This window comes from Musa acuminata, chromosome BXJ2-6 (assembly GCF_036884655.1).
Source record: "Musa acuminata AAA Group cultivar baxijiao chromosome BXJ2-6, Cavendish_Baxijiao_AAA, whole genome shotgun sequence".
In the NCBI taxonomy this organism is placed as follows: Eukaryota; Viridiplantae; Streptophyta; class Magnoliopsida; order Zingiberales; family Musaceae; genus Musa; species Musa acuminata.
Window position 1 is genome coordinate 19992817 of NC_088343.1, and position 142184 is coordinate 20135000.

At 38.2% G+C, this 142184-nt stretch overlaps 2 protein-coding genes, 2 long non-coding RNA genes and 1 pseudogene across 11 annotated transcripts in view; 2 read left to right on the forward strand and 3 right to left on the reverse strand.

Moving 5' to 3' along the window:
- Positions 1–21036: 21036 nt before the first annotated feature.
- On the forward strand, positions 21037–25073 carry LOC135615188 (pumilio homolog 24-like). 4 transcript variants are annotated; one of them, XR_010487897.1, is made up of 4 exons: positions 21037–21365; positions 23703–23938; positions 24045–24731; positions 24816–25073. XR_010487897.1 is itself a non-coding variant. In XM_065113358.1 (4 exons), exons 2-4 carry the CDS (start codon positions 23751–23753, stop codon positions 24872–24874), a joined length of 291 nt encoding a protein of 96 aa, XP_064969430.1. In that variant the 5' UTR covers positions 21039–21365; positions 23703–23750; the 3' UTR covers positions 24875–25073. The 4 variants fall into 4 exon arrangements, 1 of the variants encoding a protein (XP_064969430.1); XR_010487898.1 differs by having other exon boundaries at positions 24048–24731; XR_010487899.1 differs by having other exon boundaries at positions 21038–21365; positions 23703–24198; positions 24688–24731.
- A 6990-nt stretch (positions 25074–32063) lies between these two features.
- Positions 32064–100368, reverse strand: LOC135615189 (pumilio homolog 24-like; annotated as a pseudogene).
- A 62-nt stretch (positions 100369–100430) lies between these two features.
- LOC135615190 (uncharacterized) lies at positions 100431–106628 on the reverse strand. Its single transcript, XR_010487900.1, has 4 exons — positions 106344–106628; positions 104207–105759; positions 103315–103368; positions 100431–102074 (listed from the first exon to the last, which is right to left on the reverse strand). It is a non-coding gene; the product is annotated as an uncharacterized LOC135615190 (long non-coding RNA).
- A 21611-nt stretch (positions 106629–128239) lies between these two features.
- Positions 128240–138369, forward strand: LOC135615191 (uncharacterized). 2 transcript variants are annotated; one of them, XR_010487903.1, is made up of 2 exons: positions 128240–128585; positions 137672–138369. It is a non-coding gene; the product is annotated as an uncharacterized LOC135615191 (long non-coding RNA). The 2 variants fall into 2 exon arrangements; XR_010487904.1 differs by having other exon boundaries at positions 128240–132531; positions 137672–138132.
- Positions 137694–142184, reverse strand: part of LOC103988676 (transcription factor bHLH128-like) — a 6244-nt gene continuing 1753 nt past the window's right edge. The window contains exons 2-7 of one of the 4 annotated variants that reach the window (XR_010487901.1): positions 140503–140834; positions 139958–140089; positions 139738–139807; positions 139610–139675; positions 139233–139301; positions 137694–138006 (exon numbers count right to left, since the gene is read on the reverse strand). Coding sequence is in view for 2 of the 4 variants with exons in the window: in XM_009407281.3 (XP_009405556.2) it covers positions 137962–138006; positions 139233–139301; positions 139610–139675; positions 139958–140089; positions 140503–140834 (644 nt within the window). In the remaining 2 variants the exon portion in view is untranslated. Of the gene's footprint in view, positions 138007–138411; positions 139065–139232; positions 139302–139609; positions 139676–139737; positions 139808–139957; positions 140090–140502; positions 140835–142184 lie in introns of those variants that run through there. The other 3 variants (XR_010487902.1, XM_009407281.3, XM_018827227.2) reach the window with 3 other exon arrangements.

A 142184-nucleotide genomic window follows, 5' to 3' on the forward strand; every position in this document is an offset into this window, starting at 1 on the left:
CCAATGACGTGCCGGGCAACAGAATGTCAATTTGCGTTATAATAATTGTCTAGATCGGAGTAGAGTGTTTGCTTGTGTGTGCAGGATTAACTACGATAACCAGAAAACACAAAGCGAGAATACCGGAGTCAAGTTCGATGGACGTTTAAGAGTCCGAAGAATCGTCGGAGATGCTGCCAAAACCAACCGAGAAGAAATCGGGAACCTGTCGGAATTTTCGGAAGTTCGCCGAAGAGATCGTCGGAGGTTCACGGAGATCACCGAGAAGGCTCGGCTACTCATTAAAGTCATCACAAGTTCGGGAGCTTGCTAGAAGCCCGTCAGCAGAAAGTTCGTCGGAAAGCTCGCCAGAACAAGACTCGACGTTCGCGGTTGAAAATTTGCTTAGGATGTGTTTTGGTTATGTAGTCCACTTGTAATTAGGATTAGGATTAAGAGATAATCCTATATCCTGGTTAGGGGCCAACTGGGCCCAAAGTCAGAGTTGGTTTAGGCTAAAAATTAAGCTAAACCAGCGAAATAGAGAGCCAAGATTGAAGCCCAACTAGTGGCTGAAAACACTGTAGTCGAGCTGAAAACACTGTAGGCGGTGGCACCGCCTAGCTGGGCGGTGGCACCGCCCAGCACCCGAGCCCTGGGCGGTGGCACCGCTTGGCTGGGCGGTGGCACCTCCAACAGCGGGAAACCCAAAGAGAATTCAAATTTTGAAGCCCAAATTTGAATCCTCTTGAGGCCTATAAATACCCCTCAAATCTCAGCTGAGAGAATAACTTTTTGAGCAGCAAGTGTTTGAGAGAAAAGCCTTAGAAAAGTGTTATCTTGTCTTGTTTTCAATTTGCTAGTGTTCACCTCCTTCTTTCTTGTTGAAAATCTGTAAGAGAGTGAACCGCTTGTAAAAGTTGTAAGAGGGGTATTCACCCTTCACTTTCAAGAGATTTGCTAGTGGAAGGTGGAAGCCTCATCGAAGAGGGGCCTCGCAAGTGGATGTAGGTCACTTGACCGAACCACTTTAAAAACGGCGTAATCTCTGGTTTGCATTTCTTATTGTCATTTACATTACTGTAAATCTTCTTACTTGCTTTGTTTCATTATTACCTTTGCTGCGCAACTTTAAGAATACGCTTTCAAGTTAAGCTTTTCAAGTTCCGTTCTTATCGTACGAAAAATTTGTCGAAATCAACGTTTTAATCCGCTGCACTAATTCACCCCCCCCCCCTCTTAGTGCCACTCCGATCCTAACAATTGGTATCAGAGTCACGGTTTTCTACTTTGGTTTAACACCCAAATAGAAATGATTCCTTATGGCTTTCAAGAGGGTCACTCTCTCATTCGTCCTCCCTTTTTCAATGGGACGGACTACACTTGTTGGAAAACTCGAATGAGAGTTTTCTTACTTTCTTTGGATTTGAATTTATGGGACATAGTCGAAAATGGATTTGAAATGTCTTCTCTCCCAATGAACTATTGGAATAATTTGGAGAAGAAGATGTTTTCTTTAAATGCAAAGGCTATGAATGCCTTATATTGTGCACTTGACAAAAGTGAATTTAATCGCGTTTCGATGTGTGACTCGGCTTTTGATATTTGGAGAACTCTAGAGGTCACTCATGAAGGCACTAGCCGAGTGAAAGAGTCCAAAATCAATATTCTTGTGCATTCTTACGAACTTTTCCGGATGAAACCAAGTGAGTCCATCGGAGACATGTACACCCGGTTCACGGATGTCATCAATGGACTCAAAGCTCTTGGTAAAAGTTTTTCTAATTTTGAACTAGTCACTAAAATCTTAAGATCCCTTCCAAAAAGTTGGGATCCAAAAGTTACGGCCATTCAAGAGGCCAAGGACCTTAAAACATTCCCTCTCGAAGAACTTATTGGGTTTCTAATGACCTACGAAATGAACAATGTGACAAAAAAGAAACTCGAGAACAACCTTCCAAATGATAGGAAGGATTTGGGACATAGAACACATGAAGACCACTCGAGCATAAGCTCAAGTGATGGTGAACTTAAACTACTAATGAAACAAAAATTAAAAAGCAAAAAGAATGGAACTACTTGCTTTGAACGCAAGAAGAACAAAAGTTGGGATGAATTGAGCTCTTCCGAAGACGAGGAGAAAATCAAGAAAGGCGAGGTGGCAAACTATGCCTCACCCTCTTTCAACAATGAGGTAATCAAAATCCCACTAATTTATTTCGATATTACATAATACTTTCTTGAGTTATTTTTAATTTAGTTTAGGATTAATTTTCTTAAAAATTGCATGTGTTATGTTAATGCAGTAAAATGTTAAATATAAATCTAATGCTTATACACCTAGTAAGATTAATCTTATATATGTGCTTGAGAAGTAAGAATTTGTATTTTGACGATTTCCATATTGATTTTCAATGACGATGCATGACTTTTGAATGGAAGGCTTGATGATTTTTTTATGAACCTTATCTTTGGTTTTCAAACATGATGTATAGTTTTGACATAAGAACAAAAATTTGAAGCATGCTAATATAAAGTCAATCATATAAAGTAAAACTAAAGAAATTTTAAATATCTATAAGAATCATTCAAAATTATGTTCAATAAGACCTTACTTGATGTTGTAATGAAACCATTGAAAGTTTTGATGCTATGATTTGATGATTTTATGCATGAGATTGTAAAGTTATACATGATGATTTTTATGATTTATTGGTCTTGATGGTTTTTATGATAAAATTCATTTTTCGATCCTAAATGTTGATGCACATTTTTATCTAGCATAAATGACATGAATTTAAATAACTAAAAAGAGAAAAGCATTGTTCTTGAAAATTATTTTTCTCTATCTTGTTGATTTATATGAATCCCTTGAAAATGATTTTGGTTTGATGATTTGAATTAGAAATGAGTTATATCAAAATCATGATATTGATTTGACAAAATTGAATGAGTTGAAAACAAATAATGATTTTTCTCTTGAATACAACTTGTAATATTTTTACATATATATTTTCATCTTGATTTCTCGATATTCGATACATGAAATTTTTCCATGAATCAAAATTCTTTCATGATGTCATTCTTCTTGGTATTCACTAAAAATGATACATTCAAATTAACCTACTCTACTTGACATCTTGATAATTTATGACTTGAATATCATGTATAATATGCTCATAATGATGATTGAGTTATGTATGAAAAATGGAAGATATAGTTTTGAAATTTTGCATGTTCGAATTTGAAAATATTTGATATGCATGAAAATATTAAACATTTTGAAACCATGTTTTAGTGTTATGCTTAATGATCATGCTTAATAAATTTCGAAATTATGGATGATGAATCTTTTACGATTTATGGATCATTGATTTTTACCATAATGAAAGTACCTTATTGATTTTTGTTGTAATAAATCTTACTCTTTCGGTTTTAAACATGATAAATGTTTTTATTTGGTATAAATGAAACAAAATCATATGTTTTGAAATAATCGAAAAGAGGATAACATTCTTGAAAATTATTTTGCTCAATCTTATTGATTTTGATGAATCCATTTGTATCATTTTTGTGAATCTCATGGATTTTGATAATGATTTTGATGATTTAAATTTGAATAATTTTTTATTGAAATCATGATCTTGATCTCTTGAAATTCATAACATGAAATCCTTTGTGAATCAACATTTTCTTTTCTATTTAAAAGAAGATTTGTCGAAATGTTTCATAATCTTTTAGTATTCATAATCTTGACAATTATGTATTGAAACTTTATGTAAACTAAGAATGTTCATCATGATTCTCTCTTTGAATATTTAAAGAGGAGAATTTTCTAGATGGTTCATGATTTTGATGATTGAATATTTGATATGCATGAATTGAGACCTTGCTCTCCTACCACTCTTTTTGCTATTCACCAAAAGGAAGACTAATTCTAATAAACCATGATATGCTATATGAATTTTATTGTATTCATGAAGTAAGATCTCATCACTAATTTTTGTTTATATTCCTTCATGTGATGATATGAATGTATGAAACACTTATGATATGATTTGTTATACAATTCCATGTATTCGTGAAATATTAATCTCATCACCCAATTAATTCCTCTTGATACTCCTAATGTGATGAAGTGAAATTATGCATGAAATACAAATGGGGATAAGTTTTTTGGTAGGATATAATTTGACAAATTGATACCATCATGATATGAAACATTGATGATTTGCAATGATATATGCAATACTTGTGCTTTCTAATTATGATGTGATGTATTACATATGATGTAAATCATGATTTAAAATACTATGAGTTGTCGCTAAAATTATGTATTATAAATATTGATTTAATGTTTTGTATCATGAATACTCTAAATGATGAATATTTGGTATCATGATCAAAATGTTGACAAATAGTTAAAAATTTTAGTATCATGTATGATATCCTTATAATGTTGATCGATTTATTCAATATCATGCATGAATGAATATAAGGTTTTTGAAAATGTGCATATTCTAATTTGAAAATATGATGATGCACAATTAAGATTGATACTTACCTTTGTCATAATTGATGTAATGGGTCTTCCCTTCTTTTTGACAATGACAAAGGGGGAGATAGCTTGCTTGCACAAGTCAAGAAGATGCAAAAACTTGATTGCTTGCTTGCCTATCTTAAGTAGCAAAGATTGCTAACTTGCTTATTTCAAGAAGCAAAAGTTGTCTTCTTGAACATCATTATCTTGCCCATCTCAATAAGCAAGACTTGCAACCTGCACATTGCAATAGGAAGTAAGAATCGATAGCTTACACACTTCAACAAGAAAGCTATCTTGTATTTGCTTTTGAAATTTTTACTAGCTTGTATGTTACAAAACTTGCTCACTTTTTCAAATACTTTGCTAGCTTGCACTTTGTAAAGGAAGCAAAAATAACACTTCTCAAAAGAGAAGAAAAACTTACTGTCTTGAACATCTTTAATATGCTAGCTAGCATGATGTACAATTTGCTATTTTGAATATTACAAAGAAATACTATCATGCACATTGCAAAGAAAAGCAAAGTGTAATCATGCACAAGAAGCAAGTGTTGAATTGCCATGATTGAACTTAAGAATCTTGCTATACTTTTGTGCTTATATGTTGTGATGAAAATCTCGCTTTATGTTGCAAAAACTTGCATATCTTTTAAAATAGCTAGAGCTACTTCTCCTTTTTGTTGATGACATAGGGGGAGAAGTATATTGATGACTTCATGCATTGAATTAAATATTTTATATTTGCATGATAGTTTAAATGTTTTTCATAACATGTGATGAATGTTACTTGGATTTGGGATAATCCAAGTGTTCTATCAATGGCATATTGATAGGGGGAGTTTAGTTAAACTCCGGGGAGTTAAGGTTAACTCCGTTAGTCATCAATTAGTTGTCATCATCAAAAAGGGGGAGATTGTTGAATCTCGGATTTTGATGATGAAACTAATTGATTGTGTTTAAATGTTTGACTACATTTTGAGTGATACAGGTCTACTCGATCAGGATTAGACAATTAACGCAGGAGGAATTGACGTTGCGTCGGAGGAGATCACGTCAGGATATTGGATGGCAGAAGGCTTCGGGCGTCGGGCATCGGGCCAAGGAGAGCGAAATTGCGCCAAGGATATCGGGGTTGCGGAGGTCAACCGTCGATTGGGCAACAAGCCGCAAGAGAGGACGATGCACCGAAGAATCGGATGAAGCGCCAACCAATGACGTGCCGAGCAACAGAATATCAATTTGCATTATAATAATTGTCTAGATCGGAGTAGAGTGTTTGCTTGTGTGTGCAGGATTAACTACGATAACCAGAAAACACAAAGCGAGAATACCGGAGTCAAGTTCGATGGACGTTTAAGAGTCCGAAGAATCGTCGGAGATGCTGCCAAAACCAACCGAGAAGAAATCGGGAACCTGTCGGAATTTTCGGAAGTTCGCCGAAGAGATCGTCAGAGGTTCATGGAGATCACCGAGAAGGCTCGGCTACTCATTAAAGTCATCACAAGTTCGGGAGCTTGCTAGAAGCCCGTCAGCAGAAAGTTCGTCGGAAAGCTCGCCAGAACAAGACTCGACGTTCGCGGTTGAAAATTTGCTTAGGATGTGTTTTGGTTATGTAGTCCACTTGTAATTAGGATTAGGATTAAGAGATAATCCTATATCCTAGTTAGGGGCCAACTGGGCCCAAAGTCAGAGTTGGTTTAGGCTAAAAATTAAGCTAAACCAACGAACTAGAGAGCCAAGATTGAAGCCCAACTAGTGGCTGAAAACACTGTAGTCGGGCTGAAAACACTGTAGGCGGTGGCACCGCCTAGCTGGGCGGTGGCACCGCCCAGCACCCGAGCCCTGGGCGGTGGCACCGCTTGGCTGGGCGGTGGCACCTCCAACAGCGGGAACCCAAAGAGAATTCAAATTTTGAAGCCCAAATTTGAATCCTCTTGAGGCCTATAAATACCCCTCAAATCTCAGCTGAGAGAACAACTTTTTGAGCAGTAAGTGTTTGAGAGAAAAGCCTTAGAAAAGTGTTAGCTTGTCTTGTTTTCAATTTGCTAGTGTTCACCTCCTTCTTTCTTGTTGAAAATCTGTAAGAGAGTGAACCGCTTGTAAAAGTTGTAAGAGGGGTATTCACCCTTCACTTTCAAGAGATTTGCTAGTGGAAGGTGGAAGCCTCATCGAAGAGGGGCCTCGCAAGTGGATGTAGGTCACTTGACCGAACCACTTTAAAAACGGAGTAATCTCTGGTTTGCATTTCTTATTGTCATTTACATTACTGCAAATCTTCTTACTTGCTTTGTTTCATCATTATCTTTGCTGCGCAACTTTAAGAATACGCTTTCAAGTTAAGCTTTTCAAGTTCCGTTCTTATCGTACGAAAAATTTGTCGAAATCAACGTTTTAATCCGCTGCACTAATTCACCCCCCCCCCCTCTTAGTGCCACTCCGATCCTAACATCTGTACTATAGTTTGGCGGAGGAACTTTAGGACACCCTTGGGGAAATGCACCTGGTGCAGTAGCTAATAGGGTGGCTTTAGAGGCATGTGTACAAACTCGTAATGAGGGACGTGATCTTGCTCGTGAAGGTAATGAAATTATCCGTGAAGCTAGCAAATGGAGCCCTGAACTAGCTGCTGCTTGTGAAGTATGGAAAGAGATCAAATTCGAATTCGAACCAGTAGATAAGCTAGATAAAGAGAAAAAGTAAGTGTGCATAATTCAGTAATTCCTGTTTGTTCTCCTAATTGATTGCAATTAAAGTCGGCCCAATCTTTTCCAAGTTATATTCAAGAGAAAAATCATCATTCATTTTCAATTCATTTAATTTGTCAAATCAACATTTCTTGGGTATGCATGATATCAAAATATGATTTCAAATCTTCAACATAGAACATGCATAAATTCAAAAATCGAAAGGAGAAGGGAAGAATTCAAAGGTACAAAGATTTCAACCATCTCATAAACAAATGAAGGATCAAGTCATGAATCCAAAATTCCATGAATCATTTTGACAAATCTCCTTTTAAATAATCAAAATGATCATCAAAGGAAATCTCATATTATTCCAAGAAATCAAGATCATGATTTTGATAAAACTCATTTCAAATTCAAATCATCAAAATCATTTTTATGGTTCACAAAATTTATAACATAAGTAGATTCATGATTTCATTGATAATATATTTTCCCTTTTTTAAGTGTTTCATTTTAAGTGATTGATTTCATGTTAGCATGCTTTTTTATTTATGTCAAATAAAAACATGCATCAACGTTGAGGATCGAAAAATGAATTTCGTTATAAAACTATCAAAACCAATAAATCACAAAAATTATCATATATAACTTTAAAATCTCATGCATAAAATTATGGTATCAAAATATTTAATATTTTCATTACATCATTATGCAGTACTTCAAATCAAACATGATTTTATTTAATCAAAATCGAGAAATTACAATGGAAATCAACATGATACACATTATTACTTCTTAACCACATATAGCATGATTTCATATTTTTAATCAAAATTATTTTGTTTGTTTATCATAAAATATATATTTTTTATTATCATTTTCGAAATTACTAGCATGATCATATTCTTGCATTTTTAATTTTTTTTAAACATGTAATTTTCAAGAAAAATAATTATTCTAAACAAAAAATGAAATACATAATGGAAACATCAAGTAATTTCAAAATAAATTAAGGGGGTTTCGATTACCTCATCGTTGAATGCCGTTAAGACGTAGTTTGCTACCTCGCCTTTCTTGATTTTCTCCTCATCTTCGGAGGAGCTCGATTCATCCCAATTTTTATTCTTCTTCTTGCATTCAAAGCAAGTAGTTTCATTCTTTTTTTCTTTAATTTTTGTTTCATTAACTTTTTAAATTTCTTAGTGAGTTTGGGTTCACCATCACTTGAGCTTATGCTCGAGTGGTCTTCAAATGTTCTATGTCCCAAATCTTTCTTGTTCTTTGGAAGGTGGTTCTTGAGTTCTTTACATGCATTGCACATCATTTCATAGGTCATCAAGGACCCTATTAGTTCTTCGAGTGGAAAATGATTCAAATCATTGGCCTCTTGTATGGCTGTTACTTTAGAGTCCCAATTTTTATTAAGAGAATGCAAAATCTTGTTTACGAGTTCAAAATCCGAAAGACATTTGCTAAGAGCTCTTAAGCCATCGACGACATCCGTAAAACGGGTGTATATGTCAACAATAGTTTCGCTTGGCTTCATTCGAAAAAGCTCGAAATCATGCATTAAAAAGTTGATTTTCGAATCTTTAACTCTAGAAGTGCCTTCGTGTGTGATTTCAAGAGTGTGCCATATGTCAAAAGCCGTTTCACACAAAGAAACCCGATTGAATTCATTTTTATCTAAGGTGCAAAACAAGGCATTCATAACCTTTGCATTTAGAGAAAACGTCTTCTTCTCCAAATCATTCCAATGGTTCATCGGAAGAGAAGACATTTTAAATCCATTTTCAATTATGTGCCATAAATCAAGATTCAATGAAAGCAAGAAAACTCTCATTCGAGTTTTCCAATAAGTGTAGTCCGTCCAATTGAAAAAGGGAGGACGAATGAGAGAGTGACCCTCTTGAAAGCCGAAAAGAGTCATTTCTCTTGGGTGTTAAACCAAGTAAGAAATAATGAGGCTCTGATACCAATTGTTAGGATCAGGGTCGGCACTAAGAGGGGGGGTGAATTAGTGCAGCAGTAAAAACTACGTCGGTTCAAAAAACCTTCATACGATAAAAATCGAACTCGAAAGTACTTAACTTAAAAGCATGTTCAGAAAGGTGTGCAGCAAAAGTATTGAGGAAGTAAAGCAAGTATGGAGGTTTGCAGTAAGGTAATTAGCAATAAGTAAATGCAAACCAGAGAAGACGACAGTTTATAGTGGTTCGGTCAATCGTGACCTACATCCACTCCTCCGATTCCTCTTCCGTCGAGGACATCAGCATCCACTAATGATCTTCCTTTACTAGGCGAAGATCAACCTCCTTCTTACACCACTCTTCTCCTTTTACTGGGTTTAGGAGACAACCCTTATAAGCACTCACTCCTCTATATAATACTTAGACTCAAAGAGGAGGATTATCACAAGAGATTACAACATCGTTTTTCTACTTTCAAACTCTCTGTGCTTGTGTGCTTTAACTAAGGATGAGAGGGGTATTTATAAGCTTCAAGTTGATTCAAACTTGGAGCCTAAAAATATCTCATCCCAGGTTCTCCTAGCACTGGCGGTACCACCGCCCAATGTTAGTCTGGCTGACATTGCCCTGGGTGGTATCACCGCCTGGGGGGCAATGCTGGGCGGTACCACCGCCTGGCACCCTGCCAGGGGCGGTACAACCTCCCATACTAGTGGTACCATCGCCTAACACAATCTCGAAAACTGTGCCACAATGATGAGACTCCTTGGGGTACTGTTTGGGCTTCTTATTGGGCCCAACATAGTTCTTACATGGGCCTAGCTGGCCCGTAATTGGGTTAGCTCAATCCAAGCCCAATTACGTGCTAACTACGATTCCTAAGACATATTCTAAGCTAAACTAAGTCCGTAAGTCTATTCTTCCGACAAGCTTCCGGCGAACTTCCCATGATCTCTCGGCAATGTTCCGGCGGACTCCCGGCAAACTCCTAGACTTACGACAATCTTCTTGGAGAGTTCCGACGATCTTCTCTAGCAAGCTCCGAGACTTCTCGGCTGGTTCCTCTAGAACTTCCGACGAACTCTCGAACTACCAACGTGATCACGTCCTTAACTCCGGGACTTCATTTTGCTTCATGTCTTGCTATCATAGTTAATCCTGCACATGTAAAATAAACTTCGATCTAGATAATTAATACTAAGTATTAATCAAGTTGTTTGGTATGTCATTGGTCTCTCGACGCTTCTTCCGATTCTTCGGCGCATTGTTCTCTCCTGCGGCCTATTGCCCAATCGACCAATTGACTCTGCAACTCCAATATCCTTGGCGCAATGTCCGCTCTTCTTGGCCCGATGCCCGAATCCAAGGCCCGAAGCCTTCTGTCGATACGTCGACCGATCCACCGGCCCGACGTCCAATCTTCTAACATGTTCCTCCGGCCCAACATGATTTTTCTTGCTTTAATTGTCTCATCCTAATCGAAGTATCCTACGTCACTCAAAACGTAGATTAAAATATAAACACAATTATCAATTGATTTCATCATCAAAATATGAGATTCAATAAGGTCGATACTATATTATTTATTAAAAAATTTAAAAATAATTTTTTTATTGTTCAAATTTATGTTGATGATATTATTTTTGGTTCTATAAATGAATCCTTATGTGAATCATTTGCCAAAAGCATGAGTCTAGAATTTAAAATAAGCTCAATGGGGGAACTAACCTTCTTTTTAGGCTTGTAAATTATACAACTTAGTAATGATATTTTTCTTAATCAAACAAAATATGCTTTAGACTTTCTAAAAAGATTTAACATGGATAGTTCAAAAGCTATCAACACTCTTATGAGTACCTCCACTAAGTTAGACATTGACGAAAGTGGAGAAAGCTTTGATCAAAAAGTTTATAGGGGTATGATAGATAGTTTACTTTACCTCACCGTAACTTGACCAGACATCATATTTAGCATAGGACTTTGTGCTAGATTTCAATCTAACCCTAAGTAATCTCATTTAAAAACTGTTAAAAGGATATTTAGATACCTAAAAGGAACTCCTAAACTAGGATTATGGTATCCTAAATCTAAGAACTTTGAATTGCTTGGCTATGCTGATGTGGATTTTGCTATATGTAGTTTAGATAGAAAAAGCACATCCAAAACATGTCAATTTTTAAGACACGCACTCGTTTCTTAGTCTTCTAAGAAACAAAAATCGGTTGCATTATCTACAACCGAAGCTGAGTACATAGTTGCAGGTGCATGTTGTGCTCAAGTTATATGGATAAAAAATACTTTAAAGGATTATGAAATTGATCTGAAAAATATACCTATAAAGTGTGATAACACTAGTGCAATATGCCTAGCAAAAAATCATATTCAACACTCTAGAACTAAACACATTGACATTAGGCATCACTTCATACGAGATCTTGCTAATAATCTTAATGTAATATTAGAGTTTATTGATACAAAACACCAATTAGCCGATATCTTTATAAAACCATTAAATAAAGAATAATTTGATTTCATTAGAAGGAAATTAGGGATGTTAAATTGTCCAAATGCATGAATATTGTTGAATTTCATTTTTGAACTTTCTCGATTTTTATCGTACAAAGTTCGCTCACTTGATTCATGAACTTATAGTATGCATTTTACGAGTTTTGTATGATGAATCATGAACTTGTGGTATATATTTTATGAGTTTTACATGATGTTTTGATATGGATCTTATGATGCGAATTTTACATGATGGTGTGTGTGCTTTGTGAGTAGTGCTCATTACCTATAGGCGGTGGCATCGCCCAGCTAGCGATAGCACCGCCCAGCTATCACATATTGTAGGCAGTAGCACCACCAGTTATCACGGGTGGCAGGTGTTGAATCTCGGATTTTGATGATGAAATCAATTGGTAAATTATTTTATCTAATCCATGTGTTGAGATAAGTATGTATGATTAATTACAATAGTAGTAAGGCATAAAGTAGATGATGGGCCGGAGTCGAAGACTTAGACGATATATCGAGAGCTCGCCAAGAGTTCATCGTGAGATCACCGGAAGCACATTGGAAGGCTCGCCGAAAGCTCGTCAGAAGATCGCCAGAAGCATGCCGGAAGACTAATCGAGAGTTGGTTGGGAGTTCGCCGGAAGCTTGCCGAAAGACTCGCCGAAAAGTTCACCAGAAGATCGCCAAGTGAAAAATCGACGAACCATGCTTGCCTTAATCGTAGTTAGAACGATAATTAGAGTTGATTTGGGAGGTAATCTCATCAACTCTGTTAGGGGCCAACTGGGCTCAGAGTTGGGCTAGTTTGGGCCGGAGTCAAGGCCCAACCAGGATGCTGAATTCTTGGTCGACGGTGGCACCCTAGGTGGCTACCGCCCAGACTGGGGCGGTGGCACCGCTGACAGTTATTACTACAAGCGGTGGTACCGCCCCTATCAAGCGGTGGTACCGCCAGAGCTCAGTCTCTATGCTTTGTCAAGCGGTGGTACCGCCAAAGCTCAGTCTCTATGCTTTGTCAAGCGGTAGTACCGCTTAGACTGAGTGGTAGTATCGTCCAGTATCATATGTCAGACGATAGTACTGCCCAGTAATGGCGGTGGTACCACTAGTATCCCGGAAATCTAGGATAAGACACTTTTTGGCTCCATTTTTAAAAACCATTGGGGCCTATAAATATCCCACTCTTTTCAGCATGAAAAGGCATTGAGGTGTGATTATAATCTTGAGTTATTGGAGTGTACAAGTGTTGTAAACAAGTGCTAGAGCTCTCCTCCTCCCTTTCTAAGTTTTGAGATAATTCAAGAGAAGTGTGAGACTTGTAAGGGTTGTCTCCTAAACCCATGAAAAGGAGAAAGCATTGTAAAAGGTGGTTGGTCTTCACCTATTGAAGGAAGGCCTTTAGTGGACGCTGGAGATCTCATCGGAGGAGGAATTCGATAGTGGATGTAGGTCACATTGACCGAACAACTCTAAATCTGGTTTGCATTTCATTTTGAGCAATTTTCTTTAACTGCAAATCATTTCATAGTAAACTGCTTCTCCTCATCTTGCTTTCACTACACTTAAGCTCTCTTACATTTTAAAGTTACTATCTTTCCGAATCGATTTCCTTCGAACATATGAAATATTTTCTAAAATCGTAAAAGTTTTCCTCTGCACTAATTCACCCCCCCTCTTAGTGCCGCTCTTGATCTTAACAATTGGTATCAGAGCAAGGTTCACTCTCGTTTGGTTTAAAACCCAAGAGAGATGGCATTTGTCGATAACCAAGAGGGTCATTCAATGACACGTCCGCCCATGTTCAATGGGACGGATTACACATATTGGAAGACTAGAATGAAGATCTTCCTAATTTCAATGGATTTTGAGCTATGGAACGTTGTCAAAAAGGGTTTTCAAAAGTCTTCTCTTCCAATGAACGATTGGAATAAGTTAGAGAAGAAGACTTTCACTCTAAATGCCAAGGCTTTGAATGTCTTGTTTTGCGCATTAGATAAAAATAAGTTTAATCGAGTATCGATTTGTGAAATGGCTTTTGATATTTGGCATACACTTGAAGTGACTCATGAAGGCACTAGCAAAGTGAAGGAGTCAAAAATTAATCTCTTAGTGCACACTTATGAGTTGTTTCGGATGAAACCGAGTCAGACCATTAGAGACATGTACACCCAATTTACGGATGTCGTCAATGGTCTAAAAGGACTTGGTAAAAGTTTCTCGGATTTTGAACTTGTTAATAAAACTTTAAGATCCCTTCCAAAGAGTTAGGACCCTAAAGTAACGGTCATTCAAGAGACCAAAGATCTAAATAATTTTTCCCTTGAAGAACTAATTAGGTCACTAATGACCTATGAAATGACTTGTAAAGCTCATGAAGAGTTTGAAGACACTCTTCCAAAGAACATGAAGGATATGGTACTAAGAACCCAAGAAGACCACTTAAAAGAAAACTCAAGTGATGAGGACCTTGATGAAGATTTGACACTTTTAACAAGAAATTTTAAAAAATTCATAAAAAAAATAAATTTAAAAATGACACTAAAAATAAATTTAAACCCAAGAAAGATCAAGTAATATGCTACGAATGTAAGAAGCCCGGACATTACAAGAGTGAATGTCCCCTAACCAAAAAGAGGCAACTAAAAAAGAAGGCTCTCAAAGCAACATGGGATGACTCAAGTGCATCCGAAGAAGATGAGCCTACCATCACCGAGCAAGTTGCTCACTATGCACTAATGACCATTGGAGATGAGATAACAAGTTCATTTGATGCAAATTTATCCTTTGACGAACTATTAAATGCTTTTCATGATCTATTTGATGAATACAAATTAATTAGTAAAAAATATAAATTGTTAAAAAGGAGCATGCTTCTATTGTTAGTGATTTCGATAGATTAATGATTGAGCATAATAGTAGTTTAACTCCTTATACGAAATGTGATGAACTAGAAATACTTAAAAAGGAAAACTTGCTACTCAAAGAAACCTTAGAAAATTTTGAAGTTGGTAGCAAGTCTTTAAACATGATCTTTGCCAATAAGGGTCACGTTCATAGGAGAAGTGAAATCAGATTTGTGAGTAGCTCTCACCAAAATCTAACCACTTTTGTTAAAGGTCTGACCTTACATGTTTCACCTCACACCAAATGCAACTTTTATTGCAAACTCGGACATATTGCCTATAAATGTCCACTTAAAAGATGTAGTCCATATAGATTGATTTGAGTTCCTAAAAGAACATCAAATGACTCAATGCAACATGATAAGATATGTAGATCGATTTTTGAGGCACCCAAGGTCAAATGGGAACCTAAAAATCATCCTTTTTTTTGTAGAAAAATGTACCATCACAAGTTAGGAGCAAGAGATGGTATCTTGATAATGGATGCTCAAGGCATATGACGAGAGATCCATCTCAATTCTCTAAGCTCACTAGCCTAGATGAAGGATATATCACCTTCGGAGACAACAACATAGGTAAAATCATTGGCAAAGGAACTATAGGTAACAAATCCAACCTTTTTATTGAAGATGTATTGTTGGTTGATGGCTTAAAGCATAATCTCTTAAGCATTAGTCAATTGTGTGATAATGGATATATTGTTAAATTTGAATCTAATGCTTGCATTATTGAAAAATCATACAAAAACACATCTATGATTGCACTAAAACATAATAACATTTGCACTATTGACATTAATGATCTTTGCAATGAAATGTTTTTTTCGGTCTTGAATGACGATGCTTGGCTTTGGCATAGGAGATTAGGTCATGCTAACATAAAATTAATCTCTCAAATTTTATCTAAAAAACTTGTGAGAGGAATTCTTCACATTAAGTTTGTTAAAGACAATGTGTGTGATGCATGTCAACTAGGAAAACAAATAAAAGGTAGTTTCAAACCAAAGAATCAAATAAATACCTCTAGACCATTGCAATTGATCTATATGGACTTGTTTGGACCAATTGCTACATCAAGCCTAGGAGGTAGCAAGTATGCCTTTGTTATTATTGATGATTATAGTAGATATACTTGGACTTACTTCTTAGCACACAAAAATGATTGCTTTAGGTATTTCTCTAAGTTTTGTAAACTTATTTAAAATGAAAAGTGCTTATGATTTCATCAATTCGAAGTGATCATGGTGGTGAATTTCAAAACCATGATTTTCAAGAATTTTGTAAATCTAATGGATATAACCACAACTTCTCTACTTCAAGAAATACTCAACAAAATGGAGTAGTAGAAAGAAAGAAGAGAAACTTACAAGAAATGTCAAGAACCATATTGAATAAACATAGCCTACCCAAGTACTTTTTGGTCGAAGCCATAAACACGGCATGCTATATCATGAATAGAGTTCTAGTATAACCCTTACTCACCAAAATTCCTTACGAGTTGTGGAACAACAAAAAATCCAATGTTTCATATTTTAAAGTTTTTGGGTGTAAGTATTTTATCTTGAATGAAAAAGATGCCTTAAAAAAATTTGATGCTAAATCTGATGAAGGAATTTTTCTTGGCTATTCTTCTATTTCTAAAACATTTCGTATCTTTAATAAAAGAACTTTAATTATAGAAGAATCTATTCATGTAGTTTTTAATGAAATTTCCGAAGTTAAAAAAAATAATTTTGATGATGATGTTAATTTTGATGCTTTGAATTTAAATAAAACCCCTTCTTCATCTAGCAACTTAGATGCATCTACTTCTAAAACATCCTTTCCCAAGGATTGGAAGTATGTGAATGCTCATTCTAAGGAGCTAATCATAGGAGACACATCTAAAGGGGTTCAAACTTGTTCCTCTCTTAAGAATTTTTGTGCAAACGCCGCTTTTCTCTCCCAAATTGAACCTAAATGCATTGATGAGACCTTGAAAGATGATTCATGGGTCATCGCAATACAAAATGAGTTAAATCAATTTGAGAGAAATGAGGTGTGGAAGCTTGTTCCTAGGCCAAATGACCATTTAGTTATTGGTACTAAATGGGTCTTTAGAAACAAGCAAGATGAATATGGTATCGTGGTTAGAAACAAGGTTAGATTAATAGCCAAAGGTTTCAACCAAGAAGAATGTATCGATTACGAAGAAACCTTCGCTCCTATGGCTCGTTTAGAAGCCATAAGGATGCTTCTTGCCTATGTTAGTAGCAATAATTTTAAATTATTTCAAATGGATGTTAAAAGTACTTTTCTTAATGGCTTTATCTCCGAAGAAGTTTATGTTGAATAATCTCCCGGATTTGAGAATGATAATTTTTTTAATCATGTGTTTGAATTGATTAAAGCTCTCTATGGATTGAAACAAGCCCTAAGGACTTGGTATGAAAGACTTAGCTCATTTCTAATTCATAATAATTTCTCTAAAGGCAAGGTCGATACTACATTATTTATTAAAAATTTTAAAAATAATTTTTTTATTGTTCAAATTTATGTTGATGACATTATTTTTTGTTCTATAAATGAATCCTTATGTGAATCATTCACGAAAAGTATGAGTCTAGAATTTGAAATGAGTCTAATGGGGGAACTAACCTTCTTTTTAGGCTTACAAATTAAACAACTTAGCAATGATATTTTTCTTAATCAAACAAAATATACTTTAGACTTGCTAAAAAGATTTAACATGGATAGTTCAAAGGCTATCAACACTCCTATGAGTATCTCCACTAAGTTAGATATTGACGAAAGTGGAGAAAGCTTTGATCAAAAAGTTTATAGGGGTATGATAGGTAGTTTGCTTTACCTCACCATAACTAGACTAGACATCATGTTTAGTATAGGACTTTGTGCTAGATTTCAATCTAACCCTAAGCAATCTCATTTAAAAGATGTTAAAAGGATATTTAGATACCTAAAAGGAACTCCTAAACTAGGATTATGGTATCCTAAATCTAAGAACTTTGAATTGCTTGGTTATGCTGATGCGGATTTTGCTGGATATAGTTTAGATAGAAAAAGCACATTCGAAATTTGTTAATTTTTAGGATACACACTTGTTTCTTGGTCTTCCAAGAAATAAAATGCGGTTGTATTATCTACAACCGAAGCTGAGTACATAGTTGTAGGTGCATGCTGTGCTCAAGTTATATGGATGAAAAACACTTTAAATGATTATGGAATTGACCTAAAAAACATACCTATAAAGTATGACAATACTAGTGCAATATGCTTGGCCAAAAATCCTATTCAACACTCTAGAACTAAACACATTGGCATTAGGCATCACTTTATACGAGATCTTATTAATAATCATAATGTAATATTAGAGTTTATTGATACAAAACATCAATTAGCCGATATCTTTACAAAACCATTAAATGAAGAATAATTTGACTTCATTAAAAGGGAATTAGGGATGTTAAACTGTCTGAATTCATGAATTTATTAAATTTTTATTTTCAGACTTTTTTTATCACTCACTTGAATCATGATCTAGTATGCGCAATGAGCCATATGCATTTTTCCATATGAGTTGTTACGATGCTTGCATACAAATTTTATAAGGTAAATCATAAAATCACAGTATACATTTTTTTTGAAGTTCTATACAAATGTTTGAGTATGGTATGCATTTTATATGATGAATCATGAACGTACAATCTTCAATACGAATATTCTCCTCCTATGATGCAAATTTTACATGATGAAGTAAATAAGGTTGTATGCTTCATAATAATAAAAATCTTGCAAAATTGGAATTACTTGTGATAGTGCCACACACCAGTGTGAGTAGGTGCTTACTGCTTGTAGGCGGTGGCACCGCCCAGCTGGCGGTAGCACCGCCGGTTATCTCGGGTGGCAGGTAGTAGCACCACCTAGCTAGCGGTGCCACTACCCACAACCTCTGCCCTATAAAAAGCAACTTAGGGCCGGCGGTAGAACCGACCCCAAGGCCTCCTAAACTCCTTCCTCACACCTCTAAACATCTCTCCACCCCTCATTCTTCTTGATCCTCCTCTAGAAACTCAAGGAAACCCTCATCTCCTTCAAATTCAAGGATCAATCTCAACCTTTCAAGAAGATTCCTGCAAAGGTAATTCTCAAACCTCTTCTCTCAATTTATTAATAGATCTTGCCTCTTATGTGTAGCTCTCTCATCATTTATGTGTTTAGTCTCATGGCTTCTAGAAGATCCTATAGGGACAAAGTGAAGAGGAGATTAGATGAAAATTATGACTCTCTACTTTTCGATTCTAATCAACATGCCCTAAAATTTCCATCAATAGAGTTTAGACATGTTCATAAGTGTAAATATGTTGATTTAGACGAATTAATTGATTTGCAACATATTCAATGGTTTGCTAATCTAGACAATCTCTCAATTCTTCAAATGAGTGAACTTATTTATCCTAGATTTGTTAGGCTATTTTACAACAATTTACATGTAGATGAAGAAAAAAGGGTATCTACCTATCTATTAGGATATCATATACCCATTACAGATAGATTAATTTGCAACATCATAGAAATTCTGGTTAAAAAAAAAAAGGTATTATTTTAGAAGACAATAGGATGATGAAACATTTGGGACTACTCACGTTAACGCCTTAGAAATAATTTTTGACAATCCTAACTTAACGATTCTTCCAAAAAGTTGTGAATATTTACTATCCTTAAAGCACCAATTCATAGGCTTTGGAATGTGTTTTTCATCAGCAACATGATATAGTTTTTTGTTCTATTGTTTTGTAGGTACTTGAAGTACTTGACAAAGAAGTACTTGAAGAATGGGGAGGCTCCCATGACAGATAATGAGAACAGTGAAGTTGGTAGCAAGAGTGTGCAGTTAGATACCGGAGGTAGAAGGATTCATTTCGCAGGAGATATGAATTGATGGTTGAGAGTGAGCTTGCTGAGGTAACACAATATTCTGCTTCAGACATGCAATGTTCCATCACAACAACTGATGCAAGTTCTTTTTGCAAGTTCTTTTTGCATTAGTAAAGTTCTTTTTGAATCTACTCCAGTCACTTAAATTGGATTGATAGGTGTTTAAATTGATTTTGATACTCGATCTATATCAGATTTTGATCTTAGTAATTTTTTATTTTATTAAACTATGTTATAGTAATTTTATTAAATGATGGCAATAGGCTATGAAAATTGAAAAAAAAAAAGACTCTTTACTTTATTGATTCTAATTTTTTGCAGATACTACATATGGTAACCATTTCTGACAAGGACGAGATTAAATTGAGTAAAAATATTTTTTTATAAAATAAAAAATAATAATAATCCCAAGTGAGGTTTACAAATAAGTGAGTGTTTGATAATCATCTTTTTGTTAATGCCTAGATTATAAATAGAAAAAGAATGACTAATTAGTTGCATAGAGTGATAGTAAGGATGATTTGTTTATAACTTTTCTAACATCACCAACAAAACATAAATAAACAATTTTAGTTTTATATTTTTTCTAAAAAATAGATTGATCGTAAATATTTATATTTACATAATTAAATTGAGTTTGAATAATATTATAAGGAGCTTACTATTTAAGGCTTCCTTATAACCATTCATAATTATTTAAAAATTAATAAAAATAATTTATTATTCATAGTTTCTCTAATTTTATTTTTACTTTCGTATTTTTTCCTTTTCTTTTCTTCCCCACAGTCTTCGCCTATGTGCTTACGATCGCAAAAGCACCTACTGCCTTGCTCTCATTACATGTTATCATCGATCGTCGACCTTAGACTACCCACGTGTCCTCGATCTTTCGTTGACGCCATCAATGTCAACTCTATTAGCTACGGAAGAGGAGGAAGCCGTTGTTGTTGATCGTTGGCACTAGCTTACTCGCTTATTATCGATTTTCTGCTGATGCTATCATCGACTTTATTGACTATGGAAGAGGAAGAAGTTGTTATCGTCGATCATCAATATTAGCTTGCCCATCAATCTTCCATTGACAACATCGTTAGCTCTGCTGACTGTGAAAGGGGGGGAAGTCACTATCGTCTATTGTTGCCCTGAGCTTGACTGTTTATTGTCAATATGTTATCGACATCGTCATTGTTGCCCTTTACTATATAAGGAGAAAGCTTAAGTCATCAATTGTGAGGCCTAACTTATCCATCCATTGTCAATGTTTTGTTGACACTTTTGTTACCAACTCTACTATTCGAGAAAGAGCAGAAAGATAAGGACATTTAAATATATTTATAAATAAATAGTTTAGATATATTAAAATAAAATTTAGATAGTAAAATAGGGATCATAAATAGTAATAAAATATTATAATCATTTCCTTGGATATGTGTTTTTGGGCCGGTTTGCTGAATCGACGGGTTGGCCCGACCCATTTGTGGATCCCTAAATTGGTCATTCAAAACCCCATCCAAAAACCCTTAGGTCGTCCTTCCATAAGTTAACCCGCGTCGGAAGAGCTCTCTCCTTCGATCGCTTATGGCGGCCGTTGGGGAGGTCAGCGGATCCAAGAAGAGGAAGCGCTTGCCCTTAGCGGCAAAGGGAGGGGGGAAGCCCAAGTTTACGTAGCTTAAGAACGCTGCTGCCAAGCCGACGAAGCTCAAAACGCATGGCTTCAAGAAGCAGTCCAAGGCATTCGAGTTAAAACCGGGAAAGCCTACCAAGGCCGGCGATGAGGCCGTTGTACAGGCGAAGAAGGAGCCTAAGACCCCAAGGGAGAGGCGCTTAGCTGCCAAGGTTTGCTCCACTGACTTCATCTACTTGCCTAATTTTGTTTAGGGCTTTTAGGTTTTTTTGTAGTACGGTTAGAAGTTTGCTGAATGATTTATTTTTTTCTCGGTCTTTGTGCTTTATAAGATTGAATCGGACTGAGTAATCTTTGTATTTAATTGATTATTTATTTGATGTACAGACTCTATTTTCTTGAATTTTTTGTAAGAGTACTGATGGACAAGATCTCCTATTCCTTAATTCGATTGGCCTGACTGAATATTCTTGGAATTCAATTGCTTTTGACATAGACCCTTCATTTGCTTGGTTCCTTTGTTGTAAGAGAAGGCTGGTAGACGAGAGAACATGTATACTTGCATATTTCAATTTCTATATGCCGCTATCTATATTTCTTTAAGATTGAGTGTAATCCCTGAAGGTTAATTGTCATGGAGATGCTTCTAATCCTTATGGGCAACATGCATTATTGCTCTACCATTTAAAATGCTAACTTTAGTTTAATTTAAATTTAAACTGTGATGTCTGAGAATGTTCCCAGATTTTTGATATCGTTTGGTTTGTCCAGGAAATGGCAGAAACAAGGAAGAAAAGAGGAAACCAAATTATAACCTTGAGAAAGTAAACTTGATTTTAACTGTACAAACATCTTCTCTTCCTCTATTACTCTCCAGCTTCTATTGAATTTCCTAATTATTACATGATTTGTTCCAACAATGTCTTATTTGAATGGTTCTTGGAATCACTTTTTGGTTGTTGTTGTTATTTTTTCTTGTGTTTTAGGTGTAAATAACCTAATCAAAACCAATAGTTTGATTCACTTATTTTGTTTGTGTCCTAGTTTCAGCAAGATTTAGTAGCCTTAATTGTTTGGTTAAATTTTGTTTACTATGTCTCGTGGCATGTGCGATGTCAGTAAGGTGATGGTTCAGGGACATGATACTGTGCCAGGGTTTTTGTCGACATATTAAATCTTTTGTGTGATAGATAAGCACTTGTTCTATACTAAGACACACATTGATGTTTGATCTACGTGTCACAGTTGATTTAGGCTTATGATGTGTAACACTTAGGTTGCACATGTGAATTATCATTGATGGCCGTCTGTTTGCATATGTGAAAGAAAATTATCATGTAAAATTTCTCACATGTGAACATGGAATGTATGGAAGTTTTCATATTCTAGAAGATATTTTCTACGGTTTTTCAGTGGGAGTATATGAAATTGTGTAAGCAGTATTGCTTTAAAAAAAATCATATGACCCGCATGATATCTATATTATAATTCTAGATTCACATCCCATCCGACAGTGAATTTGTTTGTATTTTTTTACAGAGATGTTTTGTTTTAATTTTAGTCGACATTTCTTTCTTTTAATAATATGAATTTATGTATCCCCCTGGACTATTATTTAAAATTATGCTTGGGTTGACAAGATTATAATCACTTGATATAACCCATATCATCTTCAAGCTTTCATAAGACGATATTGAAACATTATGATCTTTTTCTAAAGTGACATTCTTAATTACTTGTCTATTCTCTCTTTGATTGTTCGTCAACTATTTGAAAGAAGCATGTCTATTATAGTTAACAATACTCCCGCATGAACTGGAAACCATTTAAAATTTTTATAGCTACAGAGCAATGGCGGATCCTTGTAAGCTTTTTTATCCCAAAGCTTACGAGAACCTCTAAAATGTATTTTCAGCAAGTTCTTTCTTTGGCTGGTTTATGTGTCATTGGAGTTTTAACATGTCAATGGCCTTTTGTTCTGGATTTCTGTTTCTAGTCTCCAAATATTAGGAAGTACTTTGACTTTCACAATTTATGTTTATAGAACTATGATGGAAAAAAGCAATTAGTTTGTTGTGTTATTACTACCAAAGCTATAATTGATCAACGTTGTGATTCTTTAGGTTTTTTCTTAATTGTATTACATTATATCTGAAGGAACAATTATGACAATAATAATAAATTGATATTGGAATTGAAGTCTACAGTTTTTACCCATGAGTTCACAGCTTCGAGACAAGGTATCTGTCTCTTGTCTAGATATTGGTCTTGCGCAGGAAAGAAGAATAAATGTCCCCAAAGATATCTTGATTCTTGACATGGATGTATCCTATTTTGTATATGTTGTAAATTCTATTGTTCATTAGTGTTTCACATGGACATGCCTTGGTCTATTTTCTAGCGTCAATGCCCTATTAGGCTCTTGAAAAAAAAAATAATAAAGTGGCTTAAAAAGATCAGTTTGTTCTTTATCATTTAATCTATTACTGAAAAGGACATGATGTCTTGCAACTATATTTTCTTGTCTCATTCTGTTTCCTCGGATGCAGCTAGCTGTTGGTGGAAGTGACGGTATCTTGCAATCTTTTGCTGATAGAATGGATGCCTTGCATAAAGCAATAGCTTCTCTGGCAGCCCTGCCCAAGACAAATAAGTCACAAGAGGAGCATGTTTTGGAGAACTTCCACTCCAGTAGGCTCATCAGGAAGCTCGTCCTTGGTTTCGTAGCCACTCTATGGAAAATGGCTTTGGATGGGAAGTGCGACGTCTGGGCTCAAGGCCACAGGTAAAAAGATGCTACTAGAGGAGGAATAAATAGAGTAATTACTCAAAAAAAAAGGTGTTTGTGTACAAATATCAGTGTTCACATTGGATTATTTGGATGTCTATAGCAGTTGCAAGGTGCTTCTCGCATTCCTAGAATCATCGGTTTCAGAAGTTAAAGACTTGGCGAAGCCTGAGCTTCAGCCTTTGATGGATTGTTGTGTTCTTAAAACTCCTGAGAATAAGGAGGATGAAGGGTGTGAATGCTGATGACAAAAAAGGGTTTATCTATTAACCTTTCAACTGTTTTTGTTGTTAATATTTCCTGATTCTTGTTGAACATAATTTTTCAGTTCATTCTACTCATTCTATCTGCCCTCTTGTTGCCATGTAATTTTGATGATTATTCCCATTAACTCCTCGGTAGTGAAAATATTTTCTTGACATTCATTGGAGAAACTTCTTTATGTATATAATGATTAGTCTTTCTTTTAATATTGATCTGCAGAATGCAGTCATGTATTTGTTTTTTTTTTAATTTTTATAAAGAATAAATTTTATCCAAATGATCTTATGTCAATAAGTGAAAGAAGAAAAAGATATGATGTAACCTTACATTTTTTGTTTGCCTTGGATGATAAAACTTTCTGCAAACTTAATCCTGTCTAAGTTAATTTTAGTTTGTGAAGTGGCCATTTTGTCTATGTCATTTCCCATGATTAATACATGTTCTTATCATTCCTGATTTCTGTTGGCTCTGTTTACAAGCAGGGGCCTGGAGGCCAACAACCTTCTGCGCCTGCTGCCCAACCTGAGTAGGAGATTCTTCCTATGTACTTTTTATGAAAGCTTTTGTGGACTTTTCTGTTCATAAACTAATAGTGGTATTACTTGTTCAGGGTTCCCAAGAAAGCTAAAAAGTAGAAGGATGACGATGGTTTCTATTGTAAATCATTAGTTGCAGAATGGAAGCATCAGCAAATGGATTATTTCTTTACATTTTCAAGCTGTGAGACAATGCTAGAAGAAGAGAGAAAATAGAAGCTATGTTTCACTTATTCTAAGTTCCTTTCCGTGTTTAGCCAGTTGGATATGCTACTTTTCACTAATGGTATTACCATATTTTGAGTGCTTAGAAACATTGTGCATTCCCTTTTCGATTGATTGTCGTGATTAGTTAAACTCACAGCATATTTCATGTTGAGCGATCAGTATTCAATTTTGTTGTTAGGGTTATTATGCATGCTTTTAATGCAATACATGTATGGTGGGAATAATCAACTGTTATCAGATGTGTTCATACCGTTTTATGATATATTATTCCTCTCAGCCAATTCTTGATGCAAGGAAGCAATTTGAATTCTGATGGAATATTGATGACAGTTGTCTCTGGATGAGAATCCTAAATAGTGGTTCCCTCAAACCTTTTACTGTCAGTAAGCATTGCAAAGGCCATAACCTCGAAATAGGTTGTAGCTGGAAGATATGGTGCTCATCAGACCTTTTCTTCCTCATTTGTGCCTCTGCCTTTCCTCCGCTGCTGGTGGCGGTGGTGGGTGGTGGCTGCTGATGTCTCCTCCATCTCCGAGAACTTCAACCGCTGGCCTCGTTCTTGCCATCATCAACCTCCAGTTCAAGTGTGATTTGTGAGTCTCAAATTATTTAGGTTATCTCCTGTTTGTTGTTTTCTTGCTTCCTACAGTTTCTCTTTTAAAATCTTTTGGAAATAGGAGATGAAAAAAATTGAAAAACCTCTACTGCTTTAGCAGCTTAAAGATTGTTTTCTCACCGGTAGTGCTAGAAGCTGTATATTTGGATTATGACGTTTTATTGGTGTCTTGGGTAATTCAACCAGGAATGACAACTTTGATACGGTTTCAGGATAAATATCATCAAATAAAAGATATGTAGATTAAGGTTTCATGAAGCCTGCGCGCTTGTCATCATTGTTCACGAAAGAAGAATGCCCAGACAATAATGTTCCATCACCAACAACAGCATATGCAACCTTTCGGTCATCAGATCTGTTACTATCTCATTTTATTTTGTTTCTCCATAATTTTTATTTTCGATGATTTCATGGAAAAAAACCTCCCTTTTTTTTCGGTTTTTACAAAGGAGAAGCATTCCTTCAATTTCTCATTTGGTGCTCATTAAACCCTTTATACATACAATGTCCTTGACTTGATTTTTCATTAACTCATCCACATCTTATGGATCCGTTCATAGGGTTCTTGAATGATCTTTTTGCCACCTTAATAACAGCCACTACAAGTGTGTTTGTGAACATAGTAAATGATTCAAATAGACTCTTAAATGATTTTTACTATTTATATGTCAGATGAGAAAAGAAATACATATTATTTCTATACTTTTCTGAAATAAGAGAAAAAAAAATGATCTTGATTATTATTGAAGGTGATGATCATAATGGTAGTAGAAAAGGGTCATGGTGATGTTGAGCAGTGATGTATTTTTTATTTGCTTATCTCATTCTTCAAATTTTGTATTTTTCACATCTTTCGTAAGGGGAGATGCTGTGGTGACTGATTGGGAAAATATAGTTTTTTTTTTTTTTGGATGAATCACTGTTATGATCCCTCTCCTTTTTTTCTTTTTTTTTCTCTTGAGTGATGATGCTATAAATAAGCACTGATTGTCTTAGGACATTGAATTAATTGGTTTAATTTGTTTTGGAAAAAAGATGGTCGATGAAAATGATGGTGATCATCATGTCCAACAAATAGTTCTAATTTTATGTAAGATTATTAGATAAACCTATCCATGTGATGCCGTAAGATTATTAGAAAATAATTTCTATTTGTGAAATAAACATTTGCAACCTATAATGTCGTGTATGTTGCATATAAGAAGCTTATATTTTAATCGATGTTCAAATAATATACAATTATATATTAGTGTTGTATAAAGTAGGTACAAGTAATTCATTTATCATGGATTAATACTAAGAAATCTCATTGTATTTACTTTTTTAAAATCTAAAATATATTATATTTATCTATCAAAATATTTAAAGTTTAATATATCATTCCGTAAATTTTTAAGTGTGAATCATAGGGAAATGAAAATTTAACTTTGAGAATTCCTCGTATAGCGTTTTAATTTTAAAAAGATTTCATACACAGTGTTATTTTTTTCATAAATGATCATTTTGCCATGAGTTCTCATTACAACCATCTTTCCTTTACCTTGCACTGCCCTGATCGTGTTTACTCATGGCACGAGAGCCATCGTCGCCCTCGTAGTCCCTATCGACCTCCATCAATCTTCTCCTTATGTGCACTAAGGTGATGACTTGTGAGAATTTGTTTCTTGAATTGGTCTCGGATAAAATCTCTCAAGCTGCTAAGATCAATTTTGGAAAAGATGCAACAGATTTGGAGTCCTTACTTCCTAAAGGTATTTTACGTTTGTTGGAAGGGATTTGTGACAGTGAAGTGGCACCATGTGTCAGAAAGATATGTTCAAACCTTGGAAAGAAGGAAAGAATTAAGATGTCAGTCGCAAGTTCTCTTCAGAATATAATTACAGCATCAGAGTCTGTATGATTAGGCAGTAGCAAGCCCATAGAGAAGTGGACAGCCCCTCCTGGGACCTAGCAATTGCGTTCTGAACTGTCATTGTTCTCACCCAAGGCCATAGAATGGGAATTTCTCCATCACCATTGGCATCTTCTTGACAAGATTAGCCTAGAAGATCAAGGTAAAAATTCTGAAGAAGGGGACCAGAGCTCTTTTATGTGGGCCGGAGATTGTGTTCACCTTTTGCACACCATTTCTAATGTGTCTTTGGAATTGCCTCCTGAGCCTACTACAGAGTTGGCTTGCAACTTACTAGATCGTCTTAAAGAACTTCAGTATGAACTTAAACGAGGTAAACATCAATTGTTTTACAATGTGTTCTATCATCAAAATTATGTCAGTGATTTAAGAATTTGTTTTATTAAATCTTTAACCATAAAATTATTTTTTCAAAAAGTAAGTATTCTCTTTCTTTTGACATGAGGATCTTATATCTTCCGTTGACTTGAACTATGATTGTTTATACAAGTCAAGAATTTGTTTGCTAAATCTTTAACCACAGAACTATTTGTTCAAAAAGTAAGTATTCTCTTTCTTTTGACATAACGAGCTTATTTCTTTTGTTGAATTGAACTATGATTGTTTATATCAGGAAGACATTGAGATATTTTATCTGGATATTTTCTAGCATGAATTGCGATCACCACAATCAAGTTGTTTAAGTTAGCCACAAAAGAATTGAAGACAAGTGGTGCAGAATAATATTCCTCACTGTTGATAGCTAAAATTGCTAAAAAGAAGTGCTAAGAGTCTTTTTAATCAAAATATTTGGATTGGTTGAAGCATAATATTATTTTACATCAGTTTTTCTCAAACTGATAGTTCTTTTTGAATGTAAGACATGATGCCAAATCAATCATACTAGTCACTAGCAATAATACTTTGATTACTCATATCGAAATTGGGCTAAAACTAATATTGACTTATAAGGGTCTGATGGGTGTACTACTATTAACTTAAAAGAATTGAAAAACCTCTACTGCTTTAGCAGCTTAAAGATTGTTTTCTCACTAGTAGTGCTAGAAGCTGTATATTTGGATTATGACGTTTTATTGGTGTCTTGGGTAATTCAACCAAGAATGACAACTTTGATACGGTTTCAGGATAAATATCATCAAATAAAAGATATGTAGATTAAGGTTTCATGAAGCCTAGGTGCTTATCATCATTGTTCACTAAAGAAGAATGCCCAGACAATAATGTTTCATCATCAACAACAGCATATGCAACCTTTGGGTATTATTTATGAGTGTCTGTCATCAGATCTGTTGCTATCTCATTTTATTTTATTGCCCTGTAATTTTTGTTTTTGATGATTTCATGGAAAAAAAACCTTCCTTTTTTTTTACAAAGAAGAAGCATTCCTTCTTAAATTTTTCATTTGGTGCCCGTTCGTTAAACTGATCCGTCCATAAGTTTCTTGAATGATCTTTTTGCCACCTTAACAAAAACCATTATAAGTGTGTTTGTAAACATGGTAAATGATTCAAGTAGACTCATAAATGACTTTTACTATTTATATGTCAGATGAGAAAAGAATTTTATATTATTTCTATACATTTCTGAAATAAGAGGAAAAAAATGAACTTGATTATTATTAAAGGTGATGATCATAATGGTAGTAGATAAGGGTCATGGTGATGATGAGCAGTGATGTATTTTTTATTTGCTTACCTCATTTTTCGAATTTTGTATTTTCCATATCTTTCGTAAGGGAAAATTCTGTGGTGACTGATTGGGAAAATATGGTTATGCAATCATATTTATCTTTTTTTTTTGGATGAATCATTGGTATGATCCCTCTCCTTTTTTTTTTTTTTCTTTCTTCTGAGTGATGATGCTATAAGCACTGATTGTCTTAGGACATTCATTGAATTAATTAGGTTAATTTGTTTTGGGAAAAAGAAAAGGAGCTGTGGTCGTTGATGGAAATGATGGTGATCATCGTGTCCAACAAATAGTTCTAATTTTATGTAAGATTATTAGATAAACCTATCGATGTGATGCCTTAAGATTATTAGAAAACAATTTCTATTTATGAAATAAACATTTGCATCCTATAATGTTGTGTATTTTGCATATAAGAAACTTGTATATTAATTGATGTTCAAATAATATGCAATTATGTATTAGTGTTGTCTAAAGTAGGTACAAGTAATTCATTTATCATGGATTAATACTAAGAAATTTCATTTATTTACTTTTTTAAAATCTAAAATATATTATATTTATCTATCAAAATAAATAGACAAAATGGCTCCTTCCATAAACTAAAATTAACTTAGACAGGATTAAGTTTGCAGAAAGTTTTATCGTCCAAGGCAAACAAAAAAATGTAAGGTTACATCATATATTTTTCTTCTTTCACTTATTGACATAAGATCATTTGGATAAAAATTGATTCTTTATAAAAATTTTGAAAAAATTATAAAAAAACAAATACATGACTGCATTCTACAGATCAATATTAAAAGAAAGACTACTCATTATATACATAAAGAAGTTTCTCCAATGAATGTCAAGAAAATATTTTCACTGCCGAGGAGTTAATGGGAATAATTATCAAAATTACATGGCAACAAGAGGACAGATAGAATGAACTCAAAAACTATGTTCAACAAGAATCAGGAAATATTAACAACAAAAACAGTTGAAAGGGCAGAACAAATAACAAAGAAGACAAAAGAGCTGTATGTCATATTCTAAAGGAAAACAAGATAATAAATTTTTTGGACCTGAGCTAAACGTTCCTCCTTCCTGGCAATCTTCCTTTCTCTGCTAGCCTTGCTCTTGGCTCGTTTAGCTTCAAACTGGTCGGATAAGGTCTTCTCTCTTGCCTTCTCAGCTTTGGATTTATGAATGCTTTCCATCAGCACCCTCTTGTTCTTGAAAACATTACCTTTCACTTTCATGTATATGTCATGGTACATATGCTTGTCAATCTTCTTCGACTCACGGTACTTCCGAAGTAACCGCATGAGAACTCACATCCTGCGCAACCAAAGTACCTTAGTCGGAAGCCTTAGCTTCTCTTGTGCCCCTGTGCTTCCCTGTAATATGAAAATCATTGGTCAATAGGAAAGGTTACGAACAAAATGTATTCGAATAAGAATTATACCATATCCAGAATGTCGCCCTTTTCTCTTGGCCTTCAGTGCTCTCCTTGCACGGGATCGTGAGTGAATTTTGGTTGGCTTCCTGATAATAAAACCATCCTTAACAAGCTTTCAAATATTTTGGCCTGCATCACAGAACCATCATGTTTCATAGTAAGTGAACATGAACAGCAGTTGACAACATCAATGAAGTTTGTGTTTCAACCGATATATAAAAATTCATCCGCATAAGACTGTGAGAATATAAAGCCTCAAGTTCATTTCTCTTTTCCCGGTAGAATGATGTTTGGGCAGAGGGAAGGCAGCAACATCAAACAGAGGCATAGCAAGAACAAAAATGTCTACAGTAAAACTATCATAGTCTTCCATGTTAAATCTTCCATAATTCCTTCTCTTAGTCGCTGAATCTCCACCACAGATTGGTCCTTTGTCCTGCCAGAATTCCTTTTTCACAGCCTTAGTCTACTCATGACATTCACACACTTCACTCATGTTGCTTTAACTATTACAGTATTAATCAGCTAACAGATTACAATAATACGAATCACAAGGAGGGCAGTCTTCAAGAGCCGGTTCTATTAAACTATTACAGTTGCTTTAACTATCTTATCTTTGTATTTCTCATGTTCTTTAGTATTACGTAATCCACAGACTAACCAATCAAATCCTAAAATTTCATAGACAACGAATGAACATGTTACTATCCTACACAAAGCAATATCCAATAACCAGCATATGCTAAATGCACTGCACATCAAGTTTACAGTTGTCTCCTTGCGTCTATCCTGTTAACTCAAAAGGATATCTGGAAACTTCAAGGGTGCATATTGCATCTGGTATATAACACATCATAAAAACCAAGCACAAGTTCTTCAAAAATTAAAAATTTGTATATGAAATTTCTGACCTTTAACCAATAAAATTTATTGGATGATATTAATTTTTGATACATAAATATAATTAAATATAATATATACTATCATACAAATAATATTTTAGGTACAAAAAAAAATTATAGGATAAAATTTCATACTATGAGCTTTAATTATTTGATTGGTTATTATACAAACATATCAAAATACATGAGCTTATAGGACGAAATAGAAATTGCTATCTTTCTTCAATAGGCTGATATGTTTCTGATTTATGCAATGCTAAAGGTATGGCATCACATCGACAAGTTGATCTGATAAAAAATAATACATAAAAATAAAATCATTTGTTAGGTGTATTGATCAACATCATTACCATCATCTTTATCAATCAATACTGATCATTATCACCACTACCATTGTCATTATTACCTCAACTGTTACGATCGTTATGAATATAAATAATAATATCATGTGATTTATAAAATAACACTAGCTAGCATATATAATCATATTAGAGATTTTTTTCCTTCTCTTAGTTCGGGAAAGCACAGAAATAATCCAAAATTTTTTTCTCATCTGGCATAAATCCTAGTAAAATCAAAATACAGAAATGGATCATGACCTCAAAGTTTTCCAAGATTGTGTGTTGCTTAAGCTGGTATACATGTTGATGAAAGGTTAATAGACGAACCCTTTTTTTGTCATCGGCATTCACACCCTTCATCCTGCAGGAAGGCTTCAACCTCCTTTTTCAACCAACTTATTCTCAAGAGTTTTAAGAACACAATGATCCATCAAAGGCTGAAGCTCAGGCTTTGCCAAGTCTTTAACTTCTGAAACCGATGATTCTAGGAATGCGAGAAGCACCTTGCAACTGCTATAGACATCCAAATAATCCAATGTGAACACTGATATTTGTACACAAACACCATTTTTTTGAGTAATTACTCTATTTATTCCTCCTCTAGTAGCATCTTTTTACCTGTGTCCTTGAGCCCAGACGTCGCACTTCCCAGCCAAAGCCATTTTCCACAGAGTGGTTGCGAAACCAGGGCAATCAAGGCCGAGCTTCCTGATGAGCCTACTGGAGTGGAAGTTCTCCAAAACATGCTCCTCTTATGACTCATTTCTCTTGGGTAGGGCTACCAGAGAAGCTATTGCTTTATGCAAAGCTTCCATTTTATCAGCAAAAGATTGCAAGATACTATCACTTCCACCAACAGCTAGCTGCATCCGAGGAAACAGAATGAGACAACAAAATATAGTTACAAGACATCATATCCTTTTCAGTAATAGATTAAATGATAAAGAACAAACTGATCTTTTTTAGCCACTTTATTATTATTTTTTTTTCAAGAGCCTAATAGGGCACTGACGCTAGAAAATAGACCAAGGCATGTCCATGTGAAACACTAATGAACAACAAAATTTACAACATATACAAAATATGATACATCCATGTCAAGAATCAAGATATCTTTGGGGACATTTATTCTTCTTTCCTGCGGAACAATATCTAGACAAGAGACAGATACCTTGTCTTGAAGCCGTGAACTCATGGGTAAAAACTGTAGACTTCAATTCCAATATCAATTTATTATTATTGTCATAATTGTTCCTTCATATATAATGTAATACAATTAAGAAAAAACCTAAAGAATCACAACGTTGATCAATTATAGCTTTGGTAGTAATAACACAACAAACTAATTGCTTTTTTCCATCATAGTTCTATAAACATAAATTGTGAAAGTCAAAGTACTTCCTAATATTTGGAGACTAGAAACAGAAATCCAGAACAAAAGGCCATTGACATGTTAAAACTCCAATGACACATAAACCAGCCAAAGAAAGAACTTGCTGAAAATACATTTTAGAGGTTCTCGTAAGCTTTGGGATAAAAAAGCTTACAAGGATCCGCCATTGCTCTGTAGCTATATAAATTTTAAATGGTTTCCAGTTTATGTGGGAGTACTATTAACTATAATAGACATGCTTCTTTCAAATAGTTAACGAACAATCAAAGAAAGAATAGACAAGAAGTAATTAAGAATGTCACTTCAGGAAAAGATCACAATGTTTCAATATCGTCTTATGAAAGCTTGAAGGTGATATGGGTTATATCAAGTGATCATAATCTTGTCAACCCAAGCATAATTTTAAATAATAGTCCAGGGGGATACATAAATTCATATTATTAAAAGAAAGAAATATCGATTAAAATTAAAAATAAACATCTGTGTAAAAAAATACAAACAAATTCACTATCAGATGGGATGTGAATCTAGAATTATAATATAGATATCAAGCAGGTCATATGATTTTTTTAAAGCAATACTGCTTACACAATTTCATATACTCCCACTGAAAAACTGTAGAAAATATCTTCTAGAATATGAAAACTTCCATACATTCCATGTTCACATGTGAGAAATTTTACATGATAATTTTCTTTCACATATGCAAACAGACGGCCATCAATGATAATTCAGCATTTCAGAGGGAAGGAGTATATACACATTTATATTTTTTATACTTATATTTATCTATATAGGTATGTGTGGAACTTTCCAATGACAAATACATAGTTTCAAACTATTGCACTATATAATAGTCTCCAATTTTTGGTACATTAGACCACCACCTTTCAATAGCAATTTGGTTAATTATGTTTTTAACCAAATCAAATAGAAGATCGGCTAATGAGGGGATACATCAGGAGTTCTACAGAAATGAGAAACTAATAAAATTAATGCAGCAACTCAGAAGAAAGTGATAGAAAAAGAACACCTCATAAACTACTTCTTTGCCGAAGTTTGAACGGAGTAGCTCACCAACGTTATCAGTACAAGTTTCAAATAGTCCCTGCAGTAGAATGACCAGAAACAATGAAATCTTTTAAAACCATCAAGTGCATATTGGTTACTTTTAGTTTTTCTGAAAATAGTAGTAAAAAATCAAGTAACAGCATTTACACTCTCGTTAAAGAAAGCTTAAAGTTTAATGAGTAGCCTCTCAGCCAGCAGAAGGAAATCGTGCTTGTGTGTGTGTGTGTGAGAGAGAGAGAGAGAGAGGGAGGAAATACACTAGTAAAAGTCAATTAAAGGCACAATAGTAAAGAACTGAACAAGGAGTTCTGGAATGTCAATTAAAGGCACAATAGTAAAAGTCCCTAAAAGTTTTTGAATGGTCCCTCCACTATTTAATATTTGTAACAGAAGGTTGTGGAGTATTCTTGACATTTGATAAGGCAAGCTATCACTGTAAAACTAAAAAGGTCACAAGCTTCTAGATCAAATATGTACCAAATGACTGTAGACCATACTGGAAACCGCTGCTAACAAGAAAAGACATGACACATATGGAAAGAAGCTCACTGAGACCCCTAGACTGAGGTCACATTGGACCTTTCCAGCCTGGGTGCAATCTGAAAGACACTCAACCCACATGAAATTTAGGCTAACTTAGTTTGGCCTGCTCAACTTGCAATTGTACTTTATTTCATATGCTATTAGCAAAGAGAGCAGTTGCATGCAACCAAAAAAACCAAAGACTTCATAGTCAAGGAAAAATCAGAAAAGAATTTTCAAAAAAATCACAAAAGAGATTGGTTCCAGAAAATGGCATTCAGCGACACTGTTCGGAGTTTTGTCAAGATTAGTCATTTAAACAAACAAAAACGACAGTCCAACCATCAAGGGATGTTGGATATGATCCTATGTGACAAGAGAATCATTGCTCTGAACATTCCAATGGAATTGTTATCCAAAATATTCCAAATCTACCACAAACTTAGCTATAGACAAATCAAAGTTGCCGAACAGTGCCTCTCAATAAGTCATGTACCATTTAAACTAACCAATAACTCAAACTGAAAGAAGAAAAGATTTCTTATAATGCAATTAAGTATTGGAACTAAAAGTTGGTAGACAGCTTTCTCAGAATGATCAAGCAAACGATTTGAAAAGTTAGAAATAATGTTTATGTAAACCATTGGCACATATTATGATAACCGAAGAATTGTAGAATACATATTTAAAGCCAAAAAAATTGTAAGTCTGATCAAAATAATGTTAACAAGGGAAATGAGAATTATGACGGACAAAAGCAATGCTAGAGAGCAACATCATATTGTCAAAAGCAATGCTAGACAGTTCATACAGATGCTTATGTATTTTGAGGGTTGAGAAAAGGGTGCTTACAAGACTCCCAAGTTGATCAAGTGAAAGCTTTCTGACATGACCCTTTATGCCTTTAATAACCTTTTTTCTTTCCTGTGAAATTGAATCAAGTTATAACATTCCAAACAAAAGAAATACTCAAGTTTAGAGCATAAAGAAACTAAGCTGATTCCTGTGGTATTTTATATGCTGTGTAATCTAGAAGACCAAATCATAGATTTCCATGCCCGATCAAGAATGACAGCATATTGATAAAAGCCACTTCAATTAGTGATTAGAAGGCAAGTAGTATGTATGACTACGATAAATAAATGCAACAGATGCGACAAGTTATCATGAGAAATACCTGAGATCAATTAGGCCATGCACCATAAATCACATTGTATATAGTAAATAAGCACCTCAACTAACTGGCTGAAGGGAAGACAAAATTGAACACACAAACATTATTACACACCTTTGCGCTTGCATGCTTGACACAGAGGATATAGATCTTTTGACCATCTCTTGTGCGAATCATCCGAACAAGAAGTGGTTTTTTCACATTTTTGTTTTTAATTTTCCTCTTTTTCTGCATCTCTCGAGCTGAGAAATGAGGACTCTCCTCTGCAGAAGCTAACTCTCGCACAAGAAGAGGTAATAATTGTTGAATCACATCTGCAGTAGAGGACTTCAAATGGAAAAAATAGACACAAACTGTAAGTTTTAAAAAGCTTAAAGCTATACAACATATAGATGCAGTGGGTAAACATGACAAAGATCACCTTATCAGCAATTGTGAAAAACTCCATGAGGGCCTTGTGTATAATGGGATGATCAACAATCCCTTTTTCCAAAAGTGGCTGAATCACAGACATCATGTGTTGCAACACAGATGATTTTTGTAGTCCAAGTTTAGAAATTATATCCACCAGCCTGATATGAGATGGGGCACATCAGAAGAAAATAACATAAAAGGTCGATGGTAACAAAAAACGTTGTTGTGTTATAACACCATGTCAACTCACATAAATAACATAATCGCTATATTATATAAAAGCATAAAAAATATTGCCTTAGTGTCATGGCCTTAGCTGAAATTGCCTAAGACGTGAGGCTCCCTTGCGGCAAAGACACGAACTTAGCTTGCATTGCCTAAGTCGTGCTTCGCCCTTACGATTTGCATCCATTAAGATCAGCCCACTTGCAACCTCTCATAGGTCCCGAAGGACATGTAAAAAGAGAAAGTTGATTAGTTCGAAGAACGAGCGACGGACAAGTCCCGACGTCTCGCGAAAAGGGGAAGCTTTACAAGCAATTCAGCGAGCACCTTGCGTGCACAAGAGAAAAGAGGGAGAGGAGGAAAATAAAGACTTTAGAAGGTTGAACGAACAGCTACAAGTCTACAAACAGCTACTCACTGGGTGCTGGGCACGACAACAAGTTCCCGTCAAGGTAACGTGCGAACGTGCGAAAGAGTGTTCAACGCCCGACACTATACCGAAGCCCCATCCAGCCCTGTGCCACCCAGGTGGTTCTAGGGTGCTGAGATGGCTGACGTTTCTCGTGCAGCTGTGTGCTATAGAAATCAGCTTGTGGCACATGAAAACAGAGCTATTTTGGGGTTGTTTTGCTCGGTTCGTTGAGCGGTCGCACTATAGCACTGCAACTTGTTCGAACTTACATTTTTACAAGCAAAAGGACTTAAAACCAAGCCAAAACATGCTGCCAAGCAGCTATACATGTAGACGAGAGCGACGAATGGTTCGTTGAACGGAGTTGTTGCGGGTGCGCGACGACCGTTCGTGACATTCTCCCCCACTCAAACTGTCGACGCCCTCGTCGATGCTTTTTGATAGTTGTTGATGATTGCTTCTTCATGTCGTAGGGCGTCTTCAAGCTCCCAACTGGCTTTAGTTCGGGGAAGCTTTCGGCCCTTCACCAAGTACTCTGTCTGCTCAGCTCCAGTGGGTAGCTTTATCTTGCTGTCCGCCGGAATGGTTTTAACCCGCTTCTTGTAAGGGGCTGTGGTGGGGGGTAGCCAAGTTGGAATACTTTGGGAAGCATCTTGCAGATCCGAGTGGTAGGCTTTCAAGTTACTGGCATGAAGAACATTATGAATTTTGAACCACGCCAGTAGCTACAACTTGTAGGAGACATTGCCCACCCTGCTGTTAATTGGGAAGGGCCCTTTATACTTGCACACCAATCCTTTATATACTTTGTTCCTAAAGAATTGGAGTGATGCTGGTTGGTGACCAACACAAAATCATCGATCTTGAATTCTTGCGATCGCCTTCCCAAGTCTGTCCACTTCTTCATTCTTTTTGCCGCCTTCTCCAAGTAAGCCCGCGCAATATCTACATTTTAGTACCACTCCCTTGCAAAGTGATAGGCTGACGGACTACTCCCAGTATACCCAATTACCATGGTGTGAGGATTTGACGGTTGTTGCCCTGTAATAATCTCAAAGGGGCTCTTGTTGGACGCAGAGCTCCGTTGTAAATTGTAGGAGAATTGGGCAATGTCCAATAACTTCACCCAATCTCGTTGGTTGGCACTCATGTAGTGCCGAAGATATTGCTCTAGGAGCGAGTTTATCCTTTCAGTCTAGCCATCCATCTGGGGGTGGAGGCTTGTGGAGAAGTATAACTTTGACCCCAACAATTTGAATAGCTCGGTCCAGAATCGTCCTAGGAACCGAGCGTCTCGATCACTGATGATATTATGTGGGACTCCCCAATACTTCACCACATCCTTCATCATTAGCTTGGCCGCCTCCTCTACTAAACAGTGTAGGGGAGCAGCAATGAAAGTTGTATACTCAGAAAATCGATCGACCACCACGAGTATTGATCCGAGTCTCCCTACTACGGGCAAGCTTGATATGAAGTCCAAGGAAATGCTCTCCCACAGCCTTTCTGGTACGGACAACAGCTCCAAAAGTCCCACTGGCTTCCGTTGCTCCACCTTGTCTTGTTGGCAAGTGAGACGTTTGAACATATTCCTCTACATCAGTCCCTATCTTCGGCCAATAGAAGACCCTCTCCACGAGAGCCAAGGTTCTATGAATGCTTGGATGTCCAGCCCAAAGGGAATCGTGACACTTTCTTAAGAGTTCACATCTTAGATTGTCCACTTGAGGAACATAGACCCTATTCCCTTTGGTGTAAACGAGTCCCTCTTGGACCCGAAACCGTCGTGCCTTGCCTTCTTTAGTGAGCCGTATCAAGGCTTCTGCCTGGGGATCATTGTACAATCCATCCCTGATATTGGAAAGGAAATTAGAATGCAACTGACTTGCTTGGCCTCTGCCCTCCAATTGTATGGCATTCATATGCTCTACTTTCCGACTCAATGCATCAGCCACGACATTCGCCTTTTTGGGCTTATACTCCATTGCCATATCAAACTCAGCCGGGAAGTCCTGCCATCGTGCCTGCTTCTGGGAGAGTTTCTTCTGAGTTTGGAAATAGCTTAGAGCGTTGTTGTCTATCCTCAACACGAATCGCGATCCGAGGAGGTAGTGTCGCCAAACTCGTAGACAGTAGATCACCGCTGTCATCTCCTTCTCATGCACTGGATACCGTCGCTCGGTCTCGTTGAGCTTGCGGCTCTCGTAGGCCACCGGATAAACCTCCTGCATGAGTACTCCCCCAATAGTGATGTCTGAAGCATTTGTATGGACTTCAAAGGGATCCCCATAGTTTGACAATTTGAGCATCGGTTCTTCCAAAACGGTAGCCTTCATATCTTGGAATGCAATTTCACATTTATCTGGCACCTTCTTTAGAGTTCACCATTCCGCAACTGCTTTCACCTTCGATTTGTCCATCCGAATGGAGCCATCACCGATTTGATGCCCTAAGAATAAGATCTCAGTTTGGGCAAAGTAGCATTTCTCCCTCTTCACAAATAAAGTATTCTCCCTGAGAACCTTGAAAATTGTCCGAATGTGCTTGACATGCTCCTTGAGCGTTTGACTGTAAACAACGATATCGTCTGAGTAGACGAACGCGAACTTATCCAAATACTCCTTGAATAGCTAGTTCATGAGAGTGCAGAACGTGGCCGGAGCGTTGGTTAAGCTGAAAGGCATCACCAAGAACTCAAACGCTCCATACCTGGTTATGCAGGTAGTCTTCGCTTCGTCGCCTTCAGCAATGCGCACCTGCCAATACCTCGACTGAAGGTTGAGTTTTGAGAAATACTTAGCTTTGCCCAAATGGTCGAACAAGTCCGCGATGAGTAGGATGGGATACTTATTCTTTACCATCACTTTGTTGAGGACTCGGTAATCGATGCATAGTTGGAGGCTCCCATCTTATTTCTTCTGGAAGAGAACTGGAGCTCCGAATGGTGCTTTAGAGCTACGGATGAGACCACCGCTTAGCAGTTCACCTAACTGCTTTATGAGTTCTGCCAACTCTAGCGGGGGCATGTGGTAGGGTGGTCTCGCTGGAGGCTTTACTCCCAGCTCTAGCTCGATGTTGTGATCCATGCCTCTACGTGGCGAAAAAGTCTTCGGCAACTCGGGTGGCATAACATCAGTGAACTCTTTCAGGACATTCGCCACCATAACAAGTTCATGAATGACCTTCTCGTCGAGTGGCTCTAGCTTCATAGCAGCCACGAATGTTAACTCACCTTTTCGCACCCCTTTCTTCAGTTGTAATGCCGATATATGTTGGGGTTCCCTAGTTCCTCTTCGAGAGATGGGGACCACACAGGGGTTGTCACCTCCCATTACACATAGGGAGTTAAGGAATGACATTGGAACTAACTTGGCCGCGTGCATAAATTCCATTCCAAGAATCACTTGGAAGTCATCCAGTGGCACTGCCATCATGTTTGTGCTCCCGCACCATGTTCTGATCTTGATAGGAACTCCCTTTGCCAACCCGGAGATTTGCTTGGCCTCCGAGTTCACTGCCTTCATTCGACTTGGGCTCTTCTCCAAGATCAGCCCAAGTCGCTTTGCTTCTCGATCGGCGATAAAGTTGTGGGTAACACCCGTGTCCACCATTGCACGGGCTGTTTGGCCATTGAGCTTGATGTCTACGTACATCAGCTCACCACTTCCTGCTTTTTGTAGCCTTGTCATAGTGTTCCACCCCTCTTGACCCCGCATGGCATTCAACAAATACATTGTTCCCATCAGGGGTCCTTGTAACTCCTTGCCGTCGCTACTGAATTCAGAACTACTCGAACTAAGAGCAATAGCCTTGCCCTTGATTTGGGGGGATGGATGGTGTTAGGATCAAGAGCACAAAGAGGGGGGGGGGGGTGAATTAGTGCAGCGGAAATCTTTCGATGATTTAAAAACCAACTGCGTTCGTACGATGAAATCGTTTCCGACGTAAAACCGTTTTCGGAAACTTAACTTGAAAGCGAGTTCGTAAATGAGTGTAGCCAAAGTAATGAGGAAGTAAAGCACATATGGAGGTTTGCAGTAAGGTAAGCAGTAAGAATAAATGCAAACTAGAGAAGACAAGAGTTTATAGTGGTTCGGTCAATCGTGACGTACATCTACTCATCCGATTCCTCTTCCGTCGAGGCCACCGGCATCCACTAATGATCTTCCTTTACTAGGCGAAGATTAACCTCCTTCTTACACCCCTCTTCTCCTTTTACTGGGTTTAGGAGACAACCCTTACAAGCACTCAGTCTCCTCTCTTAAACAGAATTCTAACACTTAAGCTAGAGGAGGGAAATTCTAGAGATTGCAGCAGTGTTTTCTCTCTTTTAATCTTTCTGTGCTTGTGTTTTTTACCCAAGGATGGGAGGGCTATTTATAGGCTCCAAACCAGTTTGAATTCCGAGCTCAAAACTGTCATCTCCCGGAATTCCTGGGTCTGGCGGTTGCACCTCCTGACTGGAGCGGTTGCACCGCCTGGTAGAGCTCGAAGACTGAGCCTCTAGGCGGTGCCACCTCCTGTCAGGGGCGGTTGCACCTCCTGCCAGAGCTCGAAGACCGAGCTCAGGCGGTGCAACCTCCTGACTGGGGCGGTTCAACCACCTAGCAGAGCTCGGAGACCGAGCTCAGGCGGTGCCACCTCTTGTCAAGGGCGGTTGCACCTCCTGCCAGAGCTCGAAGACTGAGCTCAGGCGGTGCAACCTCCTGACTAGGGCGGTTGCACCACCCAGTCTCGCTTGGAGACTGCCTCCTGGGCGGTGCTACCTCTTACCCTAGCGGTGCTACCTCTTAGCACTATTTCAGGTCCGAATGGGTTGATTCATTCAGCCCAATTTGGATCTTTCAGGGGCCCAATTGTCTCAAGATTAAGTTAATGGGATCACCTCCCATTTCTAACTTAATCATTGTGCTAACTACGATTATTTTCTAAGACATTTACTGCAACTTGCTCCGGTACATCAATCGCTTTTTCCGACGAGCTTCCGGCGAACTTCCGTCGATCATCTGATGAACCCTCGGTGATGCTCCTGCGGACTTCCGGCAAACTCTTGGACTTGCGACGATCCACTTGGCGAGTTTCGACAAGCTTCTTTGGCAATCTCCTGGACTTCTCGGATTAGTTCCCGCAGAACCTCCGATGACCGTCCGAACTTTCGTCGAACTCTCGAACTCCCAACGTGATCATTGTCTTGACTCCGGCGCAACTCCTACTACATGTCTTAATTTCATTGTAGTTAATCCTGCACATGTAAAACAAAACTTTGATCGAGACAATTAATACTAAGCATTAATCACGTTGTCCGGCATGTCATTGGTCTCTCGACGCTTCGTCCGATTCTTCGACGCATCGTCCTCTCTTGCGGCCTATTGCCTAATCGGCCAGTTGTCTCCGCAACTCCGATGTCCTTGGCGCAATATCCGCTCTTCTTGGCCCGATGCCCGAATCCATGGCCCGAAGCCTTCTGTCGATATGTCGACCGATCCACCGGCCCGACGTCTAATCTTCTGACATGTTCCTCCGGCCCAACATGATTTTCCTGCTTTAATTGTCTCATCCTGATCGAAGTATCCTGCATCACTCAAAACACAGATTAAATCATAAACACATGTCAAGTAGTTTCATCATTAAAATACGAGATTCAACAATCTCCCCCTTTTTTATGATGACAACCACTTGATGACGGAGTTAACCTGAACTCCCGGAGTTTAAACAAACTCCCCCTATCAATATGCCATATTGATAGAAACTCTTGGATTCAAAAATCCAAGCAACATGTCATCATAAACGGAGTTAACCTTAACTCCCGGAGTTTAAACAAACTCCCCCTATCAATATGCTATATTGATAGAAACTCTTGGATTCAAAAATCCAAGCAACATGTTATCATAAACTTATGCATAACATTTCATGTCATCAACATACTTCTCCCCCTTTGTCATCAACAAAAAGGAGAAGTACCACAATCAAGTGTTTGTGATATATGTTCAACTCATTGAATGAAAAACATAATATACATTTTTACCATCATGCAAGTTTGCTATCATCAAATTGTAAGATATCAACATGTAAAATTGCGATGTAAGCTTTTGATATCTTAACATGATATGATACTTATAGCATCACTTCATATATTTCTCCCCCTTTGTTATCAACAAAAAGGAGAACGATATAAGCAAATTTTAAAGATAAGTGCTATGTCATAAGTAGGTTTATGTCATTTTTCTACAAAGAGTGATAGGATATAAACATCTCACAACGTAAAGATAGCTTTCATTACTTCTTCCTTTTTATTTGTTATTATCTTTTTGCATGAAGGAGGAAGGTTATTTGTGAGTTTACTTCGAATGAAGTTAAAATCGATAAGAGATTAAATCACGTTTCATTTTTACAAGGATCAAGATATGTATGTGAAACAAATCCTTGCAAGTAAAATATCTTCCTTTTATAAGAAGGAATCATCAAATATATTTCTCGAAAAATATTTTTCACATGATAAGTGCATTTGCTAGATGATTCCATATGTCAAAAATCAATGATGTGAATTAAACTTGATATGACATATGCTTGTTAAGTTCGGAAGAGAATAATATATTGAAAAAATCCAATCGTTAGGATAAAGAAAATCTGAAAATGAAATTTGACACTTTCATGCATTCGGACAAGGTTTTACTATAGATATTCAATTACAATCATGAAGGTAAAACATGCTTATTATCATAAAAATTTTTTATATTCAAGCACATAATTTCCAACATGTAATTATGGCAAGTAATTGTGTAAAATAGTTATGGCAATAAAGTGATTTGATCATTCAATCAAGAAAGTCCGAAAAATAATTTTAATACGTTCAATCATTCGGACATAGTTTTACCATAGTTTTTCAAATACAATCATTAAGATAAGACATGCTCATCATCATGGTAGTACGATAGAAAGTTTACAATATACAAGCTAGCAAAAATTTTCAACATTTTAAGACACGCAAGCTAGCAATTTTAAGATGTTCAAGAAAGCATCTCTTGCTTCCTGGATTATGCAAGTTGCAAGCTAGCAAATTTTGCTTCCTTTGTAATGTTTGAGCTCGCAATTTTACTTTCAATGCAAAGTGCAAGTTTAGTATGTTTAGCATGTTGAGATAGGCAAGATAGTGATGTTCAAGAAGACAACTTTTGCTTCTTGAAATAAGCAAGTTAGCAATCTTTGCTACGTAAGATTGGCAAGCTAGCAATCAAGTTTTTGCATTTTCTTGACTTGTGTAAGCTAGCTATCTCTTTGAGATGACCCTTTACATCAATTCAAGATAGCACATTAGCAACTCTTTCTCAAGATAGGCAAGCTTGTGATGTTCAAGATAGCAAGCTATTATCATGTCAGCTAGCAAATTAGAGATATTCAAGAAAGCAACTCTTGCATCTTGAAATATGCAAGTTGCAAGCTAGCAAATTTTTCTTTGAGATATGCACATTAGCAACTCTTTCTCCCCCTTTGTCATTGGCAAAAAGAAGGGAAGACCCTCTACATCAATTTCTAAATCATGACAAAAGTAGGTATCGATCTTATTTGTGCATCATTATATTTTCAAATTCGAACATGCACAATTTCAAAAACTTTATATTTCATTCATGCACGATACCGAATAAATCAATCGACATTATGAGCATATCATACATGATACTTAAAATTTTCACTATTTAGCAATATTTATAATACATCATTTTAGTAACAACTCATAGCATTTTAAATCATGATTCACATCATATGCAATACATCACATCATAATTAAAAAGCTCAAGTATTGCATGCATAATTACAAATCATAAATGTTTCATATCATGATGGTATCAATTTTGTCAAATTATATCCTACCATTCATGATCATAACTTTTCATTTGAATACATCAAAATTAATGAATATTTCATGTATTCATATCATCACATAAGGAATATCGAAAAGAAAATAATTGGGTGATGAGATAAATATTTCATAAAAATAGAGATATCATGTCAAAAAAATAAGACCTATTGAATTACAAAAGACATGATTTATTTTACCAAGTCTCCTTTACTTTTGTAAATGTCAAAAAGAAATGTAGGAGATCAAATGTATAGTATCTTGATTCTTGCATAAGAAATCTTAAGTTATAAATTTCGAAAAATCAAGATAAGACTTATTCAAATTAAAATCATCAAATCAAAATCTCAACATTACTTTCAAGAGATTCAAAATGGCATAGATAATTTTATTGATCTCTTAGTGAAAGAGTTGATAAGGTAGAGAAAAATAAATTTTCAAGAAAAATACTTTTCTCTTTTTAGTTGTTTCAATTCATTTGATTTTATTTCATCTATGCCAAACATGTAGCATGTTTTAAAATCGAAGGTGCAAGTTTTATTATGACAAAGATCAATGAAGCACTTTCATTACCATGAAAATCGAAAATCGCAAGATTCATCATCTATAATTATATAACCAATAAACACGATTTTTAAAATCTCATGCATAGAATAAAATCATGGTATCAAAACATCATTATATCATCAAACATGATTTCATAAGGTATTTTTAATCAGAATCATTTTGTTTATCATAAACATGTAATTTTCATAATTATTTTCAAAATTACTAGAATGATAAGTATGATTCATAGTTTTTGCATTTTTATTATTAAATTATTAAACATGCAATTTTCAAGAAGATTATTCTAAACTAAAAAAAAAGGAAAATGCATCATGAAAAGCATTATATAATTTCAAAATAGACCAAAGGCTTTTTGATTACCTCAACGTCGAAAGCCGTTAAGGCGCAGTTTATCACATAGCCTTTCTTGATTTTCTCCTCGTCTTCGGAGGAGCTCGATGCATCCCACTTTTTGTTCTTTTTCTTGCGTTCAAAGCAAGTAGTTCCATTTTTTTTTCTTTTTAATTTTTGTTTCATTTGTAGTTTAAGTTCACCATCACTTGAGCTTATGCTCGAGTGGTCTTCAAATGTTCTATGTCCCAAATCCTTCCTGTTCTTTGGAAGGTTATTTTGTTCATCATGTTCATCATGTGCATTGTGCACCATTTCATATGTCATCAACGAACCAATTAGGTCTTCAAGTGGTAAGTTGTTTAGATTTTTAGGTTCTTGTATTGCAGTTACTTTTGAATCCCACTTTCTTAGAAAGAGAACGCAAAATCTTGTTTACGAGTTCAAAATCCAAAAAACATTTGCCAAGTGCTTTTAGACTATTGACGACATTCGTAAGACGGGTGTACATGTCGCCTATAGTCTCACTTGGTTGCATTCGAAAAAGCTCAAAATCATGCAATAAAATGTTAACTTTCGAGTCTTTGACTCTACTAGTTTACTCATGCGTGATTTCAAGTGTTCGCCAAATATCAAAAGCCGTTTTGCAAGTAGAAAATCCGATTGAACTCATTTTTGTCCAAAGCGCAGAATAAGGCATTCATAGCCTTTGCGTTTAAAGAAAAATGCTTCTTCTCCAAATCCGACCATTCGTTCATCGGTTTAGAAGGAATTTCAAAACCATTTTCAACAATATTCCATAAATCCAAATTCATAGAAATCAAGAAAACTCTCATTCGAGTTTTCCAATAAGCGTACTCCAATCCGTTAAACAACGGTGGACGAACAACCGAAAAGCCCTCTTGAAAGCCATGAAGAGCCATTTCTCTCGGGTGTAAATCCGAAATGAGAAATATCGGGCTCCGATACCAATTGTTAGGATCAAGAGCACTAAGACGGGGGGGTGAATTAGTGCAGCGGAAATCTTTCGACGATTTAAAAACAAACTGCGTTTGTACGATGAAATCGTTTCCGACGTAAAACCGTTTTCGGAAACTTAACTTGAAAGCGAGTTCGTAAATGAGTGCAGCCAAAGTAATGAGGAAGTAAAGCACATATGGAGGTTTGCAGTAAGGTAAGCAGTAAGAATAAATGCAAACCAGAGAAGACGAGAGTTTATAGTGGTTCGGTCAATCGTGACCTACATCCACTCCTCTGATTCCTCTTCCGTCGAGGCCACCGACATCCACTAATGATCTTCCTTTACTAGGTGAAGATCAACCTCCTTCTTACTGTTGAATCTCGGATTTTGATGATAAAATCAATTGATGGGTTATTTGATCTAATCAATATTATTGAGTTAAGTATGCAGGATTAACTACGATAACCAGAAAACACAAAGCAAGAATACCGGAGTCAAGTTCGATGGACGTTTAAGAGTCCGAAGAATCGTCGGAGATGCTGCCAGAACCAACCGAGAAGAAATCTGGAACCTGTCGGAATTTTCGGAAGTTCACCGAAGAGATCGTCGGATGTTCACGGAGATCACCGAGAAGGCTCGGCTACTCATTAAAGTCATCACAAGTTCGGGAGCTTGATGGGAGTCCGTCGGAAGAAAGTTCGTCGGAAAGCTCGCCGAAACAAGACTCGACGTTCGCGGTTGAAAGCTTGCTTAGGATATGTTTTTTTGTTATGTAGTTCACTTGTAATTAGGATTAGGATTAAGAGATAATCCTATATCATGGTTAGGGGCCAATTGGGCCCAAGTTCGGACTAGTTTAGGGCAAGATTGAAGCCCAACTATGGGCTGAAAACACTGTAGGCGGTAGCACTGCCTGGGCTGGGCGGTGGCATTGCCCAGTGCCCGAGAGCTAGGCGGTAGCACCGCTTGGGCTGGGCGGTGGCACCGCCCAGCACTGTCAACGTTTGACAGTTACAGGCGGTGGCACCGCCACTGACAAGCGGTGGCACCGGCAGCATCAGGAACCCAAAGAGAATTCAAATTTTGGAGCCCAAATTTGAATCCTCTTGAGGCCTATAAATACCCCTCAAATCTCAGCTGAGATTACAACTTTTGAGCAGCAATTGATTGAGAGAAAGCTCTTAGAAAATGTCTTAGAAAGTCTAGTTTTCAATTTGCTAGTGTTCACCTCATTCCTTCTCGAAAATCTGTAAGAGAGTGAACCGCTTGTAAAGAGTTGTAAGAGGGGTATTTGCCCTTCCATTTCAAGAGAGTTGCTAGTGGAAGGTGGGAGCCTCATCGAAGAGGGGCCTCGCAAGTGGAGTAGGTCATTTGACCGAACCACTCTAAAATCGGCGTGATCTCTGGTTTGCATTTCATTACTGCATTTATCTTTCTGCAAACCTTTACTTTGCTAAGTTCACTGCCCTCATCTTATTACGTACGCTTTCAACGCAATTAAGATGATTTCATACGAAACATTATTTTTATCGTACGAAAGATTTTCTAAAACCGAAGTTTTAATCCACTGCACTAATTCACCCCCCCTCTTAGTGCCGCTCCGATCCTAACAATTGGTATCAGAGCAAGGTTCTCTCTCATATTTGGTTTAATACCCAAGAGAGATGGCTTACTCCGGCATGCAAGAGGGTTATTCTATCACACGTCCACCTATGTTTAATGGGTCGGATTACATGTATTAGAAGACTCGGATGAGGATCTTCCTCATTTCTATGGATTTCAAGCTTTGGACTATTGTTGAAAACGGATTTCAAAAATCTTCTCTTCCGATGAGCGAATGGAATGAATCGGAGAAGAAGGTTTTTGCTTTAAATGCAAAGGCTATGAATGCCTTGTTTTGTGCACTAGACAAAAATGAATTTAATCGTGTTTCAATTTGTGATTCGGCTTTTGATATTTGGAGAACTCTTGAGGTCACTCATGAAGGCACTAGCCGAGTGAAAGAGTCCAAAATCAACATTCTTGTGCACTCTTACGAACTTTTCCGAATGAAACCAAGTGAGTCCATCGGAGACATGTACACCCGGTTTATGGATGTCATCAATGGACTCAAAGCTCTTGGTAAAGATTTTACTAACTTTGAACTAGTAACTAAAATCTTAAGATCCCTCCCTAAAAGTTGGGATCCAAAAGTTACGGCCATTCAAGAGGCCAAAGACCTTAAAACATTCCCTCTTAAAGAACTCATTGGGTCTCTAATGACCTACGAAATGACATGTCAAGCTCATGACGAGCTCGAGAACCCCCTTCCAAAGAACAGGAAGGATATGGCACTCAAATCACAAGAAGACCACTTGAAAGGAACATCAAGTGATGAGGACAGTGATAATGACATTGCACTTTTGACTCAAAAATTCAAAAAATATTTAAGGAAGAACAAATTTAAAAATAATATAAAAAATAAATTTGAACAAAAGAAGGACCAAGTGATTTGCTATGAATGCAAAAAACCGGGACACTACAAGAACGATTGCCCTCAAGCCAAAAAGAGAACACCAAAGAAGAAGGCGCTCAAGGCAACATGGGATGATTCAAGCACATCCGAAGAAGAGGAGTCCAACACCGAGCAAGTTGCTCACTACGCCCTAATGGCCTTCGAAGAAGAGGTAACGGATTTAATTAATGCAGATTTACCTTATCATGATTTATTAAATGCCTTTTATGAGTTATTTGATGAATGTAAGACAATTAGTAGAAAATACAAATTGATAAAAAAGGAGCATGATAGTCTTACATGTGCTTTTGATAAATTAAAAACTGAATATCATGATAGTCTAGCTCCATGTGCTAAATGCCATGATTTAGAAACTCTCCAAAATGAGAATTTAGTACTTAAGGACACCTTGAAGAAATTCGAGGTCGGTAGCAAGTCCTTAAACATGATCCTTACAAATAAGGGTCACGTTCCTAAAAGGAGTGGAATCGGATTTGTGAGAAGTACTCACCAAAATCCAACCACCTTCATTAAAGGTCCTATCTTACATGTTTAACACCAAAGCAATTGCAACTTTTGTTGCAAATATGGACATATAACTTACCAATGTCCATTCAAGAAAATTAGTCCGAACAAATTGATTTGGGTTCCTAAAGGAACCATAATCAAGTCTATGCAATATGATAAACAAGTTAGATTAGTTTTTGAGGCACCCAAAAGCAAATGGGTATCTAAAAATAATTCCTTCTTGTAGAAACATACACCATCACATGCTAGGAGCAAGAGATGGTATCTTGATAGTGGATGCTCAAGGCATATGACCGGAGATCCATCCCAATTCACCAAGCTCACTAGCATGGACGAAGGCTATGTCACCTTCGGAGACAACAACAAAGGCAAAATCATTGGCAAGGGAACCATAGGTAACAAATCAAGTTTTTCCATTGATGATGTGTTACTAGTTGATGGATTAAAACATAATCTATTGAGCATTAGTCAATTATGTGATAAAGGTTATATCGTTAGATTTGAATCAAATATGTGCATTATTGAAAAACCAAATCATAACATGACTATGATTGCTTTAAAACAAAATAATGTCTACACCATCAATCTTGATGAACTAAGTAATGAAATGTGTTTCTCCGCCATAAATGATGATGCTTGGCTTTGGCATAGGAGATTAGGCCATGCAAGCATGAAAACAATATCTAAAATCTCATCTTAAGAACTAGTACGAGGGATTCCTAATATGAAGTTTATTAAGGATAAGGTATGTGATGCATGTCAACTAGGGAAACAAATAAAAACAAGCTTCAAACCAAAAAATCAAATTAGCACCACTAGACCGTTACAATTGATCCATTTGGACTTATTTGGACCAATTGATACAACAAGTCTAGGTGGAAGCAAATATGCTTTTGTGATTGTGGATGACTACTCTAGATACACTTGGACCTATTTCTTAACTCACAAAAGTGATTGTTTTAAGTATTTCTCTAAATTTTGTAAACTCACTCAAAACGAAAAAGGTTTCATGATTTCATCAATACGAAGTGATCATGGTGGCGAATTTCAAAACCATGACTTTCAAAATTTTTGTGAAGTTAATGGATACAATCATAACTTCTTCACTCCGAGAAATCCCCAACAAAATGGAGTAGTTGAAAGAAAAAATAGAAACCTACAAGAAATGGCAAGAACTATGTTAAATGAACATAGTTTACCTAAGTATTTTTGGGCCAAAGCCGTAAATACGGCTTGCTACATCATGAATAGAGTCCTAATAAGACCTTCCTTATCAAAAACTCCCTATGAATTATGGAATAACAAAAAACCAAATATTTCCTATTTTAAAGTTTTCGGTTGTAAATGCTTTATTTTAATGAAAGGGATGTCTTAGGAAAATTTGATGCAAAATCCGATGAAGGCATCTTTCTTGGTTACTCTTCCGTTTCGAAAGCTTTTCGGGTTTTTAATAAAAGAACCTTAGTAATTGAAGAGTTATTCATGTAGTTTTTAATGAAGTCTCAAATTTTAAGAAAAATGATTTTGATGATGATCTTGGTTTTGATAATTTGAATTTAAATGAACCCCCTCCTCAAAATAGCAACTTGGATGCACCTTCTTCCGAAATTTCCTTGCCTAAGGAATGGAAGTATATAGATGCTCATCCAAAGGAGCTAATTATAGGGGATACATCTAAAGGGGTTCAAACTCGTTCCTCTTTCAAGAATTTTTGTGCTAATGCCGCCTTCCTCTCTCAAATCGAACCTAAGTGCATTGACGAGACCATAAAAGATGATTTTTGGGTTATTGCAATGCAAGAGGAATTGAATCAATTTGAGAGGAATAAGGTGTGGGAGCTTGTTCCTAGACCTAGTGACAATTTAGTCATTGGTACTAAGTGGGTCTTTAGAAACAAGCAAGACGAAAATGGTATCATGGTTAGAAACAAGGTTAGATTAGTGGCCAAAGGTTTCAACCAAGAAGAAGGTATCGATTACGAAGAAACCTTCGCTTCCGTGGCTCGATTAGAAGCCATAAGGATGCTCCTTGCCTATGCTAGTAGTTATAATTTTAAACTATTTCAAATGGATGTCAAAAGTGCCTTCTTGAATGGTTTTATTTCCGAAAAAGTATATGTCGAACAACCTCCCGGATTTGAAAATACTCTTTTTCTTAATCATTTATTCAAATTGACTAAGGCTCTCTATGGCTTAAAACAAGCTCCTAGAGCTTGGTATGAAAGGCTTAGTTCCTTTCTTATTTTAAATAATTTTACCAAAGGCAAGGTTGATACTACATTGTTTATTAAACATTTTAAAAATAATTTTCTTATTGTGCAAATTTATGTTGACGATATTATTTTTGGCTCTTCGGATGAATCACTATGTGAATCATTTGCCAAATTTATGAGTCATGAATTCGAAATGAGTTTAATGGGGGAATTAACTTTCTTTTTAGGATTACAAATCAAACAACTTAAGGATGGTATATTTCTTAACCAATCTAAATATACGTTAGAATTGTTAAAACGATTTAACATGGATAATTCAAAAGCAATAAACACTCCTATGAGTACTGCGACTAAGTTAGATATGGATGAAAATAGTGAAAATTTCGATAAAAAACATATAGGGGTATGATAGGTAGTCTACTCTACCTTACCGCGACTACACCAGATATCATGTTTAGTGTAGGACTTTATGCTAGGTTTCAATCAAATCCTAAATTATCTCATCTTAAAAGTGTTAAAAGAATTTTTAGGTATCTTAAAGGAACTCCAAATTTAGGTTTATGGTATCCAAAATTCGAAAAATTTGATTTAATGGCTTATGCGGATGCCGATTTTGGCGGATGTAGGATAGATAGAAAAAGTACATCCGGAACATGCCAATTTTTAGGACATGCACTTGTTTCTTGGACTTCCAAGAAACAAAATTCAGTTGCACTATCTACGGCGGAAGCTGAGTACATTGCTGCAAGTGCATGCTGTGCACAAGTTGTTTGGATGAAAAACACATTAGAAGACTACGGAATTCACTTTAAAAATATTCCCATAAAATGTGATAATACTAGTGCCATATGTCTTACTAAAAATCCGATTCAGCATTCTAGAACTAAGCACATCGACGTTAGGCATCATTTCATACGCGATCATGTCCTTAACAATAATGTTGTTCTAGAATTCATTGACACAAAGCATCAATTAGCAGATATATTCACAAAAGCCTTGAATGAAGACCAATTTGAATTCATTAGAAGGGAATTAGGTATGTTAAATTGTCCCTAAACAATAAACTTGTTTGATTGGATTTTTCGTAAAGTTTTTGATCTTCTTTCCATCTCTCGGTGAATCTAATCATTCTCCTTCAAATTCCATATGACATGTTGTGAAATCTCGAAATCGACTTTGATGACTTGATTATGAATTTCAAGTTACTGATTTGATTTAAATAAGTTTCATCTAAATCATAATCTTGATCTTGCAAAATTGGAATCACAAATAATATCTTTTGGCATTCATGAATTGATACTTACAAATATGAAAGTATTGGCATTCATGACTTGAATTTGAGATTTTAATGAATTTAACGATTTGAATGAGTTTGTATTCGAATTATGATCTTGACTTCGTGAAATTACTACTTGAATTTTTATCCCAATCTCTCTCTTGTACATCTACAATTTCTGTTATTTATAGAAAGAAGAGATTAGATAATATGAATGCATGCTGAATTTTCCTCTAAAATGAACTCTGCGTAAATATTTTTTTTTGCATACTTAATTTTCAATGATAAAATCGTTGTATGACAAAATATGTGCTTCAAGTCTCATTTCCCTTTTTGTTGATGACAAAGGGGGAGAAAAGTGATGACTTATATCATTCTTAATAGCATGACAAAATATGAATTGCAAAATCTTTGAGAAAAGTAATCGATCGATGATTGTCTTATATGCCTTGCAAAATCCTTGAAAATATCGTAAGATTGATTGATCATATTGAATGCATGTCTAAAATGTATAATTATGAAATTCATGTTGAAAATCTTTTGTCATAGTAAAATTTGTCTCTTATCTTTCGACTTGAAAAAGATTTTCATCGAAGTTTCGCATTTACATTATACTTAATGAGAACAACGATAAGTTCTACGGTTAGAACTTATCGGTTTATGCTTGAATTCAATGGGATGGAATTCAAGTGCTTTATCTTCTCATAATATGGCATATAGATAGGGGGAGTTATGTTTAACGCCGTCATCAATTGATTGTCATCATCAAAAAGGGGGAGATTGTTGAATCTCGGATTTTGATGATAAAATCAATTGATGGGTTATTTGATCTAATCAATATTATTGAGTTAAGTATGCAGGATTAACTACGATAACCAGAAAACACAAAGCAAGAATACCGGAGTCAAGTTCGATGGACGTTTAAGAGTCCGAAGAATCGTCGGAGATGCTGCCAGAACCAACCGAGAAGAAATCGGGAACCTGTCAGAATTTTCGGAAGTTCACCGAAGAGATCGTCGGAGGTTCACGGAGATCACCGAGAAGGCTCGGCTACTCATTAAAGTCATCACAAGTTCGGGAGCTTGATGGGAGTCCGTCGGAAGAAAGTTCGTCGGAAAGCTCGCCGAAACAAGACTCGACGTTCGCGGTTGAAAGTTTGCTTAGGATATGTTTTTTTGTTATGTAGTTCACTTGTAATTAGGATTAGGATTAAGAGATAATCCTATATCCTGGTTAGGGGCCAATTGGGCCCAAGTTCGGACTAGTTTAGGGCAAGATTGAAGCCCAACTAGTGGGCTGAAAACACTGTAGTTGGGCTGAAAACACTGTAGGCGGTAGCACCGCCTGGGCTGGGCGGTGGCACCGCCCAGTGCCCGAGAGCTGGGCGGTAGCACCGCTTGGGCTGGGCGGTGGCACCGCCCAGCACTGTCAACGTTTGACAGTTATAGGCGGTGGCACCGCCATTGACAAGCGGTGGCACCGCCAGCATTGGGAACCCAAAGAGAATTCAAATTTTGGAGCCCAAATTTGAATCCTCTTGAGGCCTATAAATACCCCTCAAATCTCAGCTGAGATTACAACTTTTGAGCAGCAATTGATTGAGAGAAAGCTCTTAGAAAAGGTCTTAGAAAGTCTAGTTTTCAATTTGCTAGTGTTCACCTCATTCCTTCTCGAAAATCTGTAAGAGAGTGAACCGCTTGTAAAGAGTTGTAAGAGGGGTATTTGCCCTTCCATTTCAAGAGATTTGCTAGTGGAAGGTGGGAGCCTCATCGAAGAGGGGCCTCGCAAGTGGAGTAGGTCATTTGACCGAACCACTCTAAAATCGGTGTGATCTCTGGTTTGCATTTCATTACTGCATTTATCTTTTTGCAAACCTTTACTTTGCTAAGTTCACTGCCCTTATCTTATTACGTACGCTTTCAACGCAATTAAGACGATTTCATACGAAACATTATTTTTATCGTACGAAAGATTTTCTAAAACCAAAGTTTTAATCCACTGCACTAATTCACCCCCCCCTCTTAGTGCCGCTCCGATCCTAACACTTACACCCCTCTTCTCCTTTTACTGGGTTTAGGAGACAACCCTTACAAGCACTCACTCTCCTCTCTTAAACAGAATTCTAACACTTAAGCTAGAGGAGGGAAATTCTAGAGATTACAGTAGTGTTTTCTCTCTTTTAATCTTTCTGTACTTGTGTTTTTTACCCAAGGATGGGAGGGGTATTTATAGGCTCCAAACCAATTTGAATTCCGAGCTCAAAACTGTCATCTCCCAGAATTCTTGGGTCTGGCGGTTGCACCTCCTGATTGGAGCGGTTGCATCGCCTGGCAGAGCTCGAAGACTGAGCCTCTGGGCGGTGCCACCTCCTATCAGGGGCGGTTGCACCTCCTGCCAGAGCTCAAAGACCGAGCTCAGGCGGTGCAACCTCCTGACTGGGGCGGTTCAACCGCCTGGCAGAGCTCGGAGACCAAGCTCAAGCGGTGCCACCTCTTGTCAGGGGCAGTTGCACCTCCTGCCAGAGCTCGAAGACTGAGCTCAGGCGGTGCAACCTCCTGACTGGGGCGGTTGCACCGCCTAGTCTCGCTTGGAGACTGCCTCCTGGGCGATGCCACCTCCTACCCTGGCGGTGCTACCTCCTAGCACTATTTCAGGTCCGAATGGGTTGATCCATTCGGCCCAATTTAGGTCTTTCAAGGGCCCAATTGTCCCAAGATTAAGTTAATGGGATCACCTCCCATTTGTAACTTAATTATTGTGCTAAATACGATTATTTCCTAAGACATTTACTGCAACTTGCTCCGGTACATCAATCGCTTCTTCCGACGAGCTTCCGGCGAACTTCCATCGATCATCCGATGAACCCTCGGTGATGCTCCTGCGGACTTCCGGCAAACTCTTGGACTTGCGACGATCCACTTGGCGAGTTCCAACGAGCTTCTTTGGCAAGCTCCTGGACTTCTCGGATTAGTTCCCGCAGAACCTCCGACGGCCGTCCGAACTTCCGTCGAACTCTCGAACTCCCAACGTGATCATTGTCTTGACTCCGGCGCAACTCCTACTGCATGTCTTACTTTCATCGTAGTTAATCCTACACATGTAAAACAAAACTTCGATCGAGACAATTAATACTAAGCATTAATCACGTTGTCCGGCATGTTATTGGTCTCTCGACGCTTCGTCCGATTCTTCAGCGCATCGTCCTCTCTTGCGGCTTATTGCCCAATCGGCCAGTTGTCTCCGTAACTCCGATGTCCTTGGCGCAATATCCACTCTTCTTGGCCCGATGCCCGAATCCACGGCCCGAAGCCTTCTGTCGATATGTCGATCGATCCACCGGCCCGACGTCCAATCTTCTGACATGTTCCTCCAGCCCAACATGATTTTCCTGCTTTAATTGTCTCATCCTGATCGAAGTATCCTACATCACTCAAAACGTAGATTAAATCATAAACACATATCAAGTGGTTTCATCATCAAAATATGAGATTCAATGGATGGAAGCTATTAAAGCATTGAGTGTTTGTTTTTGTGAGCAATAGCCTTGCCCTTGTCCGTCAGGTTTCGGGGCCTTGCCTTTCGGGCTTGGCCCTTTGTGGAAACTCCTCTTCTTTTGTTCGCTCCCGAGCTCCTTCCCTCGAGAATATTTTGGAGGGCAATTGCTTGAAGATTGCCTCTTTCTTCCTGGGTCTTCAGAGGAAACGAAGTCGGTGAGCCTCTCTGCGATAGCAATTGCCCCGATCAAATCGGCGACATTCCTTCGATGTAGTTCTTGTTGCGCCAATGGCTTCAAACCATCGAGGAAGCTGAACAGCTTATCCTTCTCAGACATGTCTTGGATGTTCAACATTAACACAGAAAATTGCTTCATGTAGTCTCGGATGGAAGCATTTTGGCGGAGTTGTCTCAATTTCCTTCTTGCGACGAACTAGGTGTTCTCCATTAGGAATTGAGTTCTCAACTCTCGCTTCAAGTCCTCCCATGTGTCAACTCGACATCGACCTTATTGGATCTACTCCCGATGGGTTCGCCACCAAAGTTTTGCATCTCCGTTCAGATACATGGTCGCTATAGAAACTTTGGTTTCTTCATAATCAGGCCTCGTAGCTTGGAAGTATTGTTCCATATCGAATAGGAAATTCTCAAGCTCTTTTGCATCTTTGGCCCCTCCATAACCATGAGGCTTGGGTGCCCTCAAGTTTTGTGGCGGCACAACGCGGGTGTTGCTTCCTCCCACATTTAGTGCCCTTGTGAGAATGGACACCCTCGAAGTGAGTTCCGCCACAACTTCCTGCAGGTGTTGCACGGAGTCTTTGGTGTCATATGACAATCGGTCGACTAGGGCCTCAACCTTGTCGATCCTGGACTCTGCTTCTTCTTGCAAGCTCTCTACCCCAACAAGCCTTCGTTGGCCATGGTAGAGTTCCTCCAAGCTTGCTTCGAGAACATCCAAGCGGGTTTCCGCCGTTGTAAGTCTCTCCTTATGACTCTTTCCCAATTAGCGTTCCAGATTGTGCCTCCTCCGCTCGCGGAGAGTACCTAACTTCTTGCTCATCATGGTCGCTATCGTGCTCCTCCTGAGTGGCTCCAACATACAAGCGAATGTGCACTTGCAGCCTACCTGCGGCTGCTTGGGGCAAGGGTCCGGCTTGCCCCATCTTGCTTGATTCACCACGATGCTTTGCCATGGCGAAGTTACGATGTTCCTTCGCTGCTCGCTCAAAGTGCTTGCCCGCTTTGATACCACAATGTCACAGCCTTAGCTGGAATTGCCTAAGGCGTGAGGCACCCTTGCAGCAAAGATGCAAACTTAGCTTGCGTTGCCTAAGTCACGAGGTACCTTTGCGACAAAGACGCGAACTTAGCTTGCATTGCCTAAGTCGAGCTTCACCCTTGTGATTTGCGTCTGCAAAGATCAGCCCACTTGCAACCTCTCACAGGTCCCGAAGGACCTATAAAAAGAGAAATTTGATTAGTTCGAAGAACGAGTGATGGACAAGTCCCGACGTCTCGCGAAAAGGGGAAGGTTTACAAGCAATTCAGCAAGCACCTTGCGTGCACAAGAGAAAAGAGGGAGAGGGGGAAAACAAGGACTTTCGAAGGTTGAACGAATAGCTGTAAGTCCACAAACAGCTGCTCACCAGGTGCCGGGCGTGACAACAAGTTCCCGTCAAGGTAACATGCGAACTTGTAAAAGAGTGTTCAACGCCCGACACTATACCGAAGCCCCATCCAGCCCTGTGCCACTCGGGTGGTTCCAAGGTGCTGAGATGGCTGACGTTTTGCGTGCAATAGCGATCTACAGAAATCAGCCCGTGGCAGGTGAAAACGAAGCTATTTTGGGGCTGTTTTACTCAGTTCAGTGAGCAGTCGCACTGTAGTGCTGCAACTTGTTCGAACTTACATTTTTAAAGCAAAAGGACTTAAAACCAAACCAGAACATGCTACCAAGCAGCTATACATGTAGACGAGAGCGACGAACGGTTCATTGAATGAAGTTGTTGCGGGTGTACGACGACCGTTCATGACAGTGGGTTAACTCATGGAAGGATGACCTGAGGGTTTTTGCATGGGGTTTTGAATGGCCGATTTAGGGATCCACAAATGGGTCGGGCCGACCCGTCGATTCATCAAACCAGCCCAAAAACACATATCCAAGGAAACGATTATAATATTTTGTTACTATTTATGATCCCTATTTTACTATCTAAATTATATTTTAATATATCTAAACTATTTATTTATAAATATATTTAAATATTCTCATCTTTATGGTCTTTCTTGAATAGTAGAGTTGGTAACAATAGTGTCAACAAAACATTGGCAATGGATGGATAGGTTGGGCCTCATAATTAATGACTTAAGCTTTCTCCTCGTAGAGTAAAGGGCAACAATGACAACGTCGATGAAATATTGACGATAAACAAGCAAGCTCAGGGCGACAATAGACGATAGAGACTTCCTCCCCTTTCACAGTCGGTAGAGCCGGCGATGTTGTTAATGGAAGATTGATGGGCAAGCTAATGTTGATGATCGACGATAACAACTTCTTCCTCTTCCATAGCCAATAAAGTCGGTGATAGCATCAGCAAAAGATCGATGATAAGCGAGTAAGCTAGTGCCAACGGTCAACAACAACTGTTAGGATCGGAGCAGCACTAAGAGGGGGGGGGTGAATTAGTGTAGCGGATTAAAACTTCGATTTTAGAAAATCTTTCGTACGATAAGAACGGAATCTTGAAAAGCTTAATCTTAAAGCGTATTCTTAAATATGCGTAGCAAAAGTAATAAGGAACTAAAGCATATAAGAAGGTTTTGTTGAATCTCGTATTTTGATGATGAAACTACTTGATATATGTTTATGATTTAATCTGCGTTTTGAGTGACGCAGGATGCTTCGATCAGGATGAGACAATTAAAGCAGGAAAATCATGTTGTGCCGGAGGAACATGTCAGAAGATTGGACGTCGGGCCGGTGGATCGATCGACGTATCGACAGAAGGCTTCGGGCCGTGGACTCGGGCATCGGGCCAAGAAGAGCGGGTATTGTGCCAAGGATATCGGAGTTGCGGAGTCAACTGGCCGATTGGGCAATAGGCCGCAGGAGAGGACGATGCGCCGAAGAATCAGACGAAGCGTCGAGGGACCAATGACATGCCGGACAACTTGGTTAATTGCTTAGGATTAATTGTCTCGATCGAAGTTTTGTTTTGTTGTGCAGGATTAACTATGATAACGATGAAGACATAAAGCGAAACAAAGTGTCGGAGTCAAGCGCGAAGGATTTGTTGCGAGTTCGAGAGTTCGACGGAAGTTCGAAGATTCGTTGGGAGTTCGCGGAGCTCGCCGAGAAAGATCGGAGCTTGCCGAAGAAGCTCGTTGGAACTCGCTAAGAACAAATCGTGAAGTCTAGGAGCTTGCCGGGAGTCCGCAGAATGGTTTCCGAGAGTTCATCGGAAGACCGCCGGAAGTTTGCCGGAAGCTCGCCAAAAGAAGTCTTGACTTGCGGACTTTGTAAAAGCTTAGAAAATGTCTTTAAATTCATAGTTAGCACGTTAATTAGGGTTAGGATTAGGTGTTAATCCTATAACCCAAGTAGGGGCCAATTAGGCCCAAGTTCGGACTGGTTTGGACCAAGTTTGGAGCCAAACCAAGTGAGCTGGAATAGTGAAAGAGGTGCCACCGCCAGGGTTGGAGGTAGCACCGCCCAGGCTATGTCTTCCAGCGAGGTTGGGAGGTGCAACCGCCCCAGCCAGGAGGTGCAACCGCCAGGGCTGCGAGGCTGGGAGGTGCAACCGCCCCAGCCAAGAGGTAGCACCGCCAGAGCTCAAGTTTCGAGCTCTGCCAGGCGATGCAACCACCGAGCTCAGTCTTCGAGCTCTGGCAGAGAGGTGCATCAGCCTGAGCTCAGTCTCGAGCCCTGCCAGGTGATGCAATCACCGAGCTCAGTCTTCGAGCTCTGGCAGAGAGGTGCATCAGCCTGAGCTCAGTTTGGAGCTCTGCCAGGTGATGCAACCACCGAGCTCAGTTTCGAGCTCTGTCAGGTGATGCAATCACCAAGCTCAGTCTTCGAGCTCTGCCAGGTGATGCAATCACCGAGCTCAGTCTTCGAGCTCTGGCAGAGAGAAGCAATCGCCTGAGCTCAGTCTTCGAGCTCTGCCAGGCGGTGCCACCTCTCCAGTCAAGAGGTGCAACCGCCTGATCCCAGAATTCTGGGATTTGATCGATTTGATCGTTTTGAGCTCCAAATTTGAACTGGGTTGGGGCCTATAAATACCCCACCCATTCAGCACTGAAAAGATACAGATCCACACCGAATTCTTGATCTTTTCAGTGATTCTAAGAGCTCAAATTTGTGTAAAGTCCTAAAGTTCTCCTCCTTCTGTTCTTCAAGTCTTGAGTTGTAAAGAGAGGAGAGAAAGGATCTGTAAAGGTTGTCTCCTGAGCCTGTCAAAAGGAGAGAAACTGTAAAAGGGCAGTTAGCCTTCGCCCATTGAAGGAAGGCAGCTAGTTGACGTCGGCAACCTCGTCGGTGGAGGAAGCCAAAAGTGGAGTAGGTCAAGGCTGACCGAACCACTCTAAATCTCTGGTTTGCGTTTATTTTTGAGCACTTTATCATTACTGCAAACCTCCTCCATTACTACTGCTCTCTGCGCTTTCACGAACAAGTTCTAAGTGCTGTTCTTTCAGAATCTGCATTCAAACGTAAATCGTGTTTTCGTACGATCTTCACACTGCAGTTTACGCTTACATTCGGACTCCATTTATAACTGCAAATTGCTTTCTACGTAAAACGCTTTTCAAGGTTCAAATCTGCGTTTAGACGTAAAACTGCGTTTAGACGTAAATCTAAGTTTAGACGTAAATCTGCGTTTAGACGTAAAACTACGTTTAGACGTAAATCTGCGTTTAGACGTAAAACTGCGTTTAGACGTAAATCTGAGTTTAGACGTAAACTGCGCTTAGACGCAAAACTGCGCTTAGACGCAAACTGTGTTCAGACGCAAACTGCGCTTAGACGCAATCTGCGCTTAGACGCAAACTGCACTTAGATACAAACTGAGAATTAGCTTTTGCATCATAATAGTTTTTATTGAACGAACGCAGCTTTTGGTTTTTAATCGCTGTAAGATTTCCGCTGCACTAATTCACCCCCCCCCCTCTTAGTGCTCTCGATCCTAACAATTGGTATCAGAGCGGGGTATTTCTCATTTCGGATTTACACCCGAGAGAAATGGCTCTTCAAGAGGGCTTTTCGGTCTTTCGTCCACCGTTCTTTAACGGATTGGACTACACTTATTGGAAAACTCGAATGAGAGTTTTCTTGATTTCTCTAAATCTGGATTTATGGAATATCGTTGAAAATGGTTTTCAACTTCCCTCTAAACCGACGAACGAATGGTCGGATTTAGAGAAGAAGTATTTTTCTTTAAACGCAAAGGCTATGAATGCCTTATTTTGCGCTTTGGACAAAAATGAGTTCAATCGGGTTTCTTTGTGCGAAACGGCTTTCGATATTTGGCGCACTCTTGAAATCACGCATGAGGGAACTAGTAGAGTCAAAGACTCGAAAGTTAATATTTTACTGCATGATTTCGAGCTTTTTCATATGAAACCAAGCGAAACCATTGTTGACATGTACACCCGTTTTACGGATGTCGTCAATGGTTTAAATTCACTTGGTAAAAGCTTTTCGGATTTTGAACTCGTTAACAAAGTTTTGCGCTCACTTTCTAAAACTTGGGATTCAAAAGTAACTGCTATTCAAGAATCGAAAAACTTGAACCAATTTCCACTTGAAGAACTAATTGGTTCATTGATCACATATGAAATGACGTGCAATGCACGTGAAGAACTTGAGAACCACCTTCCAAAGAACAGGAAGGATTTGGGACATAGAACATTTGAAGACCACTCGAGCATAAGCTCAAGTGATGGTGAACTTAAACTACAAATGAAACGAAAATTAAAAAGCAAAAAGAATGGAACTACTTGCTTTAAACGCAAGAAGAAGAACAAAAATTGGGATGAATCGAGCTCCTCCGAAGATGAGAAAGTCAACAAAAGCGAGGCGACAAACTACGCCTTACCAGCCTACGACGTTGAGGTAATTAAAATGCCTTTGGTTTATTTTGAAATTACTTGATGCTTTCATGATATATTCTTTTTAGTTTAGAATTAATTTTCTTGAAAATTACATGTTTAAAAATAAAAATACAAAAATTATGATCATGCTGATAATTTGGAAAATGATAATATTGCATATTTTATGATAAACAAACAAAATGATTTTGATCATGGTTAAGAAGTAATAATGTGTATCATGTTTGATTAACATTGTTGAATGAAATCACGTTTGATTTAAAGTAATGCATAAAGATGTAATATTAAATGGTTATTAACAATTTTATGCATGTGATTTTAAGTTATCCATGATCATGAGCTTGTTTGATCTTCTTGATTTAATTTCAAAAATCTATAGCAAAAATCGTGTCTGAATATATGAAAGTGTTAATTTTATTTTCGGATTCACTTAACAATTGGTATCCCAACAATCGGATTTTCTCGTACACTTATGAAAAATATTTTTCTAAAATGGATTTGAGGAAATGATTCATGCTTATAAATTCCATCTTGAAATATGAATGATAGTGTTGTTGCTTGCAAAGATTTGTTTCACATTCATATCTCCTATGATTCATGTGCAGAAAAAGAATTTATAAATCATAATACAATGAGATTTCTTATGCAAAAATAAAGTGCTTTTGTGATTCCTTGCTAAAGAGAATAATTATTAAAATCATGATCTAGATAATTATAACATGAAGCTCTTTATAAATCAAGATCGTTCATTATGCTCCCTACATTTATCAAAAAGGAGTTCTTCAAATGAAATGCAATTCAATGAAGTGTCATATTGATATCTTGAAACTTGGAATATTTTAAAATGTGATCTTGATAAGAATGTTTCAAGTTGCTCTTTGTACTATATCTTTTCGAATGAATCATGAGCCTTGATATCATATATTTCATAATACAAGATTTCTTTGCCTTATGTCTTGAACTTTCATGCTTATCTTAATTTGGCATATAAAGACTAAGGCATGCTTAGATAAAAAAAGAATCTCTTAAAAAAATGCTTTTCCTATCTGATTGAGATTAATGATTTCATGATATTTTGTGAATCTCGAAATTAATTTTAATGACTAGATTATGAATTTCAAGTTAATGATTTGATTTGAATAAGTTTTATCTAAATCATAATCTTGATCTTGCAAAATTGAAATCACAAATAATATCTTGTGGTATTCATAAATTAATACTCACAATATGAAAGCATTGATATTCATGACTTGAATTGGATTGAAACATTGTATGCTTAAATTAATCATTCTCCTATGTTTCAAAAATTCCTTAAATGCCTTATGTGATGATTGAAAACTAACTTGCTTTATGATGAATCATGAATCATGACTTGATCTATGATGTAAATGCCTTGAAATAATTGAAATATTTAACACTTTTATGCTCTTCCCCCTACCTTCTTCTTGTTTTCAATGATAAAATGGGGAGAAGTTTTGATCATGCATGGTAGGATATAATTTGACAAAATTGATACCATCATGATATGAAACATTTATGATGTGCAATTATGCATGCAATACTTGCTTTCTAATTATGATGTGATGTATTGCATATGATGTAAATCATGATCTAAAATGCTATGAGTGCCAAGTTACACATTTTGAGAAGAAATTGCTATATTGAAACATTAATGTAATTATGAATGGTGATATGATATCATGCATGTAATACTTCAACTTATGATAATGATGCATGCAATGATAAAATATTCATGATGAAAAATTGTCTTGACATTCATAACTTGATTATTCATCCTTTGTCATGATTTTGAAATCGTTGTAAAAGGAAAAAAGAAGTACAAAACTGTATTCTCTCTTCCTTTTTTACAATGACAAAGGGGGAGATAGCTAGCTTGTACAAGTCAAGAAGATGCAAAAACTTGATTGCTTGCTTGCCTATCTTAAGTAGCAAAGATTGCTAATTTGCTCATTTCAAGAAGAAAAATTGTCTTCTTGAACATCACTATCTTGAATATCCCAGTTGAAGCAAAACTTGCAATTTGCACATTGCAATAGGAAGCAAGAATCATGAGCTTACACAAGAAAGCTATCTTGTATTTGCTTTCGAAATTTTTGCTAGCTTATATATTGTGAAACTTGTATATCGTAAAAATTGCTAGCTTGTTGGTCTAAAGAGAAGCAAAAAGTTGCTATCTCAAAAGAGGCAAAAATGCTAACTTGCGCATCTAGCAAAGTGAGCAAAATTTTCAAGAAGCAAGAGTTGCCTTCTTGAACATCTCTAATTTGCTAGCTTACATGATGTAGAACTTGCTATCTTATATGCTATAAAACTTGCATATCTAAAACTTGATAGCATGAATGTTCTAAGCATGATGTAATACTTGCTAAATCTTCTAGCTCCAAAGATTGCATGATGATAAAACTTGATATTATGATTTTCATGCAATAAGTTGAACCAATATCACAAACACTTGATTGTGATACTTCTCCTTTTTGTTGATGACAAAGGGGGAGAAGTACGTTGATGACATGACATGTGATGCATAAGTTTATGCATATGTTCATGTTGACGTGTTGCAAGTATTCATGATGAATATTGCAATGACTTGAATTCAGGTTGAATTCAAGGTTCTATCAATATGGCATATTGATAGGGGGAGTTTGTTTAAACTCCGGGAGTTAAGTTTAACTCCGTCATCAAGTGGTTGTCATCATCAAAAAGGGGGAGATTGTTGAATCTCGTATTTTGATGATGAAACTACTTGATATATGTTTATGATTTAATCTGCGTTTTGAGTGACGCAGGATGCTTCGATCAGGATGAGACAATTAAAGCAGGAAAATCATGTTGTGCCGGAGGAACATGTCAGAAGATTGGACGTCGGGCCGGTGGATCGATCGACGTATCGACAGAAGGCTTCGGGCCGTGGACTCGGGCATCGGGCCAAGAAGAGCGGGTATTGTGCCAAGGATATCGGAGTTGCGGAGTCAACTGGCCGATTGGGCAATAGGCCGCAGGAGAGGACGATGCGCCGAAGAATCAGACGAAGCGTCGAGGGACCAATGACATGCCGGACAACTTGGTTAATTGCTTAGGATTAATTGTCTCGATCGAAGTTTTGTTTTGTTGTGCAGGATTAACTATGATAACGATGAAGACATAAAGCGAAACAAAGTGTCGGAGTCAAGCGCGAAGGATTTGTTGCGAGTTCGAGAGTTCGACGGAAGTTCGAAGATTCGTTGGGAGTTCGCGGAGCTCGCCGAGAAAGATCGGAGCTTGCCGAAGAAGCTCGTTGGAACTCGCTAAGAACAAATCGTGAAGTCTAGGAGCTTGCCGGGAGTCCGCAGAATGGTTTCCGAGAGTTCATCGGAAGACCGCCGGAAGTTTGCCGGAAGCTCGCCAAAAGAAGTCTTGACTTGCGGACTTTGTAAAAGCTTAGAAAATGTCTTTAAATTCATAGTTAGCACGTTAATTAGGGTTAGGATTAGGTGTTAATCCTATAACCCAAGTAGGGGCCAATTAGGCCCAAGTTCGGACTGGTTTGGACCAAGTTTGGAGCCAAACCAAGTGAGCTGGAATAGTGAAAGAGGTGCCACCGCCAGGGTTGGAGGTAGCACCGCCCAGGCTATGTCTTCCAGCGAGGTTGGGAGGTGCAACCGCCCCAGCCAGGAGGTGCAACCGCCAGGGCTGCGAGGCTGGGAGGTGCAACCGCCCCAGCCAAGAGGTAGCACCGCCAGAGCTCAAGTTTCGAGCTCTGCCAGGCGATGCAACCACCGAGCTCAGTCTTCGAGCTCTGGCAGAGAGGTGCATCAGCCTGAGCTCAGTCTCGAGCCCTGCCAGGTGATGCAATCACCGAGCTCAGTCTTCGAGCTCTGGCAGAGAGGTGCATCAGCCTGAGCTCAGTTTGGAGCTCTGCCAGGTGATGCAACCACCGAGCTCAGTTTCGAGCTCTGTCAGGTGATGCAATCACCAAGCTCAGTCTTCGAGCTCTGCCAGGTGATGCAATCACCGAGCTCAGTCTTCGAGCTCTGGCAGAGAGAAGCAATCGCCTGAGCTCAGTCTTCGAGCTCTGCCAGGCGGTGCCACCTCTCCAGTCAAGAGGTGCAACCGCCTGATCCCAGAATTCTGGGATTTGATCGATTTGATCGTTTTGAGCTCCAAATTTGAACTGGGTTGGGGCCTATAAATACCCCACCCATTCAGCACTGAAAAGATACAGATCCACACCGAATTCTTGATCTTTTCAGTGATTCTAAGAGCTCAAATTTGTGTAAAGTCCTAAAGTTCTCCTCCTTCTGTTCTTCAAGTCTTGAGTTGTAAAGAGAGGAGAGAAAGGATCTGTAAAGGTTGTCTCCTGAGCCTGTCAAAAGGAGAGAAACTGTAAAAGGGCAGTTAGCCTTCGCCCATTGAAGGAAGGCAGCTAGTTGACGTCGGCAACCTCGTCGGTGGAGGAAGCCAAAAGTGGAGTAGGTCAAGGCTGACCGAACCACTCTAAATCTCTGGTTTGCGTTTATTTTTGAGCACTTTATCATTACTGCAAACCTCCTCCATTACTACTGCTCTCTGCGCTTTCACGAACAAGTTCTAAGTGCTGTTCTTTCAGAATCTGCATTCAAACGTAAATCGTGTTTTCGTACGATCTTCACACTGCAGTTTACGCTTACATTCGGACTCCATTTATAACTGCAAATTGCTTTCTACGTAAAACGCTTTTCAAGGTTCAAATCTGCGTTTAGACGTAAAACTGCGTTTAGACGTAAATCTAAGTTTAGACGTAAATCTGCGTTTAGACGTAAAACTACGTTTAGACGTAAATCTGCGTTTAGACGTAAAACTGCGTTTAGACGTAAATCTGAGTTTAGACGTAAACTGCGCTTAGACGCAAAACTGCGCTTAGACGCAAACTGTGTTCAGACGCAAACTGCGCTTAGACGCAATCTGCGCTTAGACGCAAACTGCACTTAGATACAAACTGAGAATTAGCTTTTGCATCATAATAGTTTTTATTGAACGAACGCAGCTTTTGGTTTTTAATCGCTGTAAGATTTCCGCTGCACTAATTCACCCCCCCCCCTCTTAGTGCTCTCGATCCTAACAGGTTTACAATAATGTAAATAGCAATAATGAAATGCAAACCAAGGATCACGCCGATTTTAGAGTGGTTCGGTCAAATGACCTACTCCACTTGCGAGGCCCCTCTTCGATGAGGCTCCCACCTTCCACTAGCAAGTCTCTTGAAATGGAAGGGTAAATACCCCTCTTACAACTCTTTACAAGCGGTTCACTCTCTTACAGATTTTCGAGAAGAGATGAGGTGAACACTAGCAAATTGAAAAGAAGACAAGCTAACACTTTTCTAAGACCTGTCTCTCAAACTCTTGCTGCTCAAAAGGTTGTATTCTCAGCTGAGAATAGAGGGGTATTTATAGGCCTCAAGAGGATTCAAATTTGGGCTCCAAATTTGAATTCTCGTGGAGTTCCCGATGCCGGCGGTGCCACCGCCTGTAAGTGGCGGTGCCACCGCCTGTCACTTGTCAAGAGCTGATAGTGCTGGGCGGTGCCACCGCCCAGCCAAGCGGTGCCACCGCCTAGCGAACAAGTGCTGGACGGTGCAACCGCCTGGCCCAGGAGGTGTCACCGCCCAGCATTCGGGTGCTGGACGGTGCCACCGCCTGGCTCTCCGGTTTGTTGGTTTAGCTTAATTTTAGCCTAAACCAAATCTGACTTTAGGCCCAGTTGGCCCCTAACCAGGATTTAGGATTATCTCTTAATCCTAATCCTAATTACAAGTAAACTACATAACCAAAACACATCCTAAGCAAGTTTTCAACCGCGAACGTCGAGTCTTGTTCCGGCGAGCTTTTCGACGAACTTTCTTCCGACGGACTCCCATCAAGCTCCCGAACTTGTGATGACTTTAACGAGTAGCTGAGCCTTCTCGGTGATCTCCGTGAACCTCTGACAATCTCTTCGGTGAACTTCCAAAAATTCCGACAGGTTCCCGATTTCTTCTCGGTTGGTTCCGGCAGCATCTCCGACGATTCTTCGGACTCTTAAACGTCCATCGAACTTGACTCCGGTATCCTTGCTTTGTGTTTTCTGGCTTATCGTAGTTAATCCTGCATACTTAACTCAATAATATGGATTAGATTAAATAACCCATCAATTGATTTTATCATCAAAATCCGAGATTCAACAACAACGACTTCCTCCTCTTCTGTAGCCAATAGAGTCGACATTGATGGCGTCAACGAAAGATCGAGGACACGTGGGTAGCCTAAGGTCGACGATCTGTCACGGACAAACTTCGAAACAGGATGTTTGATGTAATGCTTATGTATGTCCGTGTCTTTCTATTTGTTTATGCTTTGCACAACATATAGAGGGACGACCAAAGGCTTAATAATCCCATTTTAATGGGTTTGGTGGCCTCTTTAGGCTTGTAAATAAAGGTTGTGTCATGTGGACACGTGTGAGAGATTTTCGGTCTATAATGAATCATTTTGCCCCTTTGTTGTGCAACTGTTTAGAGCTTGTAGAGTTTATTTGTAATTTACATTGTCTATGAAGTGTTTCCTGGAATGTTTGCTTGTGGATCCCGAGTGAGGCGCTTTCTCTAACCCATTTTCTCTTTTGTAGGTTCTAAAGGACCATGGGAGGTTTCGGGGAGGCTGACCTTTGCGGACGGACACGCAAGGGTGCCGCACGACTTAGGCAAAACCAGTTAAGTCCATGACAGATGGTATCATAGCGGGACAAACACTCATAGAAACCCTTGACATGCAAATGTGGGGGACCTAGCGGGGCTGCGTTGAGGACAGTCGGCACGCGCGCGACCGTTTGGGGGAAAACAGGCATGGAGATGTAGGGAAAATGAGTCACTCAGAGGAGCGGGCATCTGAGAGTGGCATTCAGAGGAATGGCCAACCCTTCGCGCAAGAGGCACCACGAGGACAAGCAAGCTGGGAAGAATACGAAGCGCACAAATGTTGGGATGGCTGAGTTCGAGCTACGACTCGACGTTGACAACCATACTTGATGGTGCTCAAGGCAAGCGAGGCACTTGGTAAAGGATGAGATCATGCAAAGTGGAATGAGTTGCTCAACGACCGAAAGAGTCATGCAAAGCTCACAGAGGTGAGGGAAATTGCTAACTCGAAGAATTTGGTACTCATGCAAGGGCTTGTATGCGGACGATGGAATGTTCATGGCCATCCCAAGGCGACCGAAACTCGGCGCCGTAGAGCATTGAAACTTTCTCTTTGGCATGTGAAGGATACATCCGTAGGAGGTTGAAGTATGCAGCGAGTTCAGCATGTTGCTAGGCCTTGAGTGGTGCAGCGGGGGCTATATTGACATGGAGTCGCAATCTAGCAAGTGCGTTTGCAGGAGGTAGAACAATGCACAGTTTGTTCAGCAAATCGGAGTAGTCCAAGGGGATGGTGGTCTCCGAAACGAAGAGAGATGTTGCTCCAACGAGATAGATAACCAGGAGGGATAAGTCTCGGCTCTCCAAATGGAGAATCATGTGCGACGGACCGCACATGTTGAGGAGTACCTCAAAACACAACAACTCCACGAAGCTCAATGGACCGAGCTAGCGACGAGGAGTCATCGCATGATCTCGCTTGAGAGAATGCATTGGTGGATGCATTGCGAGATCAAATGGGGGAGCAACCCAAAGCAACACAAATGAAGGCACACTTGGAGTCAATATGAAGATTGGACTCAAGGGAGGGCTGACCCGTGGAATGGTGGGCGTGAGGGCCACCATTAACTCAATGCAAAACAAGGAGCGAAGCAACTTGGGTGTAACTTGATGAAGTACCCAAGTCATATGAAGTGAGCCGGCATAGAAGATAGAACATGGAGTGAAGGCACAGAGCTTTCCTTGGACAGAGGTCAAGAACATGAACTCTTGTAGAGGCAAGAGTAGGATTATGTTGTTCCATGGGTCCTTCATTCTGATGGAGCGGACTCATCTTGCATGGTGCCAAAGATGAAGGGAGCTTCTAGGCACATGCACCTTTTCTCGCAGAAGCATTTTACGGAGGAACTAAGGTGACTCAACTTGTTGAGGTGAAGTTGGGTTCAGAAGGCCTTGACACAGGGCAAGAGGACGCGGAGGCAGGTACTCTTGAAGAATATGCCACAATGTTGCCATTCAAGTTGCTTGAAGGAAGCGATGCGCAGCGGAGATTGTGCTGGTAGGGGTAGAGGCCCAGGATCCAAACAATGGTGCACTAATTGCAGCGAAGTCGGTGGACTTCTGGAGCTACTAGGCGATGGACTGTCCTAGAGCGGTGCTTCATCTAGGTGTGACCCAAGAGTGGGTGGATGAAGGTCGATTGCCAAAGGAGCGAACAAAATTGAAGGTGAAAGAGACCCTGTGATGTATTGGCAGAGGCCACACATGGAGGGTTCACAATTCAAGTTCATGCCACAAGGATCAGAATGCAATAGAGATGTCACTAGGAGGTGACATGGTACAGCGGATCATGGTGGAACAGTTCGTAGCAATGCGATACACACGAACCCAGCCCCGAGAGGGACTAGATCATACGGAGGTATGATTGGGAGCTACTGGAAGCTCCGCTTTGGTGAACAACATGATGACAAGAAGGGCTATGGATTCAAGGAGTGAAGGCTATAGTACCTCTGAGGCGGGTCTTCCGTGCATGCATCGAATTTTGCATCGGACGAAAGCCTTGGTCAGCAGCATATGAGGGCTGTGTTCCACCAAGGGAAAAGTTCGAATGCAAGTACCAGTGAGTCCCATGGGAGGGACTTGATCATGTAGAGGTATGATCGAAGTAGCTGGAGAGTTAGACTGCTCCAGAGCCATATTCGCTTAAGGGAGCCCGACAAGTCAGAGGATAAGGTCGAGTAAGAGAACGTTGCTACCAAGGAAGCTAAGGAGAACAGAATCAGTGCAAATCCTATAACGTGATGGCAGAGGCCATGCATGGGAGTTACAATCTGTCTTTCCAATGACCAAAGGGATCTGCTTGGAGAACACAGAGGTGTTGAAGCAGGGGGTCGAAAGGGGCAAGGAAGCGACGACGAGTCCAGAGGGACTTAGCTACCCAAAATCAAGCATTAGTTAGAATGGAGGTGGACTCGGAGGAGTGCCATAGAGATATCTATTGATTGTGAAGAAAAGGGATACAGATGCGAGGCGACATATAGTAGGGCCATGGGCATGGCAGCGCCATGGTACCGTAGAGGCGGGACTTCCGTGAAAGTCATTGTTCCCTTGCTTTCATGGAGGGAGAGTGCTTGGTTGTGAAAGGGGCCAAGGAGGTGGAGCATGCAGAGGTAATCTCCAAGTATTGAGACAAGGCTGAAGGGCACAGGCCAAGGAACTTCGTAAGACCGGTGTCAACGAGCTTATCATCAAGATAGCTAAAAGTGAAGGACTTCGGGTCGTGCAAGAGTGCCTGTCCAAGGAACGAAGTAGGCAGTACGTGGTGCTGTACCTTTGCTACTCAGTGGAGTAGGCAGCAAGGTTGATGGAGAAAACGGTACAATCCTAGAGGCGACCAAAACTACTAGAGACTTACTCCAAGTTGGGGTGAAAACTTCCGGCATTCCAGAAGTTCGATGGCATTGAGAAGGTGAATCACAATAGCTAACTCAATGCAAGGAGTGCAAACACTTCAAGTGCTTCAGAAGTGTGAGCAAAGAGCAGGCGAAGACTAGTAACCAACTCGATGCATGGAGTACAACCTCGAGGAGGCGGGCGAAGTCAAGTAACCTTTGCCTTCTTAACTCTTAAGAGAATGGGCGAAACCGAGTACCCCAACTCTCTTATCTATCCAGCAAAGGAGCTTTGCACAGGTTCAAAGACCCTTCAGAGATAATGGAAGACAATAGTTGTCAAATCCTCACTAACGGTGATCAGTGCTACTAAGAGTAGATTGTCCGCTTCTTTTCCCAACGAAATGTCAATCGAAAGCGGAAGTGATGCGAACCTGCTTGGAAGGGACAACTAAGTGAAAGAAGAGTCGATGGGCAAATTTTGTAGAGGAAGGACCCAAAACTTCAAAAGTTTGCGAGGCGATACTCGTTAAAGCTCCAACAAGCATCCACCCAGTTCAAGCAGCATGAGGCATTTGAGAGACTAACGCATAGTAAGGATGGTCTTTTCCTTCAACTGGAGGATCCGCAGGAATCAACAAGGATCAACACAACTCAGCCAACCCCACACCAGAGTCAAAGTCATTGGCGAGTTGAAACATCAAAGCAGATCAGAAGTTCGACTACTTAACTACAACAGTGGAGAGCAGGTAGGAGCCAAGAGGTGCATTGCAGCTAGAGCGGAAGATTAAAGATTCAACATAGGTGAGGAGTTGCAGTGTCTACAAAGGCTTCGACGAGGACGTCGAAGGGATGGGTGGGGGAGAATGTCACGGACAAACTTCGAAACAGGATGTTTGATGTAATGCTTATGTATGTCCATGTCTTTCTATTTGTTTATGCTTTGCACAGCATATAGAGGGACGACCAAAGGCTTAATAATCCCATTTTAATGGGTTTGGTGGCCTCTTTAGGCTTGTAAATAAAGGTTGTGTCATGTGGACACGTGTGAGAGATTTTCGGTCTATAATGGACCATTTTGCCCCTTTGTTGTGCAACTGTTTAGAGCTTGTAGAGTTTGTTTGTAATTTGCATTGTCTATGAAGTGTTTCCTAGAATGTTTGCTTGTGGATCTCGAGTGAGGCGCTTTCTCTAACCCGTTTTCTCTTTTGTAGGTCCTAAAGGACCATGGGAAGTTTCGGGGAGGCTGACCTTTGCGGACGGACACGCAAGGGTGCCGCACGACTTAGGCAAAACCAGCTAAGTCCGTGACAGATCGATGACAACATGTGATAAGAGAAAGGTAGTAGGCGCTTTTGCAATCGTAAGTATGAAGGCGAAGACTATGGGGAAGAAAAGAAAAGGAAAAATATGAAAGTAAAAGTAAAATTAAAGAAACTATGAATAATAAATTATTTTTATTAATTTTTAAATAATTATGAATGGCAATAAGGAGGCCTTAAATAGTAAGCTCCTTATAATATTATTCAAACTCAATTTAATGATGTAAATATAAATATTTACGATCGATCTATTTTTTAGAAAAAATATAAAACTAAAATCCTTTATTTGTGTTTTGTTGGTGACGTTAGAAAAATTGATAAACAAATCATCCTTGCTGTCACTCTATGCATCTAATTAGTCATTCTATTTCTATTTATAATCTAAGCATTAACAAAAAGATGATTATCAAACACTCACTTATCAATCCAATTTAAGTGACGGGAGTAGATTCAAGATATATATATATATATATATATATATATCTTTGCCCGAGAACTCATATCCTGCGCATCCAAAGTACCTTAGTCGGAAGCCAAGCTTCTCTTGTGCATCTGTGCTTCCCTGTAATATGAAAATCATTGGTCAAGAGGAAATATTATGAAAAAAATATATTCGAATAAGAATTACACGAATGTCGCCCTTTTCGATAGATATATGAAACAGTTGAGATCAAAACTCTCTCTCTCTCTCTCTAAATCTCATCATCATAAATCTGTTAAAAAATAATGAATGCCCCGGGTTTATTTGTCCCTTCCCAGATCGATGATGTTTGAGCAGGAAAAGAACAAAAATGTATATGATGAAACTTCCATAGTCTTCCATGTTAAACTCTCATGATTACATGTATTCCCTACTTATAATGACCACTAAACCTCCACGCCGTCGGACTTTTATCCTGCTAGAATTAACTTTTCACCTATTCTTGACGTTGGGGCTTTACTGATGCAAAAAGAACTTGCATCAGTCAGCTAATAGAGGTCAGTCTTCAATATGATGTTCAACTGTCAGGTTGCTTTAAGATCAAAAAAGTATTACACTTTTTGGCCAAAATCATTAACTATCTTCTCTAACTGTTTCCTTTGTCCTCTAGTACTAAGTAAGCAAAAGAATCAAATCCTCAAATATCATAGAGAATGGAAGAATATGATACCAATCTATGCAAAACAATATTAACAGTCAGCATATGCTAGATGTTGGGTGGAAACCCATAAATTCAGCCCATAGTGGGCTAGGGTAGCCCACAGCCTACACCCCCTCTTGACCTAACCCTAGATCAATATAAGGAGGGTGTGGTGGCTGCGTTTTGAGAAGACGGTGGCTGTGTTTTTGAGAAAAAAAGGGCAGTAACGTGGTAATCTTTGCAGCAGCAAAGAGGAGAAGAAAAAGACAGAAAAGAAGAGAAAGAAAGGGAAGAAGACAAGGACAACGCAGAGAGACTGTTCTCAATCATCTAGCAATGTTCTCATCTCAGGTTAGATCAAATCTACAGTAGACTCTTGTTGTGATTACTTGGGGAGGTTTTAGATATTGTGGACAATGACGTAATCTTTGTATCTCAGTTATTCTCTTGTGGTTGTTGCTAGGGTTTTGGGCAAGAGATTGAGATTTGTATATTCATCATTCTCAAAGTGGATTATCTCTAGTTTGCCCTGTGGTTTTTACCCTTCACATTGAAGTGGTTTTCCACATATATCTTGGTGTTCTGTTTGATTGTGCTTCCATTTAATTCCGCTGCGTATTATGGTTTTCTAGTATTTGTTCATATACAAAGGTTATTCCTCTTTATATCCCCATCAACTGGTATCAGAGCGGGATTTTGGTGATTTAATTTTTGTATTTGAACATGGAGGCCAGTAATATTTCTCGCATTATTAGTTTGAATGTAAATAATTGGATGATATGGAAACCAAGAATGGAAGATCTCTTGTATTGCAAAGATTTGTATGGACCTTTGCAGGGGGATAGTGCAAAACCTATAACTATGACAGATGATGAGTGGAAGAGGTTAGATCGAAAAACAGTTGGGTTTATTAGACAGTGGCTTGATGATAGTGTCTTTCACCATGTTTCTATTGAAATTTCTGCATATTCTCTTTGAAAAAAATTGGAAATTCTCTATGAAAGAAAAACAGCTGGCAACAAAGCTTTTTTTATCAGAAAACTTGTGAACCTAAAATATAGAGAGGGTGCTTCTATTGCTGAGCATTTGAATGAAATGCAGAGTATTACTAACCGGTTATCCTCTATGAAAATGTCTCTTGATGATGAGTTGCAGGCATTGTTACTTCTCAGTTCATTACTAGAAAGTTGGGAGACACTGGTGGTTTCCCTCAGTAATTTTGCACCAAATGGTATTGTCACTATGAGTCAAGTAACAAGCAATTTGTTGAATGAGGAGTTGAGAAGAAAGAGTTCAGCAACATCTCAGAATGATTCACAGACACTTATCTCAGATAACAGAGGAAGGTCAAAGTCTAGAAGCAGTTCACGTATGGGTAGGAGCAAGTCAAGATCAAGAAAAGATATTGTTTGCTATAACTATGGTGAGAAAGGACATTACAAGAACCAATGTAAGCAACCTAAGAAGAACAAGAAAAAGGAAAAAGAAGTGGAGTCTACAGAGTCAAAGGATAATACTACAGCTATAGTGCAGGGTGGTGATTATTTGATTTTGTCTCCTTCTGATGATATTTTTTCTTGTGTGTGTCAGGATCTTGAGTGGGTGATTGACACAGGTGCTTCTTATCATGCTACACCACGGAGAGAGTTTTTTGCTACATACAGGTCTGGAAACGTTGGTGTTGTCAAGATGGGCAACTATGGCACAGCAGACATCATTGGCATGGGTGATATCCATTTAAAGACCAACCTTGGCTGCAAGTTGGTGCTTAAGGATGTGAGGCGTGTGATTGACTCGAGGTTGAATTTAATTTCAGTTGGAAGACTGGATGATGAAGACTATGATAGCAGATTTCACATAGGGCAATGGAAGCTCAGTAAGGGTTCTCTTATTATAGCTAGTGGAAAGAAATGTCATACTTTGTACAGGTTGCAGGCTAAAGCTTATGGTGAGCAGTTAAATGCTACAGAGAAATACTTCAGTATGGAGTTGTGGCATAGGCGATTGGGACACATGAGCGAGAAGAGGCTGCAAGCTCTTTCCAAGAGAGAGGTATTACCAGACCTTAGAGGTATACATCTGAACCCTTGTATTGATTGTTTGGCTGGTAAACAACATAGAGTTTCATTTGCTAGTGCTGCTTTGTCTAGAAAAATGTATGCCTTAGACCGTGTTTATACAGATGTATGTGATCCTTTGAGGACAAAAACTCTTGGTGGATCTGTTGATGTTCTTGGTATAAGTGGTGCACTTTATTTTGTCACTTTTATAGATGATTTTTTCAGGAAAGTTTGGGCTTATGCTTTGAAGACCAAAGATCAGGTTATTAATGTCTTCAAAGAGTTTCATGCCAGGGTTGAAAGGGAGACAGAAAGGAAATTGAAATGCATAAGATCAGATAATGGTGGTGAGTATACAGGATTGTTTAATGACTATTGCAGGTCACATGGAATCCAACATGAGATGACAGTTCCTGGTACACCTCAGCATAATGCAATTGCAGAGAGGATGAACCGCACCATCATGAAAAAGATCGGATGTATGCTTTCATAGGCCAAGCTACCCAAAAGGTTTTAGGATGAGGCTTTAAGGACTGCAGTTGATGTGATCAACTTATCACCATGTACAGCCCTAGATGGTGATGTTGCAGAGCATGTATGGTCAGGGAAAGATGTTTCCTACAAGCATTTGAGAGTATTTGGTTGTCACGTATTTGCACATATTCCAGACAATGAGAGGTCCAAGCTAGATGGTAAGACTAAAGAATATATTTTTCTTGGTTACTCACATGATCAGTTTGGTTACAGGCTTTGGGATCCAGAAAAGCAGAAGGTGTTCAGGAGCAGAGATGTGGTCTTCTTTGAGGATCAAATCTTTGAGGATTTTAAGAAGAAGGCACCAGCCAAGACTTCTGTAGAAGGATTAGCAGATTGTGACCCAGTTACTCCTCCAGTATATCAGGGTGATGGGGGAGATGTGCAGGAAGATAGTGTAGAGCTTGATGTTGATTTACCTATAGGACATGTTGAGCAAGAAGAAGTAGGAGAGCAAGTTCCAACAGAACCTGAGAAGATCTTCTAGACAACGTCAACCTTCCAGAAGATACTCTATAGATGAGTATGTGATGCTTACTGATGCAGGTGAACCAGAGAGTTACCAGGAAGCAGTTGAAAGTGAGTAGAAAAAGAAGTGGTTAGTTGCTATGCAGGAAGAGATGGATGCTCTTCAGAAGAACCACACTTATGATTTGGTGCTTCTACTAAATGGAATGAAGGCCTTGAAGAACAAGTGGGTTTTTAGGTTGAAGACTCAAGAATATTGTTCTCAACCAAAGTACAAAGCTAGATTGGTTGTGAAAGGCTTTGGTCAAAAGAAAGGTATTGACTTTGAAGAGATTTTCTCTCCTGTTGTTAAAATGTCTTCTATCCGTGTTGCTCTTGGTATTGCTGCTAGCCAGGACTTGGAGGTTGAGTAGTTAGATATGAAGACAGCTTTCCTTCATGGTGATTTGGAGTAGGAAATTCATATGGAGCAACCAGAAGGCTTCAAAGTCAAAGGTAAAGATAATTTTGTCTGCAATTTGAAGAAGAGCTTGATGGGCTAAAGCAAGCTCCAAGACAGTGGTACAGAAAGTTTGATTCATTTATGATAGAAAATGGATACAAAAGAACGGCTTCAGATCATTGTGTGTACATCAAATGGTTTGGTGAGGATTTTATTATTCTCTTACTTTATGTTGATGACATGCTTATTATTGGGAAAGATATGTCTAAAATTGACAGGTTGAAGAAGGAACTGAGTGAGTCTTTTGCAATGAAGGACATGGGGCCAGCAAAGCAAATACTAGGCATGCAGATTTCCCGTGACAGGAAAAACAAGAAGATTTGGTTGTCACAGGAGAAATACATCAAGAAGGTATTAGAAAGGCTCAGTATGAATAATGCTAAGCCAGTTGGTTCTCCTCTTGTAGGTCACTTCAAGTTGTGTTCAGAACAAAGTCCGTCAAGTGATGAGGAGAAGGAGAAAATGCAAAAGGTTCCTTATGCTTCAGCAGTTGGAAGTTTAATGTATGCAATGGTATGTACGAGGCCGGACATCGCATATGCAGTGGGTGTTACTAGTAGATTTCTTGCAAATCCAGGCAAAGAGCACTGGGCAGAAGTGAAGTGGATTTTTAGATATCTCAGAGGGAGCTCTAAGGTTTGTTTAAGCTTTGGAGGTGGACCACCTGTGTTGACAGGTTACACAGATGTAGATATGGCAAGAAATATAGATACGAGGAAGTCTACTTCAGGTTATGTACTTACTTTTGAAGGGGGAGCTGTGTCCTGGCAATCCAGGTTACAAAGGTATATTGCTCTCTCCATCACAGAAGTAGAATATATTGCTGCTACAGAGGTATGCAAAGAAATGTTATGGATGAAAGAATTCTTACAAGAATTGGGGCTGAAACAGAAAAATTATGTGGTGCATTATGATAGCCAGAGTGCCATCCATTTGTGTAAGAACCCAATGTTTCATTCTAAGTCAAAGCATATAGATGTCAGATACCACTGAATTTGAAATGTATTTGAAGAGAAGTAGTTGCAACTTCAGAAAATTCATACAGATGACAACGGAGCAGACATATTGACGAAGACTTTACCAAAAGATAGACAGGAGATATGCCGACAGCTGGTCGGCATGGCTTCACATTGAGGAGTCATGAGACAACCTACCTTATGGGTTGAAGGGGGAGGTTGTTGGGCTGGAAGCCCACAAATTCAGCCCATAATGGGCTAGGGTAGCCCACAACCCACACCCCCTCTTGACCTAACCCTATATTAATATAAGGGGGGGTGTGGTGGCTGCGTTTTGAGAAGACGGTGGCTGCGTTTTTGGGCAAAAAAGGGCAGCAACATGGTGATCTTCGCAGCAGCAAAGAGGAGAAGAAAAAGGCAGAAAAGAAGAGAAAGAAAGGGAAGAAGACATGGACAACGCAGAGAGACTGTTCTCAATCATCTAGCAGTGTTCTCATCTCAGGTTAGATCAAATCTACAGTAGACTCTTGCTATGATTACTTGGGGAGGTTTTAGATATTGTGGACAATGACGTGATCTTTGTATTCCAGTTATTCTCTTGTGGTTGTTGCTAGGATTTTGGGCAAGAGATTGAGATTTGTATATTCATTATTCTCATAGTGGATTATCTCTAGTTTGCCCCGTGGTTTTTACCCTTCACATTGAAGTGGTTTTCCACGTATATCTTGGTGTTCTATTTGATTGTGCTTCCATTTAATTCCGCTGCGTAATATGGTTTTCTAGTATTTGTTCATATACAAAGGTTATTCCTCTTTATATCCCCATCAACTGGTATCAGAGCATTGTGTAAACAGGAAAATTTAACAAAGGGAGAGCTAATATAATTTAACGATTTAAACCTACTTCCTTTGCTTGCTGAATTTTCAGATATATTTGTGGAACCGTACAACCTACCTCTTACCCATCGGCATGATCATTGTTTAATGATTCTTCCAAGCAAATCTCCAGCAAATACTCAGCCATATCAGTATCCACATCTCCAGAAGGATGAAATAGAAATGATTATAAAAGAGATGCTCGAAACAGGAGTTATTCGGCCTAGTTGCAGCCCTTACTCTTCACTAGTGCTACTTGTACACAAGAAGGGCGGAACATGGCGAATATGCGTTGATTACCGAGCTCTCAATGGCATTACCATCAAGGATAAATACCCTATTCCAATAGTAGATAAATTGCTAGATGAAAGGGAGCATAAATCTTCACAAAGCTGGACCTTCGATCCGGGTATCATTAGATACGAGTGTGCGAAGAAGACATACCGAAAATCGCCTTTCGAACACACAACAGCCACTACAAATTTTTGCTTTCTTCAACAAAAGGTGGAATATCTTGGGCATATCATATCAGAAAAAGGTGTGACGATGGACCCCTCCAAAATAGAAGCAATAGATGAATCTTTTCTGAAGTCTTTGAGTAGCAACTTGGAGGGAGGAACCCCTATAGAGTTCCAAGGAGGCCGATCCCTTAAAGAGATCAACCCCAAGTTTAGAATCTATAAGGGTTCTAACACCTAGTATCAGAGCAACGTTCTTGGTATCTCGTTGCCCTTCCACAGCTATCCGGTGTTAGAACCCTTACAGATTCTAAACTTGGGGTTGATCTCTTTAGGGGATCGGCCTCCTTGGAACTCTATAGGGGTTCCTCCCTCCAAGTTGCTGCTCAAAGGCTGCATAAAAGATTCATCTATTGCTTCTATTTTAGAGGGGTCCATCGTCACACCTTCTTCTGATATGATATGCCCAAAATATTCCACATTTTATTGAAGAAAGCAAAAATTCGTAGTGGTCGTTGTGTGTTCGAAAGGCAGTTTTCGGTATATCTTCTTCGCACACTCGTATCTGATGATACCCGGATTGAAGGTCCAGCTTTGTGAAGATTTGTGCTCCCTTTCATCTAGCAATTCATCTACTATTGGAATAGGGTATTTATCCTTAATGATAATGCCATTGAGAGCTCGGTAATCAACGCATATTCGCCATGTTCCGTCCTTCTTGTGTACAAGTAGCACCAGTGAAGAGTAGGGGCTGCAACTAGGCCAAATATCTCCTGTTTCGAGCATCTCTTTTATAATCATTTCTATTTCATCCTTCTGGAGATATGGATACTGATATGACTGAGTATTTGCTGGAGATTTTCTTGGAAGAATCATTAAACAATGATCATGCCGATGGGTAAGAGGTAGGTTGTACGATTTCACAAATATATCTGAAAATTCAGCAAGCAAAGGAAGTAGGTTTGAATCGTTAAATTCTATTAGCTCTCCCTTTGTTTGCTGCTCAAGTTGTACTAAGAATCCGCTGCATGCTTTATGCAAAACCTTCTCCATTTATTATGTGCAAATCATCGTTACATCGCCCCCACATTTCCCGTGCAGTATCACCTGTTTTTCTTTACTGTAAAATTTCATAATTAGTTGCATAAAATTCCAAGAAACATCACATAATGTCATCAACCATTTAATTCTAAGCATGGCCTCATGATCATGAAGAGGGAGGAGGAACAAATATGTAATTATCTCTTGGTCCTGCAGCAATAGTTTCACTCGCGGGCGCCTACGATCATACTTCAAAATCCATCCGTCGATGACCTTAACGTCAAATCTGCTGTAATTTTCAATAGGTAAGGCCATATGGACAGCAACCTTACTGTTTAGGAAGTTATTAGTGCTGCCCGTGTCGATGAGAACAGTGATCGATTGTTGTTTGACAAGGCCTCCAACTTTCATCATTTGCGGGTTTGAGTAGTCGGCTAGTGCATGTACCGTAACTTCGATCATTTGTGGCTCTTCTTTTGCATCCTCTTCTCTATGTTCAAGGCTCTCTTCTGGATGTTCAATGACCTCTTCTTCTATTTGTTCAATCATCACGGCTCCACGGCTCGTCGTAATGCCAACATAACCCCTTTGCATATTGCTCCCGAAGCTCTTCTCTTATCAACCTCTTTAGTGCAGGGACTCGGTCGACAGTAGGAGGGGCTGAGGGCTTCAGTATTGTTGGTCGAGGAGCGACCCTAGTCCTCCGAGCTTCATGGTTCAATTGCTCCTCTTGATGTCGTGCGAAAGAGATGGCTGCCATAAGCGTGTAAGGTTGTCGCGCTTTAACTTCTCCTTGGATCTTTGACTTCAAGCCCTCAATGAAGGTCCCCAATAGTTATTTTTGAGACCAATCATGAGTTTGATTAGATAATCTTTCAAACCTGGTTTGGTACTCCTGAATGGTGGAGGTTTGTCGGATCTTTGCTAGTTGTCCGTCAATGTTCTCATAATCGGTTGGTCCGAAGTGGATCAGCAGTCCTTCTTTGAATTGTCGCCATGAGAGGATTCCATGAGTGTGTTTAAACCATTCAAACCATTGTATGACATCCCCTTCAAGATGTATAGCCGTAATTTTTACCATAGATGCGTCTGCGGTTTTGTGGTACTGAAAATATCGCTCCGCGCACGAGATCCAACCAATCGGGTCTCCTTCTTCCCATCTAGGGAAGTCCACCCTCATGCGTGGATAGTTGAGATCAGTAATAGTGCCTCCTCTCCCTTGGAAGTCATCTCTTTGGGATTGGTGCGATTGGGCAAAGCTCTCTCCTTGATGTGATTTCTTCGGGCTTAGTGGTCGGCCCAATCTGAGTTCGGTAAAGAGCGTCCGAATCTTATCCTCCATTCGTGTCTCGAAGGCTACGAATTTAGTATTGATTGCCTCCTCAGATGCCATAGTATATACCTCCAAATCTGTGATGTTAAGATCTTTCTTTTATTGTTGGGTTAAAGGCATGTATAGGTTGAGAGAAGTGATGGTCGAAAGAGTTGGTGGATTGGTAGATGTAGGCTGCGATTTAGGCTTGTTTTGTTGCTGTTTTGGGTGCAGTTTGAGGGTGTGGTTTGGTGGAGTTTTAAGGCTGTGGATGAAAGTTTTAGATCTATGGTAAATGGCAGCAAATGTTTGATAGAAATTAGTGGAAGTTTGCTGCAGAATTGTATTGTCTTGTAAGAGCATAATTGTTGTCGAAGAAACAGCGGTTTCTCGACAAAATTTCTACCAAAAACTTGAGAGATTTGAGGAGGGAATTGACAGCAGTATCTCAGTTTATATGACAGCAAGGATGTCTAATTTAATCAGGAAAATTTTGGCAGTAACAGCAAGAAAATTGATGCAAGTTGCGATAGCAGGATTCTCGTCGAAAAATTTCAGCGGTTTACGACGAAAATTTGTAGCAACCCAAAATCATTTTTAGAGTTCAATTCCTCAATAGATCATTCTTAGATGGAAGCCAAGATGATCTATGAAGTGTATAAGAAATTTCATTCAAAAAAGATTGCAAATAGATGGGTTAAGACAATAATTTGCGGCTGAAATTTTCTGCAGCATAGATTTTCAAGTGTAGCAGATTGGACGTAAAAGATCAGTGGTTTATATTGAGAATTTTTCGACAAAACCAAAGGGAAATCCACTGTTAGGATGTATCAAAGCTATCATAAAAATTTCATAGAGATTTGGACAGAAAAAATGTAGTATTAAGATCAAACAAACAATGCTATGCGGCTGAAATTTTACGGTGCAGATTTTCAAGTATAGCAGATTAGATGTAAAAGATCAATAGATTATATTGAGAATTTTTTAACAAAACTAAAGGGAAATCTGCTGTTATGAAGTGTCAAAGATGTCATAAAAATTTCGTAGAAATTTAGATAGGAAAAATGCAGTAACAAGATCAAACAGATTGTGCTATGCGGCTAGAATTCTGCAATATATCTTTCGTCGTAGAGATGAAAAGTTTGTGACGAAAGTTTTATGCAGCAATATAGGAACAATTTTTTTTTGGATTTTAGAATAGGGATAACTAAATTGCAGTAGTAAGGTAGGAAACCAGAACCTGTTGCAATTCATGGGAAGATCAAAGGATGATCCGCGGTGGTGGAGATGACGGCGAAATTTGGCGACGATCTTTTAAGCAATTATGGGAATTGCTTTGGGCGGTTCCAGAGGGTTGATGGATGGCTATAGAAGGGCAGCGAGATACAAAGAACACTGCTCTGATACCAGGTGTTAGAACCCTTGTAGATTCTAAACTTGGGGTTGATCTCTTTAGGGGATCGGCCTCCTTGGAACTCTATAGGGGTTCCTCCCTCCAACTTACTGCTCAAAGGCTGCAGAAAAGATTCATCTATTGCTTCTATTTTGGAGGGATCCATCGTCACACCTTCTTCTGATATGATATGCCTAAGATATTTCACCTTTTATTGAAGAAAGCAAAAATTTGTAGTGGCCGTTGTGTGTTCAAAAGGCGGTTTTCGGTATGTCTTCTTCGCACACTCGTATCTGATGATACCCAGATCGAATGTCCAGCTTTATGAAGATTTGTGCTCCCTTTCATCTAGCAATTCATCTACTATTGGAATAGGGTATTTATCCTTGATGGTAATGTTAGGACTCTAGCTTGGAGAGTCCTAATTGAGAGGGACATTCATGTAAAACTGTTAGGACTCTAGCTAGGAGAGTCCTAATTGAGAGGGACATTCTGTTAGGACTCTAGCTAGGAGAGTCCTAATTGAGAGGGGCATTCATGTAGGAGGTGTTTTCTTAGAGAAGAATTAGGAGTTGTAAGGGAATAGGAGTCTTGACTAGGATTCCTATTAGGAGTTGGTTAGAAGTAAGAGTCTTAAGTAGGAGTCCTATTAGAAGTAAGGATTTAGAAGCCCTATAAATAGCCATATATTCCTTCTCTTTTGATAAGTAATAGATGAATCTTTTCTGCAGCTTTCGAGCAGCAACTTGGAGGGAGGAACCCCTATAGAGTTCCAAGGAGGCCGATCCCCTAAAGAGATCAACCCCAAGTTTAGAATCTGCAAGGGTTCTAACACCTGGTATCAGAGCAGCGTTCTTGGCGTCTCGCTGCCCTTCCACAGCCATCCATCAACCCTCCACAACCTCCCAAAGTAATTCCCACAATTGCTTAAAAGATCATTGCCAAATTCCGCCGTCATCTCCACCACCACGGATCATCCTTTGATCTCCCCGTGAATTGCAACAGGTTCTGGTTTTCTACCTTACTGCTGATGCAATTTAGTTATCCTTATTTGAAAATCGCAAAAAAATTATTCCTATATTGCTGCATAATCTTTTCGTCATAAAGTTTTCATCTCTACGACGAAAAATACATTGCAGAATTCCAACCGTATAGCACCGTCTGTTTGATCTTGCTACTGTGTTTTTTCTGTCCAAATCTCTACGAAATTTTTATGACATCTTTGACACTTCCTAACAGAAGATTTCTCTTTGGTTTTGTCGAAAAATTCTCAATAGAAACTATTGATATTTTATGTCTAATCTGCTATACTTGAAAATCTACACTGTAAAATTTCAGCCGCATAGCACTGCTTATTTGATCTTGATACTATGTTGTTTCTGTCCAAATCTCTACGAAATTTTTATGATAGCTTTGACACTTCCCAACAGTGGATTTTCCTTTAGTTTCATCAAAAAATTCTCAATATAAACTACTGATCTTTTACGTCCAATCTGTTATACTTCAAAATCTGTGCTGCAGAAAATTTTAGCCGCATATTGTTGCCTTAACCAATCTATTTGCAATCTTTTTTGAATGAAATTTCTTATACAATTCATAGATTGTCTTGGCTTCCATCTAAGATTGATCTATTAAGAAATTCATCTCTAAAAACAATTTTATGTTGCTGCAAATTTTCGTTGTAACCTGCTGAAATTTTTCGACGAGAACTTTGCAATCGCAACTTGCACCAATTTCCTTACTGTTATACTGCCGAAATTTTCTTGATTAAATTAGACATCCTTACTGTCATATAAACTGTGATTTTTGTATCAATTCCCTCCTCAATTCTCTCAAATTTTTGGTGGAAATTATATCGAGAAACCATTGTTTCTTCGACGATAATTCTACTCTTACAAGATAGCACATACTTGCTGCAACTTCCACTGATTTCTATCAAGCCATTACTGCCATCTATCATAGATCCAAAACTTTCATCCATAGCCATAAAACTCCATCAAACCACACCCTCAAACTGCACCCAAAACAGCCACAAAACAAGCCTAAATCGTAGCCTACATCCACCGATCCACCAACCCTTTCGACCATCACTTCTCTTAACCTATACATGCCTTTAACCTGACAACAAAGGAGAGATCTTAACATCATAGATTTGGAGGCATATACTATGGTATCTAAGGATGCAATCAATGCTAAATTCGAAGCCTTGGAGGCGCGAATGGAGGATAAGATTCGGACGCTCTTTACTGAACTCAGATTGGGCCGACCACTAAGCCCAAAAAAATCATATCACGGAGAGAGCTTTGCCCAATCACACCAAGCCCGAAGATATGACTTCCAAGAGAGGGAAAGTTCTATGACCAACCCCAACTATCCATGCACGAGAGTGGACTTCCCTAGATGGGAAAAAGGAGACCCGATTGGTTGGATCTCGTGCGCGGAGCGATATTTTCGGTACCACAAAACCACGGATGCATCTATGGTGAAAATTGCAGCTATACATCTTGAAGGGGATGCTAAACAGTGGTTTGACTAGTTTGAACATACTTTTGGAGTCTTTTCATGGTGACAATTCAAAGAAGGACTGCTGATCCGCTTCAGACCAACCGATTACGAGAATATTGACGGACAACTAGCAAAGATCCGACAAACCTCCACCATTCAGGAGTACCAAACCAGGTTTGAAAGGTTATCTAATCAAACTCATGATTGGTCTCAAAAACAGCTTTTGAGGACCTTCATTGAGGGCTTGAAGCCGGAGATCCGAGGAGAAGTTAAAGCACGACAACCGTACACGCTTATGGCAGCCATCTCTTTCGCACGACATAAAGAGGAGCAATTGAACCATGAAGCTCGCAGGACTAGGGTCACTCCTCAACCAGCAAAATTAAAGCCCTCAACCCCTCCTATTGTCGATCGAGTCCCTTCACCAAAGAGGTCGACAAGAGAAGAGACACAACCGACCGACGTTATAGTACACACACTAGCTGGCTACTCAAACCCGCAAATGATGAAAGGGAGACTTCTTATGATTGAACTAATAGAAGAAGAGGTTATTGAACATTCAGAAGCAAACCTTGAACATAAAGAAGATGCGGAAGAAGAGCCACAATCGACTGACGTTACAGTACACGCACTAGCCGGCTACTCAAACCCGCAAACGATAAAAGTTGGAGGCCTTCTCAAACAACAACCGATCACTGTTCTCATCGACACGGGCAGTACTACTAAACTTTCTAAATAGTAAGCTTGCTGTTCGGATACCATTACCTATCAAGAATCGCTGCAGGTTTGATGTTAAGGCCACCGACGGATGGATTTTGAAGTATGATCGTAGGCGCCCGCAAGTGAAACTATTGCTGATCATGAGGCCTTACCAAGAGATAATTGCATATTTCTTCCTTCTCCCTCTTGATGATCATGAGGCCATGCTCAGAATTAAATGGTTGACGACATTAGGTGATATTTCTTGGAATTTTATGCAACTAATTATGAAATTTTATAGTAAAAAGAAACAGATGATACTGAACGGGAAACGTGGGAGCGACGTAACAACGATTTGCACACATCAAATGGAGAAGGTTTTGCATAAAGCATGCAGCGGCTTTTTGGTACAACTTGAGCAGCAAACTAAGGGAGAGCCATCAGAATTTGAAGATCCAAATCTACTTCCTTTGCTTGCTGAATTTTCAGATATATTTGACGAACCGCGCAACCTACCTCTTACCCGTCGGCATGATCATTGTATAACGATTCTTCCAGGCAAATCTCCAGCAAATGCTCAGCCATATCAGTATCCACATCTCCAGAAGGATGAAATAGAAAGGATTATAAAAGAGATGCTCGAAACAGGAGTTATTCGGCCATGTTGCAGCCCCTACTCTTCACCGGTGCTCCTCATACGAAAGAAGGATGGAACATGGCGATTATGTGTTGATTACCGAGCTCTCAATGGCATAACCATCAAGGATAAATATCCTATTCCAGTAGTAGATGATTTGCTAGATGAAAGGTAGCACAAATCTTCACAAAGCTGGACCTTCGATCCGGGTATTATCAAATACGAGTGTATGAAGAAGTCATACCGAAAACCACCTTTCGAACACACAACGGCCACTACGAATTTTTACTTTCTTCAACAAAAGGTGAAATATCTTGGGCATATCATATCAAAGGAAGGTGTGACGGTGGACCCCTTCAAAATTGAAGTAATGCAAAATTGGCCTACCCCGAGGAACATAAAATTGCTACATGGCTTTTTGGGTTTAATAAGCTACTATCGTAAGTTCGTGAAAAACTATGGAAAGATCAATGCACCACTTACTTCCTTACTGGAAAAAGATGTCTTCCAATGGTCGGACAGAGGCTCCACTGCCTTCGACAAACTTAAGGCAGCCATAACGACGACACCGGTGCTAGCGCTACCATATTTCTACCGACCCTTCATCATTAAGGCCGATGCATCTGGAGACAGAATGGGAGACGTTCTCATGCAAGATGGTCGACCACTCATATACATTAGCAAGACATTGTCTCCCCCCTATCAAAACATGTTAACATATGATAAGGAGATGCTCGCCATTATGCACGCAGCAACGAGGTGGAGATCGTACTTGATCAGGCGATACTTTCAAATCAAGACCGACCATAAAAGCCTAAATATCTCTTGGAGCAGAAGATATCTTCCCCCGAGCAACAAAAATGGGTAACAAAACTTCTTGGATTTGATTATAAAATAACTTACAAAAGGTGGAAAGAGAATGTTGTTGCAGATGCGCTTTCGCAGCTACTTGAGCAAGCTGAATTTTTGGTCATTTTACTTCCAACCAGCAACTTCCTTGAGGATATTAAGATGGAATAGCAGGAAGATTCAGAGACTAGTAAGATACAAAAAAAAATTAGAGGAAGCACTAAGCTCCATGGCTCATTACAATCAGGACTCAAAAGAATTATGCTATAAGGGACGCATTGTGCTTGTGACAAATTCTAATTGCATCTTCAAGAGCAAATTTTGGAAAAAGTTATTCCATATGCAGGGTACTAAATTGAAAAGGAGTACGACATATCACCCACAAACCAACAGCCAAACGGAAGTTTTAAATAGATGCTTGGAGACAGCCCAAAGCCACCCACCAAATATGACTACCCAAAGAGAACTCCAGACCCAGCCAAGTGCCATTATTGATCGACGGATCGTGACTCGATGACGACGACCCACTAATGAAGTGCTAATACAGTGGGCGAACCTACCAATGGAAGATGCCACTTGGGAGAACTATGACGACTTGAAGATCAAATTCCTAGAATTCACGAATCATCAGCCTCGAGGACAAGGCTGATTTGAAGAGGGCGGGTCTGTTAGGACTCTAGCTTGGAGAGTCCTAATTGAGAGGGACATTCATGTAAAACTGTTAGGACTCTAGCTAGGAGAGTCCTAATTGAGAGGGACATTCTATTAGGACTCTAGCTAGGAGAGTCCTAATTGAGAGGGGCATTCATGTAGGAGGTGTTTTCTTAGAGAAGAATTAGGAGTTGTAAGGGAATAGGAGTCTTGACTAGGATTCCTATTAGGAGTTGGTTAGAAGTAAGAGTCTTAAGTAGGAGTCCTATTAGAAGTAAGGATTTAGAAGCCCTATAAATAGCCATGTATTCCTTCTCTTTTGATAAGCAATAGATGAATCTTTTCTGCAGCCTTCGAGCAGCAACTTGGAGGGAGGAACCCCTATAGAGTTCCAAGGAGGCTGATCCCCTAAAGAGATCAACCCCAAGTTTAGAATCTACAAGGGTTCTAACAGGTAATGCCATTGAGAGCTCGGTAATTTATATCCTTTTGTTGATGGGGATATAAACAGGAATAACCTTTGTATATGAACAAATACTAGCAGGCCATAACACGCAACGGAATAAAATGGAACCACAATCAAACAGAACACCAAGATATACGTGGAAAACCCCTTCAATGTAAAGGGTAAAAACTACGGGGCAAACTAGAGATAATCCACTATGAGAATAATGAATATACAAGTCTCAATCTCTTGCCCAAAACCTTAGCAATAACCACAAGAGAATAACTAGGATATAAGGATCACGTCACTGCCCACAATATCTAAAACCTCCCCAAGTAATCACAGCAAGAGTCTACTATAGATTTGATCTAACTTGAGATGAGAACACTGCTAGATGATTGAGAACAGTCTCTCTGCGTTGTCCTTGTCTTCTTCCCTTTCTTTCTCTTATTTTTCTACCCTTCTTCTTCTCCTCTTTGTTGCTGCGAAGATCACCACGTTGCTACCCTTTTCTGCCCAAAAAATACAGCCACCACCCCCCCCAATCTTAATTAGGGTTAGGTTAAGAGGGGGTGTGGGCTGTGGGCTGCCCTAGCCCACTATGGGCTGAATTTGTGGGCTATCAGCTCAACAATCTCTCCCTTCAGCCCATAAGGGAGGCTGTCCCATGACTCCTCAATGTGAAGCCATGCCGACCAGCTGTCGGCATATCTCCTATCTTTCTTTTGGTAAGGTCTTCGTCAACATGTCTGCTCCGTTGTCATCTGTATGAATTTTTTGAAGCTGCAACTACTTCTCTTCAAATACATTTCGAATCCAGTAGTATCTGACATCTATATGCTTTGACTTGGAATAAAACATTGGGTTCTTACACAAATGGACAGAAAGCTTTCATAAATACTTATTCAGGGTTCCCAAGAAAGCTAAAAAGTAGAAGGATGACGATGGTTTCTATTGTAAATCATTAGTTGCAGAATGGAAGCATCAGCAAATGGATTATTTCTTTACGTTTTCAAGCTGTGAGACAATGCTAGAAGAAGAGAGAAAATAGAAGCTGTGTTTCACTTATTCTAAGTTCCTTTCCGTGTTTGCCAGTTGGATATGCTACTTTTCACTAATGGTATTACCATATTTTGAGTGCTTAGAAACATTGTGCATTCCCTTTTCGATTGATTGTCGTGATTAGTTAAACTCACAGCATATTTCATGTTGAGCGATCAGTATTCAATTTTGTTGTTAGGGTTATTATGCATGCTTTTAATGCAATACATGTATGGTGGGAATAATCAACTGTTATCAGATGTGTTCATACCATTTTATGACACATATTATTCCTCTCAGCCAATTCTTGATGCCAGGAAGCAATTTGAATTCTGATGGAATATTGATGATAGTTGTCTCTGGATGAGGATCCTAAACAGTGGTTCCCTCAAACCTTCTACTGTCAGTAAGCATTGCATAGGCCGTAACCTCGAAATAGGTTGTAGCTGGAAGATACGGTGCTCATCAGACTTTTCTTCCTCTTCTTTGCCTCTGCCTTTCCTCTGCTGCTGGTGGCGGTGGTGGGTGGTGGCTGCTGATGTCTCCTCCTCCATCTCCGAGAACCTCCAACAGCCAGCCTCGTTCTTGCCATCATCAACCCCGAGTTCAAGTGACTCGTGAGTCTCAAATTCTTTAGGTTTTCTCCTGTTTGTTGTTTTCTTGCTTCCTAAAGTTTCTCTTTTAAAATCTTCTGGAAATAGGAGATGAAAAAAATTGAAAAACCTCTACTGCTTTAGCAGATTAAAGATTGTTTTCTCACTAATAGTGCTGGAAGCTATAACTTTGGATTATGACGTTTTATTGGTGTCTTAGGTAATTCAACTAGGAATGACAACACTGATACGCTTTCAGGATAAATATCATCAGATAAAAGATATGTAGAATAAGATTTCATGAAGCCTGGGCGCTTGTCATCATTGTTCACGAAAGAAGAATTACCTAGACAATAATGTTCCATCACCAACAACAGCATATGCAACCTTTGGGTCATCAGATCTGTAGCTATCTCATTTTATTTTGTTTCTCCATAATTTTTGTTTTCGGTGATTTCATAGAAAAAAACCTCCCTTTTTTTTGGTTTTTACAATGGAGAAGCATTCCTTAAATTTCTCATTTGGTGCCCATTAAACCCTTTATACATACAATGTCCTTGACTTGATTTTCTGTCAGATGAGAAAAGAAATGTATATTATTTCTATACTTTTCTGAAATAAGAGAAAAAAAAAAGATCTGGTGATGATCATAATGGTAGTAGAAAAGGGTCATGGTGATGTTGAGTAGTGATGTATTTTTTATTTACTTACCTCATTCTTCAAATTTTATATTTTCCATATCTTTCGTAAGGGAAGATGCTGTGGTGATTGATTGGGATAATATAGTTTTTTTTTTTTTCATGAATCACTGGTATGATCCCTCTCCTTTTTTTTTTTTTCCTTTTGAGTGATGATGCTATAAATAAGCACTGATTGTCTTAGGACATTGAATTAATTTGTTTAATTTGTTTTGGAAAAAAGATGATCGATGAAAATGGTGGTAATCATCATGTCCAACAAATAATTCTAATTTTATGTAAGATTATTAGATAAACCTATCGATGTGATGCCGTAAGATTATTAGAAAATAATTTCTATTTGTGAAATAAACATTTGTATCCTATAATGTCGTGTATTTTGCATATAAGAAGCTTGTATTATAATCGATGTTCAAATAATATACAATTACGTATTAGTGTTGTAGAAAGTAGGTACAAGTAATTCATTTATCATGGATTAATACTAAGAAATCTCATTGTATTTACTTTTTTAAAATCTAAAATATATTATATTTATCTATCAAAATATTTAAAGTTTAATATATCATTCCGTAAATTTTTAAGTGTGAATCATAGGAAAATGAAAATTTAACTTTGAGAATTCCTTATATAGCATTTTAATTAAAAAAAAAATTCACACGGCTCTATTTTTTTCACAAATGATCAATTTTGCATGAGTTCTCGTTGCACCCATCATTGCCTTTACCTTGCACTGCCGTTGTGTTTACTCATTGCGTGAAGCCATCGTCGCCCTCGTAATCCCTATCGACCTCCATCAATCTTGTCCTTATGTGCACTAAGGTGATGACAAGTTGGATCGGGGCTAGTGGTATTTGCAAAAATAATGATACCTCACGCGTCCACCTTCCTTATGGGACGATCGTGAGCAAACATGACAAGAGCCGACGAGTAAGCCGACAAAGCTCGGGTTTAGGGTTAGAGTGACAATAATAAGAGCTTCATGTTATTAGCTCTCGTGTGAGGGGTCGCAATATTTTAAAATTGAGATGTGCTAGTTCTCTTTCGTAATATTTTAAAATTGAGATGTTTTATGAAAAATTCTAAAAGAAAGTTTTTTTTAAATTCATCTAATTTTTAATACGGTTAAAATGTTGTCAAGTCATTCTTTATGCATAAAGAATAATGAACAGAAAAGTCCACAAAAGCTTTCATAAAAGTTACATAGGAAGAATCTCCTACTCAGGTTGGGCAACAGGCGCTGCTGATTAATACCTGATAAGAACAGGTATTAATCATGGGAAATGACGTAGACAAAATGGCTCCTTCCACAAACTAAAATTAACTTAGACAGGATTAAGTTTGCAGAAAGTTGTCATCCAAGGCAAACAAAAAATGTAAGGTTACATCATATCTTTTTCTTCTTTCACTTATTGACATAAGATCATTTGGATAAAATTTATTCTTTATAAAATTTTTAATAAAATTATAAAAAAAAACAAATACATGACTGCATTGTGTAGATCAATATTAAAAGAAAGACTAATCATTATATACATAAAGAAGTTTCTCCAATGAATTTCAAGAAAATATTTTCACTACCGAGGAGTTAATGGGAATAATCATCAAAATTACATGGCAAAAAGAGGACAGATAGAATGAGCAGAATGAACTGAAAAATTATGTTCAACAAGAATCAGGAAATATTAACATCAAAAACAGTTGAAAGGTTAATAGATGAACCTTTTTTTGTTATCAGCATTCACACCCTTCATCCTGCACGAAGGCTTCAACCTCCTTTTTTAACCAACCTATTCTCAGAGCTTTAAGAACACAACGATCCATCAAAGGCTGAAGCTTAGGCTTCGTCAAAGTCTTTAACCTCTGAAACCGATGATTCTAGGAATACGAGAAGCACCTTTCAACTGCAATAGACATCCAAATAATCCAATGTGAACACTGATATTTGTACACAAACACCATTTTTTTGAGTAATTACTCTATTTATTCCTCCTCTAGTAGCATCCTTTTACCTGTGGCCTTGAGCCCAGACGTCGCACTTCCCATCCAAAGCCATTTTCCATAGAGTGGCTGCGAAACCAAGGCAATCAAGGACGAGCTTCCTGATGAGCCTACTGGAGTGGAAGTTCTCCAAAACATGCTCCTCTTGTGACTCATTTGTCTTGGGCAGGGCTACCAGAGAAGCTATTGCTTTATGCAAAGCTTCCATTTTATCAGCAAAAGATTGCAAGATACTGTCACTTCCACCAACAACTAGCTGCATCCGAGGAAACAGAATGAGACAACAAAATATAGTTGCAAGACATCATGTCCTTTTCAGTAATAGATTAAATGATAAAGAACAAACTGATCTTTTTAAGCCACTTTATTATTTTTTTTTTTCAAGAGCCTAATAGGGCACTAACGCTAGAAAATAGACCAAGGCATGTCCATGTGAAACACTAATGAACAACAGAATTTACAACATATACAAAATAGGATACATCCATGTCAAGATTCAAGATATCTTTGGGGACATTTATTCTTCTTTCCTGCGCAAGAACAATATCTAAACAAGAGGCTATTGTTAATGTATGACCTTGGGAAAGTCAATGTACACAGAATTGACTCTACAAGCAGAGAGATAGATACCTTGTCTTGAAACCGTGAACTCATGGGTAAAAACTGTAGACTTCAATTCCAATATCAATTTATTATTATTGTCATAATTGTTCCTTCAGATATAATGTAATACAATTAAGAAAAAACCTAAAGAATCACAACGTTGATCAATTATAGCTTTGGTAGTAATAACTCAACAAACTAATTGCTTTTTGCTATCATAGTTCTATAAACATAAATTGTGAAAGTCAAAGTACTTCCTAATATTTGGAGACTAGAAACAGTAATCTAGAACAAAAGGCCATTGGCATGTCAAAACTCCAATGACACATAAACTAGCCAAAGAAAGAACTTGCTGAAAATACATTTTAGAGGTTCTCGTAAGCTTTGGGATAAAAAAACTTACAAGGATCCGCCATTGCTCTGTAGCTATATAAATTTTAAATGGTTTCCAATTCATGCGGGAGTACTGTTAACTATAATAGACATGCTTCTTTCAAATAGTTGACGAACAACCAAAGAGAGAACAGACAAGAAGTAATTAAGAACGTCACTTCAGGAAAAGATCATAATGTTTCAATATCGTCTTATGAAAGCTTGAAGATGATATGGGTTATATCAAGTGATTATAATCTTGTCAACCTAAGCATAATTTTAAATAATAGTCCAGGGGGATACATAAATTCATATTATTAAAAGAAAGAAATGTCGATTAAAATTAAAAATAAACGTCTGTGTAAAAAAATACAAACAAATTCACTATCGGATGGGATGTGAATCTAGAATTATAATATAGATATCAAGCAGGTCATATGATTTTTTTAAAGTAATACTGTTTACACAATTTCATATACTCCCACTGAAAAACTGTAGAAAATATCTTCTAGAATATGAAAACTTCCATACATTCCATGTTCACATGTGAGAAATTTTACATGATAATTTTCTTTCACATATGCAAACAGACGGCCATCAATGATAATTCAGCATTTCAGAGGGAAGGAGTATATACACATTTATATTTTTTATACTTATATTTATCTATATAGGTATGTGTGGAACTTTCCAATGACAAATACATAGTTTCAAACTATTGCAGTATGTAATAGTCTCCAATTTTTGGTACATTAGACCACCAACTTTCAATAGCAATTTTGTTAATTATGTTTCTAACCAAATCAAATAGAAGATCGGTTAATGAGGGGATACATCAGGAGTTCTACAGAAATGAGAAACTAATAAAATTAATGCAGCAGCTCAGAAGAAAGTGACAGAAAAAGAACACCTCATAAACTACTTCTTTGCCGAAGTTTGAACGGAGTAGCTCACCAACGTTATCAGTACAAGTTTCAAATAGTCCCTGCAATAGAATGACCAGAAACAATGAAATCTTTTAAAACCATCAAGTGCATATTGCACAAAATAAAATGAACCAATTTTGTTCTTTGTTACTTTTAGTTTTTCTGAAAATAGTAGTAAAAAATCAAGTAACAGCATTTACACTCTTGTTAATGAAAGCTTAAAGTTTAATGAGTAGCCTCTCAACCAGCAGAAGGAAACCGTGCGTGTGTGTGTGTGTGTGAGAGAGAGAGAGAGAGAGAGAGAGAGAGAGAGGAAATACACTAGTAAAAGTCAATTAAAGGCACAATAGTAAAGAACTGAACAAGGAGTTCTGGAATGTCAATTAAAGGCACAATAGTAAAAGTCCCTAAAAGTTTTTGAATGGTCCTTCCACTATTTAATATTTGTAACAGAAGGCTGTGGAGTATTCTTGACATTTGATAAGGCAAGCTATCACTGTAAAACTAAAAAGGTAACAAGCTTCCAGATCAAATATGTACCAAATGACTGTAGACCATACTGGAAACCGCTGCTAACAAGAAAAGACATGACACATATGGAAAGAAGCTCACTGAGACCCCTAGACTGAGGTCACATTGGACCTTTCCAGCCTGGGTGTAATATGAAAGACACTCAACCCACATGAAATTTAGGCTAACTTAGTTTGGCCTGCTCAACTTGCAATTGTACTTTATTTCATATGCTATTAGCAAAGGGAGCAGTTGCCTGCAACCAAAAAAACCAAAGACTTCATAGTCAAGGAAAAATCAGAAAAGAATTTTCAAAAAAATCACAAAAGAGATTGGTTCCAGAAAAGGGCATTCAGCGACACTGTTCGGAGTTTTGTCAAGATTAGTCATTTAAACAAACAAAAACGACAGTCCAACAATCAAGGGATGTTGGATATGATCCTATGTGACAAGAGAATCATTGCTCTGAACATTCCAATGGAATTGTTATCCAAAATATTCCAAATCTACCACAAACTAGCTATAGACAAATCAAAGTTGCCGAATAGTGCCTCTCAATAAGTCATGTACCATTTAAACTAACCAATAACTCAAACTGAAAGAAGAAAAGATTTCTTATAATGCAATAAAGTATTGGAACTAAAAGTTGGTAGACAGCTTTCTCAGAATGATCAAGCAAACGATTTGAAAAGTTAGAAATAATGTTTATGTAAACCATTGGCACATATTATGATAACCAAAGAATTGTAGAATACATATTTAAAGCCAAAAAAATTGCAAGTCTGATCAAAATAATGTTAACAAGGGAAAAGAGAATTATGACGGACAAAAGCAATGCTAGAGAGCAACATCATATTGTCAAAAGCAATGCTAGACAGTTCATACAGATGCTTATGTATTTTGAGGGTTGAGAAAAGGGTGCTTACAAGACTCCCAAGTTGATCAAGTGAAAGCTTTCTGACATGACCCTTTATGCCTTTAATAATCTTTTTTCTTTCCTGTGAAATTGAATCAAGTTATAACATTCCAAACAAAAGAAATACTCAAGTTTAGAAAATAAAGAAACTAAGCTGATTCCTATGGTATTTTATATGCTGTGTAATCTAGAAGACCAAATCATAGATTTCCATGCCCGATCAAGAATGACAGCATATTGATAAAAGCCACTTCAATTAGTGATTAGAAGGCAAGTAGTATGTATGACTACTAGAAATAAATGCAACAGATGCGACAAGTTATCATGAGAAATACCTGAGATCAATTAGGCCATGCACCATAAATCACATTGTATATAGTAAATAAGCACCTCAACTAACTGGCTGAAGGGAAGACAAAATTGAACACACAAACATTATTACACACCTTTGCGCTTGCATGCTTGACACAGAGGATACAGATCTTGAGACCATCTCTTGTGCGAATCATCCGAACAAGAAGTGGTTCTTTCACATTTTTGTTTTTAATTTTCCTCTTTTTCTGCATCTCTGGAGCTGAGAAATGAGGACTCTCCTCTGCAGAAGCTGACTCTCTCACAAGAAGAGGTAATAATTGTTGAATAACATCTGCAGCAGAGGACTTCAAATGGAAAAAATAGACACAAACTGTAAGTTTTAAAAAGCTTAAAGCTATACAACATATAGATGCAGTGGGTAAACATGACAAAGATCACCTTATCAGCAATTGTGAAAAACTCCATGATTTACAATACCATTAGTGAGAGCCTTGTATATAATGGAATGATCAACAATCCCTTTTTCCAAAAGTGGCTGAATCACAGACATCATGTGTTGCAACACAGATGATTTTTGTAGTCCAAGTTTAGAAATTATATCCACCAGCCTTATATAAAAGACGTTGTTGTGTTATAACACCATGTCAGCTAACATAAATAACATAATCGCTATATTATATAAAAGCATAAAAAATATCGCCTTAGGGTGTTTAAGGTTGCATGATATGTTTCACCATTGGAATTTGTTTTAGAAGCCCTAAATTGGCTCAAACTATTATCTTTTGATAAGAAGATCAGATTTTTGTTAGGTAATTTGGTTAACCTCTCTGGAAGCATTCCTTCTTTATCCTATCCTATTCCGGGTCACATCAGCACATAGATCTAATGACTTAGTCTGCAGCTACCAAACATATCCCTGAAATGCTTTCATAAATCTGTTAGGTAAATACTTCTTGAATATGAGTCACATACTTCCACTATGTATCCAAATTTACAGATAATTATTGAAAAGATTGGATACTTTTTAGCCTCTTAGGATATTTCATGGTAGTATTTTGTTCGTTAATTATCATAGAGATGGATATATGATTAGATAGACTATTTACATGCCTTTTGTATAAACCATCAAATTATTGTAATATGGAACTAGTAGAATCATATTGCTCCATTTACAAGTTCTTCCTACCCTTGCTATATGCTTGAAATACAATGCCATTAAGCATTATTTTGTTTATGGATAATAGTTGTCATCATGCATCGCCTATTCTAACAACATAAACAAATATTAACCTTTGTCATGTGCAACATTATATATTACAATATTTTTATTGTAATATCATCTCCTATTTTTCAAAGGTTTGATATAGATTTATCTATATCGTGTTGTTTTGGTAATGCAAGTTGTACCATGCTTTGAATGTCCAAGGAATTCTGATTTAATTTGGTAATTATTCACTTAGTTCAACACCAAATCCGAGAGAAGTCAGGTGGTTTTTCCTAATTCCTTAGCTAATAGTTCTATTCTTTACTTTTATTAAGTATTTATTTAAGAATATCTAGCTACTGAAAATCAATAATGCATATATCGTTTGTTTAACTTTTAACAAAAAAAAAACAAAAAAGTTTCCATGCCTATCCCTAGGACACTATACTCACTTTCTACCTTATTGCCCTTCTATTGCTTCCCACTAATTAAGTTGTTGTCTATAAGTTTCAGATAAAATGAGCCCTAAATATATTACAATTCATACAAATTCTCCTGGTATAATCTCCTGATAATGAGTCAACATGCTCATCTGTTTTATCAGAACCATATTAGAGAATAAAAAAAATAAAGAAAGCAATATTAAAATACAACCGAGCAAAAATACAATCATACAGTTTTCTTCTCCATATCCGTTAGCCATAATATATCATCCTCATTGAGTACGATTCAGAATTTATATAGTCAAAGATGATTTTCATATTGCAAAAGAGGAAAGAATATGTATTCATAATCCGAAAATACAAAGATAAGTGCAGTCCAAAGAATCTCTTATGTTCCAATTACCTGTCTGAATTTGTTAAGGTCAGGTCCTTAAATAAGTGAAGCTCTGTAGAGTACATCTCCATCAAAAGGATTTACTTTTGAGACCCTTTTGCCAAATGGAATATATAGTTAATGACTACACAAAGAAACAAGATCCCAAAAAAATTTGTTAAAAAGTTATTAAAAATATAAGCAGTTATACAAAAGCTCTAAAAATCTTTTTTTAAAAAAAATAAGCCAACACATATCGGCGATAAAAAGAGAGAGTGCACAACAATCTCACCAAAAGATGTGTAACACTCAAAATGACTGTTCATTTTTTGAGGGATTTTTTGGATGGATCAAAGTAAATAAAAAGGTACAGAATAAGCAATTTTTTATTTCATAGGGGGGCTAGTGTTGGTGGTAGGTGGGGGCCATTGTTGTAAACCTAAACAATTCAGTCAAATGATCATATAATTTGCATCTACGTATAAAAGAGAATTTAGCTTAATTTACGTTAAAAATGGCATGTGTTATATGTATTCATATATAAAAGACTTGTTGAATTAAACTGAACCTGAATTATGTATATCAATAGCCTTTCCAAAGAAAAGATCGAGTTAACCACAGCAAAAAGTCATGACGATAAGTAGATAAGTTAAGCTCAAATATCATGAGCAAGGTCCATAACAAGACCATATAATAATGATAAACTATACACTTACTCATAAAAGCTTTTATCAAGTCTCATTATAAATCTAAGCAACCTCAACTCATTGGATTGGCAAGTCTTAAGGCTTTAAACCTTAGCATTCCTAGATATAGAAGAGGGGTTACAGAAGGAGGGCAAAGGAGAAGGGTTGTTTTTGACAAAATAAAAATAGAGCAATCACAAAAGCTAAAATTTGGGCAACAATTGTTAAACTAGACACATGTATAAACTCCAAATTAATAAAATTGTGGCAAGATGCCTCGATAAGAATTCCTCTAAATTACACCTCATGCAGTTACAGTATAATTAAATTTGAATTGTAAATAGCCCACAGGTCCATTTTCCATAATCAAAATTATGATTAAATAACAATATACTAGAATGCTTAAATTTTTTATACCCTACAAACATGTAGATCCAACCGAATGTCGCATAAGAGAAGTCACATATCCATGTAGAGAGGATATGAACCATTCTAGTTGTTTTCTGCTCATTGAGGAACACACAAAAGAAATCTAATTCAACAATGGAAAAGATCCACATAATTCAAGTCTAGCTTTACTATAAAACATATCCAGTTCACAAGTTATATGACATACCATGATCTAAAAGTTTCTTTACTAAATAAGCTGTATACTTTTTCCATGAAAGAGAAAGAAGATGAGGCCGAAGAGCCTAAAAACCAACATCTCTTTCTTCTTGTGTACAATATTTGACACACATCTGGTAAATAGTAAAACACCATAAAAGAACTAAATAATTTAATAATAGAATGAAAAAGCATAATATCCATCACATGCTTTGTCATATAACATTGAGAACACATAAAATTTAGAAGTTAGTTGTTCACAAGAAAAATGTCAGAAGTATGAACTTAAAATCACTTGAAGAACACGTGCCGCAACATGAGAGCCTGTAATCTCCACAAACTTCTCATTCATCTTACGTAAGAATTCACTTACAAGCCTAAAGAAATACTATCCCCATAAATAGCAGAGAGCTAATGGAGTGCAATAAAACAGTTGAGAACTTACTCCGATATCGCCTGTTTGCCTACATTGTAACATCTCATTTTTTCCCACCATGAAGCAAACTCTTGAAAAACATCAAATTCAACTCTTATTAGCAGTTTCTTTAGAAATGATTTAGAAAAAAATCTCAAGCATTACTCAAATATACACATTGTATGTCAAAAGGGGGAAAAAGATCAGAGAATAACTATATGAAAATCAAAGGGTTTGTTAAGCCATAATCTATAGTTTGAGAAAATAAAAGGTGTTGCACCAAATTACTTTACACAATAAACTTAAGCATATATGCTGATTACCGACAATGCAAACCAATATAACAAATGAGCACTACTCAAATATAAATTACCATTTTCAGGCCTTGAGGATTTGATTGGTGCTTGAATTGGAATTCTTTAGGCTCGCAATAAGTTCAGAGATAATACATGTGCATTGGTGAGCAACTTGATACCAGCGAACTAACAGCTTAAGTGTGCTACCAATGACACATGGGTTTTTCTTCTCCATTCTACGTTCTTAACTGCCATCAATATTATTCATTCTTGTTGGCAGAGCTTTCCTTACTCATCTCTCCCAGGAGACTAGTATAGTAGCTTATTAGCATTAAGTTTTCACCGACGACTGTCATGTCAATTGCGACATTTTGTGTATAGACTTACCAACCAGCAAAGACCAACTTCATTCAACAAATCCTTTCTCAATGAAAGGACAATCCTTGGTTTTCAAGACAATGTCCACTGACTTACTTCTTGGTCTTCTTCTTTTGTCCTATTCCTAAGTTTTCGGAAACATGGTTGGTTGTCTTCATTTCCATGTTATCCCTTATACCAAAAATAACTAAACCCTCAATTTCAACCTAAGTGTTGCACATCATAAGCCTAAATCAACTGTGATACGTAGATCAAACGTCAATGTGTGTCTTATTATAGAACAAGTGCTTGTCTATCACACGAGAGATTTAATATGCCGACAAAACCCCTGGGACAGCATCATGTCCCTGAACCATCACCTTGCTGACATCGCACATGCCACGAGACATAGTAAACAAAATTCAGCCAAACAATTGAGGTTACTAAATCCTGCTGAAACTAAGACACAAACAGAACAAGTGGATCAAACTATTGGTTTTGATTAGGCTATTTACACCTACAAACACGAAAAAACAACAACAACAACCAAAAAGTGATTCCAAGAACCATTCAAATAAGACATTGTTGGAACAAATCATGTAATCATTAGGCAACTCAACAAAAGCTACAGAGTAATAGAGGAAGAAAAGATGTTTGTGCAGTTAAAATCAAGCTTACTTTCTCAAGGTTGTAATTTGGTTTCCTCTTCTTCTTCCTTGTTTCAGCCATTTCCTGGACAAACCAAACGATATCAAAAATCTAGGAACATTCTCAAACATCACAGTTTAAATTCAAATTAAACTAAAGTTAGCATTTTAAATGGTAGAGCAATAATGCATGTTGCCCATGAGGATTAGAAGCCTCTCCATGACAATTAACCTTCTGGGATTACACTCCATCTTAAAGAAATATAGATAGCGGCATACATAAATTGAAGTATGCAAGTATACAGGTTCTCTCGTCTGCCAGCCTTTCTTACACTAAAGGAACCAAGCAAATGAAGGGTCTATGTCAAAGATAATTGAATTCCAAGAATATTTAGTCAAGCCAATCGAATTAAGAAATAGGAGATATCGTCCATCAATACTTTTACAAAAAGTTTAAGAAAATGGAGTCTCTACATCAAATAAATAATCAATTAAATACAAAAATTACTCAATTCGATTCAATCTTATAAAGCACAAAGATCGAGAAAATAATGAATCATTCAGCAAACTTCTAACCGTACTACAATGACCTAGAAAAAAATGAATCATGTTCCTGAACCATCACCTTGCTGACATCGCACATGTCACGAGACATAGTAAACAAAATTCAACCAAACAATTGAGGCTACTAAATCCTGCTGAAACTAGGACACAAGCAGAACAAGTGGATCAAACTATTGGTTTTGATTAGGCTATTTACACCTACAAACACGAAAAAACAACAACAACAACCAAAAAGTGATTCCAAGAATCATTCAAATAAGACATTGTTGGAACAAATCATGTAATCATTAGGCAACTCAACAGAAGCTGCAGAGTAATAGAGGAAGAGAAGATGTTTGTGCAGTTAAAATCAAGCTTACTTTCTCATGGTTGTAATTTGGTTTCCTCTTCTTATTCCTTGTTTCTGCCATTTCCTGGACAAACCAAATGATATAAAAAATCTACAAACATTCTCAAACATCACTGTTTTGTTAGGAAAAGAGTTGGCACTAAGAGGGGGTTGAATTAGTGCAGCGGTAAAAATTACATCGGTTCAAAACTTCATTGCGATTAAATCAGTTTCCGACGAAAAACCATTTCGTAAAGGTATTAACTTTGAAAGCGTACGGAAGAGTAGTGGATGTAAAGCAAGTAAAGTGGTTTACAATAAAGTATATTACACAAGAGAAACGTAAACCAGATTTTTATTGTGGTTCGGTCGTCGTGACCTACATCCACTTCGTCGATTCCTCTTCCGTCGAGACTACCAGCATCCACTATCGATCTTCTTTCAATGGGCGAAGACTGACTATCCTTTTACATCCCTTTTCTCCTTTTCACAGGTTTAGGGGACAACCTTTTACAACCCTCTTTTACAAGGTATCCCTCTCACACCTCCCTTAGAACTCTCTCTAAGCTTTGGGAGGAGGGAACTAAACTTTCCAAGGTTTACAACTTTAGAATCATAGAGTTTTGCTCAATATTTCTTACCTTTCCATGTAGGAATAGCTGGGGTATTTATAGGCCCCAAATGGATTCAAATTTGGAGCACAAAATTCAAACCCCCGAAATTTCAGGGTACGGGCAGTACCACCGCCTAGTCTGGTAGTACCACCACCTAGAAGACTGTATCTGGGTGGTACCACTGCCCAGACTAGCGGTACCACCACCTGACACAATCTCGAAGATTGTGCCATGACGGTTTCACTTGTTTGATCATTGTTTGAGTCTTTCTCTTGGCCCAAAAAAGCCCAAACTTGGGCCCAATTCTAATCCTAATTATGTGCTAACTATGAAATTTAAGACATTTACTAAGCTAAAAAAAGTTCGTAAGTCTAGGTTTCTTCCGGCGATCTTCTAGCGAACTTCCGACGATCTCTCGGCAATGTTCCAGCGGACTCCCAGCAAGCTCCTGGACTTCACGACGATCTTCTTGGTGAGTTTCGATAAGCTTCTTTGGCAAGCTTCAAGACTTCTCGGTTGGTTCCGGCAGAACTTCTGACGAACGTCTAGACTTTCGACAAACTCTAGAACTCCCAACGAAATCGCGTTCTTGACTCTGGGACTTCATTTTTGTTTTATGTCTTGCTATCGTAGTTAATCCTGCACATGTAAAAACACACTTCGATCTAGATAATTATTACTAAGTATGAATCATGTTGTCCGGCATGTCATTGGTCCATCGACGCTTCGTCCGATTCTTCGGCGCAATACCCTCTTTTGCGGCCTATTGCCCAATAAGCTAGTTGAATCCGTAACTCTGATATCGTTGGCGTAATATATGCTCTTCTTGGTCCGATGCCCGAATCCATGGCCCGAAGCCTTCTATCGATACATCGACCGATCCTTTAGCTCGACGTCCAATCTTATGACATATTCCTTTGGCCCAACATGATTCTTCCTGCTTTAATTGTCTAATCCTGATCGAAGCATCCTGTGTTACACAAAACACAAATCAAATCATAAATGCTCATCAATTGGTTTCATCATCAAAATTTGAGATTCAACAAGTTTAAATTTAAATTAAACTAAAGTTAGCATTTTACATGGTAGAGCAATAATGCATGTTACCCATGAGGATTAGAAGCCTCTCCACAACAATTAACCTTCAGGGATTATACTCTATCTTAAAGAAATATAGATAATGGCATACAGAAATTGAAGTATGCAAGTATATAGGTTCTCTCATTTGCCAACCTTCTCTTACACCAAAGGAACCAAACAAATGAAGGGTCTATGTCAAAGATAATTGAATTCCAAGAATATTCAATCAGGCCAATCGAATTAAGGAATAGGAGATCTCATCCATCAGTACTCTTACAAAAAGTTCAAGAAAATGGAGTCTTTAAATCAAATAAATAATCAATTAAATACAAAGATTACTCAGTCCGATTCAATCTTATAAAGCACAAAGACCGAGAAAAAAATGAATCATTCAACAAACTTCTAACCGCACTACAAAGAAACCCAAAAGCCCCAAACAAAATAAGACAAGTAGATGACGGTAGTGCAGCAAACCTTGGTAGCCAAGCACCTCTCCCTTGGGGTCTTAGGCTCCTTCTTCACCTGTACAGTGGCCTCATCGTCGGACTTGGTAGGCTTTCCCAGTTTTAACTCGAATGCCTTGTACTGCTTCTTGAAGCCTTGCGTTTTGAGCTTCGTCGGCTTGGAGGCGGTGTTCTTAAGCTACGTCAACTTAAGCTTCCCCCCTCCCTTCGCCGCTGGGGGCTCGTGCTTCCTCTTCTTGGATCCGTCGACCTCCCCCACGGGTTTTTGGATGGGGTTTTGAATGGTCGATTTAGGGATCCACAAATGGGTCAAGCCGACCCGTCGATTCAGCAAATCGGCCCAAAAACATATATCCAAAGAAACGATTATAATATTTTATTACTATTTATGATCCATATTTTACTATATAAATTTTATTTTAATATATCTAAACTATTTATTTATAAATATATTTAAATATCCTCATCTTTCTACTCTATATTTAAATATATTTGACAAGCGATGGCACCGCCAACATCGGGAACCCAAGAGAATTCAAAATTTGGAGCCCAAATATGAATCCTCTTGGGGCCTATAAATACTCCTCAATTCTCAGTAGAGAATACAACTTTTGAGAAGTTAGAGATTGAGATAAAGCCTTAGCAAAGTCTTTAGAAAGTCTTGTTTTCAATTGCTCGGGTGTTCACCTCCTTCTTTCTCATTGAAAATTTGTAAGAGTATGAACCACTTATAAAAGGTTGTAAGAGGGGTATTTGTCCTTCCCCTTCAAAGTGATTTGCTAGTAGAAGTTGGGAGCCTCATCGAAGAAGGCTTCGTAAGTGGATGTAGGTCATTTTAACCGAACCATTTTAAATTAGTGTGTTCCTTGTGTTGGGAAATCATGGGGGCGACATCATATGCGCAGCGGAAGAACAAGAAAACAAAAATCCCCGATTCCCAAAAAGATGTTCGTCGTCGTGCGAAGATTGGTGCGCAAAATCCGCAAAACACAAAACTGCGTATAGAGATTGTGTTACCTAGGGAGATCATATATCCCTGTTTCCTTGCAGATCCTCAGGAGAGGGTGAAGGAGGTCAAGCGTCCTCCTCTCTAGCGGTGATCCACACAGCAGGGTTGCGACGACGCTCCTCAAAACTCCAGGCCTACTCAGAGGTGGAGAGGGAGAGGAGAATAGGAAGGGCAAGCAAAGACTCTAGCCTATGAGGCTGTGAATCCCTCCTATTTATAGAGATCCCGTGTCAAAACCCTAATGGGTCCTTTCCCTAGTGGGTATTGGATCTGCATCCAATCAGACAAGGGCTCCGTCGGATATCTCATATCCGAACCTCTACTCATCGCAATGCCTACCATATGTGTGTGACCCTCTAGGCCCAATATCGAGCTGGCCGTGAGTCATACCTGTCAGAACTCCTTCTAACTAAGTGAATTATTATCTCTGTAATAATTCACTCGACTCATCGACTACGGAAGTACTAGGCCACTACGCCGTAGTCCTCAGACGATACAGGGGAATCCAATCCATTGGACCTGTCTGTCCTCAGTTACCATGTACCTATAGTCCCTCATCCATCTAATATCCCAGAGACCGTATATCGAGCATGGTGCTGTCAGACCCATACGGTTTCTACTTGAGTCTCGCTCTAATCGGATTCTCCCGGAGAACTCTTTCTCTCTCAACCCGAATGACCCTGGCCAGGGATTTGTCTGAGCAAGAACACATGGGATATTCCTCTCATGATACCGAGAGTGGATGATCCTCTATCGACACTCAATAGCCCTCGTAAGGTCGACTACCACTCCCAATGACCAGCTGTACTAGATCTGGGAACAGCCAAACCTATAAGTCTGGTATCAAAGAGTGGAGCACTCATACAGGACATCCTTGGTGTCTCAAGTCTAAGAACCAGATACACCACTAGGACTACGGAATCGTTGTCTGACAATAAGGCATCATCAACCATCCAGCATTCCGTAAGCGGATCAATCAGTGAACTCATTCTCCAATGAGCACCTGTACTGTATCCCTAGTGTCCCTACACGAGCAGCTATGAGACCAGCTGCATCCATCATATGGACGGGTATACAGCACACCAGTCTATCCGGTTATCACGATGTCCCTCTCGAGTAACCTATGACCGGGATTATTTAGGATATGTGTTTAAAGGTGAATCGATCTCATTATCGTGATCTCATCACGATCCGATTCCCATTGCACAAATCCAAGGACATCACAATACATATGCATTTATGCAATAGTTATAAAGTGATATACGCCAAAAATATAATAAGCAAAAAGATTCTGTATCAAGTCACACGTGCCATCACTCACGTGATTGGCTTGCTGGGCACTTATGACTAGCAATCTCCCACTTGACCTAAAGCCAATCACCTATGTGTCTGATCCCCATCAGACCCCTGTGACGCTCAAAGACAATCTGAGACAATGGCTTTGTTAGTGGATCTGCAATGTTATCTTCGGATGGAACTCTTTCCACTACTACATCTCCTCGGGTTACGATCTCTCTTATAAGCTGGAACCTCCTCAGAACACTTCTGATGAGACCCGGGTTCCCTTATTTGAGTAATCACCCCATAGTTGTCGCAATATAAGGAAGTCGACTTGTCGCTATCTGTATCGACTCCCAAATCTGTGATGAACTTCTTCACCCAGACTCCCTCCTTTGCTGCATCTAATGCGGCAATGTACTCCGCCTCTGTGGTCGAGTCAGCAGTGGTATCTTGCTTGGAACTCTTCCAGCACACTGCTCCTCCATTCAAGGTGTACACATACCCTGAATTCGACTTGTTATCATCGACATCAGACTAAAAACTTGAGTCAGTGTAGCCTTCAACCTTAAGGCTATTACCTCCATATACTAGTAAAAGATCCTAAGTGCTTCTCAAGTACTTAAGGATACACTTTACTGCTTTCCAGTGCTCCAAGCCTGGATCCGCCTGATACCTGCTCGTGACACTCAGAGCATGCGCTATATCAGGTCTTGTACATAGTATGGCATACATGATAGACCCTATTGCTGAGGCATAAGGTATCATATTCATGTTTGCCCTTTGGAATTTTCCATGCCAAACCTTTTGACAATGGTTTCTATGTACCTGGACTGGGACAAGCCAAGCATCCTCTTGGATCTATCTCTATAGATTCTAATCCCCAAGATATAGGATGCTTCCCCTAAGTCCTTTATGGAGAAGTGTCTAGATAACCAAGTCTTTACTATGGATACCATTCCTACGTCATTCCCAATGATGAGGATGTCATCCACATATAACACCAAAAAGGTGATAGCTCTCCCACTTACCTTTTTGTATACACAAGGCTCATCTTCGTTCTTAACGAAGTCATAAGATCTGATTGACTCATCAAATCTTATGTTCCAACTTCGGGAAGCTTGCTTTAGTCCATAAATGGATTTAAGCAACCTACACACTTTATCTGGGCAGTTCTTGGACACGAATCCCTCAGGTTGCATCATATACACCTCCTCCTCGAGGTTCCCATTGAGGAATGCGGTTTTCACATCCATCTGCCAGATCTCATAATCATAGTGTACTGCAATAGCCAATAGAATTCTGATGGATTTTAGCATTGCTACGGGTGAGAAGGTTTCGTCGTAGTCAACACCTTGCCTTTGACGATACCCTTTAGCCACTAGCCTTGCTTTATATGTCTCTACCTTTCCATCTACTCCGATCTTTTTTCTTAAAGATCCACTTGCAACCGATGGGTACAATACCTTCGGGCGCATCAACTAGGTTCCAAACCTTATTGGAGTACATAGAATCCATCTCAGAATTCATGGCTTCTTGCCACTTCCCGGAGTCTATACTCATAATAGCCTCCTCGTAGGTCTGAGGATCAATATCCTCAGCATCCTCTCCTCTAATATGTCCCACATATCTCTCAGGAGGATGAGATACTCTATCAGACCTGTGTAAAGTTGAAACTTGTGTATTAGGTACCTGAACAGACTCGGGCTGTAGAGTGGTGCTTGAGCTTGGTTTTCGCTCAACTCTATCATTCTCCCACTGTCTCCGCCAAGAACATGTTCCTTCTCAAGGAACACTGCTCTCTTAGCTACAAAGACCTTTTGGTCCTCGAGATGATAGAAGTAATACCCACAAGTTTCCTTGGGGTATCCCATAAATTTACATCGCCCTGTCCTTGATTCTAACTTATCGGGGTTGTGTCTTTTAACATGGGCAGAGCAGCCCCAAATCTTAACTACTTTAAGATCAGGCTTCTTCCCTTTCCATATCTCATATGGTGTAGACACCACCGACTTAGTTGGAACTCTGTTCAGAAGGTAAGCTGCGGTTTCTAGGGCATATCCCCAGAATGAGATGGGTAGGTCAGCGAAACTCATCATGGACCGTACCATATCTAATAATGTACGATTTCTCCTTTCAGAGACACCATTGAGCTGAGGTGTATAAGGAGGTGTCCATTGGGATAATATCCCATGGTCCTTGAGGAAGTGAGTAAACTCTGTACTTAAGTACTCACCTCCTCGATCTGATCGAAGAGTTTTGATACTCTTTCCAGTCTGGTTCTCCACCTCATTCTTATACTCTCTGAATTTCTCAAAGGCCTCGGACTTGTACTTCATTAAGTACACATATCCATACCTTGAGAAATCATCAGTAAATGTAATGAAGTAGGAGTAACCTCCAATGGCATGAGTTGACATGGGTCCACATACATCACTATGTATGAGTTCCAACAACTCAGTGGCTCTCTCTCCAGTTCCACTAAATGGAGAGTTGGTCAGTTTTCACGAATGCAAGGCTCACAAGTTGCATAAGACACATAGTCGAATGGATCTAGATATCCATCATTTAGCAACTTTTGAATCCTTCTTTCATGGATGTGACCTAGCCTACAATGCCACAGGTATGCATTGTTCAACTCATCTCGTTTCCTTTTGGACATATTTATATTCATGATATGTGGAGTGGTGTCTAACATAAATAAACCATTATGCAATGTTCCTTTCGTGATGATCTTATCATCTAATAATATCGAACAACCATTGTTCTCAAAAACAAATTTATATCCACTAACTGTTAAACATGAAATGGAGATAATGTTTTTGATAATAGAAGGAACAAAATAACATGCATCTAATGCAATAAAAGCTCCACTAGGCAGATGTAGGGCGACCTCGCCAACAGCTAAAACAGCAACTTTTGCTCCATTACCCATCTTGAGGTCCATCTCACCTCTCTCTAGTCTCCTAGGCCTTGCTAGAACCTGCAACGAATTACATATATGATAAGCACTACCGGTATCTAATACCCATGTGTTATCATAAGAGTCTGACAAATGGAGACCGATCATGAATGTACCTGAAGCTTCATCAAGCTTTTGTTTCGCCCTTTCTGCAAGGTACTCTTTGCAGTTTCTCTTCCAGTGCCCATCTTTACCACAGTGGAAGCACTGGCCTTTGTCCTTTGTTGGGTCTTTCTTAGCAACCTTTGCTTTACCTTGTTTGCCCTTGCCCTTTCCCTTCTTAAGGGACATTTCTGCTTTCCTTTTCTTTCTGGTCTCACCAGTGTAGAGAACTGGCTTCTCTTTCTTAATAGTACTCTCTGCCTCCCTCAACATATTGAGGAGCTCTGGGAGAGTCACCTCAAGCTTGTTCATATTAAAGTTCATTATGAACTGTGAAAAGGAATCTGGTAGGGACTGAAGCACAATGTCCACACACAAGTTATCCTCTAGGACCATTCCTAGACCTGTGAGTTTCTCTATCCACTCAATCATCTTTAGGACATGGTTCTGAACCGGTGTCCCCTCAGTCATCCTAGCGCGGAAAAGGCTCTTGGATATCTCATATCGTTGAGTCCTTCCCTGTTCCTCAAACAATTTACGGACATGTAGGAGAATGGATCTGGCATCCATCTTTTCATGTTGTCTCTGTAACTCTGGAGTCATAGAGCCCAACATATAGCACTGAGCAAGAGTGGAGTCATCAATGTACTTCACGTAGCGAGCGATCTCATCCTCGCTTGCCCCTTCTTCGGGCGTAGGCATCACTGTATCAAGGACGTACACGATTTTCTCCGCTGTGAGAACAATTCTCAAGTTACGGAGCCAGTCCGTATAATTTGGACCAGTGAGGCGGTTGACATCAAGTATGCCACGTAAGGGATTTGAAAGCGACATTTTCTGAAAATAAAGATGTAGCAAAAATGAATAACATGCAGATTTTGCAAGAAATAAACAATCAAGATATGGACTTCTATCTTAATATGCTCCCACTATTTTACTAACGAGTCACGCGACACCCTCAGCACGTGAAACGGAAGTCTCCGGCAGACTTCTAGTGGGGATCAGGATCCAATCAGCGTCTTAGTGTAACCTCGAGGGACTCGACCAATCACACTAAGCCTAAAAGGTAGACAACTCTTGCCGATCACAACTCCTTGTGATTCCCGTCCTGTTCGGCCTCCGAATCACCATGGCCTCGAGGGACTCGACCAACCATGATGCTCGGTTAAGTCAACACCTTCGTTACAAGATGAGTCTGATTTGATGATATACCCTCGAGGGACTCGACCAAGCATATCATGCCCTCAGGTCACCGGTGACATCTCTATGTCGTAAGCAAGATAGCGAATCGCGATATAGGTGAGTCTCGAGGGACTCGACCAACTCAACCTACACCGGGATTCGGTTCCTACTCATAACGATGGAAGGCCACGTGGGTCAATCTAATTGCCTCACGTTTACCGACTTAATATTATCGAGAGATGTTTCTATGATTTGGTCTCCTATTATGACATGTCACACATGTACATATTTAATATATATCTACATTGCATGCAAATATATATACATATCTAGTATGTGTATAAGCAATCACACCAGATGATCATGGACCACAACCTAATATGATTAGGCCCGAGCCAGTAGGCCTAATCACTCACATCAAGATCTATGTGTGCAACGGTGCATCTCCATGCCTTGTGATCGTCCATCTCGTCCTCGTTGGTTCCGTCGACATCTTGATGCATCTTCATGCATCACGATCGTCCGTCTCGTGGGTCCCGCTATGGCTTCCACGCTCCCGCTGCGCCTCCTCATGTGATTACAACTTAATCATAGGCACACAGGCCCGACAATAAACGAGAAATATAATGGAGGTTCGCAGACCTCAATAATAATAATCACAAGTACACACATCACACGGTCCATGATCATCCGTCCACTCATCATACATCACATGTATAAATAATCGTCATTATGTAGGACTACTAGATAATAAAAATAATAATCAACTAAACCTTTTAATTAATTAATATTTTCTGAAATCAGGGATATATAGGGAATTTCTCAATTCCTAAGGGTATTTTCATAATTTGGACAAAAGACAGAAACTGGAATTTCTCAAATTCCGAGGGGCAAAACTATCTTTTGCGCAGAAAACCCTAATACCCTTTCCCCTTTTCGCTGCTGCGCCGCCGCCGCCGCCACCCTGCTGGCGGCGGCCTGTGCGGCGAGGGCGAGGGCACTGCCCTCGCCTGCAGGTGGCACGCCCGCTGGGGTCGCTGCTGCTGCAGGTGGGCGCCCCCGCGGGCGCCGCCGCCTTCGCGGGCGGTTCTGCCCGCGAGTTAGCGCCCGCAGGTGGTGCTGTCTCGCTGGCGGCCGCCCCTGCGGGGTTTTTGCCCGTGGGAGCAGCGGCCACAGGCGCCGCTGCCCTGCGGTGCCTCAGCCCGCGCTGCTGCCCCGCGGCGCCTCTGCCCGCGGGCTCAGTGGCCGCAGGCGCTTCTACCAAGCGGGCTCCCAGCCCCGCCGGCCGCAAGCCTGCTGCAAGCAGATCGTCGGCCGGCTACTGCAGGCACAGCGCTTGCGCATGCGCCGGCGCTGTGCTGCCTGGCTGCGGCTGCGGTTGGCTGCAGGCATGCAGATCGAGGGCAGCAACTGTTGCTGCCCTTCCTTGCTTTTGCGTCAACGATCTTGACGTCAATATTCTTCCTAAACACAACACACGCAGTTCACAAACCAATCATTCGCACGAACAACCTGGCTCTGATACCACTGTTGGGAAATCATGGGGGCGACATCATATGCGCAGCGGAAGAACAAGAAAACAAAAATCCCCGATTCCCAAAAAGATGTTCGTCGTCGTGCGAAGATTGGTGCGCAAAATCCGCAAAACACAAAACTGCGTATAGAGATTGTGTTACCTAGGGAGATCGTATATCCCTGTTTCCCTGCAGATCCTCAGGAGAGGGTGAAGGAGGTCAAGCGTCCTCCTCTCTAGCGGTGATCCACACAGCAGGGTTGCGACGACGCTCCTCAAAACTCCAGGCCTACTCAGAGGTGGAGAGGGAGAGGAGAATAGGAAGGGCAAGCAAAGACTCTAGCCTATGAGGCTGTGAATCCCTCCTATTTATAGAGATCCCGTGTCAAAACCCTAATGGGTCCTTTCCCTAGTGGGTATTGGATCTGCATCCAATCAGACAAGGGCTCCGTCGGATATCTCATATCCGAACCTCTACTCATCGCAATGCCTACCATATGTGTGTGACCCTCTAGGCCCAATATCGAGCTGGCCGTGAGTCATACCTATCAGAACTCCTTCTAACTAAGTGAATTATTATCTCTGTAATAATTCACTCGACTCATCGACTACGGAAGTACTAGGCCACTACGCCGTAGTCCCCAGACGATACAGGGGAATCCAATCCATTGGACCTGTCTGTCCTCAGTTACCATGTACCTATAGTCCCTCATCCATCTAATATCCCAGAGACCGTATATCGAGCATGGTGCTGTCAGACCCATACGGTTTCTACTTGAGTCTCGCTCTAATCGGATTCTCCCGGAGAACTCTTTCTCTCTCAACCCGAATGACCCTGGCCAGGGATTTGTCTGAGCAAGAACACATGGGATATTCCTCTCATGATACCGAGAGTGGATGATCCTCTATCGACACTCAATAGCCCTCATAAGGTCGACTACCACTCCCAATGACCAGCTGTACTAGATCTGGGAACAGCCAAACCTATAAGTCTGGTATCAAAGAGTGGAGCACTCATACAGGACATCCTTGGTGTCTCAAGTCTAAGAACCAGATACACCACTAGGACTACGGAATCGTTGTCTGACAATAAGGCATCATCAACCATCCAGCATTCCGTAAGCGGATCAATCAGTGAACTCATTCTCCAATGAGCACCTGTACTGTATCCCTAGTGTCCCTACACGAGCAGCTATGAGACCAGCTGCATCCATCATATGGACGGGTATACAGCACACCAGTCTATCCGGTTATCACGATGTCCCTCTCGAGTAACCTATGACCGGGATTATTTAGGATATGTGTTTAAAGGTGAATCGATCTCATTATCGTGATCTCATCACAATCCGATTCCCATTGCACAAATCCAAGGACATCACAATACATATGCATTTATGCAATAGTTATAAAGTGATATACGCCAAAAATATAATAAGCAAAAAGATTCTGTATCAAGTCACACGTGCCATCACTCACGTGATTGGCTTGCTGGGCACTTATGACTAGCACCTTGAATGTGTGAGTATTTACTTTTCTGAAACCGTTATTTATAGAACAGCAAGCTTCAGTTTTCATCTTCTCACTTTACTTGAGCTACTTTCACCATGTAATTCATTGTTGAATCAAAATCTCTACGCATTTATGAAATCGTTTTCAAACATACAAGTTTTAATCCGCTGCACTAATTCACCCCCCCTCTTAGTGCCGCTCCGATCCTAACAATTGGTATCAGAGCACGGTTTTCTACTTTGGTTTAACACCCAAATAGAAATGGCTCTTTTCGACCTTCAAGAGGGGTGCTCTCTCATTCGTCCTCCCTTTTTCAATAGGACGGACTACACTTATTGAAAAAATCGAATGAGAGTTTTCTTACTTTCTTTGGATTTGAATTTATGGCACATAGTCAAAAATGGATTTGAAATATCTTCTCTTTCAATGAACCATTGAAATGATTTGGAGAAGAAGATGTTTTCTCTAAATGTAAAGGCTATGAATATCTTATATTGTGCACTTGACAAAAATAAATTTAATCGCGTTTCGAATTGTGATTCGGCTTTTGATATTTGGAGAACTCTTGAGATCACTCATGAAGGCACTAGCCGGGTGAAAGAGTCCAAAATCAACATTCTTGTGCATTCTTACGAACTTTTCCGGATGAAACTAAGTGAGTCCATCGGAGACATGTACACCCGTTTCACGGATGTCATCAATAGACTTAAAGCTCTTGGTAAAGATTTTTCTAACTTTGAACTAGTAACTAAAATTTTAAGATCCCTTCCAAAGAGTTGGGATCCAAAAGTTACGGTCATTCAAGAGGCCAAGGACCTTAAAACATTTCCTCTCGAAGAACTTATTGGGTCTCTAATAACCTACGAAATAACGTGCAATGCACATGAAGAACTTGAGAACCACCTTCCAAAGGACAGGAAGGATTTGGGACATAGAACATTTGAAGACCACTCGAGCATAAGCTCAAGTAATGGTGAACTTAAACTATAAATTAAACAAAAATTAAAAAGCAAAAAGAACGGAACTACTTGCTTTGAACGCAAGAAAAGGAACAAGAATTGGGATGAATCGAGCTCCTCTGAAGACAAGGAGAAAATCAAGAAAGGCAAGATGGCAAACTATGCCTTAACCACTTTCAATGATGAGGTAATCGAAATCCCCCTAATTTACTTCGAAATTACATAATGCTTTTCATAATGTATTTTTTTTGTAATTTAGTTTTGAATCAATTTTTTTAAAAAAATTAAATGTTTAAAAATAAATATACAAAAATATATTCATGACAATGAAAATTGCATGTTTTATGTTAATGCAATAAAATGTTAGATATAAATTTAATGCTTGTACACCTAGTAAGATTAATCTTATGTATGTACTTGAGAAGTTAGGATGTGTATTTTGATGATTTGCGATTTTGATTGAAACCATGCTTGATGTCTTAATAAAAATATTGAAATTTTGATACTATGATTTGATGATTTTATGCATGAGATTGTAAAGTTATACATAATAATTTTTGTGGTTTATTGATCTTGATGGTTTTTATGACAAAATTCATTTTTCGATCCTAAATGTTGATGCACATATTTATCTAGCATAAATGAAATAAATGACATGAATTTAAATAACTAGAAAGAGAAAAGCATTGTTCATGAAAATTGTTTTTCTGATTTGATGATTTGAATTTGAAATGAGTTATATCAAAATCATGATATTGATTTGACAAATTGAATGAGTTAAAAACGAATGATGATTCTTCTCTTGAATATAACTTATAATATTTTTTTTATATAAATTATCATCTTGATTTCTCGATACATGAAATTTTTCCATGAATCAAAATTCTTTCATGATGTGATTCTTCTTGGTATTCACTAAAAATGATTTATTCAAATTAACCTATGCTACTCGACATCTTCATAATTTATGACTTGAATTTTATTATATAAAATTTCTTGTATTCATGAAATGTATATTTCATCACCAAAATTCTCTTGAAATTTTGAATAATGTATGAAATACAAATGAGAAGTTAATGATCATGCATGATAGGATGTAATGAACTTTGATATTTAGATACCATCATTTGAAAAGCTATGATCATGTTGACAAAATGATGTGTCATGAATGCTTGAATATCATATATAATATGTTCATAATGATGATTGAGTTATTTGTATCATGCATGAAAAATGAAAGATATAGTTTTGAAATTGTACATGTTCGAATTTGAAAATATGATGATGCATAATGATGAAATTGTGCAATGAAAATATTAAACATTTTGAAACCATATTTTAGTGTCATGCATAATGATATGCTTAATAAATTTTGAAATTATGCATGATGAATCTTGCGATTTACAGATTATTGATTTTTACCATAATGAAAGTGCCTTATTGATCTTTGTTGTAATAAATCTTACACTTTCAGTTTTAAACATGATACATGTTTTTATTTGGCATAAATGAAACAAAATCATATGTTTTGATACAACCAAAAAGAGGAAAACATTCTTCTTGAAAATTATTTTGCTTTATCTTATTGATTTTGATGAATCCATTTGTATCATCTTTGTGAATATCTTAGATTTTGATAATGATTTTGATGATTTAAATTTGAATAAATTTTTATCGAAATTATGATCCTGATCTCTTGAAATTTATAACATGAAATCCTTTATGAATCAAGATTTCTTACTCTTTATTCTCTTACATTTTGAGAAAATTTTCAATATGAATCATAAGAGTTCTTATGTATGAATTGAAATCTTTTTCTCCTACGTTTCCTTTTGTGATTTACTAAAGAGTATCTTTTTTTATTTCTTGACTTAAAATTTTATTTGAAAATCTCTTATTATTTGATCTCCTAAGATCTCTCTTTGAATATTTAAAGAGGAGCATTTTCTAGATGAATCATGATTTTGATGATTGAATATTTGATATGCATGGATTGAGATCTTGCTCTCCTACTATTTTTTCTATTCACCAAAAAGAAGACTAGTTCTAATAAACCATGATATACGATATGAATTTTATTGCATTCATGAAGTAATCACCAATTTTTGTTTATATTCCTTCATGTGATGATATGAATGTATGAAACACTTATGATATGATTTTTTATACAATTCCATGTATTCATGAAAGATTTATCTCATCACCCAATTAATTCCTCTTGATACTCCTAATGTGATGAAATGAAATTATGCATGAAATACAAATGGGGAGAAGTTTTGATCATGTATGATAGGATGCAATTTGATAAATTAATACCATCATGATTTGAAACATTTATGATTTGAAATTATGCATACAATTACTTTTTATTGTGATGATATATGCATATAATGTGTATCATGAATCCTCTAAATGATGAATGCTTGGTATCATGATCAAAATATTGATAAATGCTATGATTTATTACCAAAATGATGTATCATGTATGATATGCTCATAATGTTGATTGATTTATTCAATGTCGTGCATGAATGAAATATAAGGTTTTTGAAATAGTGCATGTTTTAATTTGAAAATATAATGATGCACAAATAAGATTGATACTTACCTTTGTCATAATTGACGTAAAGAGTCTTTCCTTCTTTTTGACAATGACAAAGGGGGAGATAGCTAGCTTGCACAAGACAAGAGAAGCAAAAAATTACAAACGTACACATCGTAAAAATGGGCAAAACTTATTAACTTGCTCATCTCAAAAGCAAGAAATACTATCTTGTAATCTCAAGCAAATGTGCTATCTTGCCTATTTCAAGAAGCAAAACTTGCAACTTGCACATTGCAATATGAAGCAAGAATCATGAGCTTACACAAGAAAGCTATCTTGCACTTGCTTTCGAAATTTTTGCTAGCTTGTATGTAGTAAAACTTGCATATCGTAAAAATTGCTAGCTTATAGTCTAAAGAGAAGCAAACAGTTGCTATCTCAAAATGCTAAACATGCTAAACTTGCACTTTGCAATGGAAGCAAAATTGCGAGCTCAAACATTGCAAAGGAAGCAAAATTCGATAGCTTGCAACTTGCATATTTCAAGAAGCAAGAGTTGCTTTTTGAACATCTTAAAACTACTAGCTTATATGTTCTAAAATGTTGTAAAATGTTGTGAAGTAGGACATGCTATTTTACTATCTTGCATATCTAAAACTTGATAGCTTGCTTATTCTAATGTGATATAGCACTTGCTAATTTTTTGCTAACCTACATGATGTAGCATTTGCTAAATTTTCAAGCTTACAAATTGTATGATGATAAACCTTGATATTATGTTTTTCATGCAATAAGTTGAATTCATAGAAAGTGATACTTCTCCTTTTTGTTGATGACAAAGAGGGAGAAGTATGATCATGTTATGCATGATGACGTATTGTAAATATTCATAATGAATATTTATAATGACTTAAATTTGGCTTGAATTCAAGGTTCTATCAATATGGCATATTGATAGGGGGAGTTTGTTTAAACTCCGGGAGTTAAGGTTAACTCCGTCATCAAGTGGTTGTCATAATCAAAAAGAGGGAGATTGTTGAATCTCGTATTTTGATGATGAAACCACTTAATATGTGTTTATGATTTAATCTGCATTTTGAGTGACGCAGGATGCTTCGATCAGGATGAGACAATTATAGCAGGAAAATCATGTTGTGCTGAAGGAACATGTCAGAAGATTGGACGTATCGACAAAAGGCTTCGGGCCATGGATTCGGGCATCGGGCCAAGAAGAGCGGGTATTGAGCCAAGGATATCGGAGTTACGGAGTCAACTAGCCGATTGGGCAATAGGCCGTAAGAGAGGACGATGCGCCAAAGAATCGGACGAAGCGTCGAGGGACCAATGACATGCCGGACAATTTGATTGCTTAGGAGTAATTGTGTAGATCGAAGTTTTGCTTTACTTGTGCAGGATTAACTACGATAGATTGAAGACATAAAGCAAGTCTACCGGAGTCAAGTTCGATAGGTGTTCGAGAGTCCGAAGATTCGTCGGAGATGCTGCCAGAACCAACCGAGAGGAAATCGGGGACTTGCCGAAGTTTTCGAAAGTCCACCGGAGAGATCGTCGGAGGTTCGCAGAGATCACCGAGAAGGATAGGCTACTTGCCAAAGACTCATTGAACTCGCCACAAGATTGGGAGCCTGCTGGGAGTCCGCCGGAAGAAATCCGAGGGTGAATCGGAAGTCCGTCGGAAGTTCGCCGAAAAGCTCGTCGGAAGGAAACTCGACGTTGTCGGTTAAAAACTTGCTTAGGACTATGTCTTAATTTTGTAGTTTGTATATAAATAGGGTTAAGATTAAGGGTTAATCCTATAACCCGGTTAGGGGCCAATTGGGCCCAAGTTCGGAATGGTTGGGCCAAGTTTGGAGCCCAACTAGTAAGCTAAAATAGTCTAGGCGGTGGCACCGCCCAGAACCCGAGGATTGGGTGGTGGCACCGCCCAGCACCTGAGAGGTCCGACGGTGGCACCGCTAGTACACTATCAGTGTCAGACACTAACAGGCGGTGGCACCGCCACTGATAGGCGGTGGCACCACCAGCATTGGGAACCCAAGAGAATTCAAAATTTGGAGCCCAAATTTGAATCCTCTTGGGGCCTATAAATACCCCTCAATTTTCAGTAGAGAATACAACCTTTGAGAAGTTAGAGATTGAGATAAAGCCTTAGCAAAGTCTTTAGCAAGTCTTGTTTTCAATTGCTTGAGTGTTCACCTCCTTTTTTCTCATTGAAAATTTGTAAGAGTGTGAACCACTTATAAAAGGTTGTAAGAGGGGTATTTGTCCTTCCCCTTCAAAGTGATTTGCTAGAGGAAGTTGGGAGCCTCATCGAAGAAGGCTTCGCAAGTGGATGTAGGTCATTTTGACCGAACCACTTTAAATTGGTGTGTTCCTTGAATGTGTGAGTATTTACTTTTTTGAAACCATTATTTACATAGCAGCAAGCTTCCGGTTTTCATCTTCTCACTTTACTCGAGCTACTTTCACCAAGTCATTCATTGTTGAATCGAAATCTCTACACATTTACGAAATCGTTTTCAAATATACAAGTTTTAATCCGCTACACTAATTCACCCCCCCCCCCTCTTAGTGCCGCTCCGATCCTAACAACAACAATGGCTTTCTCCTCTTCCGTAGTGAATAGAGTCGACATTGATAATGTCAACGAAAGATCGAGGACACGTGGGCAGCCTAAGGTCGATGGTGACAACATGTGATGAGAGCAAGGCAATAGGTGCTTTTGCGATCGTAAGCACATAGACGAAGACTGTGGGGAAGAAAAGAAAAGGAAAAATATGAAAGTAAAAATAAAATTAGAGAAACAATGAATAATAAATTATTTTTATTAATTTTTAAATAATTATGAATGGTAATAAGGAGACTTTAAATAGTAAGCTCCTTATAATATTATTCAAACTCAATTTAATTATGTAAATATAAATATTTACGATCAAACTAATTTTTAGAAAAATATAAAACTAAAACCCTTTATTTATGTTTTGTTGGTGACGTTAGAAAAATTGATAAACAAATCATCATTACTATCACTCTATACAATTAATTAGTTATTCTTTTTCTATTTATAATTTATGCATTGACAAAAAGATGATTATCAAATACTTACTTATTTGCAAACTTCACTTGGGATTATTATTATTTTTTATTTCATAAAAAACTATTTTTACTCAATTTAATCTCGTCCTTGTCAGAAATGGTTACCATATATAGTATCTGCAAAAAAATTAGAGTAAATAAAGCAAGAGTCTTTTTTTTTTCAATTTTCATAGCCTATTACCGTCATTTAATAAAATTACTATAACATAGTTTAATAAAATAAAAAATTACTAAGATCAAAATATGATATAGATCGTGTATCAAAATCAATTTAGATACCTATCAATCCAATTTAAGTGACTGGAGTAGATTCAAGATATATATATATATATATATACATGTATATATATATATATATATATACATGTATATATATATATACATATACATGTATATATATATATATACATATACATGTATATATATATATATACATGTATATATATATGTATATATATATACATATATATATATATGTATATATATATATGTATATACATATATGTATACATATACATATATGTATATATATACATATATGTATGTATATATATATGTATACATATATGTATATGTATATATATACATACATATACATATATGTATACATATACATATATGTATATATATATACATATGTATATATATGTATACATATACATATACATATGTATATGTATACATATACATATACATATGTATATGTATACATATACATATACATATGTATATGTATACATATATATATATATATATGTATATATATATATATATATATATGTATACATATATATATTTGCTTGAGAACTTGCATCCTGTGCATCTAAAGTACGTTAGTCGGAAGCATAGCTTCTCTTATGCCCTTGCGCTTCCCTTAGTCAGAAGCATAGCTTCTCTTGTGCCCCTACGCTTCCCTGTAATATGAAAATCATTGGTCAAGAGAAAAGGTTATGAACAAAATGTACTCGAATAAGAATTATACCAGATTCGAATAGTAGTTGACAACATCAGTGAAGTTTGTGTTTCAACCAATATATAAAAATTCATCGGCATAAGACTGTTAGAATATAAAGCCCCAAGTTCATTTCTCTTTTTCGGCTTTTTTTTTTTTTACAAAATGGGGTAACCGATGAGGACCATATTTTGATGGCATCAAAAGTTAAATTTATTTTTTTCTGGATAAGATAGTTAATATCATTAAAAAAATTATATGATAAAGTTTTCGACCTTTAATTTTAAGTGAATCAGATGCAAATATTAAAAATTTATCGGATGATATTTTAAATCTTATTTTTTTTACAAATAAATATAATATACTATCACATTAGAATAATATTTTAGGTATAAAATTTCAAACTTATCCTTTAGTAAATAGAATTAAAAATTTGTATATGAAATTTTTGACCTTTAACTAATAAAAATTTATTAGATGATATTATTTTTTATAAATAAATATAATTAAATATAATATATACTATCATCCGAATAATATTTTAGGTACAAAAAAATATTATAGGATAAAATTTCACACTATGAGCCTTAATTATAGGAGAACGAATGAACACATTACTACCCTACGTAAAGCAAGATCCAATAGCCAGCATATGCTAAATACACTGCACAACAAGTTTACAGTTGTCTCCTTGCGTCTATCCTGTTAACTCAAAAGGATATCTTGAAACTTCAAGGGTGGATATTTCATCTGGTATATAACACATCATAAAAACCAAGCACAAGTTCTTTAGAAAATAAAACCCAAAAATGATCATCTAATAAATAACAGACGACGGTCCACAAATCTCCCACAGAGAAGTAGCGCGAGCAATTAGTGAGATCAAGCGGTCCCAAAGCATACGATTGCAAGGCTCTTTTCAAGCATAGGGCCAAGATCGATGGCAAAGACTATGTTATACGACGACAACAACGATGAATCGTCGGGGAAGGAAAGGATCTTACGGGAGGTGGCCATGGAGATCTCGCGGACTTCATATGGGTCGATCCACACCTTTCCCCACCCACACTTGAGGACGATCATGGCGGGCCGCTTCTAGAGCTTCAGCGACACCATCGTACGCCGCCTCCCTTAGCTCTTCTTCCTTCGGGGGAAAGAAAGAAAGAACGAAAGAACGAAAGAATGAAAGAACGAGAGAACCGACGACGGAGAGAAGAAAGGCTATTTATAGTAGTAATGCTTTTATTATGGTTTCTCGAGGGCAAAATTATAGTAACAGCTTCTCCAAACGGAATGGGCAAATCCCACGCTTAATAAATGAGTCACAAGAGAAGCATGTTTTGGAGAACTTCCACTCCAGTAGGCTCATTAGGAAGCTCGTCCTTGATTGCCCTGGTTTCGCAACCACTCTGTGGAAAATGGCTTTGGATGGGAAGTGCGACGTCTCGGCTCAAGGCCACAGGTAAAAGGATGCTACTAGAGGAGGAATAAATAGAGTAATTACTCAAAAAAATGGTGTTTGTGTACAAATATCAGTGTTCACATTGGATTATTTGGATGTCTATTGTAGTTGTAAGGCGCTTCTCGCATTCCTGGAATCATCAGTTTCAGAGGTTAAAGACTTGGTGAAGCCCGAGCTTCAGCCTTTGATGGATCGTGGTGTTCTTAAAGCTCCTGAGAATAGGTTGGTTGAAAAAGGAGGTTGAAGCCTTCCTACAGGATGAAGGGTGTGAATGCTGATAACAAAAAAGGGTTCATCTATTAACCTTTCATCAACATGTATACCAGCTTAAGCAACACACAATCTTGGCAAACTTTGAGGTCATAATCCATTTATGTATTTGGATTTTACTAGGATTTATGCTGGATGAGAAAAAAATCACTAATATGATTGTACATGCTAGCTACTATAATTGGTGTTATTTTATAAATTGTAAGACATTATTATTTATATTTATAACGATAGTAACAGTGGAGGTAGTAATGACAATGGTCGTGATGATAATGATCAGTGTTGATTGATGAAAATGATGGTAATGATGTTGATCATGACACCCAACAAATGGTTTTATTTTTATTTATTATTTATTATCAGATCAACCTGTCAGATGTGATGCCATACCTTTAGCATTCCACAAATCAGAAACATATCAGCCTATTAACGAAAGATAGCAATTTCTATTGCGTCCTATAAGGTCATGTATTTTGATATGTTTGTATAATAATCAATCAAATAATAAAGGCTCATAGTATAAAATTTTATCCTATAATTTTTTTGTTTGCCTAAAATATTCTCCAGATGATAGTATAAATTATATTTAATTATATTTATTTATCAAAAAATTAATATCATCCAATAAATTTTTATTGGTTAAAGGTCAGAAATTTTATATATAAATTTTTAATTCTATTTACTAAAGGACAAGTCTGAAATTTTATACCTAAAATATTATTCTGATGAGATAGTATATTATATTTATTTATTTATAAAAAATTAAGATTTTATAATATCATCCGATAAATTTTTAAAATTTGTATCTAATTCACTTAAAATTAAAGGTCGAAAACTTTATCATATAAATTTTTTAATTATATTAACTATCTTATCCAGAAAAAATAAATTTAACTTTTGATACCATTAAATGTGGTCTTCATCGGTTACCCCATTTTGTAAAAAAAAAAAAAATCCGTAAAAGATCAAACAAAAGAAAATTGCAACACTTATTAAGCGCGGGATTGGCATATTCCGTTTGGAGAAGCCATTACTACTATTTTGCCCATGAGAAATCCTAAGAAAAGCATTACTACTACAAATAGCCTTTCTTCTCTCCATCGCCGGTTCTCTCGTTCTTTCATTATTTATTTCTTTCCCCCTCAAGGAAGAAGAGCTGAGGGAGGCGATGTACGATGGTGTTGTTGAAGTTCCAGAAGTGGCTCGCCACGAGCATCCTCAAATGCGGGAGAGGCAAGGTGTGGCTCAACCCCAATGAAGTCAGCGAGATCTCTATGGCCAACTCTCGTACGATCATTTCCTTCCCGGATGATTCGTCGCTATCGTCGTCGTATAGCATAGTCTCTGTCATGGATCTAGACCCTATGCTTGAAAAGAGCCTCGCAATCGTATGCTTTGGATTTGTGGGAGATTTGTGGACTGTCATCTATTATTTATTAGATGATCATTTTTGGGTTTTATTTTCTTGAAGAACTTGTGCTTGGTTTTTATGGTGTATTATATACCAGACGCAATCTGCACCCTCAAAGTTTCAAGATATCCTTTTGAGTTAACAGGATAGATGCAAGGAGACAACTGTAAACTTGCTATGCAGTGTATTTAGCATATGCCGGCTATTGGATATTGCTTTGCGTAAGACAGTAATGTGTTCATTCGTTCTCCTATATATATATATATATATATAATCTACTCGAGTCACTTAAATTGGATTGATATGTGTCTAAATTGATTTTGACATACGATCTATATTAGAATTTGATCTTATTATTTTTTATTTTATTAAATTATGTTATATTAATTTTATTAAATGATGGCAATAGGCTATGAAAATTAAAAAAAAAAAGACTCTTGCTTTATTTACTCTAATTTTTTGCAGATACTACATATGGTAACCATTTCTGACAAGGACAAGATTAAATTGAGTAAAAGTATTTTTTTATAAAATAAAAAATAATAATAATCCCAAGTGATGTTTGCAAATAAGTGAGTGTTTGATAATCATCTTTTTGTTAATGCCTAGATTATAAATAGAAAAAGAATAACTAATTAGTTACATAGAGTGATAGTAAGGATGATTTGTTTATCAATTTTTCCAAAGTCACCAACAAAACATAAATAAAGGATTTTAGTTTTTTATTTTTTTCTAAAAAATAGATTGTTCGTAAATATTTATATGTATATAATTAAATTGAGTTTAAATAATATTATAAGGAGCTTACTATTTAAGGCCTCCTTATTACCATTCATAATTATTTAAAAATTAATAAAAATAATTTATTATTTATAGTTTCTCTAATTTTACTTTTACTTTTATATTTTTCCTTTTCTTTACTTCCCCACAGTCTTCGCCTGTGTACTTACGATCGCAAAAGCGTCTACTACCTTGCTCTCATCACATGTTGTCATTGATCATCGACCTTAGGCTGCCCACGTGTCCTCGATCTTCCGTTGACGCCATCAATGTCGACTCCATTGGCTACGGAAGAGGAGGAAGCCGTTGTTGTTGATCGTTGGCACTAGCTTACTCGCTTATCATCGATTTTCCGCTAATGCTTTCACTGACTTTATTGGCTATGGAAGAGGAAGAAGTTGTTATCATCGATCATCAACATTAGCTTACCCATCAATCTTCCTTTGACAGCATCTTTGGCTCTACTGACTATGAAAGGGGAGGAAGTCACTATCATCTATTGTCGCCCTGAGCTTGCCTGTTTATCGTCAATATTTCATCGATGTTGTCATTGTTGCCCTTTACTTTGTGAGGAGAAAGCTTAAGTCATCAATTGTGAGGCCCAACCTATCCATCCATTGCCAATGTTTTGTTGACACTATTGTTACAAACTCTACTATTCTAGAAAAAGCAGAAAGATGAGGATATTTAAATATATTTATAAATAAATAGTTTAGATATATTAAAATAAAATTTAGATAGTAAAATAGGGATCATAAATAGTAATAAAATATTATAATCGTTTCCTTAGATATGTGTTTTTGGGTCGATTTGCTGAATTGACGGGTCGACCTGACCCATTTGTGGATCCCTAAATCGGCCATTCAAAACCACATCCACAAACCCTCAGGTCGTCCTTCCATAAGTTAACCCGCGTCGGAAGAGCTCTCTCCTTCAATCGCTCACGGCGGGCATGGGGGAGGTTGGCGGATCCAAGAAGAGGAAGCGCGAGCCATCAGCAGTGAATGGAGGGGGCAAGCCCAAGTTGACGTAGCTTAAGAATGCCGCCTCCAAGCCGACGAAGCTCAAAACGCAAGGCTTCAAGAAGCAGTCCAAGGCATTCGAGTTAAAACCGGGAAAGCCTACCAAATCCGGCGATGAGGCCGCTATACAGGCGAAGAAAGAGCCTAAGACCCCAAGGGAGAGGTGCTTGGCTGCCAAGGTTTGCTCCACTGCCTTCATCTGGTTGCCTGATTTTATTTGGGGCTTTTGGGTTTCATTGTAGTACAGTTAGATGTTTGCTGAATGATTCATTTTTTTCTCGGTCTTTGTGCTTTATAAGATTGAATCGGACTGAGTAATCTTTGTATTTAATTGATTATTTATTTGATGTAGAGACTCCATTTTCTTGAACCCTTTGTAAGAGTACTGATGGACGAGATCTCCTATTTCTTAATTCGATTGGCCTAACTGAATATTCTTGGAATTCAATTGTTTTTGACATAGACCCTTCATTTGCTTGGTTCCTTTGGTGTAAGAGAAGGCTGGCAGACGATAGAACCTATATACTAGTATACTTCAATTTATGTATGCTGCTATCTATATTTCTTTAAGATGGAGTGTAATCCATGAAGGTTAATTGTCGTGGAGAGGCTTCTAAGCCTCATGGCAACATGCATTATTGCTCTACCATTTAAAATGCCAACTTTAGTTTAATTTGAATTTAAACTGTGATGTCTGAGAATGTTCCCAGATTTTTTATATCATTTGGTTTGTCCAAGAAATGGCTAAAACAAGGAAGAAGAAGAGGAAACCAAATTACAACCATGAGAAAGTAAGCTTGATTTTAACTGCACAAACATCTTCTCTTCCTGTATTACTCTGCATCTTCTGTTAAGTTGCCTAATAATTACATGATTTATTCCAACAATTTCTTATTTGAATGGTTCTTGGAATCACTTGTTGGTTGTTGTTGTTATTTTTTCTTGTGTTTGTAGGTGTAAATAGCCTAATCAAAACCAATAGTTTGATCCACTTGTTATGTTTGTGTCTTAGTTTCAGCAGGATTTAGTAGCCTCAATTGTTTGGTTGAATTTTGTTTACTATGTCTCGTGGCATGTGCGATGTCAACAAGGTGAAGCTTCAGGGACATGATGCTGTGCCAGGGTTTTTGTCGGCATATTAAATCTCTCGTGTGATAGACAAACACTTGTTCTATAATAAGACACATTGACGTTTGATCTACGTGTCACAGTTGATTTAGGCTTATGATGTGCAACACTTAGGTTGAAATTGAGGGTTTAGTTATTTTTGGTATAAGAAGGGATAACATGGAAATGAAGGCAACCAACCATGTTTCCAGAAACTTAGAAATAGGGCAAAAGAAAAAGACCAAGACGTAAGTCAGTGGACACTGTCTTGGAAACCAAGGATTGTCCTTTCATGGAGAAAGGATTTGCTGAATGAAGTTGGTCTTTGCTGGTTGGTAAGTCCATGCACAACATGTCGCAATTGACATGACAGTCCTTGGTGAAAACTTAATGCTAATAAGCTACTATACTGGTCTCCTGGGAGAGATGAGTAAGGAAAGCTCCGCCAACAAGAATGAACAATATTGATGGCAGCTAAGAATATAGAATGGAGAAGAAAAACCCATGTGTCATTGGTAGCACATTTAAGCCGTTAGTTCGTTGTGTCCTGTATGAGTGCTCCACTTTTTGATACTAGATTTATATGTTTGGATGTCCCAGATCTAGTACAACTAGTCATTGGGAGTGGTAGTCGACGTTACGAGGGCTATTGAGTGTCGATAGAGGATCATCCACTCTCGGCATCATGAGAGAAATATCCCATGTGTTCTTGCTCAGACAAATCCCTGGCCAGGGTCATTCGGATTGAGAGAGAAAGAGTTCTCCGGGAGAATCCGATTAGAGCGAGACTCAAGAAGAAACCGTATGGGTCTGACAGCACCTTACCCGATATACGGTCTTTGAGATATTAGATGGATGAGGGACTATAGGAATACGATAACTAAGGACAAACAAGTCCAATGGATTGGATTCCCCTGTATCGTTTGGGGACTACGGCATAGTGGCCTAGTACGTCCGTAGTCGATGAGTCGAGTGAATTATTATAGAGATAATAATTCACTAAGTTAGAAAGAGTTTTGACAGGTATGACTCACGGCCAGCTCGATATTGGGCCTAGAGGGTCACACACATATGGTAAGCATTGTGATGAGTAGAGGTTCGGATATGAGATATCCACCGGAGCTCCTATCTTATTGGATATCCAATAAGCCCCTGAATTATTGGATCCCATGAACGAGATCTAATAAGAGCCCATGAGAGATTATTGGATAGAGATCAACTAATCTAAAAGGCTTGGGTAATTGGATGTAGATCCAATACCCACTAGGGGAGGATCCATTAGGGTTTGACAGGGGACCTCTATAAATAGGAGGGATTCAATGGTTCATAGGCTAGAGCCTATGTTTGCCTCTCCTATTTTTCTCCCTCTCTCCACCTCAGAGTAGGCCTGGAGTTTTGAGGAGCGTCGTCATAGCCCTACTTTGTGGATCACCGCTAGAGAGGAGGACGCTTGACCTCCTTCACCCTCTCCTAGAGATCTACAAGGAAACATGGATATATGATCTCCTTAGGTAACACAATCTATTCTATATACAGTATGTTTCGCTGATTTTTGCTCACCAATCTTCGCACGACGACGAACATCTATTTGGAAAATTAGGGATTTTGTTTTCTTATTCTTCCATTGCGCATGTGATATCGCCCCCAAGATTTCCCAACACCAACACATCAGGGAGTCAAAAGTGCCATATAGGGCCATCTGGGCCCAAAAGGTGGCGACGTGCTCCGCTAGATCAGAGCCACCATCATAGGCCTCCAACGTCGAGAGGTGAAAGTTGAGGGGGATAGGCTTGTCCTGAATATCTTACGCAAAGGAGGGACCCAGCCAAGGTACTTTCCCTGAGCTCCTCCTTGGATTTATGAAATTCCTTTTGAACCTCGTCCAAGCACCAATTCACCAACCGTAATTGGGCCCAGAACGAGTCATCCATCGAGTCGGACGATAAAGTGTTGGGTTCGGGGAAGGTCGAGGTAGCACGTCTGGGCACAACAACATTGCGCTCTGCCATTGGCCTTGGGTGTCTTGATTGCTCCCTAGTTGGTGGGTTGGCATCTAGAGCCAGAGGTGGCTGGTCAACCGGGGTGGTTGTTGAATCTCGTATTTTGATGAAACCAATTGATAAGTGTTTATGATTTGATCTGCATTTTTAGTGACGCAGGATGCTTCGATCAGGATGAGACAATTAAAGCAGGAAGAATCATGTTGGGCCGGAGGAAAACATATCAGAAGATTGGACGTCGGGCCAGAGGATTGGTTGACGTATCGACAGAAGGCTTCGGGCCATGGATTTGGGCATTGGCCCAAGAAGGGCGGATATTGCGCCAAGGATATCAGAGTTGCGGAGTCAATTGGACGATTGGGCAATAGGCCGTAAGAGAGGACGATGCGTCGAAGAATCGGACGAAGCATCGATGGACCAATGACATGTCGGACAACATGATTCAAGCTTAGTAATAATTGTCTAGATCGAAGTGTGTTTTACATGTGTAGGATTAACTATGATAGCAAGGCATGAAACAAAATAAAGTCCTAGAGCTAAGGACGCGATTTCGTTAAGAGTTCGAGAGTTTATCGGAAGACCAAACGTTCGTCGAAAGTTCTACAGGAACCAACCGAGAAGTCCAGTAGCTTGCTAGAAGAAGCTCGTCGGAACTCGCCAAGAAGATTGTCGTGAAGTACAGGAGCTTACCGGAAGTCCGTTGGAACATTGCCGAGAGATTGTCGGAAGTTCGACGGAAGATCACCGGAAGCTCGCCGGAAGAAACTAAGAACTAGGGACTGGATTTGGGCCAACCCAATTAGGGGCCGGTTGGGCCCATGTAAGAACTATGTTGGGCCCAATGAAAAGGCCTAAATAGTGCCCCAATAGGTGACACCATCGTGGCACAGTCTCCGAGACAAATCAAGCTAATCCGAAGAAGGAAGCACTTTGGGACAAATCAAGCTCATCCGAAGACAAAAAGAAAATCAACAAAGGCGAAGTGGCAAACTACGCCTTAACGGCTTTCTACAACGAGGTAAACAACTCAAACGAAACTCCCTTAGTTTACTTTGAAATTACTTGATGTTCTTCATGAGTTATTTTTAATTTAGTTTAAAAAAATTATCTAAATTTCTTTTTAAAAATTTCATGTTTAATAATGTTTAATGAAAATACAAAAATAAAATTGGATCATGCTTACCTTTCTAGTGATTTTAAAATTTACATGTTTTATGACAAACAAACAAAATGATTTTGATTAAAAATGCCTTATGAAATCATGCTTGATGAAATAATGTAATGATGATTTGATATCATGCTTAATGAGTTTATATTTAGAAATGATGCATGATGATCTTTGCGATTATTATCGTAATGAAAGTTACTTTTTCGGTTTTGAAAATGATGCATGTTTTAATTTGGCATAAATAAAAAAGATATGCTTATATGAAATAATGTAAGTATTTTGCTTGATGATTTTATATTTAAATTATGCATGAGACTTTGAAGTTATTCATGATGAAATGTTGCTTTTTCGGTTTTAAACAAGATGGATGGTTTTCATACAAAAACTTGAGCATATTGATTTGAAATCATGTTTAATGGTTTTATAATTCGAAATTATGTATGATGAATCTTGTGATTTATGGATTAACGATTTTTATCATAATGAAAGTGGCTTATTGATCTTTGTCGTACTAAATCTTATACTTTCGTTTTAAATAATAATATATATATATATTCATTTGACATAAAAAAAAGGAGACAAAGGTATGCTTCTATGAAATAAATCATATGAATTGAAACAACTAAAAAGAGAAAAATATTTTTCTTAAAAATTTCTTTTTCTCTATCTTATCAATTTTTCACTAAGAGATTGATAAAGCTGTTTATGTCATTTTTAATCTCTTGAAAGTGATTTTGATGATTTGAATGAGTTTCATCTAACCATGATTTTTATCTTGATTTCTCGGAATTATAACTTGAAAATTCTTTTTATAAATCAAGATTACCTACTATGATTTTTTTTTACTATTTGAGTTCTTAAAAAAGAATCATAATATGTCTCTTGATATTCACAATTTATCTTCATTATTTATGTATCTCATCACCAAAATTCTCTTGATATTTTTCATGTGATGATATAAAATTATGCATGAAATACTCTTGATATTATTTTGATGCATACAAATGTGAAGTTATGATCATGCATGGTAGGATGTAATGTAATTTGACTTTTTGATACCATCATGATTTGAAATATTTATGATTTGTATATCGCATAATATAATTGAATCATTATTGTAAAAGAAAAAGGAGATTGTTAGCTTGCACATTGCAAAAGAAAACAAAAAATATATGCTAGCTTGAATGATAAACATGAGATTATGTTTATAATGCAAATTTATTGTTCTCATAATGTAAAAATTGATGTAAAGGGAAAAGAACTACAAAATTGTATTCTTCCCCTCTTTTTGACAATGACAAAGGGGTAGAAAGAGTTGCTAATGTGCACATCTCAAAGAGAAAGATGCTAGCTTACACAATTCAAGAATGAAGCAAAATTTGCTAACTTGCGTATTGCAAAGAAAAGCAACGGTTGCTAGTTTGGACATCATAAAGAGAAGCAAAAAACTTGCTTATCTCAAAAGATGCAAAACTTTGCCAACTTTCATATATGTAAAATTTGCTAGCTTGTACTTTGCAAATGAAGCAAAAATGACACTTCTCAAAAGAGAAGAAAGAGCTTGCTATCTTGAAAATCACTAGCTTGCCTATCTTAAAAAGCAAAAATACAAACTTGCAAAATTTACAATCATGCATATCTTTAAAATTAATGATGATTTGGTGATTATGCATGTTGTAAAGTGATATAAAATTGCTAGCTTACACTTTCTAAAATGATAATAAATTTTGCTAGCTTGTATAATGTAGAAATGCTATCTTACTACCTTGCATATCTAAAACTTGATAGCTTGCATGTTCTAATATGATATAGCACTTGCTAAATTTTTGCTAGCTTGCATGATGATAAAAATGGAGATTATGTTTATTATGCAATGAGTTGAATTTGTATTTCCAAACATAAGAAAGTTACACTTCTCCTTTTTGTTGATGACAAAGGGGAAGAAGTATGATGTTATGCATAAGTTTATGATAACACGTTGCTTGGATTTTTGAATCCAAGAGTCTCTATCAATACGACATATTGATAAGGGGAGTTAAGGTTAACTCCGTCATCAATTGGTTGTCATCATCAAAAATGGGGAGATTATTGAATCTCGTATTTTGATGATAAAACCAATTGATAAGTGTTTATGGGATGCTTCGATCAAGATGAGATAATTAAAGCAGGAAGAATCATGTTGGGCCGGAGGAAAACATGTTAGAAAATTGGATGTCGGGTCGGAGGATCGGTCGACATATCGACAAAAGACTTCGGGCCATGGATTCGGGCATCGAGCCAAGAAGAGCGGATATTGCGCCAAGGATATCGGAGTTGTAGAGTCAACTGGCTGATTGGGCAATAGCCCGCAAGAGAGGACGATGTGCCGAAGAATCGGACGAAGCGTCGATGGACAAATGACATGCCGGACAACATGATTCAAGTTTAGTAATAATTGTCTAGATCGAAGTGTGTTTTACATGTACAAGATTAACTACGATAGCAAGGCATGAAGCAAAATAAAGTCCCGAAGTCACGGACGCGATTTCGTTGGGAGTTCGAGAGTTCATCGGAAGACCAAATGTTCATCGGAAGTTCTACAAGAACCAGCCGAGAAGTCCAGGAGCTTGCCGGAAGAAGCTCGTCGGAACTCGCTAAGAAGATCGTCGTGAAGTCTAGGAGCTTGCCGGAAGTCCGTTGGAACATTGCCGGGAGATCATTAGAAGTTCGCCAGAAGATCGTCGGAAGCTCGCCAAAAGAAACCAAGACCTAGTTAGCTTAAGTATGCCTTAGATTTCATAGTTAGCACGTAATTGAGATTTGATTTGGGCCAACCCAATTAGGGGCCAGTTGGGCCCATGTAAGAACTGTGTTGGGTTTAATGAAAAGGCCCAAACAATGCCTCAAGAGGTGACACCGTTATGGCACAATCTCTGAGACTATGTCAGGCGATGGTACCGTCGATTTGGGCGGTGGTACCGCCTAGACACAGCCTCCGAGAGGCTGCAGGCGGTGGTACCGCCAGTCTGGGCGGTGGTACCATCTAGCACAGCCTCCCAGTTGGTGGTATTGCCCAGCATAGGCGGTGGTACTGCCCGGACCCAAGAAACCCGGGATAAGATATTTTTAAGCTCCAAGTTTGAATCAACTTGAAGCCTATAAATACCCCTCTCATCCCTGGTTAAAATACATAAGCACAAAGAATTTAAAAAGGGAAAAACGCTATTGTAATCTCTTGTGAGAATTCTCCTCTTTAAAGTTCCAAGTGTTAGAATAATTTGAGAGAGGAGTGAGTGCTTGTAAGGGTTGTCTCCTAAATCTGGCAAAAGAAGAAGAGGGGTGTAAGAAGGAGGTTGATCTTCGCATATTAAAGGAAGATCGATAGTGGATGTCGGTGGCCTCGACGGAAGAGGAATCGGTGGAGTAGATGTAGGTCACGATGACCGAACCACTATAAAATTTGCGCGTTCTCTGGTTTGCATTTCTATTTGTGTAATTTATCTTTACTGCAAACCTCCTTACTTATTTTACTATGTCTACTCTCTTCCATATGCTTTCAAAGTTATTACCTTTACGAAACGATTTTTCATCGAAAACGGATTTAATCGAAACGAAGTGTTTGAACTGACGTAATCTTTCCGCTGCACTAATTCACCCCCCCGCTCTTAGTGCCGACTCGTTCCTACAGTGGCATTGTGAGGTATAGGGATGAGTGTAGGGTGGATCACGGGTGATGGCCATGGGGGGAGAATCATCTACTGAGCTAGCTAGGGTATGAGGGGTGCGATGGTTTGCATTATCCCAGCTAATGCTTGCACTTAGTGGGTGAGGTTGAGGAACGCCTCGACTGAGACAACAAGCTACCCCATGATGGTCTCGGGAGGCAATAGCTTGGGATCATTGAACAACCACCAATAGCAGCTCGGGGTCGCGACCGAGGTATTCCCTTCTAGGCTTAGAGGAAGTGGGAGTTGCCCTCCAAACTTGAAGGTCGGGTGAGTCAGGGGTGGCTCTTCTTCGGGGTGCTCTCTCGGGTTGCTCGGTTGGGGGCGCTCTTATGACATCGGGCCCTTCTTCTAGCACCAAAATATTAGTGAACTTTTATGTTATTGCCCAGGTGTCAGCATAGTTTGGTCTAATCCTGGATGCACAAGGTTGCCTATACGGATGCTCGGGTGGTGGAAGCAAGCATTGGGTCGGGTTGAGTTTGAGCCTCGTCTCCCAAGTGCGATCTTCTCCCTTGGAGAGTGGCCTGCTTCTTCATTGTTGGGCTCCTACACACAGGCCAAGGTCGGGATGAGGATTTCTTGACTCGACCCCTCCGAAGGTTAAGTTAGTATTGAGTGACGTAAGAGAGAGTTGGATACTTGAAGTCCTTCCCCTAACGCCGATCAGGGGGTTGGCTTTTATACCTGCAAACGAGAGTTGATCGTACGTGATCTATTAATGGCAATCGACTCCTCGGGCGATCGACTTGTACCTCCTCTGTGAGCACCGACTGACCTACACGGATCCGCGGCACCCGACGCCGTTCCGAGCTTTCCGGAGCGGCTTTATACTATGCGGCATCATCTCGTACGGCCTCGGGCAGCGTAGGAACAGGCAGCTGTCCCATCCTAGTATGAGGTGTTATGTCGACGCAATGCACCATATCAGCCCTGAGGCTCCACGTTGGTGTTGATGTAGCTGCTGATTATTGACGTAGGGGTGGTACCAGAATATGCCCTATCACTGCTTTAATTCTTCAAAAAAAATTATAATGAGCAAGTAACTCGGAGAGCAGTTTGATACAGACTGCACAAATCCTCACTATTGGCAATTATGATCACACCTGTATGCATTTGCTGAAACAATATAAGTTTCTGCATGAATGCAAGTTCACCTTTACTAACACTGCCTTTCAAGTAGATGAATTGTCTTGATTAAGATACTTTAGTCACATAATTATTATTTCAAACATTATATTAGAAAATGAATCATGATATCTGCTAGACTGGTTTCCATTTTGCAGGTTCATGACATTCTCAGATATATGTGAGACATAAGTTCACAATTTTGAGCAATCCACAGGAATATCATTATTATCAGGGAAATGAAGAACTCCGTATGCCAGATACCTCATGCCAGTCCAATGAGAACACAAAAAATGCAGACAACTGATCTAATCTATCACACAAGGATTGGCAGAAGGATAGTTACAGACTACACTTGCCAAATTTGGCAGAAGGATAGTTCCTCTAGTCCAACAGTAAGCACTAAACAGATTCCTACAGACATAAGCACAGTCTACCGCAAGTCCTGTCATGCTTTCTTGCACTTGCAGTTCTCTTGTTCTTGCTTTAGGACCTGAATGAGAAAATTAATGCTAGAATAAGATTACAAGCATCGAATCCATGGAAACAGGAAGCTTATCCCTAAGATGAAAAGAATGAATATGGATGGTAGAATTAATATGTTGATTGTGTTGGATGAGTCTTGCGTAAAGGTGCTCAAAAAGCTCTCCTTCCTCTAGGTATTCAATGTATTTAAATGTCTAGCTTTTCCTTAGCTCTGCAGGGATTAAAATGTTTTCCTCGAAAGCTTCTTTCTTGAAGGCCAGCTATAATGTACACAAGAAACCATGCATATGATGATTCGGCTCAGCAAGGCAGGTCACATCATTGCGAACCTTGGAATTGTTTTATATATGGCTGCACTGTCGATTTTTTACTCATTATTCTAGGACATAAATACAAACTTAATATACAGATATTAACATGTTATCTTTCTTCTTGTTCTAACTTTGAGACTTCGATATACATTTGCATCTTATTCACATGCCTGTGTGCATGTAAAACATCAATCAATCAAGTTGATGCATTAACATTAGCAGCATTAAATGGACAAATGGTGCTCCAATGACAGTGCCAAAAGAATGATCTTCTACCATTCTTTTCAAGCACATCACCAATCAGAAGAATCATAGTGAATAGCTGCATTCTAACAACCATTGTTCTGCAGCATAGCAAGAGATGAATTTTCTGATTTAAATTAAATTTCGATCCCCAAGTAAGCACAGTTCACCATAATCTGACCAGCACAAGAATATTTGGAAGAACAAGATGCTATTCGATGAAACAACATAACTAGCCAGATTGTCATAATATTTATCGGTCTCTATTTTGACATGGTATAACAAAACACTATTAAGTTTCACTCTTAATTTGACTTATTCATAATGTATTCTGTTCAAATAAATAGCCTAGTTCTACTTATATAAAAAGATTATAAAAATACATTGTTAATTATGGAATGAGGGAGAAAATTTATGCTACTGCTTGCTCAATGAAAATAGTAGAAGCATACGTTGTTCGTCCATGTGAACTGAATTGACCATATCAAGTCACTTGTAACAGGCTTTCCATCTGTAGAATTTAGTCTCTTTCACATACTTTCGGCAACTAATTATTATTATTATCACACAGTATAATATTCAACTGAAAGAAGATCTAATTTTAATAAACTTCAGGCATGAATAATACCATTGATTACCAAGTTGAGTTTCAACAGGCAGGACATGATTTAATACTCACCTGAAGTTGGCTCTGCAACTCTTTGATGTGCTTGATAGCCAAGTCCAACATGTCTGCAGTGCTTGTTTGCTGTGACATTTTGACCAGGAAAATATAAAATTATTCTGTGCTTGAAATTGGAAAAGTAGTAAAAATGCTTAAGAAGAGTATGTCTTGAAGTCATTTTGACCATGTGTTTCTTGAATTGTGTATGGATACCATACCATACATGTACTTTGATATTTCCATTTTGACATACAAGGGAAAAGCAAAAAAGAGGAATGATAAATTAGGTTCATGTAAGATCATAAAGAGCAATAACCATAAAGGATTTTATATTACAACAAAGAGTTAAAAAAGACTATATTAGCAGTAAATACAAACTCTTTGGTTGTTACCTTGTCCATGTTTGGCACGAGATCTTGTAGGCTTTTCAATTTCTCACTAATTCTTGTTCTCCTTTCCTGGGAAAGAGGGAGAAATCAAACTTGAAACTTATATGATATCTAATAAGCACAGAAACAACCTCTCCACCAGCAAGGGTAAGGCTGCACACAGTATAGCATCCCTCTTAAAGACCCCAACCAGCGGGAGATCTGTGCACTTGCTACCGTTTTTTAAATGAAAACTAATAAACTGGAATAAGATTAGCATGCAAAGTATAGCATCTATCTGAATATGTATTTATATAAATATATACATATACAAATACATATTGTGCAACATTTAGATTGGGATCTACTAACCCTTTCGGCAATACTCCTGGGATGTGTGGCACAACCACGCTTAGCTCGGACTTTGAATGGAACCTGGTCATGCTGGAACTGTAGATACTTATCCATTGTATCCATCTCAAGAGTTGTACTTGGTAAGCTACACTGAAACCATGAAGATACAAAGTAGGTTAATGCTTGCAACCAATGACATCAAGGGTAATGGCAGAAAAGAATGAGGAATGATCTTATTGGTCCATATAATCAAATCATGGCAAAAGGTAAATAATTTGAACATAATAATTTATTAAGATAATGTACATTTTAATTGTTAGTATTTAGTAGTACTTGTTCATATATTCTTTTCATTGAGATCACTCCAAGGGGATAATAGAAAGAGAGGTTTAAGGAAACTTGGGTCCTGTCAACCCCCCAACCCAAGTTGTTTTCTGCATCAGATAACCAACCACAATAGTGACACACAATAGGCAGTGTAGCTTACCAAGTACCTCTGCCTAGGATACACTGTCCTTGCACCTCTGCCTCAGTTACTATCATAAGGAGAATAGAAAGGCTACCTGAGACTCAATATTGCTCATGGTTATAATATCCCCATTGTTATCCTTGGCCCGTTTGCTTGAAGGTGCAGAAAAAATGATTGAATTGGTATCATCCCATGAACCAATTGAAAAGTTGCTGTAAGATTGGCTGACACTTCCTGATCTAACATCAGAATTGTTGCTGCAACCTACACTGTCTCCTATCTCTGGAATGCCGATTTGAGAAATTTGAGATGGTTGGCCTGTTCCAGAGAAGCTAAGCTGTGATTTCAGTCTTCTGCTTGCCATTTCATTGACACCTCCTATTCCAGGTCGGGAGAAGCTCCTGATATCCCTTAGTGCCGAAAAACCTATCACATGCCACAAGTAATTGTTATTATACCGTAGAGAATTTAAAGCTTTCCTTTTCCAATTATTAATTTTGTTTCTCTAAAAGGACAGTGCAGAATCTGCTTCACTCTTGTAAAGTAACTTGACAGCATCGTGATTGTATAATGCTTTTCGGTCAAAAATTCCAAATGCATTGGTCAACCTATGGATGACCCGAGAAGTACAAAAGTCTTATCATCAAGAAGCAAAGACAGTGTTGTCTAATCTATGTTGAAACAACTCAGAGAATGTTAAATCAGTGAGTTATTTCCAATATACTAGTATCTCCTAAATATAATCAAGTCCTTTTGGAATTCATGAACTGAACACATTCTTTGATTAAACAAAGAATCATGCAAAATGATGCTTTCTAAATAGCAGAAATCCATTGATTTATAAATTCAAATGTGCACTGTTACCATGATGAACCATCTGCCAGAATCGAAACTGCACAAATTAAGGATGCACTAGGAGTCATCAGAAACAAGGATTAACGACTTTGTGACACTATAATTCATTGGTAAAACCATAAACGATTAGATTGTTGAATTCATTTCAGAAGAAAGTAACAAAAAATCAAATGAGACAAATGTGCATTGGTAAAACCATAAATGATTAGATTGTTGAATTCATTTCAGAAGCAAGTAACAAAAATCAAATGAGACATCAGATTTGTAGTAAGATAATTCAGCTTGATTTCACCAGTAACTCCTTTTTCCTGAATTTATTGTTTTACATAACTATCAACAAAAATCAAATGAGGCATCAAATTGATTAGGGACAGATTCTAAATTAGAGCTACAAAGTTGAACTTCCAAAATAAAGTTTTCGACTGATTAAAAAATCCAAAATAATAAAAGGTTTGATGGTTTGGATATCTAATTCGACACAAATGGGAGCTCAAATAAGATACTATTATTCATAACAGAGCAAGATGGTAAAAATTGCCAGGGCATCTAGAACATTGTGTGGTCATCAAGTGTCCCTTAAACCAAAAACTTAATAAGACAGTTGTGGTACCTTGCACGTTTATAAATTAAATGTAGAAAAATTAACAAACATACGCAAAAGCTTGAATTTAGTACCCTAGAGAAGAGGTATTGTGGTGAATATATTCTTTTACGGAAACGATAAGAGTACGATATCCTTGTTCTTATGGAAATAATACATAATACTAAACAAGGTTCAATTAAGAAAAATCTTATTATAATAGCTTGGACATGACTAAGATCTATATATATGTGTTGCTGGTGTGGGAAGTTAACACTAATTAAAGTTGCTAATAAGAGGTAGAAGAAGACCAAAAAGAAATTCATTGAAAACTATGAAAA

Coding starts and splice junctions, on each gene's coding strand:
- LOC135615188 (XM_065113358.1), top strand. CDS start 23,751: ATGGATGCCTTGCATAAAGCAATAGCTTCTCTGGCAGCCCTGCCCAAG. Junction 23,939..24,687: donor GTCTGGGCTCAAGGCCACAG/GTAAAAAGATGC, acceptor GTTTACAAGCAG/GGGCCTGGAGGCCAACAACC. Junction 24,732..24,815: donor GCGCCTGCTGCCCAACCTGA/GTAGGAGATTCT, acceptor TTACTTGTTCAG/GGTTCCCAAGAAAGCTAAAA.